General features: G+C 41.9%; 1 protein-coding gene across 2 annotated transcripts; it reads right to left on the reverse strand.

The window, feature by feature from the left end:
* Positions 1–25,779: 25,779 nt before the first annotated feature.
* Positions 25,780–102,671, reverse strand: bicd2a (BICD cargo adaptor 2a). 2 transcript variants are annotated; one of them, XM_078543499.1, is made up of 8 exons: positions 102,046–102,671; positions 76,002–76,214; positions 55,916–56,068; positions 53,257–53,706; positions 45,762–46,790; positions 45,240–45,391; positions 29,719–29,929; positions 25,780–26,884 (listed from the first exon to the last, which is right to left on the reverse strand). In XM_078543499.1, exons 1-8 carry the CDS (start codon positions 102,259–102,261, stop codon positions 26,879–26,881), a joined length of 2,430 nt encoding a protein of 809 aa, XP_078399625.1. In that variant the 5' UTR covers positions 102,262–102,671; the 3' UTR covers positions 25,780–26,878. The 2 variants fall into 2 exon arrangements, with proteins under 2 accessions (XP_078399625.1, XP_078399624.1); XM_078543498.1 differs by lacking the exon at positions 25,780–26,884 and having other exon boundaries at positions 29,479–29,929.
* Positions 102,672–144,179: the final 41,508 nt, after the last annotated feature.

A 144,179-nucleotide genomic window follows, 5' to 3' on the forward strand; every position in this document is an offset into this window, starting at 1 on the left:
AATGCTTTTAACAGGTCTGCGTGTATTCTGCAAGAGACGGTACAGTAGCTCTCATTGTATTCTCTCCCTTGTGCACAAGTAATAAATGGGGTATCTACGTACGAAATGATGCCTTGGTGTGATTAATATCCGACAGTTTCTTAGAGGTCCCACCAAGATGACTAACCCCTAGGGTTGGGTCACGGAGTGCCAGTGTTAGGACCTCGGGGTTCAAGGACTCCTCAGTCCGCGGCAGCCCGATTTGGGCTTCTGGGGTTCGTTGACCCGTGATCTGCCTTCGCCTGCCTGTGGCTGACTCTTAGGGTAAGTCATCTACTTAAGTGTTTAGGAGATTAGTTGTTGCGGCCCAGGACCGCTCTGGCCAGGATGTACTCGGGGTTGGAGCCCCTGGAGTTTAGGTTTAGAATATACTCGGGATTGGAGCCCCTGGAGTTTAGGTTTAGAATATACTCGGGATTGGAGCCCCTGGAGTTTAGGTTTAGAATATACTCGGGATTGGAGCCCCTGGAGTTTAGGTTTAGAATATACTCGGGATTGGAGCCCCTGGAGTTTAGGTTTAGAATATACTCGGGGTTGGAGCCCTTGGAGTTGGTACTGAGTGCATGTGTGTGTGATTGCGGCTCGGGGTCTGGGACCCCTTGAGCGTGTGAGTGGACTGATTGGTGAAAGTACCTTAGTAGTAGATTAGGGGTCGCGGACCCGCCAAGGACTGGCCTTTTGATATTTTTAGTTATTAGATAGAAAATGGGTAATATGGCATCAAAGAAACCCCAGGTTCCCCTCCAAGGGGAATCCCAAATGCTTATATGTATGTCCATTATGGACCTGGAAGTGTCCATCATGTTTCTAAATGGGTTAAGTGGACCCAAGGTAAGGGAGAGAGCTTCCCACCAGATGGAACTTTTAATCGGGATAGAATTGAACGCTTAGCATGTTTTAAGGGAGGTAGAGAAGTCGGGTAAGAAGAACGTGGGTTGGCCTGCGTATGTCCAGTGGAAGGACGAAACGCAGAGACGGGCTGATGAGTCGAGGAAAAGGAGTCAAGAATGTGAGAAAAAGCGAAAGCAAATTGATAATAAAGAGAAGTCCAGGATCCTGGTCGTGCAGGGAACCGCGCAGCTCCCAGCACCTCTGTTGTCCAATGATGAGCTCAGTGATCGAGACTGGCCTGTCTACCGGTCCCCTCCTCCTTATGATGATCATGAACAGGTTCCACCCCCTGGCTGCGGCTGCCCCGCCGGTTCTGCCGCCTCCTGGGGGCGCGTCAGAATCTGATAGTACTACCGGTGTACAAACCCGATCCCGCTCCCAACGGAGATGGAACTCGGATCCAGCCCTCCCAACCAACCCCTCGTCCTCCGGCACTGCGACGCAGATGCCCATGAGAGCATACCCTAATCCTGCAGGAGGTCAGATGCAAGTCTACCGTCCATGGACACCTTCCAAATTACGAGCAATTGTTGAATCCACCCCCGACCCTAAAGAGGGAGTTGAGAAATTTATACAGAAACTCGAAATTCTCCATAAATGTCATAACCCCAATTGTGATGATATAGATATGGTTCTTGATACTTGTCTGGGTATCCAGCGTTGGCAACCAATTCAGGAAAACTGTGAGTGGCCACTGCCTGGCCCTGACCCTCTTACTGCAGATCAGGAGACACAACTCTGGCAGCGCATTTGTGCAGCCGTGCGAAAGGCTTATCCTGACGTAGTTGATTGGTACAAAATCCACAGTACGGTGCAAAAACCCGACGAGGATGTTTGTGATTATGTTGAACGATTCCGTACTATTTTTAAAAAAATGTTCTGGTGTTAATCCTCAGGATTCTGTTCTGGCTTCTGTTAATGCTCTTGTACAGGGATTGCAGCCTGATCTTAAGAAAGCCTTTACCCTTACTTGTATTGGGTGGGAAGGTAAGGAAAGTCTTCAAGAAATTATTAGCACCCTCCAACATTGTGGGCGCCAATTGAACCGCTGACAGAAATCCCCTAAGAAAGGAATAATGGCACCGGTGTTAGACGGTCCAGCAGCACCAGTAGCAACACCTACAGTGGTGACCCCTCCGCCCACCGCCGCCTCTGCCTGCAGCTCCACTTGCAGCGCCCGCGCTGGCACTGGCCCCTGTATTTTACGCTGCCCCTCAATTAGCCTCTCAGCCACCCAACTTTTATTATTGCCAGCCCCAACCTGTTATGTGGCCTCAGAATACGTGGCAGCCTAATTGGCACCAGGGTGCCCAGGGGAATCGACGGCGAGGGAGAGGGAGAGGCCGCCAGGCTGGACCAAAAGGGGGCGGCCGCTTGACTTGTTTTAACTGTGGCCAGGAGGGTTATTGGGCCCGTACCTGCCCTCGGCCACCTGCAGTTCCGCCACAGGTGGCACCTCAGCAGGCGCCAGCCCCTGCCCCTCAACCGATCCCTTACTCTGCCCCTCAACCGATCCCTTACTCTGCCCCTCAACCGATCCCTTACTCTGCCCCTCAAATGATCCCCTACTTGGAAGCTAATCCATTTGGGGGTACCACACAATAGGGTCGCTACACCCTTTTACCTCTCATTACCGTTGAGGAACCCACTATCCCTCTGTCTGTTAATGGCCGTCTCTTGAATTTCCTTATTGATACTGGAGCGACTTATTCTACCCTTCGGCCTGTCGAGGCTCCTGATGTCACCCCCTCTAGGGATTCCATTTCAGTCGTTGGGGTCTCGGGACAACCGCTTTCACGGCCAGTTTCCGAAGAATTGCCCTTTGACCTGAACTGAAGAAAAGGATCCCATCGATTCCTCCTCGGGGCTGACGTCCTGGTCAATCTTTTGGGTCGTGATCACCTCTGCAAACTCGGTTGCACTTTAGACTGCTCTAACAATTCTATCACTCTTCAAGTTCCCGAGTCTACTTACTCCACAGTCATCGTCCTTCTACAGGAAGATACTTCGCGTCATCGGACATTGCGATTTATCCGATACTCAAGACTGTGTTACTTCGGCTTCTGACTGACCGCCGTGTTTCCGCCGCGATAGCCATCCACCCGCCCCTGCAACACTGGCTTCGGGATCTTCACTGTACAGCGCACTACTCTGCCTGCTCGGATCATCAGTATGCCCGTGAGGTAACAGGCCATCTGGGGGAGTGCTATGTTCTTTCTATATCTTCCCTTTGCGTCGGACCTGAAGGAGTTGCTGGCTCCATGTCCTTACCTCCAGCTACCCAACCGCTTTTTCATGCCCGGGATGTTGCGCCTCATGTTACCCTCTGTGTCTCCGTTGGGTATCAGGCCAGGGACCTTGGTCCTATGGTGTACCGCCTTCAGTGCACAGATCCCCAATCATGTGTGGAATTGATGGACGGTTACCTGAATATCTATGATCAGGCTATCCAATTTTTTCCCTCTATGCCCCTTGAGTATCCTGCCTATTTTCAGCACCGTGCTCTAGGTAGTGTAATCACTGGTTCCCTTGATGCCTTGATAACTATCCCCGATACCTTGTGGGCAAAGGGTCCTAATGATGTTGGTCGGGTATTATCAGCAGAACCTTTACGGGTGCGTTTGGATCCCTCTAAACCCCTCCCTCGGAAAGCTCAATACCCTCTTAATCCCGAAGTGACGGAAGGCATAAAGCCTGTCCTTCAAGACCTTTTAAACTCCGGTGTTGTTATTCCCACTGTTAGCCCCTACAACACTCCTATACTCCCTGTGCGGAAGCCAGGCAAGAATACCTGGCATTTTGTCCAGGTCTTGCGGGCGGTAAATGCTTGTGTGATCCCGGCCTATCCAGTAGTGGCTAACCTGGCTACCATACTTACCTGTGTTCCCCCTAACTCCACTTGTTATACTGTTGTTGACCTCTGTGGAGCCTTTTTCTGCATACCCATACACCCTGACTCTCAGTTTCTCTTCGCTTTCGCCTTTTACAGTACTCAGTATACATGGACTCGGTTGTTCCAGGGGTATACGGAGAGCCCGACCATTTTCTCCCGTGCCCTGCAGGCTGATCTCGCCGATGTTTCCTTCCCCGGAGGTTCTACTCTCCTCCAGTACGTCGATGACTTGCTTCTTTGCTCTCCGTCTGAGCAGACTTATCTCGACGACTCCCTCACCCTTTTGAAAGCCTTAGCCCGTAAGGGCCATAAGGCCTCCCGTGAAAAGTTACAGTTTTGCCGATCCCATGTTGAATATTTGGGCCATGTTCTTGACGGCCCCGCTCGACTCCTATCCAAACGCCGTGTTGACAGCATTATCTCCCTTCCCCTCCCCTGCGCTAAAAAGGATCTGACTCATTTTTTTGGCATGACAGGGTATTGTCGGCAGTGGATCCCTAATTATGCGGAACTCACTAGGCCCTTGCAGGATCTTGCCCTCCCTTCAACCCCTGAGGACCTCGCTTGGGAGTCGGACTCCCAAGCCGCTTTTACGGCTCTCAAGACAGCCCTTATTTCTGCCCCCGCCCTGGGCCTTCCAGATTATACTAAACCTTTTCACTTTTATGTTCATGAACGTTGCAGCTTTTCACAGGAGGTTTCTTACCCAGTCCCATGGGGATGCCCAGCGACCAGTTGCTTAATACAGTACTCGCTTAGATCCTGTTGCGCGCGGTTATCCCTCCTGTATTCGATCTTTTGCGGCAGCCTACCTTGCTGTCGTCGCTGCCCAGTCCCTTACCCTTGGGTACCCTGTTGTTCTACATGTTCCCCACACAGTTGCGGCTCTCCTTAACCATTCGGCTACCCAACACCTTACCGCTGCCCGCGTCACCCACTATGAAACAGCCTTTTAGGGGATCCCTCATTGACTATTGTACGATGCACCACCCTCAACCCCGCTACCCTGTTACCCACGGAGGAAGACGGCGAGCCTCATGATCGCTCCACTATCGTCCAGCACTCCACTCTACCTCGCCCAGATCTACAGGATCATCCTCTGTTAAATCCCGATCTCATTCTTTTTGTCGATGGCTCCTCTACTCGATCACCAAGCGGCGATTTACTTACCGGCTATGCTATTTGTGACTCTTACTCTGTTATTGAAGCATCACACCTCCCGCCGTCCTGCTCTGCCCAGGCCGCTGAACTTTTCGCCCTTACACGAACCTGCATTTTTGCTGCCAAATAATCGGCCAATATCTATACTGACTCTCCATATGCTTTCGGCGTGACACATGACTTTGGGCAGCTTTGGAAACTCCGGGGATTCCTTACATCAGCAGGAACCCCCATCCGCCATGGGCAGCTCATCGCTAATCTTTTAATGGCCATCCAGCTCCCCTCCTCCCTTGCTGTTATTAAATGCTCTGCCAATACACAGGGCGGTGATTTTGTTTCTCACGGTAATGATAGGGCTGACCGTGCCGCCCATGCGGCCGTGGCTGGTCTCACTGGGTCTGTGGTTCCCCTTTGTTATCAGGCTGCAACCCCTTCTCCTGTAGCTAGTCTAACTGACCTTGTTCACTTGCAGTCACAGGCATCTACCCGTGAACAACACAGTTGGACTCAAGCATCGTGCGCACAACGCTCTGACAGCCTCTGGATTTCTTCTGATATCTGTGCTGTTCCCCCTGCTTCACTCCTGCCCTGGATTGCCCGCATGTTACATTCGTTTATCCAAAGGGGGGATGAACAGAATGGCACAGCAGATGTGGTTTGCGCCTGGGTTTTTCGCTATGGCAGCTAAAATAGCTTCACAACGTCTGCTTCGTCAACGACATAACCCAGGCAAGACGCCCACAGTGACTGCTGGTACGGGACCCCAGCCATGGGGCCCGTTTGTACACCTACAAATGGACTTTATACAAATGCCTAAATGTGTGGGATATAATTATGTTTTAGTTATAGTATGTTTGTTCTCGCGATGGGTGGAAGCGTATCCCACCCGACGAAATGATGCTATTATTGTTGCAAAATTGTTATTCCGTGAATACATACCCAGGTTTGGGATACCAGAGACTTTATCAAGTGATAATGGGCCTCATTTTACTGCTAAAGTGATAAAGGAACTGTTAAGGGCCTTACAATGCAATCATCACCTTTCCTGCCCATACCACCCCCAGTCCACTGGAGCAGTGGAAAGACAAAACGGTATTCTGAAAAAAAAAAGCTAAATTATGTGAAGAAACCGGTTCGAAATGGCCTGAAGCTCTACCCCTGGCGCTCATGACTATGCGCTCTCACCCTAACCGTACCACCTCCCTTTCCCCTTATGAAGTTGTAATGGGACGTCCTATGCGCCTCCCAGTGGCCCCACCTTTGTCTGCTAGGGAAATGGACATCCACGCTATGGATGAGGGAATGATTACATACTGTATAGCGCTTACTAATTCTCTCAAAAGCTTGCATACGCAGGTAGTAGAAGCTCAGAAAAAGCCCACCATTGAAGACTGCCATCAATACTAGCCTGGGGATCTAGTGCTGGTAAAGACCTTCAGGAGAAAGAACTGTTTGGAACCTCAATGGGAAGGACCTTTCCAAGTCCTGCTCACCACCCATACGGCCGTGAAGGTTGAAGGACGTCCCTTGTGGATCAACGCATCGCACGTCAAGCGGACGCTGACCTCAGGCGGAAGTGCTTGTGCAGTAACTTTAACTGAGCCGTCAGAATGCTGACTCTGATTTTGATCCTGTCCTGCGTGGTCCTTGCGGGGGCATGGACTACCAATTCTGCGGTTCAACGAATGCAGGCCGTAGCTTCACAAGTTAATCAGACTAAATGTTGGATTTGTACTCATTTTCCTGTTAACCCCTCCTCCTCAGAGATGCACTTTCTGGCTTTTCCCTCAGATTCTGCATGGTCCCTAGGTAGTACAGGGGCCCTCTTTCATCAAACGCCCATTTGGAGACGGGAGCCCACCTTCGTGGCTGTTAAGGGGGAGGCCTGGCTATGCGTCAGGAGAAATTATACCAAGGGTAGTACTCGGGTGGGCGAGTTGCCATTGGGTTCTTGTGCCTACCTTGCTGATTATAACTACCAGGAGAGCCGATTCCGGTTCCACAACCAGTCTGGTCCTATGACTATCTTTTGGGAGTGCAAGGCCAATGAGATGGTGTGTCTTTTGCAGGTCCTGAGATCTGAGGATAAACTCACACACTTTAATGGGGGTGGGTGTGATTGCCAACGATCATACAATCTCACCTCAAATAATTCCACCTCTACTTGGACCTCTAATGGCTACTACACTGAAGAACTTGGGCTTTGCAATTACAGAAATCAGTCTGGTTGCCCTGACTTGCTGGCCCTGCGAGCATTGCAGCTCAGTCAGACCTGCCGCATCCGCTGGTACGACCAGATGAATTCCTCTTTTGTCTGGGACCGGCTTAGCTTTTGCCAAAATTCCACTTATTGGTACCCTACCCTTGTCAGCAATGGCTCATTCTGGCTTTGTGGAAACAGGGCGTACAAAACCCTCCCTGTCAATTGGGCGGGCACCTGCACCATTGGCTATATTGTCCCTGAGGCCTTTGGGGTCAAAAGCCTTACTAGTCACTCTCTCCACAACTAGGGCCTGTGAGGCATCATAAACGATCAACCTGGAACCCGCTTGTCACCCGCAACACTGGATTCCACAAATTTGTCCGGGCCCTCATCCCAGGTCTAAGTGTCTCAGAGCTGGGAAAGGCCATTATTAATATTTCCACTACAATGGAACTTATTGAGAACAAGACTGTTGACACGATTCAGAGTCTGCAGTTGGAAGCTAAGTCCCTTTCCAACGTTGTCCTCGAGAACCGTATGGCCCTGGATTTCCTGCTAGCAGTGCAGGGGGAGTCTGTGCAGCTATTAATGAAACATGTTGTTTCTACCTTAACAAGGACCAGAGGATTGAGACGGATGTACATTTCATTCAGGACCAAGTGCGCCTCCTTCATGCAGTTGCCCAGGAAAAATCTTTTGACTGGTGGGGGTGGCTCCCTAACATCGGTGAGTGGTTTGGGGGCCTTTTCAAAACCCTCCTCAAATACCTTGAAATAGGTCTTGCCCTGCTTATTGATTTGTATGTTGTTATCCAGCTCGTCCTCTGTTGCATCCGCTCTGTCTGCCGACTACAGAACCTCCAGATTCCTGGTGGCAAGCCAGTTATCTATTCCCTCCCTCCCTCTCCTCAGGAATCAGGACTCCACTGAGGATGAAGCTCGGCGGCTAGGATACATAGAACTTGGCTAAGGGCGGTGGATTGTCCTTGTAGGACAAAAGTGTGGTGGCCTAGGCAACTACAGGGAACCCATTTAGTGCTAAAAGGGTTAATGGGGAAGTTGAATTATATGCCTAGGCCTAAGAGAAAAATACTGCAGCCTTGAGAACAATACCATCTTGTCTGAACACAGTTGTAGGATGAGCCCTGAGACATTCCATTTTGTTCTTTCTCAGGCCGAATGTAATCAGGGTTGTGATAAGCATGTGTGTAAGCACAATATCTGTTGTGCTGGGAATAGAAATTTACTGAAATATGGATTGGTCAGTTAACTTATGCAAATAAACAGATAGGTTTGTGCAAAATTTACTGATTGGCTGTAAAAATACTTTTAACAGGTCTGCGTGTATTCTGCTACGAGATAGTACAGTAGCTCTCATTGTATTGTCTCCCTTGTGCACAAGTAATAAATGGGGTATCTACATATGAAATGATGCCTTGGTGTGATTAATCTCCGACATATGTACCCTACCAATTAAGTCTTCAAAAGACTAATAAATTTGTCAAATATGATTTCCCTTTCATAAACCTTGCCTTTGTCTGATCATACTTTGATTTTGAGTAAATTATTAAATCTTTCTTAATGATAATTTCAGTATTGATGTGAAACTATCTGGCCTATAGTTCCCTGTTTCCTTTCTCCCTTGTCATGAAGAGATATTAGTGTGTTTAATGTTATTGGAAACTATTTTTAAATTGGGCTTCTAGTAGGGTGCCTGTGTATGCCTTAATTGGATTAAAGGCAGCTAGTCTTGGTGCTTTGACGTATAATAGTTTGAGATGTTAATTTGATAAATGTAAGTTAAAAGGTAAAGTGCAATTTGCATTTGTTGAATAAACCATGGACATTTTCAGTGTCCCTGGTGACCATGTATGCAGGAAGCGTGTCCAGCTGCAGCTACTGGCTAACCGCATTTTGGAGCTGGATTCACTGTGGAGCATCTGTGATGCTGAGATTATCATGGACAGCATGTTCAGTGAGGTGGTTACACTGCAGGTAAAGACTGAACAGGCCAAAAGGGGTTGGGTGACCACCAGGCAGAGTAGAGGAAGGCAGATAGTGCAGGAGTCCCCTGTGTCCATCTCCCTCTCTAACAGATATACCATTTTGGATACTGTTGGGAGACATGACTTCTCAGGGGAAAACAGCAGTAGCCAAGTCCATGGCACCACAGGAGGCTCTGCTGCACAAGAGGGGAGGAAGAAGAGTGGCAGTGATAGGGGATTCAATAGTAAGAGGAACAGACAGGTGTTTCTGCAGTCGCAAAAGAGACTCCAGGATGGTATGTTGCCTCCCTGGTGCCAGGGTCAAGGGTGTCTCAGAGAGGCTGCAGGGTATTCTGAAGGGGGAGGGTGAACAGCCAGTGGTCGTGGTGCCTATTGGTACCAACGACATACGTTAAAAAAAAAGGGATGAGGTCCTACAAGCTGAATATAGGGAGTTACAACATAAATTAAAAAGTAGGACCTCAAAGGTAGAAATCTCAGGATTACTATCAGTGCCACATGCTAGTGAGAGTAGAAATAACAGGATATATCAGATGAATATGTGGCTGAAGAAATTGTGCAGGGGGGAGGGATTCATATTCCTGGGGCATTGGGACTGGTTCTGGAAAAGGTGAGGCCAGTACAAACAGGATGAGTTGCATCTGGGCAGGACTGGGACCAATGTACTCGGGGAGGGGGGTGTTTGCGAGTGCAGTTGAGGAGGGTTTAAACTAGAATGGCAGGGGGTGGGAACCTGAGCAGGGAGTCAGAGGAGGGGGAAAACAAGGATAGAAAGACAGAAAAGAAAGAAGCAAAAATGGAAGGCAGAAAAAACTAGGGCGACAAACAAATGGGGTCATAGTGCAAAATAAAGCTAAGGTGACTAACAATGTCAAAAAGACAAGTCTAAAGGCATTGTATCTTAATGCGCGGAGCATTTGCAATAAGGTAGACGAATTAACAGCACAAATAGATATAAATGGTTGTGATATAGCTGCAATTACGGAGACATGGCTGCAGGGTGACCAAGGATGGGAACTGAAAATCCAAGGGTATTCAATATTTAGGAAGGACTGATAAATAGGGAAAGGAGGTGGGGTAGCATTGTTAGTAAAGGAGAAAATCAATGCAATAGTGAGGAAGGATATTTGCTCAGAAAATCATGATGTGGAATCTGTTTGGGTGGAGGTAAGAAACACCAAGGGGCAGAAAACTTGGTGGGGGTTGTCGAAAGGCCCCCAAACAGTAATGGAGATATAAGGGAAGGCATTAAACAGGAAATTAGAGACGCATGCAATAAGGGTACAACTGGTGACTTTAATTTACATATAGATTGGATAAACCAAACTAGAATAATACTGTGGAAGAGGATTTCCTGGAGTGTGTACATGATGGTTTTTTAGACCAATATGTTGAGGAACCAACTAGAGAGCAGGCTATCCTAGACTGGGTATTGTGCAATGCGAAAGGATTAATTAACAATCTTGTTGTGCTGGGTCCCTTGGGGAAGAGCAACCATAAATTGATAGAATTGTTCATTAGGATGGAGAGTGAAGAAGTTGAATCCGAAACTAGGGTCCTGAATCTAAATAAAGGGAACTACGAGGGTATGAGGTGCAAGTTGGCAATGATGGATTGGGGAACATTACTAAAAGGGTTGACGGTGGATAGGCAATGGCTAATATTTAAGGAACATTTGCATGAATTACAACAATTATTCATTCCTGTCTGGTGCACAAATAAAACAGGAAAGGTGGCTCAGTCATGGCTTACAAAAGAAATTAGGGATAGTATTAGATACAGAGGAGACATGAAATTGCCAGAAAAAGCAGCAAGCCTGAGAATTGGGAGCAGTTTAGAATTCAGCAGACGTGGACAAAAAGATTGATCAAGAAGGGGAAAATGGAGTATGAGAGTAAACTTGCACGGAAAATAAAAACTGACTGTAAAAGCTTCTATAAATATGTGAAGAGAAAAAGATTAGTGAAGACAAATGTAGGTCCCTTACAGTCAAAAACGGGGGAAATTACAATGGGTAACAAAGAAATGGCAGAAGAATGGATCACATATTTTGGTTCTGTCTTCACAAAAGAGGACACAAATCATTTCCCAGAAATGTTAGGGAATCAGGGGTCTAGTGAGAGGGAGGAATTGAAGAAAATCAGTATTAGTGAAAAAAATGGTGCTGGGGAAATTAATGCAGTTAAAGGCTGAAAAATCGCCAGGGCCTGATAATCTATATCCCAGAGTACTAAAGGGAGTGGCCCTGGAAATATTGGATGCATTGGTGGTCATCTTCCAAAATTCTATAGAATCTGGAGCAGTTCCTACAGGTTGGAGGGTGGCAAATGTAACCCCACTATTTAAAAAAAGAGGGAGAAAAAACATTACAGACCAGTTAGCCTAACATCAGTAGTCAGGAAAATGCTAGAGCCTATTATAAAAGGCATGGTAACAGAACACTTGGAAAGTATTAATGGGGTTAGACAAAGTCAGCATAGGTTTATGATAGGGAAATCATGCTTAACTAATCTACTGGAGTTTTTTGAGGATGTAACTAGTAGAATAGATAAGAGAACCAGTGGATGCTGTATATCTGGATTTCAAGAAGGCTTTTGATAAGGTCCCACATAAGAGGCTAGTGGGCAAAATTAAAGCACATGGGATTGGGGGTAATATACTGGCATGGATTGAGAATTGGTTGACAAACTAGAAATAGAGTGTGGGAATAAATGAATCTTTTTCCAGGTGGCAGGCGGTGACTGATGGTGTACCGCAAGGATAAGTGCTTGGGCCCCAGCTATTCATGATATATATAAATGACTTGGATGAGGGAACCAAATGCAATATTTCCAAGTTTGCTGATGACACAAAACTGGGCGGGGTTGTGAGTTGTGAAGAGGATGCAAGGAGGCTTCAGGGCGATTTCGACAAGTTGTTTGTTTGGACAAACACAGAGCAGATGCAGTATAACAAGGATAAATGTGAAGTTTTACGCTTCGGTGTGAAAAACAGAGAGGCAGAGCATTATTTAAATGGTGATATATTGGGAAATGTGGATGTAAAAAGGGACCTGGGTGTCTTTGTACACCAGTCAATAAAAGTAAACAGGCAGGTGCAGCAAGCAATTAGGAAGGCACATGGTATGTCGGCCATTGCAAGAGGATGTGTGTTCAGAAGTAGGGATGTCTTACTGCAGCTATACAGAGTCTTGGTGAGACCACACCTGAAGTATTGCGTGCAGTTTTGGTCTCCCTACCCAAGAAAGGATATACTTGCCATAGAGGGAGTGCAGCAAAGTTTCACTAGGCTGATATAGGGGATGGCAGGACTGTCGTATGAGGAGAGATTGGTTCGACTGGGCCTGTATTCACTAGAGTTTGGAAGGATGAGAGGGGATCTGATTGAAACATATAAAATTCTAACAGGGCTAGACAGACTGGATGCAGGGAGGATGTTTCCCCTGGATGGGGAGTCTAGAACCAGGGGCCACAGTCTCAGGATACGGGACAGGCCATTTAGGACTGAGATGAGGAAAAATTTCTTCACTCAAGAGGGTGGTCAACCTGTGGAATTCTCTACCACAGAAGGATGTGGAGGCTGGGTCACTGATTATGTTCAAGAAAGAAATTGATAAACTTTTGGATATTAGGGGCATCAAGGGTATGGAGAGAAAGCAGGAATATGGCATAGATTGAGAATTGGTTGACAAGAGTAAACAGAGTGTGGAAATAAATTAGTCTTTTTCCAGGTGGCATAAACAGGATCAGCTATGATCATATTGTACGGTGCAGCAGGCTCAAAGGGCCAAATGGGCTATTCCTGCTCCTAGTTTCTATGTTGGACAAGCAGCAGAGTTAGCTGATGATTAAGAGTTAGTTCATAGAGCTAAACCTTTTTTGTCACTCTTTTAAATCAGAAAAGGATCAAAGTGGGAAGGTGAAAGGAAGATAGGTGGTCAGGAAAGAGTAGCAGGAAATTCCCAGGAGGTTTTTTTCTCAGAATAAAAAGGAAGGTTCTGAAGGTAGAAGTGACATTTGAAAATTGAGGTGTTTTCATTGTAATAAAGTGGGGCACACAAAGTCAGTGTGTTGGAAATTGCAGGGAAAATTGGTTGTAATTATTAGGGTGCAGAAAAGTTCTGGAAGTAACAGTACTGTGGGTTCTGAGGTTAAGGCAAAACCAGTGGTTTTGTTTGTGTACAGGTAAAACAGGGAGAATCAATGATAGGTAAAGAAGTGGGAATGTGTTCACAGTTTATCCAAGAGAATTCTGAGGAGCAGGTTGCAGGAATGTTTAAAGACTTGTATGTGAAGGGAAAGTCTTTCTATGTGTACAGGGTGGTGTAGGTAAAGGTGTTAAAATTTTAAGAGATACAGGGGCTAGTCATTCCTTAATGTTGTGGGATAGCGATATTTGTTGTCCAGAGGGAGTATTGCAGGAGCAGGTGATAATAAATGGGGTTCATGGAGAGGATAAACCTATCCCCTTGTGGAAAATAAATTTAGAGAGCAAATGGTAGGCAGGTACGGTTATTGTTGGGGTGCTGGAAAAATTGCCCATTGCAGGGGTTCAATTTATTTTGAGTAATGATACAGCTGGGACACAGATGTGGGTGATGCCTATGGTAGTTGAGCAGCCTGTTAAAGTGTCTTCAACAGAGGTGTTACAGTAGGAGCATCCTGGATAACGAGGTCACATGCACACAGGTTGAAACAAGAAAAACAAGAAGGGCAGGTAGTTCAAGGCAAAAAGGTGTCAAAATCCAATTAGCTGGCACTGTGTTTGATAACATTGTTCAGGAAGAGACAGGAGAGGACAGTTCAACTGAAGTGCTTAACTCAAGGAGGTTAGTGGAGTTACAGAAAAATGATTTGCAATTAAAAGTTATATCAGAAAGCTTACTTGGAAACAGAAGCAAAATATATTCCAGTATGTTATTACCTCAACGGAGATATTTTAATGAGAAAATGGAGGCCGGGTCATGTCTCAGCAAATGGAAGCTGGAGTGAGGTGCATCAGATTGTTATCCCATTAGGGTATAGAAATAAGATTCTGAGAATTGCTCATTATGGGGGAACATGCAGGAATTAGGAAAACACAGGAAAAGATAGAGGTTTTTCTTTGGCCAGGATTGCATAGGGATGTAGTCAAATTCTGTAGAACCTGTCATACATGTCAAGTAACAGGGAAAACACAAGCAGTGATTAAGCCGGCGCCTTTAATCCCAATACCAGCATTTGTGGAACCTTTTACTAGGGTCATGGTTGATTGCGTAGGACCGCTCCCTAAGATTAAAAGTGGAAATCAGTATGTACTGACAATAACGGATGTGTCTACCAGGTTTCCTGCAGTGATAACTTGAAGAAATATTACAATTTAAAAGATTGTGGAGGAGTTAATGAAATTTTTTACAAGATATGGTTTACCTAAAGAAATATCAGATCAGGGTTCAAATTTTATGTCACAGCTATTTAAGGAAGTAATGTATAGTTTGGGGATAAAACAGTTTCAGTCAACAGCTTATCATCCGGACTCACAAGGAGCTTTGGAAAGATGGCATCAAACTCTAAAAACCATGATGAGAGCGTACTGTCAGGATTGTCCACAGCATTGGGGTACAGATATTCCATTCTTGTTATTTGCTGTTAGAGACGCTCCTAATGCTTTGAGTGGTTTTAGCCCTTTTGAACTAGCTTATAGTCATGAGGTAGGGGGACCACTGAAATTGATTCATGAGAAATTGGTGGGTCAAAATTCAGAAACTATTCTCCTGGATTACACATCAAATTTCAGGGAAAGATTGAACAGAGCAATGGAGTTTGCTAGGGAACATTTAAAGATATCAACATCAAGTAATGAAAGTGAAAGCAGATAAGAAAGCTAAAGCTCGCAGTTTCGTTTCTGGAGAGAAAGTACTAGCTTTGTTACCAGTACTAGGTGATTCATTAAATGCAAGATTTAGTGGACGTTACAGGATTGTAAACAAACTGAGTTAAGTAAATTATTTAATAAATACTCCAGATAGAAGAAAGAAGCAGAGTGTGTGTCATGTAAATGTACTTAAAAAGTACTTTGGCAGGGAAGTGGAACAAAAAGAGGTATTAGTGATGGTGGATAATGAGAAAGAAATAGAAGTGCAGGACTCTGAAATTGATTTTCCTCTAATCAAATTGAATAATGAGGGGATATTTGAAAATTTAAATGAAATATTGAGTTACCTTCCAAACAAGTGTCAAAATGATTTTGAAAAGTTATTGCAGTCACACAAACCTATTTGTGGGAATAAATTGGGGAAGACAGATTTAGCCATATGTGATAAAAGCAAAAAACTGCGGATGCTGGAAATCCAAAACAAAAATAAAAATACCTGGAAAAACTCAGCAGGTCTGACAGCATCTGCGGAGGGCAACACAGTTAACGTTGAGTCCGTATGACTCTTCAACAGAACTAAGGAAAAATAGAAAACAGGTGAAATATAAGCTGGTTTAAGGGGGGGTGGGACAAGTAGAGCTGGATAGAGGACCAGTGATAGGTGGAGATAGCCAAAAGATGTCATAGACAAAAGGACAGAGGTATTGAAGGTGATGATATTATCTAAGGAATGTGCTAATAGGTGACATTAAGGGTAGAAAGCAGGACGAGCAAGATACAGATAGCCCTAGTGGGGGTGGGGTGGGGGGGAAGGGATCGAAATAGGCTAAAAGGTAGAGATAAAACAATGGATGGAAATACATTTAAAAATATTGGAAATAGGTGGGAAAAGAAAAATCTATATAAATTATTGGAAAAAAGGGGGATCAGAAAGGGGGTGGGGATGGAGGAGAGAGTTCATGATCTAAAATTGTTGAACTCAATATTCAGTCCGGAAGGCTGTAAAGTGCCTAGTCGGAAGATGAGGTGCTGTTCCTCCAGTATGCATTCAGCTTCACTGGAACATTGCAGCAGGCCAAGGACGGACATGTGGGCATGAGAGCAGGGTGGAGTGTTGAAATGGCAAGCGACAGGGAGGTCTGGATCATGCTTGCGCAGGAAGGTGTTCTGCAAAGTGGTCACCCAGTCTGCGTTTGGTCTCTCCAATGTAGAGGAAACCGCATTGGGAGCAGCGAATGCAGTAGACTAAATTGAGGGAAGTGCAAGTGAAGTGCTGCTTCACTTGAAAGGAGTGTTTGGGCCCTTGGACGGTGAGGAGAGGGGAAGGGGCAGGTGTTGCACCTTCTGCGGTTGCATGGGAAGGTGCCGTGGGAGGGGGTTGAGGTGTAGGGGGTGATGGAGGAGTGGACCAGGGTGTCCCAGAGGGAACGATCCTGCGGAATGCCGCCAGGGGGGGTGAAGGGAAGATGTGTTTGGTGGTGGCATCATGCTGGAGTTGGCGGAAATGGTGGAGGATGATCCTTTGAATGCAGAGGTTGGTGGGGTGATAATTGAGGACAAGGGGGACCCTATCATGTTTCTGGGAGGGAGAGGAAGGTGTGAGGGCGGATGCGCGGGAGATGGGCCGGACACGGTTGAGGAACCTGTCAACCACAGTGGGTGGAAATCCTCAGTTAAAGAAGAAGGAAGACATGTCAGAGGGACTGTTTTTGAAAGTGGCATCAGTGGAACAGATGCGACAGAGGCGAAGGAACTGAGAGAATGGAATGGAGTCCTCACAGGAAGCAGGGTGTGAGGAGCTGTCATCGAGGTAGCTGTGGGAGTCGGTAGGCTTGTAATGAATATTGGTGGACAGTCTATCACCAGAAATTGAGACAGAGAGGTCAAGGAAGGGAAGGGAAGTGTCAGAGATGGACCATGTGAAAATGATGGAGGGTGGAAATTGGAAGTAAAATTAATAAATTTTTCCAGGTTCAGACGAGCGCATGAAGCAGCACCGAAGCAATCATCGATGTACCGGAGAAAGAGTTGTGGGAGGGGGCCAGAGTAGGACTGGAACAAGGAATGTTCCACATACCGCATAGAGACAGGCATAACTGGGGCCCATGCGAGTACCCATAGCCACACCTTTTATTTGGAGGAAGTGAAAGGAGTTTAAGGAGAAATTGTTCAGTGAGAGAATGAGTTCAGCCAGACGGAGGAGAGTAGTGGTGGATGGGGATTGTTCAGGCCTCTGTTCGAGGAAGAAGTGGAGAGCCCTCAGACCATCCCGGTGGGGGATGGAGGTGTAGCGGGATTGGACGTCCATGGTGAAGAGGCAGCGGTTGGGGCCAGGGTACTGGAAATTATTGATATGATGTAGGGTGTCAGAGGAATCACGGACGTAGGTGGGAAGGGACTGGACAAGGGGAGAGAGAATGGAGTCAAGATAGCAAGAAATGAGTTCCATGGGGCAGGAACAGGCTGACACGATCGGTCTGCCGGGACAGTCCTGTTTGTGGATTTTGGGTAGGAGGTAGAAGCAGGCCGTCTGGGTTTGGGGGACTATGAAGTTGGAAGATGTGGAAGGAAGATCTCCAGAGGAGATGAGGTCAGTAACAGTCCTGGAAACAATGGCTTGATGTTCAGTGGTGGGGTCATGGTCCAGGGGGAGATAGGTGGAAGTGTCTGTGAGTTGACGCTCAGCCTCTGCGAGGTAGAGATCAGTGCACCAGACACAACAGCACCACCCTTGTCAGCAGGTTTGATGACAATGTCAGGGTTGGACCTGAGAGAACGGAGTGTAGCAAGTTCAGAGAGAGACAGGTTAGAGTGGGTGAGAGGAGCAGAGAAATTGAGACGACTGATGTCACGCCGACAGTTCTCAATGAAAAGATCAAGAGAAGGTAAGAATCCAGAGGGAGGGGTCCAGGTGGAAGGAGAATATTGGAGGCAGGTAAAAGGATTCGTTGAATGGGGAGAGGACTCCTGCCCAAAGAAGTGAGCACGGAGACGAAGGCAGCAGAAGAAGAGTTCAGCATCGTGCCGAGCTCGGAATGCACTTCCCTCATCACTGCTCCCAATGCGGTTACCTCTACATCGGGGAGGCCAAACGCAGACTGGGTGATCGCTTTGTGGAACACTTTCGGTCTGTCTGCAAGCATGACCCAGACCTCCCTGTCGCTTGCCATTTCAACACTCCACCCTGCTCTCATGCCCACATGTCCGTCCTTGGACTGCTGCATTGTTCCAGTGAAGCTCAACGCAAACTGGAGGAACAGTACTTCATCTTCTGACTAGGCACTTTACAGCCTTCCGGACTGAATATTGAGTTCAACAATTTTAGATCATGAACTCTCTCCTCCATCCCTACCCCTTTTCCGATCCCCCCCTTTTCCAATAATTAATATAGATTTTTCTTTTTCCACCTATTTCCATTATTTTTAAATGTATTTCCATCCATTGTTTTACCTCTACATTTTAGCCTATTTCGATCCCTTCCCCCCACCCCACCTCCACTAGGGCTATCTGTACCTTGCTCGTCCTGCTTTCTACCCTTAATGTCACCTATTAGCACATTCCTTAGATAATATCATCACCTTCAATACCTCTTCGTCCTTTTGTCTATGACATCTTTTGGCTATCTCCACCTATCACTGGCCCTCTATCCAGCTCTACTTGTCTCACCCCCCCTTAAACCATCTTATATTTAATCTCTTTTCTATTTTTCCTTAGTTCTGTTGAAGTCATATGGACTCAAAACATTAACTGTGTTCCCCTCCGCAGATGCTGTCAGACCTGCTGAGTTTTTGCAGGTATTTTTATTTCTGTTTTAGCTATATATGATGTGTCTGTATAAGTTTCATCTTCAATAAGGCAACATTCTTATAGATTAAATCCAGCAAAATTATCACAAGTACAGAAGGAAATTGATTTCATGCTTCAAAATGATATCATTGAGTCGAGTTGCAGTAACTGGAGTTCGCCAAATGTGCTGGTACCAAAACCGGATGAAACACAAAGGCTGTGTGTGGACTATTGAAAGGTGAATGCAGTGACAAAAGCGGATTTATATCCTATACCACGGTTGGAAGATTGCATTGAGAACGTAGGACAATCAAAATTTATCACAAGGATTGACTTGCTAAAAGAATAATGAGAAAAATTGAAAAACCGATAGGGTATTTTTCACAGAAGCTGAATGTACAACAGAGAAGATATTCAATGATCGAGAAAGAGACCTTGGGTCTGGTGTTAGTGTTGCAGCATTTTGACATCTCTGTGGCAAACAATTCGTCAGAAACAATTGTTTATACAGACCACAATCTTTTGAAGTTTTTGGACAAATTTTGAGACAAAAGTCAAGACTTTTCAGGTGGAGTCTATTATTACAACCATTTAATCTAGATTATACATGTTGCTGGTAGAGAAAATTTGTTCGCAGATGCATTGTCAAGAGTTTGAAGCAAAAAAGGGAAAATTGGACATTTAACAAAAAAATCCTGGACACTGAACTGGAATGATTTCTGTTGATACCAAGGACTTGTATGTATATATATGTTATGTTAATACATGCATCTGGTAATGTAATAGTGTAATAAGTATGTGAGATGGGCTATTAAAAATGAAGCCGTCTTTTTAAATTATGACGGTTCATTTTTTGATGGGGGAGGGCATGCCATGAAGAGATATTGTGTATAATGTTATTGAAATTATTTTTAAATTGGACTTGTAGTAGGTCCTGTATCTGTGTGTGTCTTAATTGGATTAAAGGCAGCTAGTCTGGGTACATATAGTAGTTTGAGATGTTAATTAGGTAAACTTAAGTTAAAAGGTAAAGTGCAATTTGCATTTGTTAAATAAACCATTAAAAAAAGTGGTAAAATCTTGCACTTAGCTGGGAGACACCAAGCAATGTGTTTATATTACTAATAAAATTGGTGCAATGAAATGATTGTTAGGAGAGGTAAAATTAAAAACCTGGTAATACAATGGAAAATTTACATTCAAAGGGAAAGCTAGGTATAAACTGAAAGGAGTTTGCGTGTGTGAGGCAGAGGCATGTAGGATCTGACTAGCCTGTAAGCCCTACAACTGTGCCTGAAAAGGAGCCAAATTGCAAGGAACCTCATTTTGAATTCGTAAGGTCAAATGTGCTTTGCTTGGTGTCTGTTTAAAGTCTATGGGTTATTGTTGCCTTGGTGAAGATTTACCCTGGAGTGATTAATTTGGGGATTTGTTTAAAAGTTATCATGGCAGTAATTTGTAGACATGTGTCTGTGTTTAATTAGTTATTAAATTAATAAATGTGTAATTTAGTTTTATATAAAAAACCTCGAGGCTTTGTGATTTTATATAAATATCTTAAATATTATTCTGCTTTTCTGTTCTTCCAACAAAAGTGGACAATCTCACATTTTCCCACATTATACTCCATTTGCCAGATTTTAGCCCACTCACTTAACCTATCTATAATCCCTTGGAGACTCTGTATCCTCCTCACAATTTGCTTTCCTATCTGTCAGAAAATTTGGCTACAATTCAGTCAGCCCCATCATCCAAGTCACTAATAGACTGTAAATAGTTGAGGGCCCAACACTGATCACTGTACCACCCGACTAGTTAGCCCAATAGAGGAAAGCATTCCATATGCTTTCTTGACCACCTTGTCCACCTATCCTGCCAAATTCACAGACCTGTGGACATGCGCTCCAAGGTCTCTCACTTCCTCAACCTCTCTCAATAACTTGCCATTTATTGAGTATTCCCTTGCTTTGTTTGCTCTCCCCAAATACATTAATATATACAGCAAACAGCAAGGCCCCAACACTGAGCCCTGTAGAACACCACTTGAAACCGTTTTCCATTCGCAAAAACATTCATCGGCCATTACCCTTTGTTTCCTGTCACTGGGGCAATTTTGGATCCAACCTGCCACCTTCCCCTGTATTACATGAGATCTCACTTTCCTGACTAGTCTGCCATGTGGGATCTTGTCAAATGCCTTACTGAAATCCGCCTAGACAACATCCACTACACTACCCTCATTAATCCTTGTTACTTCCTCAAAAAATTCTATTAAGTTAGAAAGATACGATCTTCCCCTAACACTGCTATGCTGACTATCCCTGATTAAACCTGAGTTTATCCTGTCTCTCAGAATTGTTTCCAATAATTTGTCAATTTGCATTGCAAAACCCTTTTGAAGCTGGTCTCCTTGCTCTAGCCGTGGGTGTATCAGTCTTGATTGCTGATTGTTTAAAACCTCAAACCTAAGTGTTATATTAATATTGCATATATTTGTATTATGTGGCAAATAAGGTGACCTGATCAGTGAGCACTTAAATCCACTAGACAACACTTATGATGAAAGAAGGCTCCTCAAGGGCCTTCTTCATATCTATATTTCCTCACAGCTGGCAACATCTTAATATATCAGTGCCCTCCCTAAAGCCTTACTAGCACTTTTAACATAGCAGAACAGTCCAATGCATTTGCTTATTCTTCCCGTAAAGTGATTGCTGCAGAATGCTCAAAGTGAGGCTTTATTAGAGACTGGTATAGGCTCTTTATTACCTCTATCTAAGATTCTATTGCAGTAGCTTTATCAATTCAAGGTTGTCTTTTGTGTTCTACAACCCCCAAATCCACCTGCTCTTTTCTACTCTTGCAGCACTAAGCCTCCTTCCATTCAGAGTTAAATTGCTGCTATTTTGTTGTATCCAAGTACACCATCTCATACTTCCTGACAATGAATTCCATCTGCCACTTTTTAGCCTATTTCCTGTCTTATCAATATGAATTTGCAGCTTCCTTTCACCTTCGAAAAAAAATTAACTGTACCTCCTATTTTGTCACAATTTGCAAATTTCAACACCACCCCCACTAGGCCATCAAAATCATTGATATACACAGAGCAGAAGTGGCCCCAGAACTGAACCTGGTGGGGCTTCACCACCCACTTCCAAACACTTCAAAAATTAAACTGTCGATAACTCCTACTCTGCTCTTTTCTAACAAGGTTTTAATCCAGTTTGTTATCCTCCCCCTAATTCCATATCCTTTAGTCTGCTCTATAATCTTCTATGTGATATCTTGTCAAAGGCTATTAAAAGTCCATGTATAGGGCATCATATATAATGTATAATGTTTCTTTCCTCTTCAAAGAATTCTGTAAGGTTTGTCAAGCACGAGGGTCCTTTTTGAATTCCAAGCTATTTCTATTTTTAAGTCAAGTTTTCCCTTCCGCAGATGTTAAACTAACTGGCCTGTAATTACTCGGAATAGCTATACTTCAAATTTTTTAAATTGGATACTACATTGGCTACTTTCCAGTCTTCTCATCTATCTGCACTCAATAGAGCCCTGAAATATGATTATTAGTAGCTCTGCAATATTCTCTTACTCCCCCAAGAATCCTAGTTTGTTTCAATTTATCTTCTTTTAGCTTAATTACCTTGCCTAAAATTTTCTATTTATCATCATAATATAATTCATTCCATTATCAAATAATTTGAGAAGTTACCACCTCTCCTCCAATTTCCTCTCTTCTGGCAGCCCTTCACTTCAGGAACTGATCAGTGTGGTGAGTGGTGACATTACCAAGTCATTTCATGAAAACATACATGTCACCCACCCAGACTAAATTTGGTGCCCTTAATCCCTCCATGTATTCTGTAAACTTCTAAAGTGTGTTCTTCAAGGAGAGCAAAATAGAGCAGATAGGAAGGGGAGACAAACTCTTTAGGAACACTACTTCAATTTTCAAAAAAAGACAACTTTGAAGGCAAATAATTCTCATTTATGTTTTTTGATAGATAGCATTAATTATTGCTCACATCTATGACGAGATAGACAAGCTGCAGCCCATATGACAGGGACTGAGAGAGAAATAGAATTTATATTTTTAAATTTAGCTTCAAAATTGAGCTTTGAGAATTTGAGGTAAGAATCCACATGTATTTTGTTGACTGAAAAGCTTACTAATTCCTTACTCCTCAGAGACAGCAAACATTCCTCATCCAAATTTGATTTCTTTATTTTTAAAAAAAATGTATATTGAATTTTGAAAGCCTTTGAGGCAAACAAATGGGACTAGAGGAGGAATGGCTGAGGGTGAGGTGACGGTGGGGCAAAGGAGGGGGGAAAAATACAGGAAATGAACAGACAGTTCAAAGTGGAAGCAGTAGGGGTAATAATGAAATTGCTAATAATGAATTGCTTCCTGATGCTAGGAAGGGGAGTAGATAGTGGGAAGATGGAGAGGTAGGGGTGGAGGCAGGTAATGTTTTGGAGGTGAAAGTAGGTAATCTTGTTCTATGTGGTCGGAAAGTATGCTCAGGATCGAATAGACACAAGTTGCAACTTGACTTGGTCAGCCCAAGACAGTCAATAGGGAGGGGATTATCAAAGGTGGCAAGGGTTTCTGCAGATTTTGAAATGGGGCTAAAGATGATGCCTTCGGTCTTGATGTATAACAATCCTTTGCAACAGTTACCACTGGGAAATCAACTAACAACTCTATGTTTCTCTCAGCACTTCTTGCTTTGTGGAGTTCCATCAAAAGCTTCACTTACCTTTGATTTTGAAGTTCTTATGAAGAATATATACTGAAATATTTGGTGTTGGCATCTGCTGTTTTTATTTCAATAATAATTCAAGTATTCCAAATTTAAGTCCTGGGGTTCCAACAGAGGTGTAACATCTCAGAATATTTTCCAATGATTTACAACATTATACCAGCATTATATCGATTGGAAATTATATTTTAGTTTGATTTCTTCAATTTCACAGGTTGTGTTATTTATAAGAGTGCATTTTCCACTAATTAAAACATGGTGGCACAATCAGTTACACAAAATATTTTGCAAATTTTTCACACTTCAGTATTTGACAGGTCACTTATTTCAGTCAATCATGAATTTTTACCCTTTATATATGTTAGTCTGAAGCGTGATGCTTTAAGATGTGCCATGGTAGACAGATGCGAGGTGCAAACATTTAAAAAGATAGATCAATAACAGTTGAGCAGATAGTTGTTTCAACCTGGATAATATTTGATAAATAGCCATTGTGACTTGTCATACCAGTCTCCTAGAAATGACATGATGTTTTGAACTTCTATTATTTCAATAATAAGAATGACTATTTTACAATCATATTTTAACTATTTAATGAATTGTTTCAATTTAGTAAGGATGTGAAGACATTAGAGACAGTGCAGAAAAGATTCAGGAGAATTGTTCCAGGGATGAGGAACTTACTCAGATAGAATGGAAAAATTGAGACTCTTTTCCTTGAAGAAGGTTAAGAGGAGATTTGATAGAGGTATTCAAAATCATGAGGGATGTGGACAGAGGAGATAGAGAAATTTGCTCCCATTGGAGAAAGGATGGAGAGTCAAAGGGCACAGGTTTAAGGTAATCGGAAAAGAAGCAATACTGACATGAGGAAAAATTTTTTCACACAGTGAGTGGTTAGGATTTGAAATGTATTGTTTGAGAGTGTGGTGGAGGCAGGGTCAATCAAGGCATTCAAGAGGGAATTGGATAATTTCTGAAAAGGAAGAATTTGCAAGGTTATGGGGAGAAGGTGGTGGAGTGACACAAGGGCTGGGATTTTCTGTCCTCGCCACAGTGGATTCCCCCACAGTGGATGCAGCAAACCATTCAAACATCCATTGACTTCAGCGGGACCAGAAGATCCCGCCGGCAGGAGGAATCAGAAAATTCCGGCCTAGGTGAATTGCTCTCAGAGAGCCAGCACAGACACAACTGGCCGAATGGCCTCCTTCTATGCTGTAATCAGTGATTCTGTGAAGTCACTGACTTCTAAAACTACTGTTAGTAAGAAAGTGGTCAAGTTCTCATTTAGTTTAACGAGTAATTCAAACAGAAGAATAAAAGTCTCCAGACTCAATGTCTTATTTATAATCCACATTTATTGACATAGCCAATAGGATTACCTTTACACAGATACAATCCTGATACAATAAACCTCTCTTCAGGTTTTACATGTTTGCAAGTCCAATGTCCAATATTTCACAAGGTCTATGAAGCCTTTAGTTCCACACTTGTTTAAAATCTTCAATTTAATTTAAAAAAAATCTGTGTAAAGGTCTCTAGGCTGGCACACATGCATATGACATTATGTTTAAGCCAACCTGCCACTAAATGATAATGCACATAAAAAGTAATACAGTACTGTGACAATTGCTTCAAATAAATACCCACATGAAGTACATTGTTTTTTAATGTAACTGAGCATATGCTGTACTGTAACAAAAAAGGATAAGAATCACACCATTCTTCCAGCGAACAGAAAATGTCTTTCACAATAATGCTAAAACTCATCATTTAAATTGCACTTAATTTAAAGTTACTTCTAAATTTGACCCAATTTGTCAAAACCTGGCCTCAACAAACATCACCGTTGAATCTATTGGCATGGTTTGTTGATGCAGCATCTATTTTCTGTTTGCTGAACTTATGCAATGATTACACAGCTGGTAAGGAAAGTTACTGTCTTAATGTTTTCACATCTGCCAACAATACCAGTTATTTGTGACCATCACCAAACAAAGTTAAGATACATTTGATACAGTCCTTTGTACTGCAACCACAAATGTGTTAATACAATTTAATGTGTCTGTTAGGAGTCCAAACTCACTAGATTTGGTTCCCAAAATAAGCATCCCCTGAATTTGCATGAATCTGCATTTCAGAAGTATCATCGACAAAAAAGAATTTCATACAATTTATTTGTAAAATTAAGACTGCAGTGGAAATTTTGTGCAAAAGGGGGGGTTCTCAGTTGCACTTATTGCTTTATCCTTTCTTTTTGAAATTTGAATACTTTTTAGTTCGCAAAAACATAATTGTGAGAACAAGCACTCTTTCTTGAAATTATCAAAGGCACTACTGGCAGGTTTAACAAAATCAAGGCATGGAAACAGAACACCCCACAATAAACAATCTTTTAGATTTTTCTTCTAGATGTACCAAGTTTTGGCACAATAAACAAAACGAGAAATAAGGAAACAATTCCAATTTGGAATTTATTTGGCGCCTTTGTAGAAAATTCTGTTAAATCAATGATACTTGATTTTTTTTTTTAAACCCAGAAATCCTGGAATTTGTTGGTAATACTACTTTTCAAGCGTCTATTACCATTACCAGAACAAAGTCAAGTTTTTTCCTTGTTACATTGAACTATTCCTAAGAATAATATACAAGAAAACCCCAGAATTGGATCACCCTGGATTTTAGAACGTGGCAGTTAACATATGTAAAACAAAACAAATTCTAATGGAGAAAATGCTGAAGCACAAATACCGGTAGTGTAAAAATTTAATCTGAACACAGGTTAAAAATATAATTGACTCTTCTGCAGCATGCTGATGCAGAAATCTATCACACCAATTAAAGACACTACCGGCAGAAGTTATATCCAGAAACCACAGCATTTTCTACCTTCCTAATAATTAAAAAAAATATATCAAAAGTGCACAGGTATAACATCTGATTAAAAACACTGAATAATTGCAAAACATATATGAATATCATAACATCTCAAATTGTGAATATTCTATCATAAAGCATAATGTTAATCAAATCATTGAAGATTTCTTCAACACTTGTGAGTTTCTCTTCCTGCAGCAGCCATTTTAATAATGTAGTTTTGTTCGTATTTGCAACTTGTAGTGCAAAACAAACACAAGGCAGCAAATTAACTGCCTCTATTATTAATGTGGTTCAAGTGTTTTCTTCACTATTAGTTCATTTTGTGCAACAGACTACACTAGCAATTTTTAAATAAACTGCACTCTCGGTGGAAAGTCCTTCTCCAGGGACTTTTATCGCTGAAAAAGGGAAAATAAAAAAAAATTAGCCAAAACTCTTATTACAAATAACCACTTGCACAAGGAGCAATTCATGAAGAATGCATGGCACAAGGTTTTACTAGTTATATTAGTCTGTTAATGCAAAGTGTGGGCTGTTAGTGATCAAAGGAGGTGACATTTTAGATTATTTCTGAATATAAAGCACAGAATAAGGTTTAAAATGATGCGAACCATTTGTAGGAAGCTAACCTCACAAGTATTGAGTGACCTGATGTTGGTCATGCAAGGAGATAATTTATCACAGGAATTGGTTTACAAAGCCATTAGATTATAAGAGAGACATGCAGGTCATTATATGCAGACTGCTATAAGGAATAGCAAATACAGCCAGAAGCCAAAGGACAGACAGCCTGCTAACAGAGGTAGGCAATAATAAGATTTCACATGCTGCGTTTTAACAGCAGTTAGATAACACTAGGTATATAGATGCATATTCCAAACTTTTCTGCAAACTTGGGACACATTGCCATATCACAAAATTAGCTCATACATTTGAGATACATTTTAAATATTTGCCCAAGTTACTTTACAAATCTCTTTTCAAAGTATCAAATTTGGTGATTGTTTACTTTTGTTACTACTATAGGGAAGTCACTGCATCTTTAAAAATTTTCCTGAAACATTGGAAGCAAATATGTCTGCTTCAAACAGAGCAAAAATGTTTAATGTCACATTTCTAAATGCTTAGTTAGCTCAAACTATAGGCATTTATTAATAACCCAGAATGCAATTAAGATAATTATCAATAGATCAAAGGCCTTCAAAGGATTGTGCAGCATAGAAAACTAAAGCAGGATTTAATTTAACAGAAATCCTTTGTATTCACAATTTCAGCAATGGCAAATTTCCGGTTCATTGTCAGGTGTCACTCCAAAGTTAAAAGCACCTAATGCCTCATTAGTCCTGTGTCATATAAAGTTATTTATTTTAAATATCACCATTCAATCGTGTTGTAAAGTAATTTTAAAGCTCACAGGCAGGAGAGTACTCCATGTCAATGCACTGAGAGCAGCTAAAAAGACAAAGCTAGTCTTGTTATTTTGACGATGAAGTCATATCCTAAGGCAGCAGCCCCAGAAAGAGAAAAATGCAAAGTCAACACTCAACATTTACAGCATAAACTACTGGGTGTTTAATGGAAATATTCTGTAGCATAGCTGCTTCATATGGTAATAAATATTTAGTTTGAATGACTTTATGGAGCTCAGTTTCTAGAAATGATATGCATTTCATACTTATCCATTACAATATACTTCAGTATGTTTGAACTAGGCCTAGGACAGTTATCAATTGCCAGTTCAGTAGAGAATAAATCTTAACCCTAAAATTTGATTTAGAGACACCGAACTAGAAATAAATTTGAAAATAATCTTTTGTGGTAAATTTTCTTTTTAAAGTTTCTTCAAAGAAAAAATTAATGAGATGAAATATTTAAACTTACACATCACAAGGTATAAATTGCCAAAGTCATAATATTAATGTACTTCATGATCTTCTCTGGAACCAGAAGGCAAGCAATGCACTTACATTTTGTGTTACTAAAACAAATCTCCTGACTACGTATAGGCAATATGGTGGTATGGGAAAACAAAGCTACTGGCAATCAATGAGAAATAGCAGGGTTAAGAATATTTCTCTACATTGCTTCAAGCAGGGCTTGTGCCCAGACAAAGCAAATTTAAGTGACAGACAAGACATATGCTTGATAACAGGCAGTTTTTACCAAATTTGGTGCACCCACAGTCCATTATGTGTTTTACTTTGTGCTTATTTGAATGAGCAGCACCGAAAGGCTTAATATTTTGCTAATTATTTGTTACTGCCATATCACAGTTACTACTTTTGCCAAATTCAAAGCCCGGAATCTTATAAAACAAAAATTAACACATGCAGTTCAAATTTTGAAATCGCTAGTATTTAATATTAGGACTTCCTCCTCGTTCTATATTGTCACACATAATGGAGAGTTCCACGTGGTCTGTGCTTATATACATAAATACAAGTTGTAAGACATTTTGAAGTTAATAGCCTACAAGCACTATTAGCATGAATTAACACTGAAGCATTGCATTGTCTCTTTCAATACTGGTATATGCAGAAACAAAATTTCAACTGAGTCTCTTGCTTGGAATATAATCTTCACTCATTTAAACAGTTTCAAGAATAGCATTAGTAAATGGAAAGCTCCAAGATCCTTTACATTTTGAAAGCAACTACAAATGCCCTCAAACATTTATAAAACTGCACATCAACTTGTGCATAATATTGGTAAAACAAAATTGGAGTTTGAATTGGGAAGGGATGAATTTGCATATATCAATATTGTAAACATGTGCAACATTGTTAAATATAACCCTTTGTCTGGAAGGTGAAGTGCAAACTAAAGCTGGGCGGGGAAAATAGCACATTTGTGCTATACAGTGGTGTTGGAGCAGGCTGACAGAATGAACTGACACCTCAGAAATACCATACTACCCATATAGTGCATGGGTATCACAATTAAAAATCTATATTACAAGATGTAAATGTCACACTAATCCAGTTACTTCATCTCCATGCCTTAAGCAATGGTTAACAAATCCAATACAGATGAACTCACTGCAATGCTAAGAAAACAGGGCATTAATGCTGCACTGCACACCAAAGCATCACATCTATTTACTATCCACTTTTTGTGAATTCCCTACATACCACAATCAATCACAGTAGATTTTGTACTTCTCACTGCAATACATCTGGTTGCTGACAACTACTCCCTCTTGTCTGACAACACAAGAGCGTACATGACTTACACTGGGGTTGTTAGCTCTGGTTTTGGTCCATGATTTGGTTCGGCCACGCTTGGACTGCTCATGATCAAACTCTAAGTCCTCCAACCGCTGAGTCAGTGCCAGTTTCTGCTGAATGGCCATGCGAAGAAGAGAGTTCAGAGTCTTCTTCTCATCCTCAGCAGCAGCAAGTTGACGCTGCATTTCATCGAGCTGATTTACATACTCATCGCATCTGAAATACAAAATCATTAACTACAAATTTGCAAAAAGCTACACTTCATTAAAAATATGATTTAATTAGTCTAATTCAGCCAGTTAACTCCACTAGTATTTTCATCTATTCTAGATTGGGTTGCTCTAAAACACACTAAAGTTCTGTTGGTGATTGATGGAAAAACCAATATATAATTCAATATATAATAAACTTCAAAGGTGAGAAAATAGTTAAAGCTTGATATAATTAGAACCAATCTTTTGGTTAAATAGATCAGAGCCATATGGCATCGGATTTGGTTAGATTGTAAAATGTAAATAGGCCTGCAATTGGCTGCACAGTCTATTTCAATATTTATACTATACATGTTACTATTGTCAAAAGTGATGAGACAGAGCAACATGGCTTTCTTTTTGCGTAAAGTATCCCAGAAGCAAGCACAAGCATATAAGTCTGAATCAGGGACAAAATAATAATGGTTATACTCTTATGACAATGTTTACAATGATTATCAGTGATGTAAACAAGTGGAGACATGGAGACCTCCAGACAAACTGAAAAAAGACTGCACTTAACTAAGCATTGACATTCACACCAAACAGCATAGGAAACAGCAAAAGACCAAAGGCACTGACTAAATGTGGTGATGTTGAACAATTATAACACCATACCAAGAATAAAAAATTAAAACACGCAGTTCCAGTTCAAAGAGTCACCTGCTGCATCTTATACCAGGCAACTGCAAAACTCCACAACTGAACAACAGAGGAAAGTGTGAAGCTTACTTTCAATGCAGAAAAACTATTTGCTCTGATACTTGCTTTTTCCAAAGTTAGAAATTTGATCAGTCATTAAAGACTTAAGTGACTTTGTTAGTATACTTTGTTTTTTTTTTGTTTTGCAGCTAAGCGTTGTAATTAAATTAGATTTTATAGATTCTGTGTTGTGCAGGTGAACTGACCACACTATAATGAGGAGCTAAGGGCAAAGGTTCTTTTCCTTCTTGCATATTCTTCAGGACTTGTCTCAATAATTCCAGTCTAATTCAGATAAAGAGAATACAGAAAATAACATTTAAGAGTTGATATAACACTTGATTTTAAAAGCACAAGTTCTTTCTCCAAAGGCTCAGACATAAATCACTTCTGTGCCACACAGATGATAAGGTCCTAGGTTTGATCCCTGGTTTACATTGAGTTCACTGATCTCACATGGGGTGGCTGTAGAGATGGCATAACTGGCATCAGTGCCCCTTGAATAAGGAGGGCAAATCAACAAGGGCCATTGCTCACCATATAGTGCTTTCTGCTGCAAATGCAAATCCCTGATGCTATGATTGGACTCAGTGACACACAATGTGATGCAAAGCTCACACTTGGGCAAGCTGCCTGTAGCTGACTGCTGCAGTAGAATTATACCCCAGGGTAAGTTAGCTCTTCTATGAAAGGAAGGAAGAAGATTAGGTGAAAAATTAGTTATTGCTAAAAATGCATTTCTCTCTTTCAGCCATTTTATGAATATTTTCATCAAGAATTGTTCAACATTTAGTTAAATTTGTCGGGGAAAATTAAACTTTTTGTGAATAACTAAACAATGGTCATATTGATCCATTTCTTGAAAGAAACAGTACTCAGGTGACACACAAATACTTGTGAAAATGTGTTACTTGAGGTGACCCCAGGAAAGGATGAAGACAGACTGGAGAAATAAGATGACTGACTACTTGAGCAATCAAGGAGGCAAAATGGTGACTGCAAGCACATGAATTCCATAATTAAACAGAAGAGGGTGCTAGAATATAAACTTCAACAGCTCCCATATTGCTACAATATGAAAAGCCAACATGCAGTCACTGCATGAATTGCAACAGAAGTCTCAACAGCATACACCTATTCATAACCTACCTGTTGGATCTTTGTAGAGTTTAATAATCTGAAGCATAATAATAAATTAGGAATGATTAGAGAAGAAAATCTCACCATGGAATCAAAGATTTCAGTAAATAAGGTGGTCCTTCAGTCCATTTTACCAGTACTAGCTCCACATTAGAGTCATCTACTCCAAACACTTATCCCTGTACCTTTTAATGTTTTCCTGTCAGTGTTTATTAAACTCCTTAAATGCTGCAATCAACTCGTCATTTGTTCAAAGCATTCCATATTTTATAAAAAAAACTTCTGCATAAAAAATCTACACTCCTCTACATTTTTGGTACCTTTTTCCAAGATTTATGCTTCCATTATTACTGATCTATCAACCAATGAATATAATCTTTTATCAGTTAACCCACTGAACCCCCTTCAAAGCATGACCTCTTCTATTGGATTCTCCCTTAACGTTCTATGCTCTGAGTTATGGACCGCGTTCTAGAGAGTAGGGTGAAGATGGTCGCTACCAAAGATGGATCAAAGAAGTGGTAGTGTAAAGGAAGCCAAGTCAAAAATAAGAACACAAGAATTACAAGTAACACCCCCCCAAGCCTGTTTTGCCATTCAATATGATCATGGCCAATCTTCAGCTTTAACTCCTTTCCCGCCTGCTTCCAATATCTCTCGATTCCCTGACACCAAAAATCCATCTGTCTCAGCCATAAATATATTCAACAATGGAGCATCCACATCCACAACTCTCTGGGGTAGAAAATTCCAAAGGTTCACAAACCCTTTGCGTGAAGAAATTTATACTGCTTAGGGTTTCATTTCTCTAGAAATAAATCTAGTGGAATGATTATTCTTAGTTAATGGTAATGAGCCCAAGAGGGGCCACAGCTGAATAAATGCATAAGTAGATAACCATCGTACAAAGCGGTGCTGAGTTTTCAGTTAACCTTGCTCAATGAAGATGTCTCCTGGAATGTATGAGTTAATAGATACATAGGAATAGAATAAGAGTCACTTCAGTTCAATTCAGGAATAAGGACAGCTGGACTGAATGGACATTGTGAACAGTTCGTTAACAGGCCTTAGGCAGTTAACTGATAACAAGTAGCTATGAATAATGAAACTTCTAAAAGTTAGCTTAAAGGCCGGATATGTAATGTTTCTTGGGAAGATGAAACTGACCAAGGCAACAGCATGAGTTGAGATAAGGAAAGATTATGTAAAGACCAGATTGATCAAGGACAAAGGGTACTTGCAAAGACTCTAGAAGCTCATGGATAACAGTAGGGTGGGCTTTTACCCATGGCCTAAAGAAAGAACTCAATATATTAACATGCATTTTGTATTAAGGGGAATCTATGTAGGGCAATAAGGCACCGTCAATAATCCATCAAGGTCTACCCCAGAAAAGGGGTATAAAGTAAGAGGCTTTGGGATCCCTCAGTGCATTCAGGCAATGGAGAAGAACACTCAAGGATCACTCCCATCTAACACTCTTGGGTAGTTTGAGAAGTCAAGAAGACATAAGGCACCAAGAAGAGAAGAGGAAAAGTAGAACTGTTTGCAGATGCCAGCCAACCTGCTCAACCTGGATCGATACTCACTACTTGGTACGGTCGCTTGCTTTTGCTTCCTAATTAGCATGTTGTATTTTGTCTTGCACTCTGATAAAACTCAACATATTCACCATGTTGGTTGCAGATGACCCTGTTCAAATTCAGGCTTTTTACAAATTGAGCAGAGTTGGGGAAAGAGGAGCAGGGGTGTGGTAGGAATTGTAAACTAGGAATAAGAACTTGAAATTAATGAAACTGATAAGGACATGAGTGAGAGTGGGCTGGAACTCAGTGCAGGATGCATTAGTTTATTTAGGGTGGAACAGGAAAAGCCAGTGAAGAGAGCATTGGAGATGTTGAGCTTCAATGAGGGTTTCAATGAAAGCAGAGGAGAGCTACAGTAAAGGTGTCAGGCAGGCAATCCTGCACAGGTGGAGACAGGATGTGGAGCCTGAAGCTCAGTTCAAAGTCAAACAGTGGACAGAGATGGAGTAATTTTGTGGTGTCAAAACAACCAGAGATGATGAAATCAGAACTTGGTTTCATAAGTTTTGGCAAGAGCCAAACTAGATCAAGTCAGGTCAGATACATGCTAACATACAAAAAGGTTTTATTTATTATTTCATGGGGTGTGGGTGTTGCTGGCTAAGCCAGCAAGGCAATTCTGGATGGGTAATAATTGCTGGACGAGTCAGCGATGCCCACAGCCCGTGAAAGAACTTTTAAAAGTCCTTATTGTATGTGCAGAGAGAGCGACAGAGACAAGGCCCTAAAGCAAATCAAGCATGCTCCAGGATATTGTTTACAAGCAACATGCTGCAGATGCTGGAAATCTGAAATGAGAAAAGGAAAGGCAGCCTCTCTGGAGAGAGAAAAAAAACATTTAAGGTTATAGGTCAATGACCTTTCATCAGAACTTGAAAAAGTTAGAACTGTAACAAGTTTGAAGCAAGTGAAGAGGCAGGGAAAGGGGGAGGGGAGGAAAGAAACAAAATGGAAGGTCTGTGGCATGGTGGAAGGCAGGACAGATGAAATAATAAAATAGATGATGATGCAAGGCAAGAAGGAATGGTAATGGTACAGGTAAAGAAACTGAAGATAGATCCAGGAGAGGTGTAAATGGGAATAATAGAATCATTACCAACAGCTGCTGTCCGTAAAATTGGGAGCAGTGATGATGTTTTGAAGCCGTGGAACTCCATGTTGAATATAGAGTGCTGTAAAGTGCCTAACCAAAAGATAAGGTTCTATTCTTTGAACTTATGTTGAGATTCATTGAAACAGTGCAGAAAGCCAAGGAAGGAGAGGTGGGAGTGGGATGGGAATTAAAATGACAGGCAACAGGAAGTTCTGGATCTTGCTTGCAGACTGAACGGAGAGGTCCTGCAAAGTGGTGCCCCAACACAGAGAACCACATTGTGAAACTGTAAATTGACAGAACGACAATAAAACACTGTTTCACCTGGTAGGAGTGTTTGGGGTCCTGAACGGTGGGGAGGGAAGTGCAGACATTACATCTCCTGTGCTTGCACAGGAAGTGCTGTGGAAAGAGAAGGGGGCGATTGAGAAGCGACTGGGTCCCTTTGAAATGCTGAAAGGGGAGGGGATGTGTGTGGTGGTGGAAATGGGGGAGGATGATCAGTTGAATGTGGAGGATGGTGGAGTGGATGGTGAGGAAAAGGGAAGCCCTATCATGGTTCTGAGAGGGAGAGGAAGGGCAAGGGCAGAAGTGCAGGAAATGGGATGGACATGGTTGAGGGCCCAGTCAAGTGCGATGAGGGGGAATCCTCGGTTGAGGTAAAAGGAAGACATATTGAAAACACTGGTATGGAAGGTGGCAGGAGATTGTAGCTGCTTATGAATTCATGCTAATCTCATCTGTTATAGCTGAATGGTTCTGCCCTTTATGTCTCTGCCGTTTTTCCAGAAGCATAAGAATCCCTGCTACAGAGAAGTACTGATTTTTGAAACCTTACACTGCTTGCTTTATTAAGCTAAGTCTTTTTCCTAACGTTTTATATTTAGAAGGTATCTTAGCATGGTGTAGATATTCCTGAAGTTTCTGAATACTGTTATGATCCAGTTAGGGACCAGAAACTGTTTGTTTAAAGTAGATGAAGTTTGAAATCCCAGGTACTTACTACGAGAATAAAGCTACAAACTTCCACAAAATAAACTTCACTACACAGTTGGAAAAGTAAAACAATTTACAATACAGTATCTAACTTATACTCTACCTTTCAGAATTAACACGAGGTAGATATCAATTAACAGGCAAACTGTGATTGAACACACCACACTGCACATTAAATGGCAGATGCAACCAAGATAGATCCCATGGATTTCTCAGCAACCCACTCAGACATGTGAGTCACAAAATCTTGTTAAGACTCTGTCTCCTTAACAAGAGGTTTCAACTCCTCAGTTTTGAAGATCTAGCCTCTGAATTCTCTCAAAAAACACTCTGACTCAGACTTCCTGACTGATTGCTCACTTCCCGATGATTGAATCTCTTCTCGTGAGGCTGCATTCCACTGGATAGAAGATTGGTTGTCTGGCAGGAGGCAGAGAGTGGGGATAAGGGGGTCCTTCTCAGGATGGCAGCCAGTGACTAGTGGAGATCCACAAGGGTCAGTGTTGGGACCACAACTTTTCACTTTATACATTAATGATCTAGATGAAGGAACTGAGGGCATTCTGGCTAAGTTTGCAGATGATACAAAGATAGGTGGAGGGACAGGTAGTATTGAGGAGGTGGGGAGGCTGCAGAATGATTTAGACAGGTTAGGAGAATGGGCAAAGAAGTGGCAGATGGAATACAACGTGGGGAAGTGTGAGATCATGCACTTTGGTAGGAAGAATAGAGGAATAGACTATTTTCTAAATGGGGAGAGAATTCAGAAGTCTGGAGTGCAAAGGGACTTTGGAGTCCTAGTCCAGGATTCTCTTAAGGTTAACTTGCAGGTTGAGTCGGTAGTTAGGAAGGCAAATGCAATGTTGGCATTTATTTCGAGAGAACTAGAATATAAAAGCAGGGATATGCTGTTGAGGCTTTATAAGGCTCTGGTCAGACCACATTTAGAATATTGTGAGCAATTTTGGGCCCCGTATCTCAGGAAGGATGTGCTGGCCCTGGAGAGGGTCCAGAGGAGGTTCACGAGAATGATCCCAGGAATGAAAGGCTTAACATATGAGGAACGTTTGAGGACTCTGGGTCTATACTCAATGGAGTTTAGAAGGATGAGGGGGGATCTGATTGAAACTTACAGAATACTGAAAGGCCTGGATAGAGTGGACGTGGGGAAGATGCTTCCATTAGTAGGAGAGACTAGGACCCGAAGGCACAGTCTCAGAGTAAAGGGAAGACCTTTTAGAACAGAGATGAGGAGAAACTTCTTTAGCCAGAGAGTGGTGAATCTATGGAATTCATTGCCACAGAAGGCTGTGGAGGCCAGGTCATTGAGTGTATTTAAGACCGAGATAGATAGGTTTTTGATTGGTAAGAGGATCAAAGTTAACGGGGAGAAGGTGGGAGAATGGGGTTGAGAAACTTATCAGCCATGATTGAATGGCGGAGCAGGCTCGATGGGCCGAATGGCCTAATTTCTGCTCCTATGTCTTACAGTCTTATGGATTCACAAAGTTGCACAATTCCAGCTTTTTTGCTCTAAGCTGGCACTGCCCCTGGGTTTTTCCTAACTCCAGTCTCCCGGCTGCACCGAGCTGTAAATGACTCTCGGGGCTTCTCTGAGCCCTAATTGTCTCCAGCATGAGACCAGAGATCTTCTGCCTGTTCTCAGCTCCTCAGGACGTCTCCTGAGTCCTCACTACACTGAACAGCTCTCAAGGGTTTTCTGAGCCCAAATGCCTGAGCCTGCTAACTGCAGCACCTTATCAGCCAGGAGCCTCTTCCCCTGCTGCAATGCACTCAAACTGAAACCAGAGAACCTCCTGAAGTTCCACCCATCTCCATGATGATGCAGCTTTTCAGAATTCACTGAATGTTCTTAACCTAGCTTAACCCTAACTCCCAAAACAAAACATCTCTGTGGACTGCACTTCTTTGCAAGCAGTGTAGGCTCCAGTTTTCCAGCTAAGTAAGCCTACCTGCTGTTTTATAGCTCTATCTCTTCTGAATCAATTAAACAAACATGGATAAACTGCCATTTTCTTTTAGGTATTCTGGCAATTTCTAAAGCCCAGCATTTTAGTTACCTTATCTTCAAAACAACAATCTTCCCAGAATTAAACATTACCTCTAAAATATTAACATGAACCAGATATTTGTCACAATACCAAATAGAAAATATTGAATTTGTCCACATTAATCGGCATTTAACAGACATCACTCGTTGACCCAACTAATCCAATTCAGCCAACCTAATTCTTTTGTTCCGCATTATCAATCCTTGAGCATATTTTTCTAATGTTCACCAATTTAAGAATAATTGAATGTTTAGGCACTCCTCTAGATGATGAATGGAAATGACTATGTTGGATCCAGCACAGAAGCCTGAGAAAGTTTGCCCATAACTGGGCCCAAAATCAGACACATTCCTCTGCTTATATAATTTCAAATAGGTTTTTAAAAATTTGTTCATGGGACATGGGCGTCGCTGCCAAGGCCAGCATTTACTGCCCATCCCTAATTGACCTCAAGAAAGTGTGTTCAGCCAACTTCTTGAACCACTGCAGTCCATGTGGTGTAGGTATACCTTCAGTGCTGTTAGGCCATTCATACCTATACAAGGTATACGAGACCCAATTTCTTATGAATTGTCATTTAATAGAAACTTTGTTAAACACTTTTTGAAGATCAAGGTATCCATTAAAAACCAACCGAACAATCTACATACATCATTCTGGTCACTTCTTCAGAGGATACAAGTCTCCTGAAGCCAAAGTGGCTTCCTAATGCTTGTCAAACTCTCTAATCGATCATAAACTACTTAGAATCAAAGAAGAGGACAGCACTGAAGGAGGCCACTCCACCCAAGTCTGCATATATGTAACAGCTTTTCTACTGCCATTACCAAGTTCACAGACTTATGATTTCTAAAGTCTGATTTTTCCCCTTTCTTTTAACAATAAAATCACCTGAACCACATCTGTGGCCAAGTCTTCTTGTGCTTTGCCAAAATTCACCATAGCCCATGATGCCTGTCTGTAGCCTTGCAATGGCTTTGCTTTCAGCTATTATTGCTTCATGTGATTTTGAGTGATGAAAACTTGCTTGATTTCATGATAATATTTGGGAAGAAATGTATACACTTTGCATTTTAGTTTCATTTGATGGCTTCATTATTTAAGTGAGGTGAAAGTGACTGCCCTTGACATCAAGGCTGTATTTGACCAAATGTGGCATCAAGGAGCCCTAGCAAAACTGGAGTCAATGGGAATCGGGGGGAAAACTCTCCGCTGGTTGGGGGTCATACCTGGAACAAAGGAAGATGGTTGTGGTTGTTGGAGGTCAGTCATCTGAGCTCCAGGGCATCACTGCAGGAGTTCCTCAGGGTAGTGTCCTCGGCCCAACCAATTTCAGTTGATTCATCAATGACCTTCCTTCCATAATAAGGTCAGGAGTGGGGATGCTCACTGATGACAGAACAATGTTCAGCACCATTCGCGACTCTTCAGATGCTGAAGCAGTCCATGTCCAAATGCAGCAAGACCTGGACAGTATCCAGGCTTGGGCTGACAAGTGGCAAGTAACATTCATGCCACACAAGTGTCAGGCAATGACCATCTTCACCAAAACGTTTCTTGACATTCAATGGCATCACCATCACTGAATCCCCCACTATCAACATCCTGGAGGCTACCATTGACCAGAAACTGATCTGGACTAGCCATATAAATACTGTAGCTACAAGAGCAGGTCAGAGGCTGCGACCAGGAACTCACCTCCTGACTCCCCCAAAGCCTGTCCACCATCTACAAGGCACAAGTCAGGAGTGTGATGGAATACTCCCCACTTGCCTGGATGGGTGCAGCTCCCACAACACTCAAGAAGCTTGACACCATCCAGGACAAAGCAGCTCACTTGATTGGCACCACATCCACAAACACTCACTCCCTCCACCACTGACGCACAGTAGCAGCAGTGGGCACGACCTACAAGGTGCACTGCAGGAATTCACCGAGGCTCCTTCGGCAGCACCCTCCAAACCCATGACACCTACCATCTAGAAGGACAAGGGCAGCAGATAGATGGGAACACCACCACCTGTCGGTTCACTCCAAGTCACTCACCATCCTGATTTGGAAATATATCACCGTTCCTTCACTGTCACTGGGTCAAAATCCTGGAACTCCCTTCCTAACATCACTGTGGGTGTACCTACACCACATGGACTGCAGCGGTTCAAGGCGGCAGCTCACCACCACCTTTTCCAGGGCAACCAGGGATGGGCAATAAATGCTGGCCCAGCCAGCAAAGCCCACATCCCATGAATGAATAAAAAAAGTGTGCCCCTGCAAAGGCCAAACATTTGGTCATTGGGGCAAGGTTTTGTTGGGGGGCAAAATGTGTTTCAAAGCTGACATGGTTTTCTGTAAAATTTAGAGAACAGAAGACAAATTTGAGTGTTTGCATTAGGACCAGGGAGATCATTATTTCCTCTTTTTCAGAAGGAACAGCAAGTTATGTAGCAAGAAGTTACAAAGGGACTAAGCGAATTGGCAAATGTGCAGATGAAGTTCAATGTGGTAAAGTGTAAGGCAATCACACTTTCAATCCAAGAAAGGTTATGGTGAGGGTGCTGAGAAGATTTACTCTAATTATGCAAAAACTGAAAATGTTGGAAATACTCAGCAGGTCTGGCAGTATCCGTGGAGAGAAAAACTGAAGTAACATTTCAGGTCCGTCACAAACCTGAAACATCAACTGTTTCTCTCTCCATAGGTGCTGCCAGACCTGCTGAGCAGAGAAGTTAAGGGGAGATTCAATAAAGGTGTCCAACATTTTGAAGGTTCTTTTTGATGAAGTAGATAGAAACTGTTTCCATTGGCAGGAGGATCAGTAAACAAAAGAATCAAAGGGGTTGTGATGAGAAATATTTTTGCACAGTGAATTATAGTTATCTGAAGTGTACTGCCTCAAAGGGTAGTGGATTTTGATCGTAACTTTCAAAAGAGAATTGAATATATATTGGGCTATGGAGAAACAGTGGGTCTAACTGAATAGCTCTTTCAAAGATCCAGCACAGGCAATGATGAACAGCCTCTTGCTATATGATTGTACTAAAGGCAAATCAGAATATTTTCTTAATGATGAGACACTAGATAGAAATCGTGGAGGAGCAAAGCAATTTGGTTGTCAATGTACACAATTTACTGATAGCTAGTGCATAAGTGCACAAAGTAATTAAAAAGGCGAGTGGAATGTTGGTCTTTGTATTCAAACCCCCTTGAGATAAAGGGGAGGAAATTATGCTCTAGTTAAACAGAGCCTTGGTTAGATCCAATCTAGAGTTATGCATTCAGTGCTGGGCACTGTACCTCAGCAAGAATAAACTGGCCTTGAGGAGTTACATTGCAAATTTACCACATAATATTTCTTATAAGGTTAAATTTTGAGGAAATATTGAATAAGTTGAGTTCACAAGTTTGATGGCTTTGAGCTTTACAAAATTTGAAGGAAGTCAATGTGATTTATCCCTGTTGAAGTATGAAAGGGTTGAGTTTAGAGTTTGTAAAACTCATTTTAAAATGATCAAAAATGTATAGTGCATGTTCCTAATTTGTATGGAACATTCGCTTTTTATACTAAAATTGTATTAACGTGGTAGTGCAGAATGATCATAAAACGTTCTTTTTAATTAATAGAATGTTTGTCATTATAATCTATAATCCATTTTACGAAAAAAAACTTACTTGCTGTTTGTCTCAAATTACAGCCTCAGGCGTTTCTTTGTTTGAAAAATTAGCTTCTCATTAGCCCTATTACAATTGGTACACACTTGATAATCAGGATATGGTGAGATTAACCTCCAAGACTGTTCTTCAGTCTAACACACCAACCAACTGTGCAATCAGTTTAGCAGTCTGTTTTGGTTTGCTTTTAAGGTTACATACTGCACATTGAACAGAGAGCTTTCCTCACATAGGTACGTAGAACTGGAGTAAGCCACTCACCCCCTCAAGCTTGTTAGGCCATTTATTAGAACATTGATACCTCAACTCCATTTACCCACCTTTAATCCATATCTTTTGGTATCTTTACCTAGTAAAATCTGTCAACCTTTGCTTGAAAATTTTAATTGATCCTGCATCCACATTTCCACTGCTATTTGTACGGAATAAAATGCCTGTTAATTGGACATGTGAATGTTTTGCTCTAATTTTATGATTCTGGTCTCTTATTCCGGACTTCCTCCATCAGAGGGGCATAGTTTCTCTGTGTCTATTCTATCAAAACCTTTTATTATTTTAAGTTCTCTGTTCAATGTGCAGTATCTAATCTTAAAGGCAAAACAAAGCAAACTGCTAAACTGATCACACAGTTATTTGGTGTGTTAGACTGAAGAACAGTCTTGGAACATAATCTCACCATATCCTGACTATCAAGCATGTACCAATACCATTAGGGGTAACGAGAAGCTAATTTTTCAAACAAAGAAACACCTGAGGCTGTAATTTGAGACAAACAGCATGTAAAATTGTTTTATAAAATTGATTATAGATTATAAAGACAAACATTCCATTAATTAAAAAGAACGTTTTATGATCATTCTGTACTATCATGTTAATACAATTTTAGTTTTTAAAAAAGTGAATGTTCCAAACAAATTAAGAACATACACTATACATTTTGGATCATTTTAAAATGAGCTTTACATTGATGAGCTAACCTCAACCTTTTCATACTTTAACAGGGAGATGTCACATTGACTTCCTTCAAATTTTGTGAAGCTAGAAGGCTTGTAAAAATTCTTCAGGATGCACAGAATTCTTTAAAATGTCTCCTACAATTAGCAAATCAACAGAAAACAGTTGTAAATAAATCCAGATGATTTGAGATTATAAATCTGCAACTTATCAAGTCTTCAGCAAACTTTTGTTTAAATCAATATTCATAACATATAGCAAAGAATACTGCAGATGGAAGATGGAAACCAGAAGAAATGACTGGAAGAGGAACGTGACACGTGTTTATCGTCTGTGTTGTTCAATGTGTATGCTGGTATCATGAGAAATGCTTAATCAGATAAAGGAGGAGTGAAAATTGGAGTTCAGCTCGTGAAACCTGTCAGATTTGCTGATAACGAAGTCCTGCTAGAAAGCATCATTACTGGAATACAGTTGTTGCTAGATAGCCTGATTGCTGCAGCAATGGATTATGAATTATTTGTATTGCGGGTAAGAGCAATGTCATGAAGGTTTCTAGGAAAACAGGTGAAAAAGTGAGCACTTTAAAAACCGAGGAACAGTTACATCAGCAGAAACAGTTTACATATATAGGAAGTATATGCTCAAGATGGCAGATGTAGCAAGGAAGTGAGAGGGTTACAATAGGAAAAATTGGAAAGAAAGAAGTGCATTTATATAGTGCCTTTTATGACCTCAGGATGTCCCAAAGCGCTTTACAGCTCATGAAGTGCTTCCGAAGTGTAGTCACTGTAATAACGTAAGAAACTCATTAGCTAATTTGTGCACAGTAATCTCCCATAAACAGCAACTTGATAATAACAACACAAAGATAGGTAGGAAAGTAAACTGTGAAGAGGATGTAAGGAGGCTACAAAGTAACATTGATAGGTTAAGTGAGTGGGCAAAAATCTGGCAAATGGAGTATAATATGGGCATATGTGAAATTCTTCATTTTGGCAGGAATAATAAAAAAGCTTATCATCTAAATAGTGAGAGATTGCAGAGCTCTGAGATTCAGAGGGATCTGGGTGTCCAAGTGCATGAATCACAAAAGGTTAGCAAGCGAGTACAGCAAGTAATTAGGAAAGCTAATAGAATATCATTTATTGTGAGGGGAATTGATTACAATAGGGAGGTTATGCTTCAGTTGTATAGGGCACTGGTGAGGCCACATCTGAGTAGTGTGTACAGTACTGGTCTCCTCATTTAAAGAAAAATGTAAAATTAGCAGTTCAGAGAAGGTTTACTAGGCCAATACCAGGAATGAGCAGGCTGTCTTATGAGGAAAAGCTGGACATGTTAGGCTTGTATCCACTTGAATTTAGAAGAGTAAGAGGTGACTTAATTGAAACTTACAAGATCCTGAGGGATCTTGACAGGGTGGATGTGGAGAGGATGTTGCCTCTTGTGGGAGAATCTAGAATTAGGGGTTACTGTTTAAAAATAAGGGGTCGCTCATTTAAGGCAGATGAGGAGAAATTTTTTCTCGCAGAGGGTTGAGTGCCTTTGGAACTCTCCCACAAATGACGGTGTAAGCAGAGTCTTTTGAATATTTTTAAGGCAGAGCTAGATTCTTGATTAACAAGGAGGTGAAAGGTTATCAGGGTAGGCAGGATTGTGGGATTAAGGTTACATTCAGATCAGCCATGATCTAACTGAATGGTGGAGCAGGCTCAAGGGGCCGAGTGGCCTACTCCTGCTCCTAATTCGTATGTTAATTCTTCTTAGTGGTATTGAATCACTTTGATGATAACTCTTCTGCTCAATAATGGCATGTGACCTTGTACATACACCTGAGAGAGCAGGCAGGGCCTCAGGGTAAAATCTCATCCAAAAGACTTCAACTCCAACAATGCAATAATCCCTCAGTAATACACTGAAGTGTCAGCCTAGATATTTTGGGGCTCAAGTCGCTGGAGTGGGGCTTGAACCCACACCTTCTGACTCAGGGGTGATAATGACCAATTATTTTCGGACTCTGAGCTGATAGTGCTACCAACTCAAATAAACTCGATATTATCACTGGAAGAGAAAACTGACTGAACAATTAAATAGACAGCTGAACAAAAGTTAGTGAAGCGTTTGATATAGATAAGGGAAGTAATGAGGTAGTGTTGGCAATGTGACATGAAGAAAATAGTTTGGTTAGTTATATAACACACCAATGTACAATTATGTAGAAAGATGCAGGATTCTCCCTGACCAATATCTATTCATCAGCCAACATCACTAAAAAATAAAATACCTGATCATTATCACATTGCCATTTGTTATATTACAACTGTGACTACACTTCAAAAAGTGATTTATTGGCGGTGAAGTGCATTGGGAAGTCCTGAGGTTATAAAAGTTGCTACATAAATGCAAGTCATCCCTTTCTTATTGATTCAGAAAAGGATACATAAATTGGACAGGAATGGAATGTTAAGATGCGTTAGAAGGAATCATTGGAAGGGAAATAAAAACATGAGGGAGAAAAAGGAGGATGCCTCCAGACCACCGAAAGAATGGGAGGTCATATGGAGAATTAAAGAAGAAAAACATGACAGTGGTTCGGCAAAGGGAAAATTAAACCAATCACTTGCCTTAAGCACACTACTAATAATTATTTCAATCTGTACAGCAAGTAATAAAGAAAGTATTACATACTGTGTTAAAATGCATTTCCATAATGCCTACTGTGGTGTCATAGAATGTTGTTCAATATACTGTAGCTCGTAGTGACAGAACCTGGTTGAATCTGATTTATCATACAGTATTTGCCAATTTAATCCAAATTCTTCAGGGCACTGGCTTTACACAAATGCAATCAAACACAAATCTGGGGTAAATCAGCAATGCTGCAGGTTTCCCCCCCACCTATCTGGGCAGTTATATGGGGGCAGGGTATTGTCCCTCCTCCCTTAGTTGAGGCAGGTACAAGGTCCAAAAGAAAGGAAGGAAGCTGATTGAAAAAAGAAAATGGAACAAGCGAAAAATCTTATTTACGTATTCAACCAAACTTAAGAATATAATCTTTACCTTGTTGCAAACATGGCTCTCAAGGATGAGAAGGTTGCAGCATCTTCTTTTAAAGCCTTGAGCTCATTACGCAGTTTCAGTATGGTCTCGGTGACCATAGCTTTCTCGATTTCATATTTACTCTTCAGATTTGTAAGGGCTACTTCAGCAGTCTAAGGAATAAACAATTTTAAGTATTTTGATCTGATTTTTATACTTTTAAACTAAAAATGCAACCCAGAAATATGACTGACTATTTGCAATAAAGGCAGTATATAAATTTGAGCTGTTAGCAGTCCAAAAGTGGTGTGCATGCACATCAGTCTCATTACATATAGATTTAGAATGAAGATTACAATAATTTAAGTGTACCTGAAAGTAGCTAGTTAACATGAATAACTCACTGATTAAAGTTACATTTGTTGATGATCCAATTAACTGGATAACTGACAACCAGAGATGTGATACAGCCACAACTTTATATTAAAGAGCATGTAGCTAATCAATGTTTGAAATCCAATTTTAGAATGATCTCTTCTTTACCTGCTTGTTTGCTTTGAGGACAGTCCTCAGTGTTGCTATTTGTTCTCTCTTGGTGCTCAACAAGGACTTCAGTTTCAAGATCTCATCCATATATACTTCTTTGTCTTTGTCTGCCACTGGCCCAAGTTCAGGCGATGTAGCGCGTTGTTTGGATAGTTCTGTTGATCTATCAACTGCTTTTTGAAGGTGCTTGATCTGGTCTCGAATGACAGCAATCAGGTTGTAAATATTCATCGGCTCTTTGCGTGGATCACTGGAATAAGACAATGGGGTGGGCAAAGGTGAACCAGAAGATGGTACAGTGTCTCCATTACCATTTTCAATTTTTCCAATCTCTCCTGGAAAAAGCCCCTTAGTTAGCAGAACTGGCGATCTTCTTTCTCTACCTTCTGGACTACTGCGAACATCTTTGCCTTCCTTGAAGTAATCCAAAATCACCCGGTTGGGTGTCTCATTGTTGCACATACAAACATGGTTGTACAGATTTGCTAATTCCTCACTGAAAGTGACCAGCTCATCTTGAGCAACAGTCAAGCTACCTTGGGTCCCTTCAGCTACCTCACTTACTTTCTTCAGCTCCTTTTCTAGGCAGATTACCTGGTCCCGGTCTTGTTTATTAGTTTTCTCCAGTAATGTAAGTTTCTCTGTCAATACTTGGATTTCATTTTCATTGCTGGTCTTCTCTTTTTCATATTTGTTCTCATAATCAGTGTACTTGGCCTTCAAATTTTTTAGCTCTTCCTTAAGTTCATTTACATCAGCGACAGCTACCTTGTATTTGCACTCCAGAATCTCAGGTCCATTTATATCTACTTCATAGTAATCTCCATCTTCATGACTGTCTCGCTCTTTTTCATTATCAAGTGAAGTCTGTCGTTCTTTGCTAGCCTGAAGTTTCTTCATGGCACTGACATGCTCAGTGAGTCTGTTAACTTTCTCGTGCTGTTCTGACAAAGCACCTCTCGCATGTTCCAGCTGCTTTTGAGACTCTTGGAGAGTGGCAAGTAATGTGGTCTTCTCCCTTTCCACCTAAAAGGCGTGGTAGTAAGAAATGAAGTTAAGAAATAGTGAAAGAATGAATTTGCATTTATATAGCACCTATCAAAACCCTAAGACATCCCAAAGTGCTTTACAGCCATTGAAGTATTTTGAAGCGTAGTCACTGGCATAATGTAAGGAAGTTTGATGACCGATTTGTGCGCAGCAAAGTCACACAAACCAATTAAATAATTTTCAAAAAATCTATTTCAGTGAAGCTAGTGGTGAATAAATATTGGTCAAAGTGGAAAGCTTGGGTGAATCTTTTACTAATTTCATCTACAAATGCAGCATATTGAAAGAGTTACTTATAAAATTATACAGTTAAGGGACTCATGGCAGGTGATCACAAAACAGAGAACTATAAGCAGGCCGTTAGGTATTGCGTCCCAATTGACAAACTTCCTCTGGTCTAAGGGATCCATATATGCCTGACTTTGGTGAAAATCTATTGTCAAGCAAACTTTAACTTAAATATGGATTCTGATGGCCGAATTTTCATTTCCAGGTCCTGATCCCACCATCACAATGAAATGTGGGTTGGGAACCCACAAATGCCTTTGGTAGGACCAGAGGGCAATTTTGAAGGAGGGAGCCAATTTCAGCCAATTTAGTAGCAATCTCCGGGAGTCCCGTCTAATTAAGGATGGCGGGCAGGCTTGGAGGGCCAATAGGAGACTGTCCAGCAGCAATAGATCGGCAGTCCCAACGTCAGAGGTGGAGCTGCTAAAGTAGGTAGGACGAAGTATGGGCACTTCCATTCCCTGTCACCAGCCACAAATTAGCTAAGTAAGATAGCCAGGAGGGTTAGCGCCAGAAGGGTTAGGGCCCTCAGACATTAGGGAGAAAACGGTCCACGGTAATAAGCACTACCACAGTTGTGGCTAATTTTCGGAGTGGCGATTGGAGCTCTGCCTCCCACCTGCCCTGCTGCTGGGAGGCTTCATGGGCAGCCTCCTGACAGAGTGGGTACCCCAGGCACTGGATTGAATGTCCAGTTAGGGTTGGGAAAAGGCCCTTAATTAAGCCAAGTGGCTTAATTAGTTACCCAATATGTTTGGACAGATAGCTGTTACACAGGACCCAACACCTCTTTCAAAATCGCTGGGTGGCAGGACCGCATCGGCAAGTCGGCACGCCACTTAGGGGCGTGAAATAAGACTCGAGGAGCTTCAGCTCAGAGTCAATGAGCTGGAAGTCAAGTTATAGGCACTGCAATGCATCAGGGAAGGGTAAGATAGCCGGACATTTTATTCCAGAAGGCAGTCACACCCCTTAGGCTAGGATCTTTTGATTTGGTCAGTGGTCAAGGAAAGTGGGTGTTTTTGCGAGCGAGGCAGGTAAGGGGATCGAGAAGGCAGAGGTGGAGGACCCTCAGCCCTTGCAATTGTCCAACAGGTTTAAGATTCTTTCAGCTTGTATGGATGTGTGTGGGGGCTGCGGGGTAGATGAGCAAACTGACCATGGCACCATGGTACCGGAAGCTATTCAAGCCAGGGGAAGGGGAATAAATAGAAAAGCAGTGGAAGTAGGGGGCGGTATAATCAGGGGGATAGGCACAGTTCTCTGCAGCCAATAGTGAGAGTCCAGGAGACTGTGTTGCCTACCTGGTGCGAGAGTTCTGCTTGGGGCTGGAGAGGAACTTGCAGTGGGAGGGGGAGGATCCAGTTGTTGTGGTCCACTACTTTCTGGGGAAGAGGGTTCCATAGACTAACGATCCTCAGAGAAAAAATTCTTCTCATCTCTGTCTTAAGGGTAGACCTCTTATTCTTAAAATATGTCCCCTAGTTTTAGTCTCCCCCACAAAATGAAACATCCTTTGGGTATCCACCCTGTCAAATCCCCTCAAGATCTTATATGTTTCAATAAAATCACCTCTTATCCTCCTAAACTCCAATGGGTTTAGGTCCAACCAACCTGTTCAACCTTTCTTCATAGGATAAGCCCTTCATCCCAGGGATGAGTCGAGCAAACCTTCTTAGTGACCAAGGCTGGGACCTAATATTCAAGGTACTTGATGTTTCTGAAGGACAGAAAGCTAGGAATAGGTGGTGAGGTAGCTCTACTAATTGAGGATGACATTAGTACAATAGCGAGATGATGACTTTAGTTCTAAAGATCAAAGTATCAAATCAATTGCGTAGAGTTGAGAATTAGAAATGATAATAAATCACTTCTGGGAGTAATTAATAGCACCCTTAACAGTAACCACTGTAGGACGGCGTATATAGGAAGAAATAATTGGGACTTGTAAGAAAGGTAGAGCAATAATCATGGATTTTTAAGCGACATATAGATTTGACAAATCAAATTGGCAAAGTCAGCCTGGAAGACGAGTTCATAGAGTGTTTTCGGGACAGTTTCCTAGAGCAGCATGTACTAGAGGCAACTGGAGAGCAGCCTATTCTAGACCTGGTAATGTGTAATGAGACAGGATTAATTAATGATCTTATAGTAAAGGGGCCTCTAGGTGGCAGTGATCAAAACATGATTGAATTTCGCATTCAATTTGAGGGAGAGAAGAGTGGGTCGAAGACTAGTGTTTTAAACTTAAATAAAGGCAATTTTAAGGGTAGAAAGGCAGAGCTGGCTAAAGTGAACTGGAAAATTAGGTTAAGGAGTAGGTCAGTATAGATGCAGTGGCAGACCTTTAAGGCAATAATTAATTACACTCAGCAAAAATACATTCTAGTGAGAAAGAAAGACTCTAAGAGAAGAATGCACCATTTGTGGCTAATGAAGGAAGTTATGGATAGTATCAAATTGAAAGGAAAAAATATACAATTCTGCAAAGATTAGTGGTAGGACAGAATTTCAAAATCAACAAAGAGTGATTAAAAAAAGGGAGCAATTAGAATACAGATGCTAAGAGTTTCTACAAGTATTTAAAAAGGAAAAGAGTAACTAAAGGGTCCTCTACAGTGAGTCTGGGGAATGAATGGGAAATAAGGAAATGGTGGAAGCATTGAACAGATACTGTGTGTCTGCCTTCACTGTAGAAAACACATACAGCATCCCAAAAATACCTGTAATTCAAGAGGAGAATGGGAGGGGGAACTCAAAACAATTGCAATCACCAGGGAAAGGATACTGAAAAAACTATTAGAACTAGAAGCTGACAAGCCCTCTGGACCCGATGGCCTGCATCCTAGAGTCTTAAAAGAAGTGGCTGCAGAGGTAGTAGATGCACTGTTTGCAATTATCCAATATACCTTAGATTCAGGAAAGGTTTCAGATTGGAAAATAGCAAATGTAATTCCTCTATTCAAGAGAGGAGGGAGACAGAAAGCAGGAAACTACAGGCCAGTTAGCCTAACAACTGTCATAGGGAAAATGCTAGAATCTGTTATTAAGGAGGTTATGACAGGGGACTTAGAAAACCTTAATGCAATCAGGCAGAGTCAACATGGTTTTGTGAAAGGGACATCATGTTTGACTAATTTATTAGAGTTGTTTGAGGAAATGACAACCAACGTGGATAAAGAGGAACCTTTGAATGTGGTGTACTTGGATTTCCAGAAGATATTTGATAAGATGGCACATTAAAGGTTACTGTACAAAATGAGAGCTTATGGTTTAGAGGATAACATATTAGCATGGATACTGGATTGGTTAGCTAAAAGGAAGCAGATAGTATGGATAAATGGCTCATTTTCGGGTTGGCAAGCTGTAACTAGTGGAGTGCCACAGGGATCAGTGCTGGGGCTTCAACTATTTACAATCTATATCAATGACTTGGATGAAGGAACTGAATGCACAATTGCTAAATTTGTTGATGACACAGAGATAGGCAAGACAATACATTGTGAAGGAGCCATAAGGCGTCTGCAAAGGGATATAGGTAGGTTTAGTGAGTGGGCAAAACTTTTGCAGATGGAGTATAATGTGGAAAAAGAGAGGTTATCCACTTTGGAAGGAAGGATTTAAAAAAAGGCATATTATTTAAATTGAGAGGGATTACAGAACTTTGCTGTACAGAGACACCAGAATATTCTGGTACATGAATCACAAAAACCTAGTATACGGGCGCAGCAAGTGATTAGGGAGGCAAATGGAATGTTGTTCTTTATTGCAAGGGGAATGGAATATAAAAGTAGAGGAGTTTTGCTACAGTTGTACAGGGCATTTGAGAGAGCACATCTGGAGTATTGCATACAGTTTTGATCTTTCTCAAGAACATAATTGCATTAGAAGCAGTGCATAGGAGGTTCACTCAACTGATTCCTGGGATGAAGGGGTTATCTTATGAGGAAAGGTGGGCCTGTATCCATTGGAGTTTAGAAGTATAAGAGGTGATTTTATTGAAACACAAGATCCTGAGGAGACTTAACAGGGTAGATGCTGAAAGGATGTTTCCCCTTGTGGAAGAGACTAGATGAAGAGGACACAGTTTAAAAATGAGGTGCCTTCCATTTAAGACAGAGATGAGGAGAAATATTTTCTCTTAAGAGTTGTGAGCCTCTGGAATTCTCTTACCCAAACAACAGTGGAGGCAGGGTTATTGAATATTTTTTAAGACAGAGTTAGATAGATTCTTGACTAACAACGGAGTCAAAGGATATAGGGAGTAGGCAGGAAAGTGGAGTTGGGACTACAATCAGGTCAGCAATGATCTTATCAAATGGAAGAGTAGGCTTGAGGGGCCGAATGGTCTACTCCTGCTCCTAATTTGTATGTTCGTAAATTGTCCCTCACCCATGTTCTCAGCCAAATAAAAACTGTGCAACGCTATGCTGATAAACCCAAAGGGTTAACTAAACTTATTAATGGCTTTTCTTTTAATGGATAATTCAGGTAAATAGCGTTTCTCTTTGTTGAAAGCCATCTGCTTGAACACATAGTACTAATTTAATATCCAAAGCTTTAGAGGTCCAATGCTTTTTTAATTATATCATGTATCTTTATTAATCAGCAGTTGAAGAAAATAATTGCATCAAGCTTCTATTATTGGAGAAACTCAAAGCTGCTTTTACTGTCCTCAAGATAGACCACCAAAATAGGATTAAGGCTGCCTTGATGAACTGCATGCAAGTTGTTACTGCACCAAACTTAAAATAATGATTTGGAATCTTTCAAGCCATCTACAGTTTACATGCAGCTGCTTTATAATCTGTAACAGCATAGGATTAAATAGGGTCTATATGACATTTTGATAAAAATTTATAGATATAAAAGCTACTATGAAGGTGCACGATAGTATCTATATTGGTACCTACCCAGGTACAACATTCCCATCATCCTACAATGATTTCCTATTTATGGATTTAAACCAAATCATTAAACTGTATCCTCATTTAGTACATGTGAATGCTCATAATAAACATTTTTAAGACATACATCTAAAATTTCAATATGCAATCTCCCCACACATCTTGAATATTCAATTGTGTTGAACAGCATTTTCATGACAACCAAAATTGATGAAGATAGTGATAATTTTAAGTACCATAAGTAACTTAATAGATAAAAGTAGATAATAAGATTTATTAAATAAATAACTGCAGTTGACCAAAATATTGTACCACTTTCTAGAAGCTAAAGACTACTGTTTAGGGCAACACACCAAGGTCCTGTTGTCAGAATAGTTAAATCTAGGTGTGAACCATGTGATTTCTACGTGGCAAGTTCACAATCTCAGTTATGTCACTAGATGCTTGCATTGAGAAACCAACTAGTTCCACATAAGACATGGAAGGATATTAGTGGGTAAATCATCCATTTATTCAATTCATCAAACCACTGGCTCAAGGACAAAATGAGCAAACACCTAGTTGTATGTGCTGCACTCTCAGCTGAACATCTGCAAGTGAAAAATAATGTAGGAATGGGAGAAAAGTGGAAGTTACTAAACCTTTAATTCAATAACAATTCTACTAACTGTGTTTTTAATTAAAATTGAAAAAAATATTCATTCTTTGTGCAGTAAATATTCTTGCTTGAGGTTTAGGAAGCTTATTTGGCAATCAATTTGTTTTCAGCAAAATGGCACAAGTTATCTAGAATAAAATGAATATAACTTGCTAAATTTCAAAGGTAGGAGTTTCATCAAAGTCCTTTCTCCAATTGCATGAGACTACTCTTCAGTAATAGTTTTGGTTTGAGGAAAGAGCAACATAAAGCAAATCCCATCATGTAAATATGGAGGAATTTCATAGAAATGTATTGAATAGGAAAAATAAATTTAACCTCATGTTCATTTAGAGGCCTCCTCTATACACCCTTCAACTTCTACAAAGCCAAGTTATCAGTGAAAATGTACAATGTTAACACAGAGGCAATTATTATCTTGCCAATATTTTACTGAATTGTTCAAAAAATTACATATTAATTAGATAAATATAAAATAGCAGGAAGTCACGATACTAAATTTGATTAAATGTCATTAGTTGATACATATAAATACATTTCCAAAAATTCCAACTGTGGCATGTCACTATAACTATTGAAAAGCACATACCTGCATAAGCTGCTGTTTCAGCTTTTGAATTTCAGAAATATTCAGTTCACTTAGCAAATCGGACACCAAACTTGGTGCTGGCTTAAAGATATCATTTTTCTTAGGAGTGGACAGCTTATTGTCACCATTCATTTTGCTGAAGCTGTTGTTTTCATAACCATTAATCATCTCATCATTGTTTGGTTCATTGCCATCGTCACTAAACTTCAATCCATCCAGCGATATATTCAACTGGCTAGTGTACATTGAATCATTGATATTCATATAGTGAGATAATTCCTTTCGCATATTGTTTTTCTGCTCACGCTCATTCTTCAATGTCTCCAAGGATTCCTCAAGTTGGCGTTCTGCTATTTCTTTCAGTCTGATGGCATCTTCCAATTGGCTGTTGAGGAATTCTGTGTCTTCCTCAAGTCTTTTGATTTCATGTTTAAGACCTTCAAATTCAACCTGCATTATAATGAAATAATGAACTGCATTTCCTGAGCAGAATGACATTTTATGTTCACTAGTAACCAGATATGTGGTTGAAATGAGCTCTCAAAAATTCTATCCATAATCATATCAGTGTTTATCTATGCATCATGGGGTAAAGGAATACCAAACTCAAATAAATACATTTCATTATTTGATTAACTGACAGTTTTGATAAAAACTAATCATGAATTGTGGATATGTGGAAAAATGTGTTTAGAAAACCTTTTCATGCCTGTAAGAGTGAAGAATGTTTGGAGGAAGTGCCTTCTCCAGATATAATTTTTATATTGTTCTATTATTTTTAGGACACAACTCATTCAAAAATGCACTTGCTAATGTTATGGTCAGGGACTGTACAAGTCATGTCTTAGTGTGAAACAATGGATTCTCACTTCATGACTTGTTCATACAACTGAAGAAGCAATGTCATTGGGCATCAATACTGGACAAAATTAACATTTTTGTTCTAGCACAGGATTAATCTCTACTTTTCAGAAGTCAAACATTTAAGGATTGTACCAAATGCAGTTTTGGTTCAAGTCAATGCCCTTGCTGATGAGTATGGCATCATTTTACTGCTCCATCCACCGGAACTTCTACTTTTGTGTCAGTGCATATCAAAGCAACTAGAGCAATGAGTTCCACATTGTAACTACCCTGGGTGATGAGCTTTCTCTTTAATTCCTTACTGAATTTATTACCTACTACCATTTTTTAAAAAAAATGTATTCTTTCACGGTGGCGGTCACTGGCTAGGCCCACATTTATTGCCCATACCTATCTGGCCTTAAGGCGGCAGTGGTGGGCTGCCTTCTTGAACCGCTGCCATCCATGCGGTGTAGGTACACTCACGATGTTGTTAGGAAGGGAGCTCCAGGATGTTAACCCAATGACAGTGAAGGAACGGCGATATAGTTCCGAGTCAGGATGATGTGTGGCCTGGAGGGGAACTTGCAGCTAGGTGGTAGAGGTTGCAGGTTTGGAAGGTGCTGTCAAAGGAGACTAGGCGAGTTCCTCCAGTGCATTTTGTATATGGTACACACTGCTGCTACTGTGCGTCAGTGATGGAGGGGGTGATGTTTAAAGTGGTGAATGGGGTGCCAATCAAGCAGGCTGCTTTGTCCTGAATGGTGTGGAGCTCACTGGAGCCACACTTATCCAGGCAAGTGGAGAATATTCCATAACACTCCTGACTTCGTCCTTGTAGATATTGGATAGGCTTTGGGGAGTCAGGATGGGAGTTACTCGTGACAGAATTGCAAGTCTCTGACTTGCTCTTGTACTCACAGTATTTGTACGGCTGGTGCAGATCAGTTTCTGGTCAATGGTAACCCCAGGATATTGATTGTGCAACATTCAGCAATGGTAATGCCATTGAACGTCAAGGGCAGATGGTTAGATTTTCTCTTGTTGGATATGGTCCTTGACTGGCACTTGTGTGGCCCGAATGTTACTTGCTACTTATCAGCCCAAGACTGAATGTTGTCCAGGTCTTACTGCATATTGGCATAGACTGCTTCAGTATTTGAGCAGTCGTGAATGGTGCTGTGCATTGCGCAATCACCAGTGAACATAATCACCTCTGGCCTTGTGATGGAGGGAAAGTCATTGATAAAGCAGCTGAAGATGGCTGGGCCTCGGACGCTACCCTGGGGAACTCCTGCAGCAATGTCCTGGGATTGAGATCATTGACCTCCAGCAATCACAACCATCCTCCTTTGTGCTAGGTATGACTCCAGCCAGTGGACAGCTTTCCCCCCGATTCCCATTGACTTCAGTTTTGCTAGGGCTCCCTGATGCAACACTAGGTCAAATGCTACCTTGATGTCAGGTGCAGTCACATTTACCTCACCTCTTGAATTCAGCTCTTTTGCCCATGTTTGGACCAAGGCTGCAATGAGGTCAAAAGCTGATTGGCCCTGTTAGAACCAAAACAGAATGTCAGTGAGGTTATTTATGGCCTCTAGATTTGATTTCCCCACAAGTGGGGATATTTTCTCCACTTCTACCCTATCAAAGTCTTCCATTATTTAAAAGACCTCCATCAAGTCACCACTCAGCCTTCGGTTTTCAGTTCAGTCTTAAGTGATAGAAAGTTTGGTCAAATTTCAGTGAGTCTTTTTTGAACTTTTTCCGATGTAAAACTTAGAATACACACAAAGCATGTTTTTTTTTAGCTCACCTGGTTTTGTTTAAGGACAGAGACTTGCTTCTGAAGAGAGATGTTTTCATCTTCAAGCTCAGAGTAATCTTGCAAAAGCCTTGCTTCACGGAATTTATATTCTTTAATATCATCACGCAGGCGATTTCTCTGCAGCTCCACAACCTGATTGTTCTAGAGAACAAAAAAAAATTACAAACTTTATCCAATCTAAAAACCTATACAACATGCTGCAAATCCTGGGAAAAGTAACAGTTAAAATCATGGTACTATTTTAATAAAATCAAAGTGGTACTGTGGTAATGAGGACCAGGAAAGAAGGGCCTCAGAGTAATTGATTTAAAAGGCTTAATTTAAAGAGATAAGTCATGGCAGGAGAGCTCAAAGCCGTGGTGTGCTCCTCGTGCTCCATGTGGGAAGCCAGAAACATTTCCAGTGCCCGGGACCAGCATGTGTGCAGGAAGTGTGCCCAGCTGCAGCTCCTGGAAGCATGGGTTTCAGAGCTGGAACGGCGGCTGGGGACACTGTGGAGCATCCGCAAGTCTGAAAGCATCATGCATAGCACGTTTAGAGAGGTGGTCACACCGCAGATGAAGGAAGGGAACCACCAGGCAGTCCAAGAGAAACAGGCAGGTAGTTCAGGAGTCCCCTGGGGTCCCGCTCGCAAATCGGTATTCAATTTTGGAAGCTGTTGAGGGCGCTGGTTCCTCCAGGGAGTGCAGACAGAGCCAAGCTTCTGGCACCACAAGCAGCCTGTCTGTGCAGCAGGAGAGGAAGAGAGGAAGAGCAATAGTAATAGGGGATTCTATAGTCAAGGGAACAGATATGCACTACTGTGTCCGTCAACGTGACTTCAGCATGGTGTGTTGCCTCCCTGGTGCTAGGGTCCGGGATGTCACTGAACGGCTGCAGGGCATACTGAAGGGGGAGGGTGATAAGGCAGAGGTCATGGTACATGTTGGTACCAATGACATAGGTACAAAGAGGGATGAGGTGTTGCATCAAGAATTCAGGGAGTTAGGCAGTAGGCTAAAAAGCAAGACCTCTCGGGTTGTAATCTCTGGATTACTCCCAGTGCCATGTGGTAGCGAGCTCAGAAATAGGAGAATAGCGCAGATAAATACGTGGCTTAATAGTTGGTGCAGGAAGGAGGGTTTTCGATTCCTGGATCACTGGGACTATTTCTGGGGAAGGTGGCAAGACGGTCTACAACTGAACCAGAGCGGGACTAACATCCTTGCGGGCGGGTTTGCTCGTGCTGTTGGGAGGACTTTAAACTAATTCAGAAGGGGGAGGAGACACAGAATGTTAGCAGAATAGGGACACATCATAATACAGTAAAACAATCAAGTCAGAGGGAGTACAGCTGCATTAAGTTTCAAGGAGTAAGGCAAGGCTGGATGGCCTCTACTTTAATGCCAGGAGTATTACAGGTAAAACGGATGAGTTAAGGGTGAGGATTGACATGTGGAATTGTGATATAGTAGCCATCACTGAGACGTGGTTGAGGGAGGAGCAGGATTGGCAGCTCAACATTCCGGGATATAGAATCTTCAGGCGAGACAGAGGAGGGGGTAAAAGAGGAGGCATTGCATTATTAGTTAAGGAGTCAGTTACTGCAGTAAGGAGAGATGATATCTTGGAGGGGGCATCAAATGAAGCTTTGTGGGTAGAGTTTAGGAATAAAAAAAAGGGGCAGCCAGATTGTTAGGTGTTTATTATAGACCCCCAGATAGTCAGCGGGAAGTTGAGGAGCAAATATGCACCCAATTTGCGGAGGTGTGTAAATACAATAACAATAGGGTAGTTATATTAGGTGATTTCAACTTTCCCGACATTAATTGGGATAGATATAACATTAAGGGCTTGGATGGAGTGGATTTCTTGAAATGTGTACAGGAGAACTTTTTAGGTCAATATGTAGAGGGTCCAACAAGGGACGGCGCAGTGCTGGACCTAATTCTGGGGAATGAAGCCGGACAGGTGGCTGAGGTGCTGGTGGTGGGGGAGCATTTTAGTGATAGTGACCACAACATGGTACAGTTTAAGCTTGTTATGGACAAAGAAATAGACAAGTTGCAAAAAAATGTTTTGGATTGGGGGAGAGTGGAGTTTAGTAAAATAAGGCAGGATCTGGCCAAGGCAGACTGGGAACAACTACTTGTGGGGAAATCTACAGAGGAGCAGTAGGGGGCATTCAAAAAGAACATAGGGAGGGTACAGGCTCAACATGTTCCCTCTAGGATGATAGGAAGGAGTAACAAGCCAAAAGATGACCAGAAATTTTCAGGATACGATGAGAAGGAAAAGACAGGCTTTTAGCAGGTACAAGGGGAGCATATCAGCGGAGACATTAGTGGAGTACAGAAAGTGCAGGGTGGAGCTTAAGAAAGCAATTAGGAGAGCAAAGAGGGGATATGAGAAAGCTCTGGCTGGTAGAAGTAGGGAAAATCCCAAGATAAGTATATCAATGGGAAGAGGATCACCAGGGAAAGAGTAGGGCCCATTAGGGACCAATCTATGGGTGGAGCCAGAGGACATCGGTAGAGTGTTGAACGAATACTTCACATCTGTCTTCACCCAAGAGAATGAGGATGAAGGCATCGAACTCGGGGAGAGAGAATGCTTGGTTCTTGAGCAAATTGATATAGGGAGTGACAAGGTATTGGAAGTGTTGGCAGGCTTAAAAGTGGACAAATCTCCAGGTCCCGATGATTTATGTCCCACACTGCTGAGGGAGGCAAGGGAGGAGATCGCAGGGTTCCTGACCCAAATTTTTAATTCCTCTCTGGCCACGGGGGAGGTGCCAGAGGACTGGAGAACAGCTAATGTGGTTCCACTATTTAAGAAGGGTTGTAGAGAGAAGCCAGGGAACTACAGGCCAGTGAGTCTCACGTCAGTGGTAAGGAAACTATTGGAGAAAATTCTGAAGGAGAAAATCTATCTCCACTTGGAGATGCAATGTTTGATTAGGGATAGTTAGCATGGCTTTGTCAGAGGGAGGTCATGCCTAACAAATTTGACTGAATTTTTTGAGGAGGTGAGCAGGTATGTAGATGAGGGTAGTGCAGTTGATGTAGTTTATATGGATTTCAGCAAAGCATTTGACAAGGTCCCACATGAGAGACTTATAAAGAAGGCAAATGCACATGGGATACAGGGTAATTTGATAAGGTGGATTCAAAATTGGCTTAGTTGTAGGAGACAGAGGGTGATGTCAGAAGGATGCTTTAGTTACTGGAAGCCAGTGTCCAGTGGTGTACCACAGGGATCTGTGCTGGGTCCCCTATTATTCTTCATTTATATAAATGACATAGATAACTATGTGGAGGGTAGGATTAGTAAGTTTGCAGATGACACAAAGATTGGCCAGGTGGTTAACAGTGAGGTTGAGTGTCTTGGGCTACAGGAAGATATAGACCGGATGATCAAATGGGCAGATAAGTGGCAGATGGATTTTAACCCTGAAAATTGTGAGGTGATACACTTTGGAAGGAGTAATTTGACAAGGAAGTATTCAATGAATGGCATGACACTAGGAAGTTCTGAGGAACAAAGGGACCTTGGCATGTGTGTCCATAGATCTCTGAAGGTGGAGGGGCATGTTAATGGGGTGGTGAAAAAGGCATATGGGACACTTGCCTTTATCAATCGAGGCATAGATTACAAAAGTAGGGAGGTCATGTCGGAGTTGTATAGAACCTTGGTGAGGCCACAGCTGGAGTACTGTGTGCAGTTCTGGTCGCCACATTATAGGAAGGACGTGATTGCACTGGAGGGGGTGCAGAGGAGATTCACCAGGATGTTGCCTGGGATGAAACATTTAAGTTGTGAAGAGAGGTTGGATAGACTTGGGTTGTTTTCGTTGGAGCAGAGAAGACTGAGGGGCGACCTGATCGAGGTGCACAAGATTATGAGGGCATGGACAGGGTGGATAGGGAGCAGCTGTTCCCCTTAGTTGAAGGGTCAGTCACGAGGGGACACAAGTTCAAGGTGAGGGGCAGGAGGTTTAGGGGGGATGTGAGGAGAAACTTTTTTACCCAGAGGGTGGTGACAGTCTGGAATGCGCTGCCTGGGAGGGTGGTGGAGGCGGATTGCCTCACATCCTTTAAAAAGTACCTGGATGAGCACTTGGCATGTCATAACATTCAAGGCTATGGGCCAAGTGCTGGTAAATGGGATTAGGTAGGTCAGGTGCTTCTCACGTGTCAGTGCAGATTCGATGGGCCGAAGGGCCTCTTCTGCACTGTGAGATTCTGTGATTGGTCTCAACACAAATGCTACCAAATAAATTTGTCGTTCCTCAACTAAATTGAAGTTGCATTGGCAGAAGTTTTCAGTTCAAGGTTACAAACAAATAATTCCAAGTGCGAAATCACTACCTCATCTGCCAGATATAAATCAGTTTGGAGACAGTGGTTTATTGTTCCTAAAATACCAATGAAAATTACTATAATGTGTGCTTAGGCAGTACAGTTCTTTCTTATTCCATGGCAATTAAGTTTAATTTTAGTAAATATTGTATACTTCAAAATGGCACATTAAAGTTTATTTTACATAAGCATTTGGTTAATTTCTTATGGCATTACTCAAAAAGCCAGTAATTACATATTGCATCATTTGCAAATTCAGAAAAAAGATACATGAACACTTTAAAAAATATAAATAAATACATAAATAGACTTAGATTGTTAGTTATGTTTCAGAGCTGGGGTTAGAAGTGAGATGGGGCATGGTGGGGACAAATCAAAGAAGAAATTACTGCCTAGTAATAACCATGCAACCAATAATATATTAAACAGTCCCATGGTGAGCTGACACTAGATGCCAGACAGCATACACATCAATGGACAGACCTTTTCTTTTAAGGCATATACTTAGCGAATACATTTGCAAATGTATTTGAACATATAGCTAGTTCATACAATAATATCAAAGCTTAAACAGTTCAAAAACCTCAATAAATATTTCACAGAAGACATAACTATGCACTGAGTCCTGACATGAAGGATGCAAAGATAATATGTTTCTGATCTTATTTCTTTTATGATTCAGTCAGCTAAGTCCAATTACAGACTTATGTACTAGTGAGGGTATATTTCTACTTCTGCTCAGTAACAAGGGTAGTAACTTAGTAACATGGTTGCTTTCATCTTCTTCTGGATTAGACACTAAAGGGTAGAAATTTATCTCAGTGGTTTTAAATCATATTGATTTTAATTGAGAGAATTGGAGAGGACAAATTGTTTAAATGTGAAGGACACATCACCACATTGGGACAGATTGGGCTTTATATGTTATGGAAAATGAAGCCAGAAGGAACAGCCCTTATAATCACTGGCAATGAGGCAGGTTGTAAACAGACTCTGGATGTTGCTTGATCCTCCAAAAGTAGGTTAGGGATGAGGAAAGTGAGCAAACATTTTTTAATTATTTGTTCATGAGATGTGGACATCACTGGCTAGGCCAGCATTTACTGCCCATTTAATGCCCTTGTTCAGAGAGCATTTAAGAGTCAACCAATTGCTGTGGGTCTGGAGTCACATGTCAGCCAGACCAGCAGACTTCCTTCCCTAAAGGAAGGATATTAATGAACCAGATGGGTGTTAATGACAATTGGCAATTGATTCATGGTCATTATCAGATTTTTTAATTCCAGATTTTTATTGAATTCAAATTTCACCACCTGCCATGGTGGGGTTTGAACCCAGGTCCCCAGAGCATTTCCCTGGGGTCTCTGGGTTACTAGTATCACTACACTACCACCTCCCCTGGGCAATGCGATGGTGGGACAGTGGTCAAAACTCATTTGCACGTCACCAATGCAGATTTTGGATGTGCCATTTATGTCTACTTGGGTTCAATGATGTTAGAAGGTGAATGGAGCAAACACTGTCAAACAAGGCACAAAATAATGATTATTTTGATTTGGCATTAGGCATTAATATAATACTTAGTGACATGCTTAGTGCATGTCAGTTTTTATTGCAATATCATAAAGTCATCATGCAGTTGATCATTTCCAATTTGGGATCAGTTCCCACAGGAGCCACTTCGCAAAAAAAATGTTTTGAGTACTGTTGTTTCTTAAACAAGTTATCCAAAGCAAATTAAACCACATCTTATATGATTAGTAGGTTAAATAGTCACTTGGTAGGACAGAACTTGAATATTGCTGAAATGAGAGACATGTTGCTGAAGCTTTCTGTCTTGCACTCATCAGGACAAACACAAGATTGTCAAATTTCAAACAATCACAACAATTTATACTACAGGAGAAGGGTGCTGATTGGTTCGCAAGTCAACTCCGAGTGGCTGAGGCATTGCCATGAAAAAGTAATGGGGAACTTTGGGCTCTCAAGCTCCCTGGTAATTCAAAAAAGGCACAAGACTTGGACATATCCCTTTTGTTTGCAGAGAATAGGTCCTTGCCTCAATGTAGCCGCTTCTCACAAGCGTAAATGAGCCATGCTACAAGCTTGACTGATTATCTTAAATTGGTTGTTAATGTAGCTAATTAGCACACTCATGGTTGTTCAGCAAGTGCTGACCAATCACATTTAACAGTAGACATTTTATTTTAGGTTCTGCAAGCGCAAGCTGGTTAAATAAGATCTGTTGTAGCAGTAAACCAGAACAAAACCAATCCAGTTAGAATGGCCTCCTCCTGTGCTGTAACCATTCTGATTTTATAAAAATACAAAAGCCAATAACTTCCTTATTTACCTCTTTCAAATCTGTCCATCCAATTAAAATCACAGTAAACAAATAAGACCTTTTTGGTGAATTTCAAGAATGCAAAATTCAAATTCCAGCTACCTTGAACTCTGGACTCTGTGAAAATCTGATATGGTTAACAAAAGGAAGGCCTGCTGTTTTTATAGCACCTGCCTAGATATGACTTTTTTTTTGTAAACCAAGTATCAAAGTCTACATAACACCAACTGTGTTTACTGCCCTGTGGGCATTTTTCAAAATTCCTTTACAAGTACATGAAGAGGAGCCACACACAGGGAGATCCTATCACAACTATTCCAATTATTACTGGCAAATAAGAAGCAAGTCAGCTGGTAGTAATCAGCCATCTTTGTTTCTCCTGTTGAAAAAACACCCCTCACAATCTAAAAGCAACTTCACCAAAATGAAAGCGTTCCAAGCAGCACATTTGTAACATGGAGGCATTATTTTTAATTGCACTTATGAATTTCAATTTTCATTTTAAATAGCAATGATTATTTGTCACATATTTAAACATTGGCGGGGGCAGAGAGGAAAGAAGAGAACCAGAGTTATGTTGTGCAGTCTGAAAAGTTGTGTATAGTTGGAATTTAAAAGTTGAAAGACAATTATTTTACCAACAGCTGGTAAGCTTCTGCAGTCACAGCTGTAACAAATTAAACTGGCACACAGCCAGGCTCCATACACATAACATTTCCTCATGTATCAAGGAAAGAAGAAACTAAAAGCTCTTCAAGAGAATTTTTAATTAAAATACTGGTATATAAACAAGTTATGTTAGATTTACAATGTAATTATATGCATATGTCGACAAGTGCATAGACATGCCAAATTGGGGATTCACAAGTGACGTTTATTTAGTCATCCTCTGTGTTGATTGGTGGGAATTGCAATTTATTATTCAAAATGAAAGCAAACAATCTTATTTTTAACTTTGTTCTAAAGGTTTGCAAAGCAGTTTCTCCATAAAATTCCAATTAAAATAATTACTATTTTAAATTCATAGTGCTTAGCTCAAGTCAAAAGAATTAAAGAAATGGTATTCTGAGCATTGAAGAAATTATTTCTTCTGCTCTCAGTATGTCACCACTATTCAACCAGCTTTCCAACATCTTAGTATCCTGGGATTCTGATCCTGATAGAAAATTTATAACCTTCTAACTATAATGCTGATTGCACTAAGAATAGTTTGGTTAGAAATTAGAGATTTGCACAAAATATTTATGTGGGCAAAAATGTGTCACGGGTAAGTGATATGTTTAAATGATTGTATCAGAGTTTGGAACAGGCAGAGGATTAGATTAGTGCTGTGAGTTTCTGCATTACTTACATTAGTGTATTTAACTGGATTGTGAGGGGAAATTCCTTAAAGGTTACAGACCTGAAATGTTAACTCTGTTTCTCTCTCCACAGATGCTGCTAGACCTGAATATTTCCAGCATTTTCTGTTTTTATTTCAGATTTCCAGCCTCTGCAATATGTTGCTTTTTGTCATTCTTATGCTGAACAGGAAGCTCTCATGGATAACTAATATGATTCAAATTGCTTAATTTCACAGCATGCTTCCAAGCAAATAGTTAAGTGGTGGCAGTTGTGGAATCTGGTTATCAATTTCAATTTTGTTTATAAAAACAACTTTTGGCATGTTGATTGAATATCTAAACAAGGGACTACACATGATAATTTCTTGGCTATTAATATAATTTAAATCATATGGAGTGCTTAGAAATCTGTCCAAATCAAAACCAGAGCTGATGTCTCCAAACAGATAAAACTTGTCAGTTTTGTGTGAAGGAGCATTCTTGAAACATTTCACCATTTCAAATCAACACAGATTCTGCAATCTGTTTCTTAAATAGTAAAAACCTTAAGAGATGACTTCAGACACATCAAAAATGAAATTTCAATTCCCCAAATTTAACAGGGTCAGTGACTTGCAGCCACTAACAAGTTGGTTTTCCAGCTGAAATAAGACTTAAGTGAATTAACATCTGTAATCTTAGAAGTTTTCAGTCAAAATGTAAGCAGTTAATATTTGCCCAGAGATAATCTCAGTCAAATATTTGCCAGGCAGAGTAAGGATGTTCAAAATCAAGGCAGAACGCAAAATCAATCACAACAATCTTTCCACCATAGAGGTGGTGGTTAATTAAGGGTTGCTGCAAGAAAGCAGGAAGGCATGGTCAAGAAGCTTGGTAACCAGGGATACCAAGGGAAATAAAAAGCTGCTTCTCCATTAAGACAAAGTAATTAATGTTAGCACTTTACTGAACATCCAACAAATCCAATCAAGCATGCCAAACAACAATAGAATTCAACATCATTTGTCAATGAATTAAAGAGATCTAACAGGACCAATTGCACCATTTTATGCAACATTTATTTTGCCACACTACTTCAAGGCAGCGAATGGGTTCTGCAGCAGGTGGAACAGAAAAATAAATATGCGTATACCATCACAAGAACTTACATTGAGATTTGCCAAACGTTGCTGATGGCTTAGGGAAGATGCTTTAAGTACAAATGGAAAACTGTTTTATTGGCAGCCATTCATCTCTTTAAAAACACTGGTTGTGCCACTTTTCCCTCTGTTAGTAGTGCTAGCAGAGTCATGCAAATGCACTGTTTTGCAACATTATTGTTTCTCAATTCACCTTTGAGTAAATTTCCATCTAACAATGTACTCCTCAAAGCAACAGCTCAAGCTGCACTGTTTATTCATGAAGCCTCCTTCCTCAACACAGGCACAGTGCTGCACCCCTCCAAGTGACAGATTTTAGCACAGGTGACCAAAAGCTTGATCAAAGATGTAGGTCGAGTAGCGCCTTCAAGGAAAGCAAGATAGAAAGGTGGCAGTTTAAAGAAGAGAAATCTAGAGCTAATAGTCTAGATATCTTAAGGCACAGCCTCCTGTGGTAATTAGGGATTCACAAGAGGCCAGAATTGGAGCTCCGCTGAGATCTCGGAGGGTTGTAAGGCTGGAGGAGGTTATGGAGAGAGAGGTAGGGATGGGCTAGGTACTGCTGGACCCCAGCTAAGTGTCCGCTGCTATATTCTTTCCAACATGAAGATGACCTACTTCCAACTCATCATGCAGTAACTCCCCCTTTTAAGTTGCCCCAATTTAAGTCGTTCCACTTTAAAGTCAGTCAACTAACAGGGCCCTTACTCACGTTTAGCATGTGACTTTTCAAGCCATTTCACGTTGGGTCTGAGATAGGGTCACATGGCCCAATCAGTGCCATTTTTGAGCGGCCTCTCCCACTCCCTGACCTTCCCCTTTTGCCGACCCTCCCTCATGTGGCTCCTTCTGCTCTCTGACCCTCCCGGTCGCTGCCGACCTTCCAGCTCCTGGCCCCTCCTACTCCCTGTCAATGCTCTGGCTCGCAGCCTCTCCTGTTCCCAGATCCTCCCTCTCACCGCCTCTCCAGTTTGCGTTTACATCCTGCAAGTCAAAGCTGCTCCTGCTGCCTTACGCCGCTCATCTCCAGAGCCCTCTTCAGACCCAGGGTTCGGGAGAGATAGGGAGCGGGAGATTTGGCGAGAGGGAGAGTCAATGAGTAGAATATGCGGCAAGCGGGAGATTCAGCAAGCAGGATTGGCAGGGACTGGGAGAGGCAATGAGAGGGAGGATCTTCGAGCAAGAGAGGCAGCAAGCTGGAGGGTCTGCAGCAAGGAGTTAAGTTGAAAGAGTTGGCGTATTTCTTTTATATTTTTTAATTAATTTTATTTCCGAAGTTATTTCATTTACCAATATAGGAATTTAGAGGAGTATTTCAACTTACAGGGCATAATGTTTTAATTTTTTTCTGCTGAGAAAGGTCATACAGAAACTAGCTACAGCTTTGACATTGGTTTTCATGGGAAAAATCTGATTTGCTTAAAACTGTTTCCTTAAAGTTGCACTTTTCAGAAATGCAACTACAACTTTAAGTGAGGACTTACTGTATCACCCATTCCTCTCTGCCTCTTTACCTCTCTCTCCTCCAATTAGTTTCTCCTGAAAACCCATCTCTTAGACCAAGTTTTTAGTTATCCCTCCTGTTATCACTTTTTTAGGCAGTGTCAATTTTTGTCTGATTGCACTTGTGAAGAAGCTTAGAATGTTTTTCTACATTAAAGGCCCTATACAAATGCAAGTTGTTGTTATCACTGCAGGATACACCTCATGTTACCAACAAAACATCCAAATCTACCAAGTGAAAGAGGAACCACACTATACACACGCTGCCACATAAAAAAACAAAGCACAAATTTTGTTTAACAGCCAGTGGTCAATATGTTTGCCTATAAGGGGTATGTATTTTCTTACCTTCGGAGTGATTGTCCCAATTAAATAATCCTAGCAGCAAGTTTTTTGTGAATTTTAAAAATATAGGTTATTTATAAGCACACATTTGCCCCAGATGTTTAAAATGTGACATCTCAATTACTTGACTCTCACGTTTTCACAGAGAAAGATTAAAGTTGGAGGTAGAAACAACACAATTACAATTTATGACCACCCAGTCTCTTTCGTGGCAGCCCTGTAGTTTCTTAGTTGATGCTTTATTTGAAGTGAAGGTCTTGTAAAGCACAGGATTCTCAGTATGCTCCGAGTCCTATTGTAGTTGAATTGCCAGGAGTTGGTTCTCAGGTGAACTCAAAGTTGGAACAGGTTGGGGGAAACTCTTTCTCCTACTTTCAATGTATTATTGTTTATTACCATAGCTGCTTAAATGCCTTGCAGCCAGCTCAATGGCTTTCTGGTGGAATTCTGTTTCCAGCTTCTTGCTGTTATATTAAAAGCAGGCAACAAAATGCCTTCTTCACCCTGTGACTTCTACAAGTTCAAAGTCCTTCTTCCAAAAAGGTGTGGCGTGTTGATTACACATCCTGTGTTGTCATTTGACAGCTTGAAATCCACCCAGTCTGGTTTGGATGAGGGACTATAATGGAAGGTCAACGAGCTCCATTCACATTAATCTAACACACATTGAATTTCGATGTTTCTTTTGTCCATGATGATACAGGAAGATGAGCTGGTTGGAATGCTATAGTTCTTTTGTTGATGGTCTATCCTTAAACAAAGGGATGTGTGAATTTCCCAGATGGCTGTGAATGCCCATATTTAATTAGGTATTTGTTTGACACTCAGGATTGTCTGCAGTTCAAAATGCCAAAGATTACATGATTTGCTGCGGCCATTTCAATAGTGTGTTTGTGTTCAAAATCTTAAGTATTGACTGACAGTTCACACTATACTGGAATGTGACAACAGTCTAAGTCTAAACATGAGAAAAAATTGCAGCAAAAACATGTAAGGGATGGGACTCTTAAAAAGTGCCCCATAAGATACAATGGGCTGAATGGGCTCCTGTGCTGCAAGATTCTATGATTTCATTAAATGGCAACAATCATACTTCAGAAAAAAAAATGAATAGTATTCTTAAAATACATAACAATAAAGTGAACAAACTTTAGACGCAATAAAATACCAAGTGACAGAAACACAGCACCAATGTTGTAATATTTAATTATATATTTTCAAGACACCCTGATCATGCGTCAAAATGGCAAACTGCCACCTTCTAAAGAAAGCCAACCTGTCTAAACACATCCGCACAACACAGTGATTTGATTGCTGTTCCCTGGGATTAATTTCCAGAAGTCCTTTCAGATTGAATAGAACAGAAATTGGACTCTATGCATTCTAATTCTTTAAATGTAGAGGGGAGATAGGCTAAGTAGTTCAAATGGACAACTTCATAAAAAACCTTTAAAATAATAATGCTTATTCAATTGTTCCAGAAGTTTCACACAACCACTGGAGCAAAGTAGGAAACAACTAACAAATGCCGAGAAGGAAAATCAGAATCTTTACAGTGCAGAATGAGGCCATTTGGCCCATTGAGTCTGCACTGGCTTGTTGAACAAGCCTTCTAAATAATCCCACTCTTCTGCCTTATCCCCATAACCTTGCACATTCATTCTTTTCAGATAGCAATCTAATTCCCTTTTGAATACCTCGATCGAACTTGCCTCCACCACCCTCTCAAGAATTTCGTTCCAGACTCCAACCACCCTCTGGGTAAAAAAATTTTTCCTCGCATCACATTTACTCCTTTTGCCCATTATTTTGAATCTGTGCCCTCTAGTTCTTGATGTACTTGAGTGGGAACATTTTCGCACTATTTACCCTGTCCATACCTCTCAGAATCTTGAATACCTTAATCAAGTCTCCTCTCAGCCTTCTCTTTTCCAAGGAAAACAGACCCAACCTCTCCAATCTATCCCCATAGCTATAGTTGTTTATCCCTGGAATCACTCTTGTGAATCTCTTCTGTGCCCTCCAATGCCTTCACATCTTCTTCAAGTATGGTGCCCAGAATTGGACACAGTACTCCAGGTGAGGCCTAACTAGCGTCTTATACAAGTTGAACATGACCTCCTTACTCTTGTACTCAATGCCCCTATTAATAAAACCTAGGATACCATATACTTTATTAACTGCTCTCTCAACATGCCCTGCCACCTTCAATGACGTATGTACAAATACACAGAGGTCCCTTTGCTCCTGCACCTCCTTTAGAGTTTCTCCCTTTATTTATACTGTCTTTCCATATTCTTCCTGCCAAAATGAATCACCTCACACTTCTCCGCATTGAACTTCGTCTGCCATTTGCCTGCCCAATCCACCAATATGTCTATGTCCTTTTGAAGTTCAAGACTATCCCCATTACAATTAACAATGCTTCTGATCTTCATTTCATCCGCAAATTTTGAAATCATACCCTGCACATCACAGTCTAGGCCATTAATATATATCAAGAAGAGCAAGGGTCCCAGCAATGACCCCGGGGGAAAAAAAAACGAAATCCCTATTTTTACTGCCCTAAAATGTTACCTTTGGAAACGCAGTTATCACAAACACCACTGCAGAAAGTGTACAAAAAGTGCCCAAAAAATCAATAATTTATCTGCTTCATAAGTATGATGGATGGTGACATTAGGTTTTCAATATACTGCTGTCTGTCGGACAACTGTGGGTGGAAGTTCCTCTAGGGGCATCAGCAAAGCAGACATGCAGCTTCAGGGTTATGAGCATTGGAGATAGTTAATTTTGGTACTAAAATAAAAATTTGTTGCAAGAAACCACCTAAATAAGTCACCATAATGTAAAAGGCTTTCCATTTCTTTAAACAGATATTCAAAATGTCTATCTTTACCCATACTTTACCCATACATGCTTTTAAAATGAAGTGCCTTGGGACAATTAATTAGGGTAAACTAAAATTATTTCTTAACATGCTTAAGTTACTGCCCATTGTCAACATCAGGAGCCTGAAAATTTTCAGGTCCAGATCTCATCAATTTAGTTTAGCAAGCATCCACATTCTCACTTAGCCACTTTGGGGAGCAAAAAATCTAGTGGTTAATCAGTAAGCCAAGTCAAAAGTCAGCAACAAATTAGGGAAGAGGATCCTTCACTGGCTGGCAGCAGGACAGTGGTTTTGAAAAGCCAGGAAGGGGAATTGCTGCTTGCCCTCTGGGCCCACAAAAAATCTTCCCAAAAAATGCTCCAGGACATGTTTGGAATGGCCTACAAAAGCATGCTCAATTACAGGCTGGAAAAGGTCATCTGGTCTATCTTGTCTGTCCTACATAACTGTGATCCTATGATGTGTATCCTAATCATATTTTCTATGTTTCCATATCCACTCTCCACCTCAATGTCTGTACTGGAAATAATGAAGTCGGTGAGCTACAGGCTCACATTGCTAAATGGAATTATGATGCAGTTTCAATTACATAGATGTGGCTCAACCAGGCCAGTAATGGTTTCTGAATATTCTTGGTTACTAATTATTCAGGAAGTATTTATTAAGGGGATGATGTTACAGTTATAAATAGGAAGGATATACTGTACTGGATGGTTCTGAATCTATTTGGCTTGAGTTGAGGAATGTAGAGGGAGCTGTTTACAATGTTGAAATTTGTTTTCTATGAAACTCCAAAAGTGAGGAACTATATGGCAAATTTGTCAGAAAATTTCAAAGGTGTGCAACAAAAATAGAGTGATAATATTAGGAGACTTTGGTTACCTTATAATAAACTAAGGAAAAACATAGTGGTAAGGGTGGGGAAAGAGAGCAATTACGGACATGTGGGTATTAGGACTTCCTTAATCAATATATCTCTAGTCCAACAAATATGGGCGCAATGTTGAATCTGGTTCTGCAAAATGAAGTAGGGCAAGTGAAGTGTGTTAACTGTAGGAGATCATCTAGCAAACGATGACCACAACATAACTTTGTTTAACGTAATTATGGGAAGACAACAGAAATAAAAATGCTCAACTGGAGTAGAGCTAATTTCAGTGATTTATGAATGGATTGGGGGGGACGGACAGAGCAAGGGGCGCGGGGGACGGGAGAGATTAAAGGAGGAAAGACTTGCACTCATATCTTGCCTTTCACAACTGCAGGATGTCTCAAAGCACTTTACAGTCAATTAAGTACTTTTGAAGTGTAATCAATGTTGTAATGTAGGTGGTGTAGCAGCTAATTTGCACTCAGCAAACTCCCACGAATAGCCATGTGATAATAATCAGATAATCTGTTTTTTGTGATGTTGATTGAGAGATAAATATTGGCCAAGACAAGATAAATCCCCTCTGTTCGTCAAAATAGTGTCATGGGATGTTTTACGTCCACCTGAGAAGGCAGGCGGTGCTTCAATGTAACATCTTATCTGAAAGATGGCATATCTGATGGTGCAACAATCCCTCACTACTGCACTGGACTGTCAGCCTACTTTGTTGTGCTCAACTCCTTGAGTGAGACTTGACTCAGAGGCGAGTGTACTAGCAATTGAGCCACAGCTAAGTGAGTTGTTACAGAATGATGGAGGGCACACAGGGAAGAGATAATTCAGGTGAAACCTAGGCATATTCCTTTGAAGGAAAAAAAATAAAGCATCCAAAGCTCATGAGTTCCAGATTACAAACAAAAAAAAAGTTAAAATAAAACAGAAAGAGGTGGTCTATGACAAATGTCAGCAACAAGATTTAGTTAGTAATGAGGAAATTTATGAAAAGCACAGAAAGGAATGGGGATACTGTAGCATAGTTATGTTACTGAATAATAAGCCAGAGGCCAGAGCCAGAATGATCCGAAGACTTGAGTTCAAATTTCAGCAAGACAGCTGGGGAGCTTAAATTCAATTACCTAAATATATCTAGAGTAAAAAGCTAATATCAGTAATAATACCATGAAAATACTGGATTATCATAAAAACTCCTCTGATGCACTAATGCGTTTTTGGGAAGGAAAGCTGTCAGTTGTTTCTGGCCTACATGTGACTCCAGATCCACATCAATGTGGTTGACTCGTAAGTGCCCTCTGAACTGGCCTAGCAAGCCACTCAGTTATACTCAAGGTGGCAATCCACCATCACCTCTCAAAGGCAATAAACATGGTCTTGCCAGTGATAGCTATAAATGATTAAAGCGGGAAGTTATGTTAAAAGATTAGCAGGAGAGGTTAAAGTGAACTATAAAACAATTTGAGCATATCAATTGTAAGCAATCAGACAGGGATAAAGTTGTGCCTATTAAGGACTAAAAGGAAATTTTAACGTAGACATAGAAGTCATGGGTAAAGTATTAAATGTGTACTTTGCAACATAATAAAACGTTCCAAAGTGCTTCACAGGAGCATTACAAAACAAAATATCACGCTGAGCCACATGGAGAAATATTACCAAAAGCTTGGTCAAAGAGATAGGCTTTAAGGAGTGTCTTAAATGAGAAAATTGATGTAGTGAGGTGGAGAGGTATAGAGAGGGAATTCCAGACTTTTGGGCCCTAGCAATTGAAGGCACAGCCACCAATGGGGGAATGATTAAAATTGAGGATTCTACAGGCCATAATCAGATGTGTGCAGATATTTCAGACACTTGTGGGGCTTGAGGAGATTGCAAAGATATGGGGGGGTGAGGGCATGGAGGGATTTGAAAGCAAGGATGAGAATGTTAAAATCAAGACGTTGTTTGACCAGGAGCCAGGTAACTCTTTTGTTACAAAACAAATAAACTAAATTAATTAATCAAGGGACAAAATAAAAGGCAGCCCCTTAAAGGGAAACTGCAAAAACAAAACGCAAAATGTAAAGGAAACTTTCCAACATTAAATCAAAATGAGATTAAAAGGGTCGAAAATGAGATTAAAAGGGTCGATAACACACCCTGATCCCCGCAGTGTCCACCGAGCATGGAAGGCCTCGACGGACACCAAGTGCTCCTTTTCCAGAGGCACCCTGCCGCGAACATAGCTGCAGAAGAGGAGCAGACAGTCGGGACGGACGACTCCCTCGATCACCCACTGCCTGGACCTGATAATGGCCAACTTGGCCAGGCCCAGGAGCAGGTTCACGAGGAGATCCTCCTCCCTTCCAGTCCCCCTATTCCATTCCGGTGCCCATAGATCAGGAGCGTGGGGCTGAAGTGCAAAAAAACAACAGTAAAAGGTTTTTCAAGAAACTAAAAACAGGGTGCAGCCTACAACAACCAACATACACGTGGTCCACAGACTCCACAAGGCTGCAAAAGATGCAGGCATCTGGGGAGTCCGTGAACCGACACATCCTACAATTGTATGGGGCTGCTACATGCAACACCCTCCATCCCAGGTTCCCGATGGAAAAGGGGAGGACCCCTCTGTAGAGGACCCCCAACTGGGGACCTCCACCACCAGACGGCAACAAGGCTGGTGGGCGAAGGCAAGGAAGTGAAGGGTGTGCAGCCGCAGCCCAAACATGCAACCCCTCCCTGCCGTGCTAAAGGGTATGGAGGGCATTTCCATGAGGCAACTCAGGTTGCGGGACACCGATTCCCGAGGGAGGGTTCAGGGCTTGGGGCTAATGTGGAATTCCGTCTGAGCAGGGGTGTGCTTAGATGGAAGACCACCGCACATCTGCGCCACCTCGAGTCCCAATATGACTTCGGGGCCGAGCACGACAGCCTAAGGTCTTGGATAGCACTGGCCATGAGCCGGACGTCTACCGATGCACATTGTGCCAACTCCTGGGGAATCATCCAGCCCACTCCTCCGCCACCCAGCACTTTCCCGATCCTGGTCACTCCGGCAGCCACAGTCCTCCTCTCTGCCAGTCACTGAAAAGGGCGGGGGTGTGGGTTCCTGAACAGTGGCTCTCTGATGATAGCCGCTACTCCTGACGGCAGAGAGCTGCGTCGCAAGGCAACCATGTTCCAGACTTTGATCAGGTCCTGGTAAAAGACGGGCAACACCTGCAAGGAGCCACAAAGGCCCCTCAGGTCTACAAACAAGAGCTGCACATCATCATTCAGGCCGTGCACCTGGCGGAAGAAATACGTTGCCAGGGCACACCATCTCGGAGGGGGCTCGACATAAAGGTATCGCTGCAGGGCCTGAAGGCGGAAAGTCGCCACCTGGGTGCGTAGGCACACCAATACCTGACTGCCCTCCCTAAGCGGGAGACTCCGAACCTCAGCAGCGATCCAGTGCAGCCTTTTGTCCCGAAAGTCGTCGACGAGCACTCTCTGGATTTTTGTGACAAAATCCAGGGGAGGGGTCAAAATGACCAGCCAGGACCACAACACGGTGGCAATAAGCTGGTTTATGACCAGCACTTGACCTTTTTTTTGTGCACAGGTGTCAGCGTGAGTTAAGACAGGCAGCAGAGTTTTAGATGAGCAAGAGTTTTGGCTGGCCTCAAGTTTGCGGAAGGTAGAATGTGGGTCATCAGACAGGAGTGCATTGGAGTATTCAAGTTCAGAGGCAACAAAGGCACAAATGAGGGTTTCAGCAACAGATAAGCTGAGACAGATGGTGTTAATGGCGGTGGAAATAGGAGGCCCTAGAGGTGGTGCGAATAAATGGTCAGAAACTCATCTCAGGATCAATTGAGGCACAAAGATTGTGGACAAACTGGTTTAGTCTCAAACTGTTGCCGGCAAGAGGAGGCAGTGGCTAGGGAATTGAGATTGAAGCAGGGACCAAAAGCAATGCTTATGATTAGATAGATAAGAATGGAACCAGATGAGAGCAATCCAAACCAGTTGAACAACTGTGGAAAGGCATTGGAGGAACATAGCATGGTCAACTGTGTCAAAGGCTGCAGACAGGTCAAGGATGGAAAGATAGTTTATCTTTGTCACAGTCACAATGTCATTTGTGATTTTGATGAGAGTTGTTTCGGTACTATGATAGGGACAGAAGCATGATTGGAGAAATTTATTTTATTCTTTCATGCGATGTGGGTGCCACTGGCTAGGTCAGCATTTATTGCCCATCTCTAATTGCCTTTGAGAAGGTAGTGGTGAGCCACCTTCTTGAACCGCTGCAATCCATGTGATGTAGGCATACCCACAGTGCTCTGTGTCCAAACATGGAATTCCGGGAAAAACTAGCACAATGGGAGAAAACAACATATTCAAGGACCCTGGAGAGGAAAAGGAGGCTGGAGATAGGGCAGGGTCAAGCTTTGGCATTTTGAGGAGAGGGCTCACAACGGCAGATTTAAAGGTGAGTGGGACAACACCTACAGAGAGGAAAGAACCGTTAACAATACCATCTAACATGGGAACCAGGAGGGGAAGTTGGGTGGTCAGCAGTTTAGTGGGAAGAGAGTTGGGGGGGGCAGGAGGTGGGTCTCATGGACAAGATGAACTCAGAGAGGGCATGAGAGGAGAAATGAGAGAAAGATGCAAGTCAGGGCTAGGGCAAGGGGGAACTTCAGGGGGGAGTTTGACCTGGTGGGCTAGTGGAGGAGAGGGATGGAACAGAGACAACTCATCGGATGATCTTGAAGGTCACCACCAAGGGTTTTCATTCTGCTCACTTTTCAATACTCAGGCTGCTTACTACATTTTCCCACCTTCCAGCTCCTCCTCCTCATCTAATTTTCACCCCATCTCCATCTTATTTTGAAAGCAGGAGGTCATGTGGCAGCCTTTGTTGATTAATCCAAACCTAAATGGCACCCGTGGGTTATTTGACCATACTACAGCTGATTTGATTTCTGGAAGTATAAATGTGGATTAGAAGTGATTTCTGAATTATAACCAGACAAAACCCAGGGATATTATGAGCCTAACTATTCTGCTTCCATTGCCACCTCTACTGAAATTAATGAACACAGCAGAAGCTAAGAATCACCCCTTTGGTTTTCCTGGTTCGCATGACACAGACCTATTTTGTCCTCTTTGCTGAAAAATATGCATTCCAACGAAAGACCCAGAGGTGGGAAAATGAATGAAAATAGAATAAATACATTTACACAGAAAATTACTCAAATTAATGAAGTTGAAAAATTGATTTCACAATAGTTCAGTTCTTTTCTGTTACCTCTTTTAGCTGCTGTGTGATTGAAGCAAGATGATCATTTTCAGACTGGACATTAGTGAGCACATTTTTGATCTGTTTCAGTTCTGTTTGTAGCTCCAGAATCTTCCCCACATAATATGCCTCTTTAGAAGCAGACTCCTGAATCAATGACTCCTCACGGCTCTCTCCATCAGCTGCTACCTTTTTCTGGTTGCTATACGCCTGACCAAAAGCCTAAAAGAAATATAAAACACAAGGCAGTGAGCTTAGGGGGACAGAAATGCATATTGCATCCAGTCAGATAATCAAATAATTAAGCATGCATCTTATACACCATGCATAGGATGGTCAGTTACAAAAGTTGTACTGCATTACAAGCCAATTAAAAACAATCGCCAAAATTATGAACTACATTCAAAACATTTCTCCAGCTGTGAAAAAAAACTTAATAATTTTAGTTTTGTTAAATCTATTACATTTTAGCAGAGCGATTTGTTTTCTAAAGGATCAAAGTCCACCTTCTCTAAATTCATTTACTTAACTTTCGTTAGGTTTAACTGAAAACATAAAGATGCACAAGTATAATAGATCATACAAAATTACTGCTGTTATAGTGCATTTCAATGTGGGACTTATTGCTTTCTTTTGAAGGGTGATGTAGCAAGAAGTTCAAACAAAAGTGGCACAGCACAGAATACCCAAATATGTCAGCCTTTAAAAAGCTCAATTTAAACATTTCAAGCAAAGTTATTTCCACAGGACAAAACTGCAAAAGAACTTTATAAAATGGCAAAAATAATACTCAGTTTTCCTCAACAGGAACCTGCACAGAAAAGGTCAACAGCAAGTCATGAAACTGTAAATGTTGTAGGTTTTTCCCTTCAAGATATGGATGAAGTTAACAAAAATCGCATTTATTGTCAATTGATGGTTACTCTGGCAAGGCCTTTGCCTTGAATCACTGCAGTGCTTGTGGCAAAGGGGCTCCTTGATGATGTTAGGTAAGAAATTCTAGGATGTTTACCTAGTGAGAATAGAATGGCAGAATATGTCCAAATCAGGTGCTGCATAAATTGGATGGGAACTTGGAGGTAATGGTGTTCCAATAACTTTACTGATCTTGTCCTTCTTGGTGATGAAGGTTATGGGGCTGGCAGATGCTGCTGAAGTGAGTTTTCAGAATTGCAGCAGTGCACCCTATAGATTGTACATAATTGCACTGGTGAAGGAATAAATGGATACAGAGTCCAGTGGTATGGACAGGGATCAACTGGGCTTTGTGAATGTTGGCCATTTCTACAAAATCTTTCCTTCATTTGTAATATCATGATGGAAAAGCAGCTTTTTGAATGTTTTTCAGGTATTAAGATCATTCCTAACTGTATGTATGTGTGTATGTATATATATGTGTGTGTATATATATATATATATATATCTCATATGTAAAATATATCTCTAACATATAGAGTATATATATTTATAGAGAGACTAACATTTTAAACAAAGAAACTGACTAATTTCTTCTGCCATTAGTAATTTGAATTTTAAATGTATGTCCAGATCTTTCAAAAAAAAGACAGCAATCCAATCAAAAAGGTTGAGAAGGATCTACTCTCGAGAATTTACAAATTTGTATTATTTTGATAAATAGACTGATTTTTACTTTTACAAACAGAAAATAATCCACTGTCAGCAATTGCACAGGGAAAATTATTTTTGTGCTATATTTGCTATGTAATGTTTCAAAGGTAAAATAGAAAATGCAGATTCTCTTCATGATGAACAAAAATGAGAAATGTGACACTCAATACTTCATTCTATCACAATCATGACAGAAACAAGGGAGCAGCATCAATGATTGAAACCTCATGGTGATTCCAAAGATGGACTCGGGGCAAATGAAAAAAAATCGAAAAAAAATCATGTTTCAGAGCAGAGAAGACGGCCATCTGTTCAAACTGAAGCACCTACCATAAACTTTGTTCCAAACCTATCAATCATGTTTCTTTTGAAAGGTTATTTCAAACTTCATTAGTTGTAAATACTTCTAAATTATATTTATTGGCAAAGTCACTAATTTAGGACACTTTCATATACTATATCCAACATATCCATTGCAATTCAAGTCAGTCAATTTTAAAGTTTTCCACCAGGTAAAAGGAGCCCTTCTCAAAACAGTTGGTGTGACCCTGACTATTGTAAAGGCCTGTTATCTGATGAAAGTTTTCCAAAATCATTTATTCTGTTCCTCAAATTCTTCCCCTTCATTGACATATGTACAGCCATCTCAGCAGGATTTCTTCTAAAAAGTCCATTTAGACATTTTTGGGTCACTAAAGTCATGAAATTAGAGATCCTTTTAAGTTATATAACAATAGATAGTGGAACTGGAGAAAAGATAGCTTACAAAATCCACCCGAATCAGATTTAAACTTAATTTTAATCAATGTGTCAACATAGGACAAATGTCAATCACAAACAGAACTCATGCAGCAAGCTTCTCCTATCAATAGCCTAATTGGTTATCGTGTTTATCCATACAATTGACCTTTATGGTTTCTAAATCCTTACTTGATTGCAAATTTACAATTTTAGGAACAGCTGGAAACACAATAGGTGGAATTCCTGTTTGGGAGTAGACAGAGATTAGGTCATCCTGTCAGAATTAAACTTCTGGCTGGCCAACATGAAGTGATCTTGGAGGCATGCACAGAGCTAAAGACTTCGTTGCCTACCCTGAGGATAGGAAGGACTAGGTCTGAAGGAAAAATAAGTCTCAAAATATTCAAATTACAAAACACAAATCTGACTTTTAACAATATTGTCACTATAAATTCCTTCATAGAACATGGTGTGTGTAAATTTATAAACCACTAATGAACTTGTGTCATTAATTTAACAAGATTTATAAGAGTCGATTAGTATCACACTTGGACACTCAATTTCCACACCAAATTAAAACAATTTCTCACATAAATACCTGATATTTAAATGTGCAATATCATAAAAACCTTAGTGTTACTGGTGGATTTGGAAATCATATAGGTCAATTGTATGGATAAACACAATAATTAATCAATGCTCAAATTTGTTATCTGTCTTAAAAATAAAAAATGTATAAAGCAAAAAGTGCCTCACATCAATGTTAATCATGGGAGCGTAAATTAGTAGCAGAGGACCCAACTGAAGTTGGCACAAGTCAAGTTAGACCCCTTTCTCCAGAAAGTCCTAGTCCATTTTGTTCTGATTCCATGACACCCAGAGCGCACATTTAGATTATAACTAACTGTGCTGTTTGCGCAAAGCAAAACTGCCTCCAAAGAAATGTAAATACACCCTGAGATTTTCAGGTTTCCCACTTTTTCTTCTTTATTCTTTCATGGGATGTGGGCATCGTTGGCAAGGCCAGCATTTGTTGTCCATCCTTAATTGCCCTTGAACTGCATGGCTTACTAGGCCATTTTTGAGGACAGTTTATCAATTGATCAAATTTTTCACTTCAATTGCTCCCTCCATACCTTTTTTAACATTAAGTATCTATCTTCTCTTCTGTAACCAACCAAAAACAAGATTTTGCAATATCCAAGATGATGCTGAGCTACAGTAGTATTCCAATCAACAGATGCACAGTTGAATAGATTAATTTGTTTGCTGTCCATTTTGAATCAAGATGATCCATACAGGGGGATTCTTCAATACCAGCAAATATCTCCAACAATGGACAGTAAATTGTGATCCCTAAGATTTATTTATCTCAATTATTATATTATACCTTGACCCCGTGATGATCTTCCAACTACATATCCACGCTACAACTAAGACTGCCCATTTCCATCTTTGTAATACTGCCTGACTCCATCCCTGCCTCAGCTCATCTGCTGCTGAAATGCTCACCCATGCCTTTGTTACCTCTTGACTTGACTATTCCAATGCACTCCCGCTGGCCTTTCATCTTCTGCCCTCAAACTTAAGGTCATCCAAAACTCTTTTTTCCAATATCCTAACTTGGATCAAGTCCTATTCACTCATCATCCCTCCTCACTGATCTACATTGACTCGCAGTTAAGCAATGTCTTGATTTTAGAATAATTATCTTTGCTTTCAAGTTCCTCCATGTCTTTCCTCTCCCTATCTCTGTAACCTCTTCCAGTCCTATAACCATCTCCTTCCATTCACTTATTCGATTTTGCCAATGCCTGAAGCTCTGCAATTCCTCCCTAAACTTCTCCCCTCCTCTATCTTTCCCTCCATTAAAACAGCACTTAAAACCTACCTCTTTTGGTCATCTGCCCAAAAATCTTCTTATGATTCATGTGCCAAATTTTGTGCTCCTTTGAAGCATCTAAGGATGTTTTACTATGCAAAAGGCACTATAAATAGTTAATTACATGTATATCACATACGCAATGGTCATATTTCTTTAAAAACTAAGTGCACATGAAAGATACTTTCCTCATACCTCTTCCCCAAATGTCTCCCCACCTCTCATGCCAGTATATGATTCCATAGAAGCAGCTGCATTCCAGTACCTTGCTTCATGTGCAAGCTATATAGACTGTTTGACTATGGAGCAAGGAAGAGGAGAAAGAGCAAGTGTGTAAAAGAGCGGGAGAGCGCGCGCTGGGAGCACACACACAAAAGGCAGCAAGGAAGAAAGTGAAAGAGATAGTAGCAATCAAGTACAGAATATCTATGAAATTTGCAGTTGATACAAGAGATAAAATAGCCCTGCAATGAGTCCAAACCAGATCTTCACTTCTAAGCAGTTTTTAACTACGATGCAACAAAACAGAGCAAGAAATCCAACCAACTTCAATCAGTAAGGAGATTTCTGTGCATTGGCTAACGGTGCATGATTAATTGACATTGACCTCTGTTGTGCAACATAAAAGCATAAGAAAAAGCCAACATATTGCTAATAAATTCTTAATCTTCAGTCACACAATTTATTTTAACAAAAGTATGTAATAATTGCTGTTTTCAGATACAAGTCCATTCTCTTCAGCTCTGAAGAGTCATACAGACTCGAAACGTTAACTCTGTTTCTCTCTCCACAACTGAGATTTTCCAGCATTTCCTGTTTTTATTTCAGGTGATCAGCTAAAATCGACTTATCACCCAGTCCTGCAAAAAATTGACTGCTGTTTTAACTGTCGAATTGACTTGTTAGAAATGCACCTGCCAGAAATAGGTAAATCAGTAAAATTTAAATTGGAGTCTGAGAATGTCATTTGGACCCTGATGTGATTTTAACTGGGCGAGTTAAAAAAAAGGGTGGGGAGAAAACAGCCAGGTTGCTACTGCCCATCACCTTTGCTGTAAGTGCTCCAGGGATCGGGGGCATTTATCAGTGAGGAACAAGGAAAAAATTAATCTGACATCCCTACAATTGAATAACTTGCAAACCTCCACCATCTAGGCTTGCGTAGAAAGAATAGTCACTTGGGCAAACTATGACACCCATTCAACTCTAAACTATCAAGAACTCAAAGTGACAGAAAAAGACAACACTTCTTTAAAACAATCATTTACTCATTTTACAATCGATTGATTTGTAAGTTACAGCAGCATTGTATGCATTTTCTACTGCACTATTGTTCCTTTATCACTGTCAGGCCCAGCTAGTTTCTCTGAACAACATACAAATTTTCCAACCTGAACTCATAAGTCTTCATTGTACAAAACAGGAAAATACAGGAAATGGAAGGCTTCCTTACAACATTCCGTGAGTCACAGTTACAGTGAGTCACAGTCTTACCACTTAAAATGTGGCTACTACACTATTGAGGTTAGGTCATGGTAAACAAGCAGAGGGTCAAACAAATGCTGCCAGACTTGCTGAGTTTTTCCAGGTATTTTTGTTTTTGTTTTTATTTTTCCAGGTGTTTAGCAAAAGGCCCAATTTCTTTCATGCTTCAGAGGAGGAGTCAATAATGACCTGGAGCTCAGTTCCTGAGTGAGTGCACACACAAACATCTTCTGCATACTGTAGCTCAATAACTGAAGTTGGAGTGACTGACCAAATTGGAGAAAGTTCATTCAGAAAGGCATCAAGCATATGGAGAGACTTTGTCAGGAACACACACAGGGTAAGTTGAGGCATCGGAGAGAGCACACAAACCTCCAAACAACTCATCTACCCAACCATTCAAGCACCACCTGCCCTGCATGTGGTAGAGTCTGCAGATCAGCATTGGACTTAGCAGCCACCTCAGAACACATCGGACCAGAGTGGAAGCAAGTAATGCTCAAACCCGAGAGGCTGCCTAAGGAGGAGGACATCAAAAACACTTCATTGATGCCTTTCACAATTCCTCAGATAATGAAGTAGCCCATGCCTTCGTGCAGCAAGATCCGGACAACATTCAAGCTTGAGTATAGAATTAAAATGAAAAACAACCGGAAGCTTGGGCTCACACATGCGAACTACACGCAGGTGTTTTGCAAAGTGAATACCTAAGCTGCAATTGGTCCCTCCAAATGTAAAGCAGGCTACATTAGGGGCAACATAGGAGTATTTGAAGCCTTGGACAGAGAGCTTCTGGTCACCTATTGGATATAAAGAGTCAGAAGTAGGAGTAGGCCATTCAAGCCTGCTTCTGCCATTCAATAAGATCATGGCTGAACTGGTTGTGATCTCAACTCCACTTTCCAGTTTACCCCGCTCCCCCCACCCCCCACCCCCCCATAACCTTTGACTCGCTTGTCTATCAAAAATCTAATTCTGCCTTGAAAACGCTCGATGACCCCAGCCTCCAATGCTTTCTGAGGAAGAGACTTCCCCGTGCAATTGACCCTACAAGAAAAAAAAATCATCTCCATCTTAAAAGGGAGACCTCTTATTCTTAAATGATATCCCTTAGGTCTAGTCTCCCCCAGAAAGGGTAACATCCTCCTGGTATCCACCCTATCAAGTCCCCACAGGATCTTAAATGTTTCAATAAGATCAATTCTCATTCTCCTGAACGCCAATGGGTATAATCTCAACTTGTTCAACCTTTCTTCAGAAGATAAGCCCTTCCTCCTAGGAATCTGTCAGGTGAACCTTCTCTGAAATGCTTCTAACGCAATTGTGAACTGTAACTTCCATGATGTGACAATCACAGTCGAATTGCCGCTCTGCTCCTAGTTACTTACCTTGAAATGCAGCTGCACCTTTCTCACCCGACTTTCCAACTCGGGGCAGGTGAGAAAGGTGCAGTGCAGTGACTTCCTGAGGCCTTGTGTCAAGGGCAGCTGAGTTGGAGGTAAGGAAGCCAACCCACCACCACCCCCGCCCTTTTTATGGCACTAGCTGTCATAAAGCAGTTAAGGTTTAAAGATCCAGCCACTTTGAGAAGCCAGGGAGAAGGTAAGTGTATAAGGGAAATCGGTAGGACTGGGGTGGGAGGGGGGGGCTCTCCGAGAGTTAGTATTATAGGTACCCAGGAGTTAGAAGTGGTTTTAATTCTTCTAACTTTTTCTAGGTAACTATTGCTGTAAGACAGTCGGAACCATCTAAAGTTTGCAATTTAAATCAGAGTTTCGGATGGTTTCCAGTGCAGGGCAATTGCCCAACAGAAGTGTGAACTTACCAGGCAGCACATCTTTAGGGTACCCCCAAGATATGGTGACCTGAAGGTCAGAAGTTATGGGGCTATATCTTTTTTTCCCAAATAAAGAGACCAAAACTGTACATAGTTTTCTAGATCTGGTCTCACCAATGTCCTGCAGTAAAGCTACCCTACTTTTATATTCCATTCTCTTTGCAATAAACTCCAACATTCCATTTGCCTTCCTGATCACTTGCTGTACCTGCGTACTAGCTTCTTATAATTCATGTATCACGACACCTAGATCCCTCTGCACCACCGAATTCTACAATCTCTCGCTGTTTAAATTGTATACTGCTTTTCTGTTCTTCCTGCCAAGGTGGACAAGTTCACATTATCCCACATTACACTTCTTCTGCCAACTTTTTCCCACTCACTAAACCTATATCCCTTTATAGGCTCATTTCCACCTCTTGACAACTTACTTTCTTACCTATCTTGGTGTCATTGACAAAATTAGCTACCATGCATTCAGTCCCTTCATCCAAGTCACCGATATAGCTCGTAAATAGTTGAGGGCCCAGCACTGATCTCTATAGCACCTCACCAGTTACAGCTTGCCAACCCCAAAAAAAAATTCTCTCTGCTTCCTGTTAGCTAACCAATTCTTTATCCATGCTTTTATGTTATCCTCTACACCATGTGCTCTTATCTTGTGTAGTAAACTTTGATGTGGCACCTTGTAAAATGCCTTCTGGAACAACAAGAACACCACATCTCCAGGTTTCCCTTTATCTACCTTGTTCATTACTTAAACGAACTTCAATAAATTAGTTAAACACAATTTCTCTTTCACAAAGCCATGTTGACTTTGCCTGATTGCATAAAGTTTTTCTATAACTTCCTACGTAATGGATTCTAGCCACCTGGCCTGTAGTTTCCTGCTTTCTGTCTTGAAAAAGGTGTTACATTAGCTATTTTCCAATCCACTGGAACCCTTCCAGAATCTAAGGAACTTTGGAAGGTTATAACCAATGCCTCCACTATCTCTGCAGCCACTTCTTTTAAGACCCGAGAATGAAGGCCATCTGATCCTGGGGACTTGTCAACCTTTAGGTCTAATAGTTTTCCCAACACCTTTTTCCTGGATATGGTGACTGTTTTAAGTTCCTCCCTCTCGTTCGCCTCTTGATTGTCAAGTACCTTTGGGAAGTTTTCTAAGTCCTCTACTGTGAAGACAGACAACATCTGTTCAATGCTTCGGCCATTTCCTTGTTTTCCATTATCAATTCTCCAGACTCACTCTTTAAAGGTCCAACATTAGCTTTAGTTACTCTTTTCCTATTTAAATACGTGTAGAAACTCTTACTATCTGGTTTCATATTACTAGCTAGCTTTCTCTCATATTCTACTTTCTTCCTTTTTTTTTAAAGTCAATCTTTGCTGGTTCTTAAAATCTAACCAATCTTCTGATCTACCATTAATCTTTGCAGATTTGTACAGTGTTTCTTTCAATTTAACACTATTGTTAACATCCTTATTTAGCCATGGATGATGCATCCTTCTCAAAGAGTCTTCCCTTCTCACTAGGATCAGTCTTTGCTGAGAGTTGTTAAATATCTCCTTAAAAGTCTGCCACTGTATCGCTACTGTCCTACCTTTTAACCTAGTTTCCCAGTTCACTTTAGCTAGCTCTGCCTTCATACCCTTAGACTGACCTTTATTCACGTTTAAAACACTAGTCTTAGACCCATATTTCTCCTCTTCAAACTGAACATGAAATTCTATCATGTTATGATCACTGTCACCTAGAGGCTCCTTTGCCATTAGCTTTTCATTAATCCTGTCTCATTGCTCATTTCCAGGTCTAGAATAGCCTGCTCCCTGTTTCGCTCTAGAACATACTGCTTGAAGAAATTGCCCTGCATACACTCAAAACACACTTTCCAGGCTACCTTTGCAAATCTGATTCACTTAAGCTACATGTAAATTAAAGTCACCCATCATTATTGCAGAACTTTTCTTACACACCCCATCTATTCCACACTGTTCTACAGTGTGACTATTGTTAGGGGACCTATAAACTACTCCCACAAATGACCTCTTATCTTCCCTATTTATTATCTCTGCCTAAACAGATTCTACATCTTGCTCTTCTGAGCTAAGGTCATCTCTCACCAGTGTACCCTTAATTAACAGAGCTACCCCGCCACCTTTTCCTATCTTTTGAAAATGTCAAATACTGTCACTTTGATTCTCTGTTCCACTCCCATTCTGACCCCTCTGCCCTCGACCTTCTTTACTGTTCCAATGAAGCTCAACAAAAGCTGGAGGAACAGAACCTCATATTTGGACATTGAGTTCAACATTGAAACATTAGCCCAGGCAGCTGTTGATGGCGATTCTGCTTTCCCATTTACTAGACACATGTTTTGCTTCTTTCCTTGTCCCATGTGCATTTTTTTTGCCTTCCACTATTATACCTTTTGCTATTTTATTTCATCTGACAACTAATGTATCATAGGCCTTCTCATTTGCTCACCCTTCCTCCTCTTTCCCGAGCTGGATCAAAAACTGTCACATTTCTGAGTACATCCAATTCTGACAAAGGGTCACCAATCTGAAATCTTAGCGGTTTCTTTTTCCATAGATGCTGCCAGACCTGCTGAATATTTCCAGCATTCTCTGTTTTTACTTGATTAGAAGGGTTGGTTTTAAGGAACTTCTTAGAAGGTAAGATAGAGAACTAGAGAGCCAGTGAGAATTAGGGAGGGAATTCCTGAATTCAGGACCTAGGCAGCTAAAGACACAACTGTCAATGGTGAAGTGATTAAAATTGAGGATGCACAAGGGGCTAGAACTGGAGGAGCACAGAGGTCTCAGAGGGATGTAGGACTAGAGGAAGTTACAGAGATAGGGAGTGGCAAGCCCATGGAAGGATTTGAAAACAATGATGAGAATTTTAAAGATCAAGACATTGCCAGATTGGGAGCCAAGCTAGGTCCCTAAGCAGAGGGCTGACAAGATTTGGTGCGCATTAGGATGAGGGCAGCAGTGTTTTGGATGAGCTCAAGTTTATAGAGGGTAGAAAATTTGGCACCAGCCAGAAGAGTTAAGTCTAGTGGTAACAAAGGCATGGATAAGGGTTTGACAATTTGAAATGCATTGGAGGTTGTTTTGGAGGTTGATATAGGTGGTTTTTGGTGCTGCAGCACCAAATTTGTGATCAGGAGCTCATCTCTAAAATCAGAAAGGACTCCAAGGTTGCAAACGGTCTAGTTCGGCCTCAGACAGTGCCCCAAAAAAGCAATGGACTCAGTGGCTAGAGAACAGAGCTCATAGCAGTGACTGAAGAAAATGGCTTTGGTCTTCCCAGTATTTAGTAGGAGAAAACTTCTACTCATCTAATTTTGGATGTTGGACAAGTAGTGTGGCAAATTAGAGGCATTGCAGAACTTAGGAGGTAAATCTGGGTGTCCTTAGAAGTGTGTTTTCTGATGAGGTTGCTGAGGGGCAGCACACAGATGAGAAATAGGAGGGAGCCAAGGTTGGGGGGTGGGGGTCTCCAGATGTAACGATGCACAAGTGGGAAGAGAAGCCACTGCAAAAGTGATTCTCTGGTTACGGCTGGACAGATAAGAATGGAATCAGGCAGGGGCAGTCCTACCCAGCTGGACTACAGAGGAGAGGCATTGGAGGAGGGTGGTGTGGTCCACCATGACAATGGTTTCAAGCAGGTAGCGAAAGAAAAGGAAAGACAGTTTACTGCAGTCACAGGCACATAGGATATCATTTATGACTTTGATAAAGGCCACTTCAGTGCTGTGGCAGCTCCAGAGCCTGATTGGAGTTGTGGGAAAGATGCGCACAGATTTGAAAGGTGACAACACTCAATGACTTGAAAGGAAAGGTTGGTTGAAGACGGGCAGACAAAGGTACAAGTTCAGGTCTAGGGTATAGTCGAACCTTCGGGGACGTTTGGCTTGGTGGGCCATGGGAAGAATAAGTCACCTCAATAAATGCTTATATTGGGGAACCACTATCCCAATTAACTGCCCAGTCAATTCCGCAAACTCCACCTCAAATTTCCAATTTTCACCTCCTTTCTACTGACTGCATTTCCCATCCTAACCTACTGGTTGGCAAGTACTATCTTTAATTTTCTCATTGGCTGCATAACTCAAATGTGCTATATAAATACAAGGCTTTCTCAGTGAGGAAGGGAAGAAAGATACTATAGTTTGGATCCTTTTTAAGTAATCAGCAAGACACCAAGTTGATATTATACAATGGGTTTTATTCATTCATGGAATGTGGGTGTCGCTGGCTGGGCCAGCATTTATTGCTCATCCTAATTGCCGTTGAAAAGGTGGTGGTGAGCTGCCTTCTTGAACCGCTGCAGACCATGTGGTGTAGATACACCCTGGTGCCTTGTATCAAGCTGGATCCTGGCTCGAGACAACGATAGGAAATGGTAATGCTGCAATATTAAATTGACATAAATTTAGAAGAATGCTGATGTCATACCAAGCACGGGATAAGTGAATATGAAAAAGTACATGAAGGAAATAATGAGTTAAGAAGATGGGGGCAGAGAGGATTTTGGCAGAGAAAATTTTAAGTCAAATATTGCATGTCTGTTATGCCTGCATTTCAAACTAGAACTAGAAAATTTCTCAGAGAACACAAGAGTCAAAAATGAAAACAAATTCTGCTGAAGTTCATTGTAATGAAGTCTCCACTGGTTTCATTAACACCACTGTACATGCAAGTTCTTTAAACTTGAACAGAGATACAAATGCAAAGCAAATGCTATAAATTTTAAGGGATTATTACTTATATAACATATCACATCGAAAGGCCCTCAGCACTCAAACTATTGGGTTACTTGATTTTTGGATGCACTTTCCGTCACATTTTACATCAGATTACAGTACATTCATTCACAATGTGATGCAAAACATTCAATCCCCAAGGAATTGGAAATTTCTTTAACATTTATAACTATACGTGCTGTAAGATTGAGGGGCTATAATAAACAAAGGCTCTCAAAGAATCAGTCTTCAGCGACTCTTTTGTACACTTCTAAACCTCTTTCAAAAACTACTGTGGACACAGTTTGCATGTTTATTGCCAGACCCCAAGAATCAATCCTTTGCTACAGTACTGAACAGATGTAACTGCAGGCAATATGTGCTACACAAAGCTTAGACTATACACATACAAATGCTGTGACAGATGATATTTATGGATTGTCTCATGAGTTCAGCATCCAGATTCAGCCAAGAGGTAAGTCTTAAGCTGCGCAGTTCTTCTTTCAAAATATGTAATCAATGGAATAGCTCCCAAAACAATACCAGTTGTTTTACCAAACAATACTATTTGTTTTATTGCAACAAATGTTCTTTAATGGAGTATTGTAAAAAGAAAATGCCCAACATACAATAGTGAAAAAATATCTGCCCTCTATTTCAAAATACCAATCTCCATTACAGGATTTGTCAAGATCTGAAAAAATGGGTTAACCTCTACTCTGCAGTAATGCTGTAGACTTCCATTGCCGAGTGCAAAACTCCATTTAGTTTGCAATTATGTGAAATGTCAGATAGGTGCCCACAATGAAAAATACTTCAATTAAGCTTCATTGGCCAATCCAAACTAACAGATCATATGTTACTTGTCTGGGTTTCAGGAATCAGCTTATAATTCATTTAATCACAACTTTAACATTTTGGTCACACAAGTTATTACTCTCCATAAAGCCCAGGAGCGAAGGATAAAACAGGACTCAGTCTTTACACTTTTATAAGCATTTTTAAACAGGGATACGCATTACAACCATGCACCCCCTAAACTTAAACCCAGTTCCAGTCTGTTCCTATTTATAAGTCCAAATGAATCCACAGTTAATACCCACACCTGCATCCAATTAAACACAATTAATATACAACTAATACTTGCTGTTAGCTGTACCAAAATCCTTAATTTTGAATTTCTCTAATTCACTGGCAGTCAAATTATTTAATGCTAAAATGCCTTGAAGTTATTAAACAAATCATTACACAATACAGGCTGAAGAGCTTATATATACCTGGGAACAATTCTACTGGGCACGATTCCTAACTTGACCAAGAATATCATTTCAAAACAGGCTCTATTTCACTGCACCTTTCATGAGTAAGGCACGTTTTGAACATATAAATGTATCCATTCTCTTAAACAATTTGAAGAGACTCGATAAAGAAATACTAACAATATAACCAAGCATTTGCTGGTCAGCCAAATTATCAGTTGCTCTGCCCTTCAACCTTTGGTACCTGATCAAAAATACACAGAATCTGCAGCCCTGATCAATTCACAACATGCAGAAGCAATCCACAATCAAGTCCCTACCAAAGGAGAGGGAGCATATCTTAGTCCTGAATGATGTGACTGTTCAGGTTTAAATCACATTATACAACTTACATTTATGTAAAATGCCAGCTACAAAGATGGACACCATGACACAGGAAAAGACATTATGAGGGGTGATCAAAAGCTTGGTGAAATAAAGGAGTTTTGAGGAGGGCCTTAAAGGAGGAGCTTAAAGGAAGGGAAGGCAGTGGGAAGGCAGAGAGATGGTGGGGCCAAGGCACAGAAATCAGAGATAGAGGAGTCACGGTTTTTTTTGGGAGCGGTTGGAGAGCTGGGGGAGGGTACAACGATAGGGAGAGGAAATATATCACCATTCCTTCACTGTTGCTGGGTCAAAATCCTAGAACTCCCCCCTAATAGCACTCAGAGTGTACCTATGCCACATGGACTGTAGCAGTTCAAGAAGGCAGCTCACCACCACCTTCTAAAGGGCAACTGGGAATGGGCAATAAATGCTGGCTTAGCCAGCGACGCCCACATCCCATGGACAAATTTTTTTTTAAAAGGTAAAATTATGAAGGGATTTAAACATAAGAATGAAACTTTTGAACTGGAAATATTGGCACAGAGGAACCAATTTAGATCATCGAAGACAGATAATGTGAGAATGGGACTGTACAGAATTAGATATCACTAGGTCTTTCACAAAGTATTATTCTGAAAAGAGTTGTCACAATGCTACAATGCAAACTCTATTCAACTGGTTTGGACACTTTGCCAAATCATGAACCCTCTTAGCAAAATGAGGATTCATCCTTTAATAGTGGGATCAATTAAGGATTAAGCCCTAATTCAAGCCCTTTTTAAAAAAATCAACTTAATTGCAGGAACAATTGGCAGAGATATGCACAGCTGAAAAGCTTTAGAAAAGGCAGACAATTTGACACAAGCGCATGTCTAATATCATGAATGCACCAGCTGTAAGTGCCACCTATCAGGCAGTGATTTCACAGTTGCTTTTCGTATAACGCCTCATCGTACACGCAAGATGACAATTACTCAGTTTCACGTCCTGGAAACACAGCTGCTGCCTCTTTTTCATGTCCAATACAACAGCAATCAAAGGATACAAAAACTACCTTCATCTACATGCAGATCAGAAAGCAGGCTCTCTATGCTATATATTACGTATGCAAAATCCAAAGCACGACACAGACTGTCTGTACCATCAGTACATATTTAGAAAATTATGTCTAGATGCCAGCTGGTTTTCACTAATCATGCACCAATTTTCAGTATATTATAGATTTTTAGACATACAATTGAATACAAAATCACCACTATCTACATAACGCAATAATACTACTCCTTTAACTACCATTAACCAAACACAAGCTCCTTTGAGATGTAATTTTCACAATTTTCCCTTTGTATTTATTTGTTTCTAACACCCTTAGAAAATTAAATGCTGAAGTAATAACCCAAATATGAAAACAAAATAAATATATAAAACATGTTAACTAGCTTACATCCTAAAATGTGCAGGATTATTGTGATGGAATCTTTATCCAAGCCCTACAGCTTAACTCAGAAACAAATCATCAACCAAACATTGAAGTAATGAACGTCTTACTGTGTTCTTTGAAAACTAACACAAAAGGTCAAAGCTCCATCGGACTATTGTCATGTAAAACAACAGATGACTCCACGTTTTCACATACTTTGATTAAACTAATTTATGACAGCAGAAGAGGGTTGACATAACCAAAATTCTACATCATAGGGGTAGCACTTTTAGTACATTTTGCCTCAAATTTCTATAAAAGAGTCATAAATCTGCCTGATAAAGGATGTCACAGTATCAAAACACAATAACAAAATCCAATAATTAATTCCAAACTCAATGTTTAAAATGGACGGGAAAATTGTTTACAATTTCCTGATAAAATTCACTGCAGTGGCAATTTATAATTTAACACTGAACCTTAAAAATATATTGCAAAAGCTCCAGTTCACTGCACACAAATTGAAAACTCCACACCAGTGAATGAAATCAAAATTAAATCAAAACAATGCATTTCCAAACGACAACTACTTAGAGGCATTGACATAAAAAAGTACTAACACTCATATCCATAAAACTGAAATAGATGAAAAATTGCTAAATCCCTTTTGAACATTCCATAAACATTACACATTTAGCAGATCCCTAATGGAACACTTGGGCACAGGCAAGTGGCCATCCATTTGTGATAGATACTAATGAGGTCATTTTGAACATTTGACTTGTGAACTAAATGAAAGTATGTCTGATTAATGGTGTCAGGCCAACGACACACAAAGATCAACAGCCATCGCTAATATCAAGAATTATGCAGAATTGGATAGTAACCTGATGATTACACATCACATCAGAAATCATTGATCCAATATGCATATTTTGGCAAAGGATTGTTTAAATGAAAATAGCCAGGAATAGAAAAATCTAGCAACTAATGTGAAAATTACTAAAATATCAAAGAAAATAAATTCAGAAGTATAATGCACTAGTGCATCTAATGTGATTATTGGGAGAGACAATCATCAGCTTAAGGCAACAAGAAAAATAGATTACAAATGGCAGAACTCCCAACATTTCAAGAACTTCAAGAAATTCCACTGGGGCATCCAACAGCAGAAGTAATGATGAGGAAGTAATTGTATGGATTTACATTCTGCATTTCAGGAGTGCTCTAATCTGATTAACAGTTTTAAAGGAAGTATTTCTTCTGATGCCACTGATTTAACTTTTACATCTTAGCACAATAGTTTCTCACAGCATAATTGTAAATAAACTTAAAATCTACCTTGCATTTCTAAAGTGTTTTTGATTCTTAAAACAGACACTGGGATCTACGTCGTATTCTTTAAAATACCCATCTCCCAAATCCTGAATTTTAAGTGTACTGGAAACCTCAACCCTTGGTTCAGGTTGTTCATTGTCAAAATGACAGTTAAACAATTTTGCAGCATTTTTTGCAAATTCTCTGCAAGTATTGAAAACTTGAAGAGTGGGATGACTTCTTTATTCTTTATGATGGCAAAAATGACATTGTACATTGTCAGACAAATCATGAGACAGCTAACAGCTCACCAGCTGCTACATAATGTGAGACATGCTGCCCAGATCTTGACCTTATAGTTTCTAAAACAGTCAAGCCTAATTAACCTACATTTTAGAGAGAATCTGTGTGGGGCACTCAAACAATTCATAGTTCCATTATTGACTAGGATTTCCATGTGATTCTCAGTTAGCTTCCTGTCTCACATCTTTTCTTTACCTTAACTTTGATAGTGAGGGACAGATGTTCTTTTTGTTCAAATATATGCATAAGAAAAGCCTCAGCAAAACACTACGTTTGCCAGTGCACAAAAGTGGAGTCATGTTGCTGTGCATGCCTATGCATCTCATTCAGGAAAATATGCAATTTCTTGAGGTCCAATCGGTCTTCCTAAGCAAGAGTGTGTCGATTAATTTCTACCTAAGCGGACGCACAGATTTTTTGGCTTGAAATGTTCTCTTTTTCCTCATCAAAAAAGGGTTATTGATTAGTTAGAAACACAGAGCCAAAAGCTTCAGGACAACATGTGTTACCTACCCTTTGTCAAGCATTGGTACTCGAGTACATTCTCATGATACACAAACCATGTACACCAATGTATCGTTGAAGGGAAGCTAGAAAAATAAAAAGGGAAAGGAGGAATGGAGGTTATGTTGATAGGGTTAGATGAAGAGGGGTGGCGGCAAGCTCACGAGCAGCATAATCAGTGTCATGGAATTGTTAGGCTGAATAGCATCATTCTGTGCTGTAAATTCTATGTAATTCTATACAGTGCAATTTTAAATACTTTATCTTGATGGAATGCAAGTAAATATGATGCACCTCAATAACAAAAGAAACTACTGAATAAAGTGAAATTACAGCATAAATAGGGAGATTTTTATTGGCTCTGCTGGATTAAAAGAGCTGCCCATGCCTGAAAACTACAGGGAAAAACCTGCTACTTGGTTCCTACCCTTGATCAATCAGCCACCATTCTTAAAGCAATAGTGAAAACACATTTGTCTCTGTTTAGAAAATGGAATCTAGTTACAGATCAGCAGAAAAGGTCTAGTTCAATGAATAATGAAGATTTTTAGAGAGGATCCCTATGCTGCACCCAAAACTCTGCTGCTCATTACCTAACCCACATTTAGTCTTGCTCACCCATCACCCCTGTGCTCACTGTCCTACAGTCATTCCCAATGCCTTGGTTTTAAAATTCTCATGTTCAATCCTTCCATGGCCTCACCCCTCCCCATCTCTGTAACCTCCTCTTACAAGAACTCCGCAGTCCTTCAAATCTGACCTCCTGTGCGTCACCCACTCTTTTCACAGCACCATTTGTGGCCATATCTTCAGTGGTATGTATAGGCCTTATGCTCCCTCCCCAAATCTCTGACTCTCTAACTCTTTTCTACTCCTTAAACCTGCTTCTTTTACCAAGCTTTGTATTTTAAAAGAAACACTCTGGCTTGGTGGCAAATTTTGCCCATCATGCTTCTATGAAGTGCTTTGCAATGCTTTCCTATGTTAAAGGCACTATATAAATGTTAGCTGTTGCTGTTGTAAGTAAAACATTTACTGGGTGATATAATACAAGAGTAAAAGGGGGAATAGAAGTAAAAACAACAGAGAGGAGAAAGAGCTGAAAAGATTATCAATCTGTACTTATAGCTTATCTTTAATTTGAACTTTGTTATTTTCTGAATCAGACAACCTTAAATCAGTGAATAAATCTTGGTGTGGATTATCTAGCTTTGTACTGAATCATCCTCTACACTGGATGACAATTCTTTATCAATTAACCTACAAAGGTCATCTAAAACAATGAATACAACAAGTACAACTTGTATTTATACAGCACCTTTAATGTAATAAAACGTCACAAGTGCTTCACAAAGGCATTATAAAAAAACTTTAACACAGAGCCACACAAAGAGATATTAGGGCAGGTGACAAAAAGCTTGGTCAGCGGTAGATTTTCAGAAGAATTTTAAAGCAGGGAAGTGAGGTAGAGGGGAGAAGCTTAGAGGGAATTCCAGAGTTTACACCCAGGATGCTGAAGGCACAGCCACCAATGTTGGAGCTATTAAAATCTGGCATGCTCAAGAGGCCAGGATTAGAGGAGCGCAGATATCTCAGAGGGTTGTGGGACTATAAGAGATTACAGGGGTAGGGAAGGGTGAGGTCATGAAGGGATTCAAAAACAAGATAGATACCAATGTTATTTTATATTCTAGTTTTTAAAATTTCTTCATTACTTGGGATATGCCAGAAGATTGGGAACTGCCAGACACATCCTAGCAGTGTACAGTACAACATACACAAACATCTCTACTGGCTGTTTATAGAAAAAGGCACTTGTACTAAAATAAAGCATCGCATAGGTCATATTTGTTCTATAAGTCCTCATGGTTTACCCAGGATAACTTTAGATGTATGTTCGCAATCTCAACTCAATATAGACAGCTGGAGCTATAGAATTGGCATAGCAAATCTCAAATTATCGCAAGATCAAGCCCCAACATTAATCAAAATATTTAATAAATGAAAGTTCAATATTTAGTGAAAGTAAATTAAGTAAACACAATGGAATACAGCAGCTGAAACTATGCCAGTGTGATGTGGGAACACTCATGCTATTTTCAAATTGGCATTAAGTTAACCAACTCAGAAAGAGAGAAAAGGAAGCCATCTTTTACATAACAAAAACAGGAAATGCTGGAAAAACTCAGCAGGTCTGACAGCATCTGTGGAGAGAGAAAAAGAGTTGACGTTTCGAGTCCGTATGACCAGCTGCAACTATTTCTCTTGTTATTTGCTAGATCTTGTTCAAACTATTGATATATGAAAGTGAGTTGTAAAGACAAACTATTGTACGTTTTAAGGCCAACGATAATGCTTTTAATTCTAATTTGCCTTCCCAAACACAGATTTAAAACCTTTGGTCTACCACTCCTTTAAATGCTAACAGTGTAATGAAAAACATGCTGCACTTGAGATCTGGAGTGGTCTAAGTGCTTGACTGACAGTAGCCCATGACCCTAGACACACCAAATGGGTACTTGATAGTCCTAGTAAAGAAATATAAAGAATCTTACATTATCAAAACAAGAAATTGAATTGGGGATCTATATTTTGAAATAAATGTTGAATTGGAAAAGTTCTTAATATTTGCTATGCTGTTGCCCCCTCTCAATATTTTCCATTTTTTGTTTCCGTTTCCATCACTGAAGTAATATATTTTTAATGAGACAATAAGCAAGCTTACGAGGGCTCCAACATTCTCCCTTTTAAATCAATCACTTATCAAAGCCAATTGTATAGGTGACAAATACCTCATCTTAAATCTACATTTCTCTTGATATCACAGCAGAGGTCAGAGGTTCACCACAGAATTAGAGGTGAACCATCTTCTGATGGGTCAGCATGCCTTATTTCCTTTCCTTGTCTAAGGAATTGAAGTTCAATTTCTGATTTGTGCATGCCAATCAATTCCTTCATACTACTTAGTGACTACTCCAAACCATTCCCAATGATTTGATCAACACTCAAGTGTTTAAACAAATAAAGTTATGGGTTGACAGAACAAATAAACCAAACAGTGTCAAACTAGTTGATTTTTAAAGAGAGTTGTGAAGCAACATTCCCATTTTAAACCAATCTTGTAATTGCCAAATTATTAGCAGCCTGATATCTTCAGCCATACAATAGTAATTGTTACTTAGAGATCATATATTCGTAATGTCACCAACACATGACCGACCACTTCTTCTTACTGAGTAAATCAATAATCGAGTCAACAATTAGATAACTTCAACAAAATTAACAATTACACACACTAGCACCTGTCTCAAAATAATACTCTTCTCTCAATATTCTTTGCTTCATTTCATATTAGATTTCAAACTTCGAAGATCGCTGACACAACAACTACAAGACGTGAAAATTAATGGCAACCAAACATGTTACAGATCAACATAATTTTATTTAGTAATAACCCAAAAGAAATCCGATACAAATATAGTCAGGCCAGGTTATTCATTTGATTTGCAAATTTCCTTCCCATCTTAGAGTTAAAACATTAAATAGGAGCATGTAAAGGAACAGAAATGTACAAAATGAAAACAAAAGCATAACAACTATTTTTGGGGAGTGAAACAGGTGATTGCTATGATATGCCAACAAATGGTGACATCCATTAGCCAGGCTTACCGTTGCCCATTATTTCGCCATCCAAGTTGCTGGAAACAAAAGATGGAAACGGTGCAGTGTCCTCTACAAGGCATTGCACACCCGATTGAACCGGGCAAGCAACTGTGTATTCTCCTTAGCCAGATTGAATGAATCGGAAATTAACAGTGCCATGAATGACCAAGAAAATCCAAGTTAGACTTAGGGAGCTTAATGCCAAATCAGGCATAGAAAGAGAAAGAAAGAACACAAGAGCACAAGAAATAGGAGGAGGAGTGGACCATATTGCCCATCGATCCTGTGCCACCATTCAATACAATTATGGCTGATCTTGGGCTTCACCTCCACTTTCCCTCCTGCTTCCCAAATCTCTTGAGACACCTAAAATATATTTATTCCAGCCTTAAATGTATTCAACAATGGAGCCTCGACCACAACCCTCTAGGGCGAAGAATTCCAAAGATTTCCAAGGTAATTTCTCATCTCAGTTCTAAGTGACTGGCCCCTTATCTTGAGAATGTGCCCCCATGCTTTAGATTCCCCGACTAGCGGAAATAATCTCTCAACATCCACCTTATCAAGCCCCTTCAGGATCTTGTATGTTTCAATGAGTTCATCTCTCATTCTTCCAAACTCAGAATATAGCTCCAATTTACTCAGCCTCTCATAACAGGACAACCCTCTCAATCCAGGGACCAACATAGTGAACCTTTGCTGTACTGCTTCCAACACAAGGTTGTCCTTATTTAAATATGGATACCAAAACTTCACACATTATTCCAGGTATGGTCTCACCAAAGTCCTGTACAAGTGTACCAAGACTTCTTTGTTCCTGTACTCTAATCCCCTTGCAATAAAGATCAATATACCATTTGCCTTCCTAATTGCTTGCTGTAACTGCATGCTAATTTTCTGTGTTCCTTTGACAAGCACACCCAAGTCTCTCTGAACATTAACATTTACAAGTTTCACACATTTCAAAAAATATTCTGCTTTTCTATTCTTACAACCAAAGTGAATAACCTCACACTTCCCCACATTATGCTCCAACTACCATCTTGTTGCTCGCCCGCTTAACCAGTCTTTATCTCTTTGCACCGTCTCTGTTGTCTCCTCACAGTTTACATTTCCTCCTAGCTTTATCTCATCAGCAAACTTAGATACATGCTCTCTGTCTCTTCATCTAGGTTGTTAATATAATTGTAAATAGTCGAGGCCCCAGCACTGATCTTTGCGGTACTCCACTAGTCACCAAGGGGGAAAGAAAGATTGGTTTATAAGGCTCTGGTCAGACCACATTTAGAATATTGTGAGCAATTTTGGGCCACGTATCTCAGGAAGGATATGCTGGCCCTGGAGAGGGTCCAGAGGAGGTTCACAAGAATGATCCCAGGAATGAAAGGCTTAACATATGAGGAACGTTTGAGGACTCTGGGTCTATACTCGATGGAGTTTAGAAAGATGAGGGGGGACCTGATTGAAACTTACAGAATACTGAAAGGCCTGGATAGAGTGGACGTGGGGAAGATGTTTCCATTAGTAGGAGAGACTAGGACCCGAGGGCACAGCCTCAGAGTAAAGGGAAGACCTTTTAGAACAGAGATGAGTAGAAACTTCTTTAGCCAGAGAGTGATGAATCTATGGAATTCATTGCCACAGAAGGCTGTGGAGGCCAGGTCATTGAATGTATTTAAGACTGAGATAGATAGGTTCTTGATTGGTAAGGGGATCAAAGGTTAGAGAGAGAAGGCAGGAGAATGGGGTTGAGAAACTTATCATCCATGATTGAATGGCAGAGCAGACTCGATGGGCCGAATGGCCTAATTTCTGCTCCTATGTCTTATGGTCTTATTATGGTCTTATGGTTTGAGAAAGAGGAAGATAGCGAAGTAAAATAAGTTTAATTATATATTTATATATTATATATATTTATATTTTTCCACCTCAAAAACAATTAAAACCTGAAAGAATGTGACTCAACACTTCTCGTAGGTAGCTTTCAATGCCAGATTAATGACTAATTAAACATTTATCACATTAAAAGGGCACTTTAGACTTGAAATAACTTGATTTAACTTTCTGTGGCGAGTGCACTTCGTATCCACTATGCAAATGCAAGAGCTTCATGCCACTCAATGTATTTGAATTGGGAGCGAGGCAGCAAGATGCTGTTTTTATAACTCTAAATTACATCTCCCCTGGGTTCAAGTCCTGATTTTTGCCCGCTTAACCATTCTCTCTTGTCTTGCAAAAGTGTCACAATTGTCCACAGCACCCAGATTGGAGATCTGCTCCTGATCACTTCATTCCCCTTCTCTCCCTTAAAAATATTTAAGTCTGAAAAATAAATGAGATACTAAAAGGATTTATGGAATGCGATCCAACCTTTGAACAAAGTTGTCATCAAGCCAGATGTGAAGTGCCAATAAAATCACCAACAAAAGAACAATTGGAGTGATTAGCATGATAGTTATACACATCTCCTTTATATTTCAAACTGTAATCTCACATTGCACAAAAATTTAAAATGGCTATGAAATACCCACTCCTTTATCAGCTTCTACAAGGAGAAAACCAACAAGCATTCTTTCAATATCTGCATAATAGACAAACTACAACAGTTTGTTCTGTCCAATAGCAATCATGTGGCATGGGAGGAGAAAGGAGATCTCTTACCATGTTAGCTTTATAAGACAGACGATCTGTCACCATCCGTTAGGTTCACAGGATACTAAAGAACACACTATAAATTAAAAATATTCTTCAAACGTTAGCTCAATTGAAGGTTTTCTGTCCTATCCAAATTTACTCCAACATACTGTAGCTATATAGCGATTCTTCCCATTTCCCACATATACTTTTTTTTAAACTTGTTTTACACTTGTTTTGGTCAGGCAATTCCTTCAAATTTACACAGAAAATTTTTCTTCCAGAACGGAATTATATTCCACAATTCCTCCTGTTTTGAGTAAATGAATGCTTACAACAGGCTAAAGTTCATGCCACAATTTTTTTCAATTAACTACTCCTAAAGCACAAGTTGTTATTTTAAACAATGTTAAAAATGGATTTCCCATCACTCCAGATTTACAAAGAAATCATCCCCTTAGTTTTTCACTATTACCACGAAGATCTGACTCTGCGAGGGTGAAAATATTTGGAATAAATATTAGCTATTACAAGTCCTTTCATAGATCACTTTTTTTGTCTTTAGACAATCAAATATGCCATCTCTGATCATATCCTGCATATAGCAACAAAATAGAACTACTCTCTTGGATTGTGACTCAATTTTTTGAACTTTTTGGAAAGTCTGAATAGGGCACTATTCCCACCTAACTTCTGTCATTCAAACTCATAAATGCCAGCTCAATTTCTGAAACCAGGAAAAACCTCAAAGGGCTCAAATCCCATTTAATATTGAGAAACATTCAGAGAAAATCCCAGTACACAATATTAAACACTATCATTTAAATCTATAATGTATAAAGCAACTAGCCCAAAATTTCACCAGTTCCTTCTTCGACACATTATGAATCTACAATGTTTTGAAAGCTTCCTTCAACAATTATAATCAAATAACCGTAGTTATTTCTATTTGTCTAATATGCTTTAAGTACTTCTCATATGTAAAAACGCCGTACAATCTGAATGTTACCCTAGTTCAAATAGTATTACATTTCCCATATGTAATAATGCAAAACATATTAAAATCCAAGTCTTATTTATAATTTCTATAAAAATACTCCTTTTTTAATAAATCTATTTAAATTCAGACTTGTAGGGCAGTTCAAGTAGGCTTGTGTTCCACAGATAGACCTCTATTTACAAATTTACTTTTTCCAAGGTAGAAAGTGAAGTCAATTATCAATTTGAAGCAAAACAAATATAAAACAATTGTGAAAGTTATGCCAGAAGATATGTTTATTCCAGAACGTAACTAACTCAATGATGTGCAGCATGCTGTATCAGCCAAGTGTGGTAGCAAGTCAGTTCAGACCCATAATTTTCCCATTGACTCCCTAATCTGATCCAGGATGCTAGAAGTAGGTGCCAAGTCAAGTCCAATAGCGTCTTGAGTGGGAATGTTTTTTTTAATCCCAAACTCAGGAGATGAGTCACCATTTATAAGTACTTCCTGTTGGGAAGATACAGAATGTCTGCAGAAGAACAGCACTTTGCCTGCCTTCGTCAGCAAATTATGTTTGTGGTAGCACCGTACATTTAAGCATCTGGTTGCTGGGTGTATTAAATTAGTTGGGCTGAATGGCCTGTTCCTGTTCTACGCAAACTTCTTTGTACCTATGCTACACTGAAATGGTTTCTCTAGTGAATTTAAGACCTTGTCAAGTCAAGTGTGTGGAGAAAGATACTCATTTTGAGAACTGGCCGGCAAACTCTCGTGAACAAGTTTATCCAGCTTGTAAATTTGAATGGGAGAGGGAGGAAGCAATTTTTATCCATCGGGTTTCTGCCCCGACAGATCCCTTGACTGTGTGCCTCCTGGAGGATCTGGTGGCGTACACCAATCCGATCCAATGACAATCTACCGAAGGGTGTGTGTGCAAGGGGATCCCCGATAGCGAGGATCCACGCATTTCGAAGGTGTCAGACGGTAACAAAAAAAGCCAGAGAGAGTCCGTCGCCTGGCAGAGGAGCCAAACTATTATTGTGAGCAATGAAGTGGCGGAGCTGCTGCTCGAATCTGTCAACGGTCAGACGCCCTTGGGCAATGAATGGGTGGGTCTTCGGTCGGTTTATTTTTGAATAATCCATCCAATACACTTTGAGCAAACGTTTAACTTTGTTTTTTTTGAAAAAAAATAATAATACGTTGGAACAAAAAAGCGGGAGGGACGCTCGGAGGATATTTTCCCCATTCCCTCCTTCGAGAAGCCTCACCTCTCGGAGCTGTTCCAACTCCTGTTTCACCGTCTCGTACTCGCTCTCCAGCTCGTCGTACTGTTGTTTGAGGCTCTGCTTCTCCTCCAACACCACCAGCCCGTACTCGGCCGCCTGGATCTTCTCCTGGGTCGTCTCGCTGAGCTCCCGGTTCAGCCGCTCGAGCTCAGTGCGCAGGAAGCTCTCGCTCTCCATCAGCTGCCCCTCCGCCTCCATGGCGCCGCCGCTCTCCCCAGCCGGCTCCTTAACCCCGGGAGCAGATTTACAGCGGTGCCGGCGATGCCTGCTCTCGGACGGCCACCATAACTTCTCCCAGTCAAAGTCTCAGCTGCTGCCGCCTCCCCCCCCAACTCCCGCCGCCGGCGCCGCCGCCCCCGCCCACTCACCGACCAACCGCCTTCCCGGTGTCCCCCGTCAGGCGGCGGCTGTCAGCCCGGAGAAAGGGAGAAGGAATGCGATTCCCACCCCCTCCGCCTCCCGCCCGGGGGCTGCAGGCGACCGGGACACAGGGGCTTCTTTTCTCCCTCCCGGTATTCCTGCTCTTCCCGGCTCCCGGAGCTGTTGTTCTGTCCCCGCCCCGTTAGGCTGCTCCCCCGCTCCGCCCTCCCGCCGCCATTGCCGCTGACAGCTCCTTCCCGGCCGCTGACGTCAGCACCTTGGCTTCAGACAAGGAGCCGCCAGGAGAAGCAGAGCAGAGCGCAGAGCATAATGAGCACAGTGCCATACAATATAATACACAGCACTACACAGGGCACAATATAATACACAGCACTACACAGGGCACAGCACAGTGTACAATATAATACACAGCACTACACAGGGCACAGCATAGTGTACAATATAATACACAGCACTACACAGGGCACAGCATAGTGTACAATATAATACACAGCACTACACAGGGCACAATATAATACACAGCACTACACAGGGCACAATATAATACACAGCACTACACAGGGCACAATATAATACACAGCACTACACAGGGCACAGCACAGTGTACAATATAATACACAGCACTACACAGGGCACAGCATAGTGTACAATATAATACACAGCACTACACAGGGCACAGCATAGTGTACAATATAATACACAGCACTACACAGGGCACAGCACAGTGCCATACAATATAATACACAGCACTACACAGGGCACAGCACAGTGTACAATATAATACACAGCACTACACAGGGCACAGCACAGTGTACAATATAATACACAGCACTACACAGGGCACAGCATAGTGTACAATATAATACACAGCACTACACAGGGCACAGCATAATGTACAATATAATACACAGCACTACACAGGGCACAGCACAGTGTACAATATAATACACAGCACTACACAGGGCACAGCACAGTGCACAATATAATACACAGCACTACACAGGGCACAGCACAGTGTACAATATAATACACAGCACTACACAGGGCACAGCATAGTGTACAATATAATACACAGCACTACACAGGGCACAGCATAGTGTACAATATAATACACAGCACTACACAGGGCACAGCATAGTGCACAATATAATACACAGCACTACACAGAGCACAATGAGCACAGTGCCATACAATATAATACACAGCACTACACAGGACATAGCATAGTGTGCAATATAATACACAGCACTACACAAGGCACAGCACAGTGCACAATATAATACATAGCACTACACAGGGCACAGCATAGTGTACAATATAATACACAGCACTACACAGGGCACAGCATAGTGTACAATATAATACACAGCACTACACAGGGCACAGCACAGTGAACAATATAATACACAGCACTACACAGGGCACAGCATAGTGTACAATATAATACACAGCACAACACAGGGCACAGCATAGCACACAATATAATACACAGCACTACACAGAGCACAATGAGCACAGTGCCATACAATATAATACACAGCACTACACAGGACATAGCATAGTGTACAATATAATACACAGCACTACACAGGGCACAGCATAGTGTACAATATAATACACAGCACTACACGGCACAGCACAGTGCACAATATAATACACAGCACAATACAGGGCACAGCATTGTGTACAACGTAATATACAGCACAACACAGAGCACAGCATGGCGTACAATATAATACACAGCACAACACATGGCACAGTATAGTGTATAATACAATACACAGCACAATACAGAGCACAGCATAGTGCACAATATAATACACATTACAACACAGGGCACAGCATAGTGTATAATATAGCACAGTGTATAATATAATACATAGTGCAGAGTATAATAAGAGCACAGTATACAATATAATATACAGCACAGTGTATAATATAATTTAACATAATACAATATAATACACAGCACAGTGTAATATAATACACAGCACAGTGTACAATACAGCGGTGTATAATATACACAGCACAGTGTTTGATAGAGCCACTGTATAATATACTACACAGCACAGTGTATAATACAATAACAAATACTATACAATATACAGCACAGTGTATGATAGAGTACAGTGCACAATATACACAGTACATTGTATCATATAATACACAGCACAGGGTATAATATCATATAATATAATACAACATAACATGCAGCACAGTGTATAATATAATATATAGTATTATACACAGCATAGTGTATAATTGAATATAATAAATTGGGGTACTTCATTATAAGGCATGACGGTGGATTGGCAGTGGCTAATATTTAAGGAATGAAAGTATGCATTGCAACTGTTATACATTCCTTTCTGGCACAAAAGCACAATAGGAAAAGTGGCCAAACCGTGGCTAACGAGAGAAGTTAGGGATAGTATTAGATCCAAAGAGGAGTCTAAAGTTGCTAGAAAAAGTAGCAAGCCTGAGTTTTTTGAAGACATAACTAGCAAAATAGATAAGGGAGAACCAGTGAAAGTGGTGTATTTGGATTTTTAGAAAGATTTTGATAAAGTCACATATAAGAGGTTAGTGTGCAAAATTAAAGCACATGGGACTGGGGGTAATATATTGGCATGGATTGAGAATTGGTTAGCAGATAGGAAACAGAGAGTAGGCATAAATGGGACTTTTTCGGAGTGGCGGGCGATGACAAATGAGGTATTGCAGGGATCAATGCTTGGGCCTCAGCTATTCACAATATATATCAATGGTTTAGATGAGGGAGCCAAATGTAATATTTCCAAGTTTGCTGGCGACATGAAATTTGGTGGGAATGTGAGTGGTGAGGAGGATGTTAAGAGGCTTCAAGGCGATTTAGACAAGTTGAGTGAGTGGGCAAATACATGGCAGATGTAGTATAATGTGGACAAGTGTGAAGTTATCCACTTTGGTAGGAAAAACAGAATGGCAGAGTATTATTTAAAAGGTGATAGATTGGGAAATGTTGATGTACAAAGGGACCAGGGTATCCTTGTACACCAATCACTGAAAGCAAGCATGCAGGTGCAGCAAGCAGTTAAGAAGGCAAATGGTATGTTGGTCTTCATTGCAAGAGGATTTGAGTACAGGAACTAGGATGTCTTACTGCAGCTGTGCAGGGCCTTGGTGAGATCAAATCTGGCATATTTGTGTGCAGTTTTGGTCTCCTTACCTAAGAAAGGATATACTTGCCATAGAGGGAGTGCAGCGAATGTTCACCAGACTGATTCCTAGGATGGCAGGATTATCGAATGAGGAGAGATTGGGACAACTAGCCCTGTATTCACTGGAGTGGGGATCTCATTGAAATGTATAAAATTCTGACAGGGTTGGACAGACTGGATGCAGGGATGATGTTTCCTCTGGCTGGGGGGGTCTAGAACAAAGGGTCACAGTCTCAGGATACAGGGTAGGCCATTTAGGACTGAGGTGAGGAGAAACTTCTTTACTCAGAGGATGGTGAACCTGTGGAATTCTATACCACAGAAGGCTGTGGAGGGCAGGTCACTGAATATATTTAAGAAGGAAATAGATAGATTTCTAGACTCTAAAGGCATCAAGGGTTATGGGGAGAGAGCAGGAGTATGGCGTTGAGATAGAGGATCGACCATGATCATATTGAATGGCGGAGCAGGCTCAAGGGCCGAATGACCTACTCCAGCTCCTATTTTTTATTTTTCTATGTTTCTATAATAATATAATACACAAGGCAGTGTATAATATAATACAATGCACAGCATAGTATATAATATAATGAAAATAATATAACATACAGAACAGTTTATAAAATAATATGATTTAATTTAATCACAAACAACAAGGTCCTCCATCGTGCCTCCATCATCCTCCAACAACATGTTTTATATCCTTTCACGGAATGTGGGCATCACTGGTTCAGTCAGCATTTTTTATTGCCCATCCCTAGTTGCCCTTGAGAAGGTGATGAGGAGCTGCCTTCTTGAATCACTGCAGTCCATGTGTTGTAGGTACACCCACAGTGCTGTTAGGGAGGAAGTTCCAGGATTTTGACCCAACGACAGTGAAAGAACAGTGATATAATTCCAATTCAGAATGGTGTGTGGCTTGGAGAGGAACTTGCAGATTGCGGTGTACACATGTATCTGCTGCCCTTGTCCTTCTAGGTGGTAAAGGCCTCGGGTTTGGAAGGTGCTGTTGAAGGAGCCCTGGTGAGTTGCCACAGTGCATATTGTAGATGGTACAAACTGCTGCCACTGTGCGTCCATGGTAGAGGGAGTGAATGTTGAAGGTCATGGAAGGGGTGTCAATAAAGTGGGCTGCTTTGTCCTGGGTAGTGTTGAGCTTCTTGAGTGTTGTTGTTGCTGCACTCATTCAGGCAAATGGAGAGTATTCCATCACACTCCTGACTTGTACGTTGTAGATGGTGGGCAGGCTTTGGAGAGTCAGGGGGTGAGTTACTCCCCACAGAATTCCTAGCCCCTGACCTGCACTTGTAGCCACAGTATTTATATGGCTGGTCCAGTTCAATTTCTGGTCAATGGTAACCCCAGGATATTGATAGTGGGGAATTCAGCAATGGTAACGCTATTGAATGTCAGGGGAAGATGACTAGATTCTCTCTTGTTGGATATGCCTGGTGCTTGTGTGGCAGGAATGTTCCTTGCCACTTGTCAGGCCAAGCCTGAATGTTGTCCAAGTCTTGCTGCATATGGACACAGACCGCTTCAATATCTAAGGAGTCATGAATGATACTGAACATTGTGCAATCATCAGTTAACATGCCTACCTCTGACCTTATGATGGCGGGAAGGTCATTGATGAAGCAGCTGAAGATTGCTGGACATACCCTGAGGAACCCCTGTAGCAATATCCCAGAACTGAGATATCAAGGGCAGTTATTCTCATCTCACCTCTTGAGTTGAGCTCTTTTGTCCATGTTTGGACTAAGGTTGTAATGAGGTCAGGAGCTTAGTGGCCCTGACAGAGCCCAAACTGAACGTCAGTGAGCTAGTTGACGAGGAACTGCCACTTGATAGCACTGTCAACGACCCCTGCCATCACTTTGCTGATGATTGAGAGTAGACTGATTGGTGCAGTAATTGTCCGGGTTGGATTCGTCCTGCTTTTTGTTGTCAGGACATACCTGGGCAATTTTGCACATTGTTGGGTAGATGCCAGTGTTGTAGCTGTACTGGAACAGCTCGGCTAAGGGCACAGCTAGTTCCGGAGCACAAATCTTCAATACTACTGCATACTACAACATGGAGACTACCCTCCAGGAAATTCAACTTGCTGAACAGACCTTGTCTCCCGCTTGAATGTTTATAGAAACCCCAGGCAGATCTTTTATACGGCACTGTTTCAGGGCAAGCAACATCAAGGTGGTCAGTACAAACAATATAAGGTCACCCCAAAAAAGAGCCTTACAAACTTCTGCATTGCAGACTCCCTTTCTTAGGAAAACACTGCAGCCAGCTGGCCCACATGGAGGCAAGCACTGAAATTTGGTTCAGGCTGTTCCAAGGACCATCTACACCAAACTCACAAAATCCAATGTGCCTAGTAGAAGGCCGAGATGGTGCAGCTGCAGAAATTCCCCCAAGCACCAACAACAACAATATGAAGTGCCAGTTCCGTGGACATCCATGTTGATCCCGCATTGGACTCTTTAGTCGGGAGAGGACCCACAGAAGATGATTAAATGATTTATAGCTAGGACATACTCAGACAACAAGGAATCTACCAAGATACTGTTAGGCCTACCAGTAACAACTGAAGTCTTCCATGATTAAACAAAATATTCAAAATTCCAAATCTGAAAGTCTGCCAAAGTAATGAATAACAAAGCAAATATTTGAACAATAGGAAATAAGTATTATTTTAGGCCTGTAGATTCAGTGGGATAAAAACAGGTAAATCCAGATATTAGGGTTCAAAGTCCAAAGTTACTTGTGGAAGATCCAGTAAATCTGTATTTATTTTGCACCAATACAATCTGTGCAATTAAATAAAAAACTGTTCATAAATTCGGAATAATTTAAAGTTAGATTTGATAACCTGTGTAGAGAAAACAATTCTGTGTATGTTTTCAAAGTGCAAGTCAAAGTATTTATTATATCAGCCATCTGGCCATCTATTTAATTGATATTTCAGTCTTTTAATGCATCCCTTCACTAACGTTCCTGTTTCAGTTAAGGAGAGCACTCCTGTAATGCAATACCCATGGTTGATTCAATGATTGATTGACTGGCTTGTCTTTCTTCAGAGCAAAATTCGATTGTCAGTTGAACCACTCCCTTCTCCGAACACACACACACACTCTTAATTCCCTTGCGATTTTTCATCTAACATTTCCCATGCAAACTGACAGGAGGCACCCAATTAAACATGTATAAACATGATCAAAGATTTGAGCTCATCAGCTTCTTTTTTTGTCTCCACCTCTTTACTGTTGGGCTGTCTGTAGCTTTTTCAATATCGGGCAGCGTCAAATATGATCTTAAATTATTTTTTGGTATTTAAAAAATCAGAAGAAAATAGCTACAATTGAGAAAACAGAAAATTGCTGGAAGCCTGTGTCTTTGTAGAGTTTCACACAGGACAACTGTGTACATGTTCAATCACAAAGCTGGTGCTGGCAATGTGCTGTCAACCTCACCATCTCCTACAACTCGAGCTGAGTGCTTGCCCACAAACTGAATTGCTTTCTCCAATGACGGTATGAGGGGTTTAAAAGTGTGGATGGCCCTTCCAGCGATATTCCTCTGGCGGGAATTATGGGGTAAAAAGATTAAATTAATGAGGAGAAGGCGAACAGTTGAGTAATTTATGCTGAGTAGCATGAGAGTTGGAGTAAGAGTTATGGGTGTATGAACTTGTTGAACCGGAGGAACAAGTTTTAGGATCATGTCTGTAAGTAAATGCTAGGGGAACTTGGCAGCCATTGTGCAAAATGCTGAGTTAGACTTCTGCTTAACTTTGCGAGTGCAAACATTTCTTCCATTGGCAAAGGTGCAGCTCATCATGTGGAATTTATGGGTCATCACTGGATTAGTCCCAAATGTGCTTCCAAATCGAGTGGACAAGATTATTTAACCTACACTGTCTACAGGCTGAAAAATAGATTTTTTTCCCCCCATCAAAAATGAAAGAACTGTTGTAGGGGAAAATAGGGAAAAATTTTTAAAAATTTAAAATTAATGGATAGGAATTGATTTAATTTAAATAATTTAAATTTAACTGCAATTAATTTTTAAAACCCTGCATTTCCTAGGAGTAAATAGGTCCCTAAGGTTACCTGTTCCTTAGCTAGAATGATATTATTTTTAAAACACCAGGAATTCTCAGTGAGAGATCACCTTTAATCTTTTTATTGGTAAAAAAATCAGAAATGAACATAATGCAGTGATAGCTATGAACCTTTAATACACTCAAAAGAAAACATTGTTTGAATTCGAAGTTAGATCATATTTGATGACATAATCATACATATTATTAAACTCAAATTGTAGCTTTTCAATGGTGACTTTTTATCAGCCAAAATTCCCAAAGCTATTCTGAGAAAAACCACATCCTGATGGATGGTCATTATCGCAATGTCATCAAAATATAACAGTGGCTGTGAAGTTGGTGATCACCAGAGGCGGCCATTACATTTCATTCCTCTAGATGAAAAATATGCCACTTTTAAAAATAGTATTATTTTGTCCAATCCCACAAAAATCTTTTCCGTTAGATAAATTCTTTCAAAATTAGAGCACTCTGTTTAATTAAACTATATGAAAGTGGAAACCATATAAAAGACACAAAATGTTCTCTGACAATAAATTAGTTTCCTTAAAATGATCCTCAATGTGGTTCAAGTACCTTGGGGTTATTAAAACCCTTGAGCATCAAAAACACAACCAAACCAACTTCCTCCTACTGCTACCTTCATGAAATGTACCGACAGGCTATAGTTACGAAGAAACCGAGGGAAAGTGGAATCCAGAAGGTCACAATCCAGAGACCCAAAACGCAGGATATCAGATTTGATTTAATAGGGAGCACTGTTCACAACCAAAATGTGACAGGCACTGCAACATCAGGCAAGCAAAGCAGTGTACATTGTTGCCAGTACAGCTCACTGGAATCATTCTGTAAGGTTATCCATAACACAAGTGGTTTAGTAAGCCCATTAACTACCATTAAGTGCCACTTTTACCATGCTATGTATGCTCTGTACTATGAATGCAATGTATGTCATTAATGTGTTGTAACCAAAAACGTTTGACAGAAAATCCTGCAAAATTCTCCTGATGGATTAAATAAATAAATTAACTACCTAGTGAGGTCTGTGCAAGGGTAGTAGCCCAGCACCATAAAAAGACCTAGTGTCTTGGGCTCAAAGTAGAAAATTGATAGTGATTCCAGTATCTCCTGCTGGAAAGTGCATGCATGTTTCTTTCAGACGAGACAGGAATTAAATTTGATTATAGTCCTTTCAATAGTCAAACAGCCTACATTGGAACTGAAATAGGCCATTCAGCTCCTCAAGCATGTCCATCATTCAATTAGGTCATAGGTGATCAGTACCTCAACGTCATTTATCCACCTTTGTTCCACATCCCTTGATACCTTTACACAACAAAAGTCAATGGGCAGGAATTTAGGTCCAGCCAGGGGTGGGAATGGAGACAGGCAGGTAATGAAAATACTGGCACCGGTGGTGTGCCAGTTTCCCATTGCCGTACCCATTGCTGGCAAGTTTTATCAGGACAGGGGAAGGCCAGACCCGAGAACCCACCTGATCCATGAATGAGTCCAATTAAGGTGGATAGAGAGCTTATTGAGAGCTCACTGAGGAACATGTTGAGATTTTGATGGAGACATACAAGCTGTATGCTCGGTCAGGGGTAGACCAAGTGCATGGAGGTGGAAATAAAGCTGGGAGCCTGTCACAGCTGCTCCAAGAAAATAAGTGCACACATAAAAGGGAGAATGGATCAGAGGGGAACTCAAGCCCTTGGCACACAGGTGCCAATGAGTCTGTGGAGTTTGTGGGGAGAGTGTTCCATATCTGCTCGGGCAGATCCTGGCATCTCAGGGGCAGAAGAGGAGGGATCAAGGCTTCCAGCCACAATTGGTAGGCCACCTGAGCACAAGGAAGGCAGCAACTGGCAATGGGATTCAGGGATTTTGGGTCCAGTGGGGATGAGGAGCAAAATCATAAGAACATAGGAACATAGGAAATAGGAGCAGGAAAATACTACATGGCCCAATGAATTTGCTCCACCATTCAATACGAGCATGGTTGATCTTGGTCTTTAACTCCACTTTCCTGCCCAAGCCCCCATATCTCTTGCTTCTATTAGAGAAAAAAAATCTGTCTATCTCAGCCTTAAATATATTCAACGATGGTGCATCCACAATCTTCTGGGGTGGAAAATTCAAAGATTCACAACTTTTTGACTAAAGAAATTTCTTCTCATCTCAGTCCTAAATGATCGGTCTCTTATCCTGAAACTGTGCCTTCTTGTTCCAAATTCTACAGCCGGGGAAACAATGTCTCAGTTATCTACCCTGTCAAGCTATCCTGTGATGAATACTCTTCAATTCCCTGGATGAGTAAAGCTCCAACAACATTCAAGAAACACACCATCCAGGACAAAGCAACCTGGAGTGCAGCTCCAACAACACTCAAGAAGCATGACACCATCCAGGACAAAGCAGCCCACTTAATTGGCACCCCATCCACAAACATTCACTCCCTCTAACCAACGTGCTGTGGCAGAAGTGTGTACCATCTACAAAATGCACTGCAGCAACTCACCAAGGCTCTTTCTACAACACCTTAAATCAGTGACCTCTACTACCTAGAAGGACAAGGACAGCAAATACATGGGAACACCACCATCTGCAAGTTCCCCTCCAAGCCACACACCATCCTGACTTCGAACAATATCACTGTTCCTTCAATTTCAATTTCAAAATCCTGGAACTCCTCCCTAACAACATGGACTGGACTGTGTCAAGGTTCTTCAGTGTTGTGGGAGCTGCACTCATCCAGGCAAGGGGGGAATATTCCATCACACTCCTGTCTTGTGCCTTGCAGATGGTGGATGGGCTTTGGGGAGTCAGGAGGTGAGTTACTCGTCGCAGGATTCCAAGCCTCTGACCTGCTCTTGTAGCCACAGTGTTTATATGGCTAGTCCAGTTCAATTTCTGGTCAATGGTGACCCCAGGATGTTGATAGTGGGGGATTCAGTGATGGTAATGCCATTGAATGTCAAGGAGCTAAAGTTAGATTCTCACTTGTTGGAGATGGTCATTGCCTGGCACTTGTATGGCATGAATGTAACTTGCCACTTGTCAGCCCAAGCCTGGATATTGTCCAGGTCTTGCTGCATTTGGACATGGACTGTTTCAGTATCTGAGGAATCGCGAATGGTGCTGAACATTGTACAATCATCACTCATCCCCACTTCTGACCTTATGATGGAAGGAAGGTCATTGATGAAGCAGCTGAAGATGGTTGGACTGAGGATTGATGTCCTAGAGAATGATTTGTCTTTCCCATTTTTGGACGCACCTTTTGAAGTCTCTGTTTTCTTTGTAGAAGAATCAACTATTCTTTTAGTGGCTAAGCAGCATTCAGATCTTAGTGCCACTGAATCTACTGATGTACTACCTACTTGTCCATAAAGAGCCTTCCACAGAGGATGCTTTGCCTGAGTCCAAGTTAGAGCTCATAGAAGATCACACTGCTAAACAGCTGGTACCTTCCCACGGTGAGTTAATTGCCACCCAAATTTCAGTCCCAGCTGAAAGCCTTCTGTTCAGAGCTGGAGGTCAGCACAGAAGCTGTGGCAGAACCTTTAACACTTCTGAAGCTGCAGAATCCTGTACAGCTGCCTTGTCCCCGAGTTGATTGTCTACAAGAAATAACTCATTACAGCAGAGGAGGCTGACTTCTCTCCATATTCTCAACAATTCTTCCCATTGCCCATCGTGGAGCAACCTCATACAGAGAGAAGTATGGCTCTCTTATCACTGCCTACAGAAAGTAGACAGTCCTGTCAAAAAATCATTGGGAAATCATCTCTTCATCTTTTCTTGACAGTCCTACAGGAAGCTGGTTTTTTAAGTTAATTGAAACCTCAGCTCTTCAATGCATTTTCAGCCTTTGATACAGCAATTGATGATACAGCTGTGACAGTCTTCCCAGGAGTTGAAGATTATTCCCCTTCTGAAGCTTTTTCCCAGGGTCTTTTGAGGAAGCAATAAGTTCCTCAAAGTGTCCTGAATTCTTCTCTTCTCGTCCCAGAGGGTCTTAAGGTCTATTCTCTTCAGTTTTCTCTTTGGATCAATCTTTCCTTGAAAAGCCTTCCTTGTCCTTGCAGTTCAATCATCCTGAAACCTACACTCAGCTTCCCAGCTATGCTGACAGCATTGCTGATAAAGTGCTGTTCTATTCTGCAGATGTTGATGTCCCACCAGACGCAGAAGGAAGCCTCATGTCTCCAAGCTGACTTCCCTAAGGGCCGAAAATACTCTTGGAGATTGAATCCCAAGCACTGTGTATTGGGGAGAGGAAGTGTGGGAGTTGGAGTTGAGTAGAATCTGTAGTAGTAAAAAAAGGGAGTTACAGAAATGTAATGCAAATAGTTAAGGACATAGTTTTGTGTTGCTGTTAAAAAGTAGGATAGCATACTTTGGGGAAGGGTAGTATAAAGGGTTAACAGATGGGATATATGATAATGTATGACATAAATGATGATGTATCACTGACATTAGTCAGTCTTGTGGGAGAGAGAGAGAGGTTGGAATCATGCCCAGGAGATAGCATGCCTACTCTGTAACCTGTTTAGATGTAATAATAAACTAATAAACAAGTGTTAAGCAGATACTAGAGTATGTCTACAGTCTGTCTAAGAACCAAGCCCCACGCCTAGAGTCCAAGACAGAAGGACCAATCTCAGAACAGTTACATCCTCAAAAAATTCTAAAAAAGTATCAAACAGGATTTCCCTTTTGTAAAACCATGTTGACATGACATATTATGCTTTTCTAAGTGCATTGTTAAGACTTCCTTGATAATAGAACCCAGCGCTTCCCAGATGACTGATGTCAGGCTAAATGGCCTATAGTTCCCTATATTTCCTCTCCCTCCTTTCTTGAAGAGTGGTATTAGATTTGCTAACTTCCAAACTGTTGGGACTGTTCCAGAATCTAGGGAATTTTGGAAAATGCTAGGTAGAGCATCCAGTTATCTCTAGTTATCTCTTTTGGAACCCTAAGATATTAATCTGATGAACATCAGTCTGGCAAAGGAAGAAGTTGGAGCCAGTCTGTCTCCAACTAAGGTTTATTCACAAAACTCAGTGTAACATAAATGCAGACTACTTTTCCCTTCAACATAGTTTTCCCCACACAGGTGGAAACTGGTTCTTATACATGTGCTCTAGCCTTTCCCCAATTAGTAGCAGCCGGTCTAAATCACAACTAGAGCATACTCTCAATTGTGATAGCATTTGCAACATTAATATAGGATATAGGCCAACAGGCCGGAGGGACTTGTTGGATTTTAGTCTCTTGAGTTTATCCAGGACTTTGCTGATATTAATTCTCTTTATTTCCTCACTCTTATTAGCCGCCACGTTACCCTCTATTTCTGGTATGTAACATGTTCAATGTCTTTGCCATTTCCTCATTTCCCATCATAATTTCTCTTGTCCCCGCTTCTAAGGGACCGATGTTTATTGAGCTACTCTCCTCCATTTAATATACTTGTAAAAACTTTTACAATCTGTTTATATTCATGGCTAGTTTACTCTCATTCTGTCATACTCTCATGGGAAGGCTGGAAGCTGCCTTGGAGACCCAGGTCCAGCAGTTTCTAATGGATTTATGCTTGGACCTGCACGCCATCTCTCTAGCCATGGGTGCATTTCAGCAGTGGCTAGGTTAGAGGAGGATGGGGGCAGACCAGGGCCCTCAAGGCCTTGGGCCACCAGAGGACGCCTGTCAAAGTCATCTCAGACAACAGGGCATGGCAGTCTGTAAGTTGCCTCCACCTCAGCTGCAGATATCAGGGCTGCACCTAGATGCAGCAGTAGGGTTAGAAAAATTAAAAAGTATTGAAAAATGTACACTGGCGGTAGGGGTGTTCACTCTACAAGCAACTAACATCAGTGCAACAACAGCAGTAAAATCTAATATTCTCAATGAGCACTTCTTCCAAGGCCAAAGCATGGTTCCCTGCAATAATTGGCCAAGGTGTACAGGCCGGGCAGCACTGTCACAAATGAACTGCATTGCCTGATGTTGCTGATGTGGAATTATAGATGACTCACTGTGGTGAAACTGTGTGAGAATTTATGCAATTGAAGTTCCTGATGGGACTGCATTGAGGGGCAGCATTCTGGATCCTTAAATGACCACAAAACCGCAAAGCAAATTAAATAAAAATGGAATCTATGAGACTTGCTTGTGGATGACACGAGTATTCGTCACGACTTGTTCGTATGACTTACATTAGTTCCGTCTGTTCAATGCGTTACTTAAAATGAGTTTTACTTAGTGAGAAACTGTTTTTTTGAGCACTGAAATGTAAGCCTTCGAAGCCCATAGGCTTCCATGTCTCTCTGCAGGAAGATGTAGTGATCGTGTTTGATGCTGATTATTCTTCCTTGGTGATTTGTCATTCTTCGCATGCAAGATGCCGAACTATCTAAGTAAGGATACAACGGACAGCGTGGATTTGACTGCAAGAGGGGTTAGAGTGTATGATTTAAGAGGCATGTGTTCTTCTTGATGAAGACATTTCCTGAGCTCCCATGATCTTTACTCTGACCTGCACAGCTCATGAGCAAGGCTTGAAGTGGTCCTTGGGTAAAAGCACAGCACTCAATTCGATGTGGAATTCGCTGCATGACAGGTGTAAAACCATGTTGACTTGACATATTATGCTTTTCTAAGTGCATTGTTAAGACTTCCTTAATAATAGAATCCAGCGCATCCCAGATGACTGATGTCAGGCTAACTGGCCTGTAGTTCCCTATATTTCCTCTCCCTCCTTTCTTGAAGAGTGGTATTAGATTTGCTAACTTCTAAACTGCTGGGACTTGGGATATATAGACAGGAATGGCTTATGTACAAAGGGAGCTGGATGCCCTCGTACACCAGTCACTGAAAGCAAGCATGCAGGTGCAGCAAGCAGTTAGGAAGGCAAATGGTATGTTGGCCTTCATTGCGAAAGGACTTGAGTACAGGAGCAAGGATGTTCCACTGCTGCTGTGCAGGGCCTTGGTGGGACCACGCCTGGAGCATTGTGTGCAGTTTTGGTCTCCTTACCTAAGAAAGGATATACTTGCCATAGAGAGAGTGCAGCGAAGGTTCACCACACTGATTCCTAGGATGGCAGGATTGTCATATGAGGAGAGATTAGGCTGACTAGGCCTGTATTCACTTGAGTTTGGAAGAATGAGAGGGGATCCCATTGAAACGTATAAAATTCTGACAGGGCTGGACAGATAGATGCAGGGATGATGTTTCCTCTGGCCGTGGGGACTAGAACAAGGGGTCACTGTCTCAGGATATGTGGTGGGCCATTTAGGACTGAGATGAGGAGAAACTTTTTCACTGAGAGGGTGGTGAACCTGTGGAAATCTCTACCACAGAGGGCTGTGGAGGCCAAGTCACTGAATATGTTTAAGAAGGAAATAGATAGATTTCTAGACTGTAAAGGCATCAAGGGGTATGGGAAGAGAGTTAGGAGTACGGCGTTGAGACAGAGGATCAGCCATGACCATATTGAATGGTAGAGCAGGCTCGAAGGGCTGAATGACCTACTCCTGCTTCTATTTAACTATGTTTCTATGGTTTTTTCCTATGTTTCTATGAGCTGGACTGTCCCAAGGACTGTGATGCTCTCAATGTGATTCAAATCCAACTCTCTTGAGGCCTCAGCAAGGTCCATGCAGGAAAGAATTACTCATTGGCTGTTGTGTTGAGAACAACTGCTCAAGGTTTCACCCTAATGCAAATGTCATCTAAGACAGAGACTTGTCAGGCTTCTGACGATTGCAAGGTCCCGAGTGGCCGCACATCAACCAACCATTGTTCTGGTGAGGCACTCTCAGTGAGGAGAAGCAAACAAACCATGCAACTTTACTGCATGATCTTGATGTTAATGGTTACTGCTTCATGTAGTGCAAATGACAAGGCAGTAGCAAGATGATGCCATAACATTCGGCATAGAGATGAGCTGACGATGGGAAATACAGTGCTCTCATGATGCTGCTCCCTGTTGAGCCATCCATCTGGAAATGCCTGAAAGAGCGATGTGTGTGATCAAGTGAGCAGGTGTCAGACTGACATGAGTGCATCCCTGTGTAATTTGGATTTCCAGATGTTTAAAAGCTGCCATGCACACTGACTTGGTAAAGGCATGGGTGAAAGTACTATAAAGATGTGAAGTTGCCTAAGGATGTGTGAGAAGGGAGTGCTGTTCAGGTGTGCTGAGATGAAAGGTGATGGGGCCTTCCAAGCTACAAAGGCAAAAGAAACTAATTATTGTAAGAACATTTCTGCACTTTACTCCTCCTGGAATTTTGTAGCTGTCAGGTTGTCACAGGCATGTTTGCTGTGTTGGTCCTGGTGCGATGACCTCTTCATGTGGCTCATCTACATCCTGGCCCTCGTCAGATGCATTCCCTTCAACATCCTTTTCATCTGAGGAGACATCTCACTCCTCTATTTCTCCCTCAGGCAACACAGCCCCCTCATTGCAGCGCACAATTGTGCAGGGTGCAGCAAACAATGATGATTTGGGACAGTCTCTCTGGTGGGTATTGAAGAGCCCCTCCTGACCGGTCCAAATGTCAGAAACACATCTTCAGGAGGCCAATCGTTTGTACTATCAAGGATCTGGTGACGGAATGTTCAGCATTCTTTCCCTCTTCAGCAGCACTATGTGGACAGCAAACAGACATCATCAGCCAGGTTTTCTGGGGTACCCCTTGTCCTTGAGGAGCCAGCCCTTTAAGCGCTGAGATTCCTCAAAGATCTGAGGCACCTGCGAATGCTTCAAGGTGTGAATTATGAGAGCTGCCTGGGTACCTATCACAAACATGCAGGATCCGTCTTTTGTGATCACAAATCATTTGGATGTTCAGAAAGTGAAATCCTTTTTGATTGATGAATCTCAATGGCTACTGCCAGTAAGCTCTCAAAGCAATGGTGCCCTGCACTTGCCGGAAACCACATATCGCTGCGAATCCAACAGCTCTGGCAGCCTGGCTTCCAGCATCCATGTGGAACTGGACGTACAGGTGAGCTTTATTGAAAAGGGCATCTGTCACCTTATGCATTTGTGTGTTAACGATTGGGAGGCTTCGCAAAGGTCCCCAGTGGAGCCCTGGAAGGACTCGCTGGCAAAAAAAACTTCAAAGCGATGGTTACCTTCAAAGCCAGCATGGGTTGCCCTCCAAAACCTTGAGGCATTAGTTCTTCATGGAGAAGGTAACAAATGTGAATGACCACAGCCCTAGACAAGTGAAGGTGCCTGTGGCATTGGCTCTTGCTCATTTCCATATATAAATAGCATCTTCAATATACCCATGGCTGGGCCATTGGTCTTCATTGAATTTGCCCCTCTTCGGAAGCATCTCGGACTTCTTGGGGCCCTGTTCTCTCTTGCTGCTCAGGTTGCTGCTTCTTCTAGACCTGTGCCAATTGGCAACAGGTCCTCCTTCTCCTCATTTGCATTAGAGCTATAAACAAAGCAGGGTTACCTGCAGCTTTCATTCTCCAAGCCTCTTTGTATCTGTCAACGAATAGATTTGACAATTCATTTTAACTTTCCCTCAACTGGTTTCCCTCCATCACCAAGCCAGGAAGCCAATGCAAAACCCTTGGCATGGTCTCCGTCTAGACATGGTACCCCCAGGCCACCCCTTGCAGGTGAAGCACATCCTGGAGGACCACAGATGGCTGATCCTTCCCTTCAGACATGACTGTGCTTTCACAAAGAGGGTCTTGATCGGAGTGAATACAGCCATGTGTGAGAGCCCTCCATCAGGCAATTGTCAGCTTGGCTTCATGAGCCTAGACACTCAATGTGAATTAATAATATAAAAAAGTCAAGAATTTAGGCATTATACCTTGTAAACCATGACCATTAAACTGGGAATATTGAGGCTTGGAATACGAATGTGCATTGCAAAGGGTGGATGTGCTGCCTGAGGGAGAAATAAAGGAGCAAGATGTCTCCTCAGATGAGGAGGATGTCGAAGGTGATGCGAATGATGGCCCTTGAAAGGTTTATCCTCCATCCCTTTTTAACATGCCTCTGTCAGAAACAGATGGCCAATCACACCAACTCAAATGTAGCCCCAAAACTTAACGGATTCTTGAATGAATGCGCATCATTATTCAAGGAGCAAAGCTCCTTCAACGGGCATTTGACCCTCGAAACCAGTACTCAGCTGAGCATTTTTTCCATGGCTTGAACAAATAATTAATAGGGTGCCCCTTCACTCGGCCCAAAATAGTCCTGAACTGCTCCCACATACCTTGAGGCCCCTCCCATATAATTATTTTCATGCCCGTTTTTCCAACTGCGTCATTACACAGTAAAGACGAAGATTGTGCTGCTCACATTTGTTAGTGCGACCAACACCTTCCAACGTCCCCCTATCACCCAAGTTTCTCCCATCTTCCTCCACAGCCACTACCTCCTATTCCATTCCCTCATGTAACTATCCAGGCATTCCCCATTACCTTTGATCCCATTATTGTTCATGTGGATATTCCTGTTGTCCCCCCATTCCCTTCGATGTTGATGTCCCCATGCCCTTTGTGTATCTGACTTCCCTGATCCTCCCCTTCCTGAGGCCACCTGCATCCTACTTTCAGAGACCCCACCACGAGACCATCCAATATCCCCCTCCATGACTTTGGAATTACCGACTTACAGGATCCAAATGCCTCCCCTGAATGTGGCTCTGCCCTCTGCGTCCCAGTACCATGCCCCAAACCCCCAGGGCCAAATGCCTTATTTGACTGACCACGCCCTACGCACAATTCTGTGCATGACCGTCACTGCCCAGAGAGGCATTCCAAGACTGGAACCAAGACATGCGTGGCATGCAGGGCTCTCCAACATGGACCAGACAGTCTGACCTCACTCCCCAGACAGTCTCTTAAACATGCCCCTGACAGTGTGGTCTCATTCCCCGGATAGTCTCTTAAGCATGCCCTTGACAGTGTGGCCTCATTTCCTGGAGAGTCTCTTAAACATGCTCCCGATAGTGCGGTCTCATTCCCTGGACAGTCTCTTAAACATGCCCCAGACATTCTTTCATGCTTCCCCGGACAGTCTGTTAATCTTGTTCCCCCCGGAGAGTCTTTCACCTTTCCCCTCTGGTCCTTCCACCCCACCCCTGCAGTCCTGCCTCCGTCTCAACCTTTCCCTCTGCTCATTCAGCCCCCAGTCCTGCCTGGTCTTTCCGCCCCCACAGCCCTGCCTCTGTATGGTCCTTCTCTGCCCCCTCCACCTCCAAGTCCTGCCTTCGTCTCATCCTTCCCCTCTGGTCCTCCCCTCCCCCTAGCCCTCCCTCCACCTCTCTCCTTCCCGCTGGTTGTGCCTCCTGTGCCCAGCTTTGACGTAGCTTGTGCTACAAGCACCCGATATATATCATTAACAGTGTAAAAGGAGGGCGAAAGCAGCATCAACTGACCTCCAAGTCATGGATGAAGTGAAGCCCACCAGTCGTGAAACAGAACGTTCTAATTAGCCGCTAGTGGGGAACTTAATTTGGAGGGGGAACATGATTCTGGAAAGTTGGCCTTTAATGAACATTCATGAGATGCTAATGCATGCAAATGGAGTTCCCGACATTGCTCAGCAAGAAATTGACCTGCCTTATGCCCGCCTTGAAAGTCAGGAGAACAAAATTCCGAACTAATTCCCCGCCATTGGAAAACTGATCCTTTCATCCATGCCAAATTAAGTGCCCCCGCCCACCATGATTCCCACTGCTGGTGGGAGCAGAAGGTTCCGCCCTTTGTCTGCTTATGGTTTCCGCCACTTCGATCCAAGCCTGCTTGGTTTGGGAGGATGACTCTCTCCTGACACCTCTCCCTCACTGTCTCGAGAAGGACCTCCAGATCCTTGGTAAAGCCCAGGGGAGACCTGGCCTAGTTCCAGCCCTCTATCTTTCTTGTTCTATAAGTTATACAGCAAGTAAATCATTAACACAGCAGCCACAGTAATGATTTCCATGGTGGGTTTAAATCTGGCCCACAATTTTTCAGTTCCACCTCCACTCCCAACCCCACAGTTGCTAATTGGCCACCTAGCCTGCCCTCCAGCCAATTAACAGGCTGCCTCCATGAAAATGGACTGTAAGTGCTTCCCCCCAGGGCAGGGTTGGGACCAGGAAACAGTCCCAACATTCGTTTGCTGACCCCAGAAGGAAAATCAGGCCCTATCAGCATTAGTGTTGGAAATTCCAAATGATTCAGCATCCACAGCCTTCTCAGGGGACAGCTCCATATTTTCACAACCCTTTACCTGAAAATAATGTCCCCTGGTTTTATTCCTGAATGACCGAGCTCTAATGTTAACCTGATAGCCTCATCAGAAGAAAATCTCCCTGTATATAATCTATCAAATCAATTTATTATTTTAACCACCCTCAACTGGATTACCCCTAACATTCTAAACTTAAGTAAATACAATTTATGCTCACACAACCTGCCCTCATAACATTTAATGTGACACAGGGTGATTGGGATCATATCCCAACATGAGTCAGTACCTGATTTGATACCCAATCTAAAAATGTTGATCCCCTTTACAATTTCCTAGCCCCATTGGGGAGAGGGTTCCAACACACTATCATGGACCCCGCTACTGTAGTGGGCATTCTGGAGGCACGGGCAGCTGAGGCCCAAGAGGCTGAACCCACCCAGCTACAACTTAGCCTCCCTGAGCGCCTGCCTGACCCAGAGGAGGAGCGCGATGCTGACTCCCAAGACCCTGGGTCACTGAGTGGTGGTGGCAAAGGGGGAGGCCACCTTGCTCCTTCCCAAATTTTTGCACCGGGCACCATGGCCATTAGTTCTTAGCTTTTTCCAGACACGCCGGGTGACCAGTACCTGGCAATGAGTAAGGCCCTCAGCTGCCGCTGTCGTCTGGCCCACAGACCTCAGAGGAGCCCGGGGAGGACCCTATCTGCTGTTGATCCTGGGGGTGGGATCAGGACTGAGTCGGGGCCAGCTGGTGTGTCCACCACACTCGATGTGGCGGAGGGTTCAGAAGCCGACGGCAATGACCCGGAGGACTTTAGCTCAGTGCAGGCGGTGGATGCCCTCACGCTCCCCACTGAGACCCCCTCACCCTTCAGGGGAGCTTCAGGAATTTCCAGTCGTAAACCTAGATCGCCATGACAGAGTCTAGCTGGCGCTCGACTGATGGTTGGAGCTGATGCTGCTCATCGGTCTGTCCGCTCCGCCCTAAAAACCCTGGGTGTGAGCAGGAGCATGAACCGGAATGAGCAGTGCCGGCTCAAATCGTTCCTTGCTGGGCTCCTGAGGGAGTGGCGGGCCTCGAATTCTGGCAGGTGGCTCTCTTGTTGGCCCCACATTTTCAGCTGCAGATCTTGGGGGTCAAGGAGCCTGTGCCAGGCCGTTTGCTCCATCTTACCGTCCGCTTGGGGGCTGTGACGCTTCACTTTGTGAATGTGTACGCTTCCCAGGCCGGGCCGCAGCAAACAAGCTTCTTTGATGACTTGTCCATTCTTGATGAGAAAGTTCACTTTCCTCGGGGGAGATTTCAACTGCAGCCCCGAGGCAAGGAGCTGTGCTGGTGCTACGCACCCCTCAGCATCGATGGGGAAGTCGAGGGACCCGATCAGGTCCTTCAATTTGGTAGACATCTGGTGGAATCTCCATCCTGACTCCAGCGTCTTCACTTTTGTGAAGCCTGGAGTCAGAGCACCCAGAATTAACTGCCTTTACATTTCTAAGGCATTCGTATCCTGTGTTCTGGCGGCTTCAGTGCAGCAGGTGCCATGTTCCAACCACCACCTGGTGTGGGCAGAACTCGTTCCATTCTGCACTCAGACAGGGTCTGTGTACTGGTACTTTAACAACCTGCTGCTGGAGGACGAATGGACCAGTTCAGTTGCTTCTGGGATGGTTGGAGAAGGAAGCTGGGAGGTTTACCCTCCTTGAGGCTTTGGTAGGATGTGGGCAAGACTCATGTCCACGTCTTCTGTCAGGAATACGCGAAGGGGTTGATGAAGAGGCGGAAGTCCAGGGTCGAGAAGTTGGAGCAGGAGGTGCTTGACCTGGAGTCCCACCTTGGTCAGGCCATCAAGGACCCAGCCCTGCAGAAGGTGTACGAAGAGAAGTGTGTACTGAGGAACCTGCAACTCATCGGGTCCTGAGGCACGGACATGAGGTCACAGATCCAGTTCCTGTAGGACCCGGATCACAGCTTCCCCTTCTTCTGCTCACTGGAAAAAAGGCAAGGGGTCTGGAAGCAGCTCCTTTCACTGCTGGTCAACGACAGATCCCTTGTCTTGGATCTGGAGGAGTAAGAGCTCAAACCAGAGTCTAATATTCTGCTCTGTTCTCTCCGAGTCCATCCAGCGAGGATGCTCGCAGAGTTTTGTGGTGGAACTTCCACAGGTTGGCCCGGAGGGTGCCAAGAAGTTCAACGCTCCACTCACCTTAGCAGAACTGACCTGCGCCCTCGACAGCCTCTCGGGGGGCAAGTCCCTGGGACTAGACAGGATGACCGTGGAGTTCTTCAGGGCGTTCTGGGACGTCCTGGGAAATGACTATAAGCAGGTCCTGGGGAAAAGTTTTGCGACCAGGGAGATGGTCCTCTTGTGGCAGAGGGTGTTCATTGCCCTGTTGCCTAAGAGGCAGTTCTCTGCCTCCTTAAGAACTGGTGATCAGTCTCCCTCCTCAGCACGGGTTACAAAATCTTTGCCAGGGCTATGTCTTCGTGCCTTGGCACCATGCTAGACCACATGATCCACCCTGACCAGTCCTACATGGTCCTGATCTGGGACCTGATCCATCATTCCCAGAGGGCTGGTCTGTCGAGCATTTCCCTCTCTTGATCAGGGGAAGGCATTTGACTGGGTGGATCACGAATATTTATTCAGGACTCTGTGACCATTCAGGTTTGGGATGCATTTTGTCACCCAGATCTGACTTATGTACACCGCCACAGAGTGTCTAATTAAGGTTAATGGGTCCCTGATGGCACACCTTCATTTGGGAGAGGAGTACATCGGGCTGCCCCATGTCTGGCCAGTTATATTCTATTTGCGTGGAGCCTTTCCTGAGCCTCTTGCAGGGGAGTTTGTCAGGATTGGCTCTGTGTGGGCCGGATGTGAAGGTTGTCCTCTCAGCCTACTCTGACAACGTGCTCGTCATGTTCACAGACCCAGCTGACCTGCGGAGGTTGCGCTAGTGCCAGAAAATCTACTCTGAGGTGTCCCCCACCGGGATCAACTGGGGCAAATGTTCCAGATTCCTCATTGGTCAGTGGCAGATGGACTCCCTACCGGAGGAGCTTAGGTCTTTCGCCTGGAGTACCACCCTTCACCTCTACTCAGGACCCTATCTTAGTCCTGCCAAGAGACTCTGGCCAATGAACTGGCAAGAGCTGGAGGCCAAATTCACCACTTGCCTAGGATGCTGGACAAGACTGCTCCGAGCGCTGTCTTACAGGGGTCGAACATTGGTCATAAACCAGCTAATCATCGCGATGCTGTGGTACTGGTTGGTCACTTTGATTCCTACCCGGAGTTTGACACAAAGGCACAGAAGAAACTCAGATACTTCTTCTGGGCCAAAAGGATGGACTGGGCCACTGCCGAGGTCCTGCATCTCCTGCTTAGGGAAGGCAGTCAGGCACTGGTGTGACTTCAAACCTAAGTGGCGATTTTCCAACTCCAGACCCTGCAGTGACACCTTTAGGTCGAGATCCCTCCCCGATGGTGTGCACTGGAGACATATTGCTTCTGACAGGTGCACAGCCTCAACTATGACCTGCATCTCCTGTTTATAGACCTGGGAGGTCTCCATGCTCCCTTACAGGTGTTGCCTGTCTTTTATAGGGAACTGATCAAAGTCAGGAACAATGGTTGCCTTGAGCCAGAGCTCTCTCCTGTCAGGAGTAGTGGATATCGCCAGAGAGCCGCTGGTTAGGAATCTGTATCTCCATCAATACGGATTTCGATAGCTGGTGGAAGAGATGGCTCAGGCTGCTGGGGTGACCAGAATCAGGGACGTGCTGGATGGCGGAGGAGTGGACTGGTTGACACCTCAGCAGCTTATGTGTCATGTATCTATTGATGTCCACCTCACGGCCAAAGCTATCCACAGCTTTAGAATGGTGGTGCTCGGTCCCAACTACACTCTAGGTGTCGAGGCAGCTCAAGTGGGTGGTGGACTCCCATCTGAACTGACCCCCATTCAGAGAGAATTTCACATTGGTCCCATGTCCTGACACTTCCCTTGGGAGCTCAGGCCCACAATTTGAGCCATCTCATGGAAATTCCCTCCGTGCCTTTCCATTCAGCGCGGAGGGGTTTCCTGTACGAGCTGCTGCTGCACCCCCTTCACTTCCTCGCCCTCTCAACCGTCTGGACACGCCATGGTGCTCTGTCCTGCCATTGGGCAGTGACAGAGGTCCCCACTGGAGGGATCTTTATGTGGGAGTCCTCCCCTTTTCCATCAGGGATCTGGCGTGGAGGGTATTGCATGCAGCAGTCCCGTGGAATAGAAGTTTAAGATGGCTCACGGGTTCCCAGGCTGCCTGTATTTTTTACAGCCTTGAGGAGCCCGTGTTCCTTGTCTATGTAGATTGCCAGAGTTTCAGCCCCTTTTTGATTACCTGAAGGGGCTGCTCATCAAAGTTTGATTGCACTTCGCCCCCACGCTCCTGATCTTTGGTCACCTGGTGTAGAAGGGGGGGGAGGAGAGAGGAAGACCTCCTTGTAAGCCTGCTCCTGGGCCTGGCCAATGTGGCCATTAACATGTCCAGGCAGCGGGCGGTTGAGGGGGCCATCTGGCCCGACTGTCTGCTCCTCTTCTGCGGCTATATTCATGCCGGGTGTCCCAGGAGAGGGAGCACACAGTGTCCACAGGTACACTTGAAGCTTTTTGTGACCAGTTGGCACCGTGGGGGCTGGAATGCATCGTCAGCCCCGGGAACACTATTTTAATTTAATTGGATAAATTTCATTTTATGGTTTTATTTCTGTTACAGTACCCAATCAGAGGCCGTCACCCCTTCTTTTAGTTTTTTTTTTATTGATTTATGGTTTTGTTCTAAAAGAGCATATAAATAAGGGATAGCTGGGACATTGGGTGTGCAGGAGGAGATCTGTGAGACTGAACAAGTCAATGAACTCTCTCAATAAAGAAATGGTCTGTGTCTTGGTTTTAGTTTCACCAACTAGCTTGGCTCCTGTTAACATTTAGCACAGAGAGGGAAGGGAAGGGTGCACCTGCTGCCCTGGGGACTTGCTCTCAGGACACCCCCAGGGTGAGCAGCCTCTGTTCATCCTCTCTGCCAATGACCCCATTGTCTCCAATAGGTGAAGCCGAGGAGGATGTCCCTTCACTGGTGCAGGAGAATCCCACTAGGCCAGAGCCCTCAAGGCTTCAGACCTCCAGAGAACATCAGCCCTGGTCATCAGAGGCAACGGGGCAGCACACTGAGCCGACACCTCAGCTGCTGATGCCAGGGTTGCATCAAGATGTAGTGGCCATAAGTGAAAACTTTAGATTTTATCAGAGCACAAAGGTGGGATGGGTGTTTTAAAAAAGTTGAATTTGTCACGTGTAAGTATTGCACATTATATTGGTTTTAATTTATTCACACATGTATGATCGTCATTTGTTGGGACTAGCTTAGTCAGTGAGCTAAATGTACTGGCATGTCTTAGGCTTGGTACGCATTGATGGTTACAGGAGAGTTAGGGATGTTTCCTTTGTTGTGGAAGAAACAATGTTGTGTGTTTGTGTTCACTCTTTATTGAATGTTCATGTTTTCATGTTAGTTCACAGTTTTATATTCGCCAATCTATAGGACATAGCTCAGCTGGCCCTCCCTTACATGCAATGTCAAGGACATTGTCTCTGAGAGTACTCTGAACAGGGATAATTGAATTGTTGTAGGTGCACTTAAAGCACTGTAATGATGGTGCAGAATCTGATTTCTCAGTCATGGTAAGCTAATTGATGTATGTCCAAGTGCAAAACAGATGTCCTCAGGACCAATACTCACGAGCTCCACTTCCCTTGCTCTTCTAGGTGGCAGAGGTAGCTCCAGGATGGAGGCTGGCAGGGTTTGGTAGACAACCCAAGCAGGCAATGGAATTCTGGTGATGGGATCATGGTCATGCAGGCACCACACACTTGGGCGAATCAGCTGTATATTAGATTGAACTTGGTATCCCTTGCATGTCTCTCCATGGCCCTGGCATCCAGTGAAATTTCATGAACATTCATGGACCTCTCCTCAAGCTCATCCAATTCATCCTTATCTGAGGAGGAGTGGTGCCCCTTCTTCTTGTCCTGTTGCAATAATTCTCGACGTTGTGTAACCACATTGTATGCAATACACAGCAGACCACAAGTATACACGATACCCTCTCAGGTGCCTACTGCAGAGTGCCTTCAGACACATTTTCAGCAAGTCAATGGTTAATTTGATGATGACTCTGGTGGAGGCATGAGCTGCATTGTAATGCTCTTCTGCTGCACAGTGGGGTTGCCTCACTGATGTCATCAACCAGGTCTGGAGGAGATAGCCCTTGTCACCCAGGATCAAGCCATCAACCTAGAGTGGGACTTCAAAAAGCTCTGGGACCTGCGAGGTGCACAAAATGTATGAGCCATGAGAGTTTCCTGGGAATCGAGCAGAGACATGCATGATTCTTTGCCTATTGTCACAGGCTGGTTACATGTTTAAAGGTTGAGAGCCCTTTCGATTCACATATGGCACTAGCTGGTCTCAGGGTATCACATGAATGTGGTTGATGACCCCTTGCATTCTAGGGAAACAAGCGATGGCGCTGAAGCTCAGTGCCTTTGCTGCCTGGCTGTCCTCACCTGTGGAGTAATTAACGAATTCACCCATACGATGCAAGAGGTCACCTCCTTTATGCACCTGAGGGGGGGCAGCCTGTGAAATGCCACACATGCCGCCCGTAGGTCCCTGGAAACAACCACTGGCTAAAAAATGGAGTGCCGCAGTCACCTTGAGGGCTACTGGAATGGGGTTCCCCACCAAATCCACTTGGCTGCACACCTTGCTGCAGGATCCCACATATCTCTGTGACTACTTTCAGGGACAGCCTCAGCCATTTCTAGCATTGCCGCTCTGACATTTGCAGGTAGTTGGCTCTTGTCCTGAAGATGCAGTGACTTGGCAATGCCCATTTTCTATACTGCATTCCCTGGATGCCTGCCTCTGGCCAGACTCCCCCTCTGGTGCTGCCCTGCTGCCGGCCTTGCAGCCTCTGGCCTCTGTTGTTGGCTGATGACAACCCTCCTTTGTTGTATCCTCTCCTCCTGCTCCCAAGTTGCAAGAATATGGGGCGTATCAGACCCATAGTGAATTCACTAAGTTAACTGGATGAAGAAGGCAGGCAATGAAATGAGCACCTCTGTGTTCATTGGCCTCTACCAATAAAACTGCTGAGCAATCAGATTTTCAAATTAGTCCCATGGGCCACACCCAAAACGTACCCCCAACCCCCCCACCCCAGTGGTCTCCTCCCACTTGGACCTGGAATCCTGCCAGCTTAATCATAAGTTTGGAGCTATGGCCAGTGACAGAACCAGAATCACCCTCCACCTGGAACCCATTACCGTCCCTCCCTCTGTCACCTTCAAGTTTGAGTCCATCACCCTTGACCCTCTGAACATCATAGTGCACCTTCCTTCTGTCACTGTCACACCTCCCACCATCACCCTTGAACCTGTGACAGTGACACTGGATATGCCATCTCTCCCCTTTGCTCTTTGACCCTACCGCCCCCCTCACTGTAGACATTCCTCCTGTAATCCTAGACCTCCCCCCATCACCCTTGACATACCTTTACAATTCCTTTGCTTGCCCTCTGTTGCGTTCCATTACCCCTAACTTTGATTGGACTTTCCCTCATACCGCAGCAACCTCCCCACAGTAACCCAGGACCTTCCCCACGACACATAGCTTCATAACTTCCTGACTTGGGACAAAACCCACCCTTTAGGCCCCTCATTTTGCATTTCTTGACTGTTCACCCCTGGCCACACCTAAGATGCCAGGCCATTCCTGCTGTGCACTTCCATGCCCTGACCAACCAGTTCCTTTTCTCAAAGCCTTCTTGCTCCTCTTTATAGCCCGACCCCAGCCCCTGCTCCTCAAAGCCCTCTTGCTCCCCTTCATGATCCAACCCAACCTACCCCCTTCCTCGAAGACCTCTGGCCCTTATAGATGCCCATGATCCAATCACTCCCTCATCCCCCAATTGCCCTTGCCCCTCCGGACCCTCCATCCAAGCTGGCAGTCTCCTGCTCCCCTCCTCTTTGCTACCGATTTCCGCAAAAAGAACCATTCACCTCAGATCCAAGTGGACAAACATGACTGGTGCATGACAGCTTTAAATGACCCTGAAACTGATGCCACGAGTTTTTTGTGCCCTGCTGACTTAACCTTGAAGGTAGGACTTAATTTGAAAAAGATAATGAGTGTTCATGGGATGCAAATGTATTGAATATAGGAACCTGCTATGGGATTCATGAGTACTGACCCATTGCTACAATGCTGTTGAATTAATCTCTGCATCTCAACCCGCCCATTGGGAAACCAAGATTTCTGCTCTCGCCTAATTAAGTTTTCCCATCTGTCACGTTTTCCACTCTTACAGGCCCCATTAAATTCTGCCAAGAGAGGCTGGATTTTCATGTTGTTACTGAATTTTTATTCTTCCCCAAATTTGAGAAGGCAGCTCATCCTAACATGCTGAACAGTGGTGTCTGAAGACACAATTGGCTTAATATAGTTATAAAGCAATAAAGATAATTTTAGATGTTCAATCAGCTAAAAAGTGATAAGAACATATGGAAGAATATTGGAAATTAAATTTTCATGTATTTAACCTTGTAAATTAGGAGCAGGCGCTATTATTTACATATTTAAATTGGTTTTAAGTAAGTCAGTTGATACTAGTAATGAAACAGCACTGTCCAGATCTGTCTCAAAGCATTTTGTATTTTTATCATTTCAGTGAAGCAATGGAATTGATATCTTCAGGTAAACTAAAGAGTCTGAGATGAGTTATATTACCATATGTTTGTGTCCTTATGAATGACAGGTAACATGAGACTCTAAAAGAAATGTGGAGAAATAGTTTTGAGGCTACAAGACAGAAGTATAAATTAGTTTGTCAGGTTAGCCCTCATGCTGGAGTAGAATATTTAACTTTAAGCTGTGGTTACAACAGTTGTGAGGAAAAAATGAGGCTTGTCGAAAATTGAGGTGGTTTCTAAAGGAGATTTGTTAAAAGCAATTAGACTACAGCTAAATAAATAAGGGGCTAAGAATTTGCATTTCACTGAATTTGTAAATCGTAATTGGATAAAAATTAAATTAAATGTTGAAGATGAAAAGTATTGAAGGAAATATGACAGAAAATATATTGAAAGTTTGGCTTGGATTTTCCTTTAAGAAAACATTTTCAGGCATCCTGCAGGCAGTCTGACACTTAAATTGTGATGAGAGGCCCAGCACCAAAACTGTACCCCTGACAATGTCACGATTATTTATTCCTTGTGACCTCAAAATACCCCTGACCTTTCCAACAGAAATGTGCTGCTTTTAAATAAAGCAGAGAGGTGCACTCCTTCCCAAGGGTTTCTGGAATTGTAGTGGCTCTATCCTCCAGGCAGCAGATGGAAAAGCTCTAATTAAGTTCTGAAAGCCATTAGCTGGTGTGCCCTTTAGGCTATCTATGGAAGCAGGCATTGCTGCCACTCTGGAAGTGACAACTGCTCTAAGAGTCAGTCACCAGGCTGTTTCAAATGTCATGCCATTCCTCTTGTAGATTGTATTGCAAATGCAAATTGTGAACTCTAACTTTTCCACCATCTGCAGCATATGAGAGGAGAATGACTACTGTCCGTAGTTAGGATACCTTGAATCATGGCTCAAAAGTTCAAAAGCCAGCTTTTTGGGTGATAAGTAGGCACTGAAGGACCTAAATGGTTCAATCAGCATTATTAAGCCTTATTGGATAGGGTACCTTGGATTTAGCCTAATGCCTGTTTCAATCTACTTTGCTAAATCCTAACATGACTGAGCACATAACTGAGTATGCTGTTCTCAGTTTTCTTTGATGCAAAGCAGCCAAACCAATGATTCTTAAAGGGAGCGCTGGGGGCTACCAACAAAAAGGTTTATACTTACTTGAATATGGAGTCAGGAGAAACAGGAGTGGTTCCATATAAAACTGTGGATTGCTGCTGACCTGAGCTTGTCCCCCTCCTGATTGCTTCACCCCTCCTCCCAACTTATGTCCTGCCCTCAGTCAGTGTTCCAGCCAGTTGACTTCATCCTCCCCATTTTCAGCAAATTTTTCAGAGCAATAGCTAATTGGTGTAGCTGCTCTATGGAACAACACAGTCCTAGTGTTGTGGCAGAAGATGAAGATTGCTCAGGACCTAACAGAAGACCTTGATGCTAAAATTACCAGTTTCCAGCAATTCGTATTCAGACAGCAGCAAAAACACAAGGAGCCGTTATGTCACATCAGCAACATAGATGAAATACCCATGAATTTCAATATGCCCAGTGTTGTAGTGTGGCCTTGTTGCCAATTGTAATAGAGTTGATCTGCAGACAAAGTTTCTAAGTGGAAACATCAGGTTTATTTATAATACAGTTAGCAGCAACTACACGTGTGCTTTCAACTCCATCTCTTTTTTTTAATTCGTTCACAGGATGTGGGCTTCACTGGCTGGTCCAGCATTTATTCCCATCCCTAGTTGCCCTTGAGAAAGTGGTGGTGAGCTGCCTTCTTGAACTGCTGCAGTCCACGTGGTGTAGGTACACCCACAGTGCTGTTAGGAAGGGAGTTCCAGGATTTTGACCCAGCGACAGTGAAGGAATGGTGATATATTTCCAAGTCAGGATGGTGAGTTACTTGGAGGGGAACCTCCAGGTGGTGGTGTTCCCATCTATCTACTGCCCTTGTCCTTCTAGGTGGTAGTGGTCATGGGTTTGGAAGGTGCTGTCACATTTCTACACTGACTGTGGAGGTAGCCCATGCTGCTAACACATTGGTTTACACAGATCATGTGATCTTATAATCACAGGACTACTCTTAAAGGTACAGTCCAATACTTAACAGAACCATAATTACTACATTCCTCCCCCTTTAACTTTGCTGTACATATTGTATTTACAAGTATATTCACACAGGCCATGAAATTACAAGTTAAGTCTTTCAGGTGGTTTCCTGCAGTTATACATTGACTACGTCTGACCCTTCCTTGGAACCGTGTTTCTATTGATTATAGATCAGGTGCAGTCTTCACATGGGTGATACCATTGAGGCTGATAAATCGTTGGAACTCAGCACTTGTGAATGCATTACCATTATCAGATACGACTACTTCTCATAGTCCGTGGATGGTGAAGCTCTGGCCTAGTTTCTCTGGTGCCCAGCTGGTCACTTCACCTCATAAACATCTAACCACTTGGAATGGGCATCTATAGTCAGTAGAAACATGGTTCCAAGGAAGGGTTCGACGTAGTTGATGTGTAACCGCACCCAGGGTCTACCAGGTCACTCCCATTGGTGCAATGGAGCTGCCACCGGCAACTTTTGCAGCTGCTGACATCACACACAGTACTTTACTACATTTTCAATATCGTCATCCATCGCCGGCCACCATAGGTAGCTGCGTGCTATGGTCTTCATTCGGGAGATCCCTGGATGGGCACTGTGTAGTTCAACTAAAAGTGACTCCCTTCCCTTTGAAGGAACTATTGCCCATGCACCCCACAACAGAATGCCATCTTGACTGTTCATCTCGTGTCTCTGGTTGAAGAATGGTTTCATTTCATCAGAGACTGGCTCCTGGGACCAACCATGTAACATATGGTCTCGCACTCGAGATGGGACTGGGTCCTGACTCGTCCAAACTCGGATCTGCCTGGCACATACTGGCGAGGAATCGAGAAAATTAACAGTAAAACGAGTTCCTGGTGGAATTGGGAAGTGTTCATCATTCCCTTGTAAGGGCAGGCAACTCAGGGCATCAGCATTTGCGATGTGAATGCCAGGCTATGCACAAAGGTATATTCATAAGCCGACAAAATTAGGGCCCTGGATACATAGGCTGGGATTTTCCGGCCCCGTCACTGGTGGGTCTTGCCGTGGGCGAGGCGGCGCCCCAGCCAGAAGTACATTGACTTGTGGCAGGACCAGAAGATCGTGGTGGCGGGTGGGTGCGGAAAATCCGCCAATAGCCTATTGGCCACTCTATGCCGTCACCCATTCTCTGAGATAGTACCACTCCCACACCGTAGGGAGACGCATCGCATGTTAGCACCAAGTCTTTCATCAGGTCATAATGGACTAACAGATTGGATAAGTGTAAAACGTGTTTCACTTTCATGAAAGCTTCTTTCTGAGGTGCCTCCCGAGACCAACATTGGTTCTTTCTTAGCAGTGAATGCAGAGGGGCCAAAACTGTAGATAAATTAAGTAAAAATCACCCATTATAATTTATCATTCCAAAATGATTTAAGTTCAGAGACGTTCTTGGGTGCGGGTGCCCCTCTTATTCCTGTAACCTTCTCTTCAATCGGGTGTAACCGCTGAGAATCTACCTCGTGGCCCAAATAGATTACATCCTTTGTTTGAAAAGTGCATTTTTTTTTCAGTCGCTCTCCTGCTTGTAAAAAGTGTTTGAGGACTTTCTCTAAGTTAGCCAAATGTCCCCTTTTAGTGAATCCGGTTATCAGCACATCGTCTAAGTAGACTACAACCTGGGATAGTCTCTGCAGTAAGCTTTCCATTGTTCTCTGAAAGATGGCACAGGCTGAGGAAACACCGAAAGACAAGCATGTATACTGGTACAATCCTTTGTTCATATTAATTGTGATGAATTCCCAGGAGGCGTCATCCAACTCTAATTGCTGATATGCATGACTCATGTCAAGTTTTGGATACGTTGTCCCTTCTGTTAGCTTGGCATATAGGTCTTCTATTTTTGGAATGGGGTACCTGTCCAGTTTGGCTACTCTGTTGACCGTTAGTTTATAGTCCCCACAAATTCGGACGCTATGGTCTGGTTTGAGGACAGGGACAATGGGTGCTGCCCATTCTGAGAACTGAACTGTTTTTGTGACACCCAACCTCTTTAGCTGGTTCAGCTCAGCGTCAGCCTTCTCTCTCAGGGCGTATGGCACTGGTCTTGCTTTCATGAAGCGTGGGGTTATTTCTGAATCCACATAAGCCTTGGCCTGCAGACTGTGGATTTTTCCCAGTTCATCCTTGAAGACGGAGGCATACTTTTTAAGCAGCTCGGATAGCCCACTTGCTCTCAACTGAAAGATTTTGGACCTTTTTAATTTAATCTTCTTTAACCAATCTCACCCAAGAAGGCTTCGTCCTTCAGCTACTACCACAATCATGGGTAGCTGTGCCAATTGGTTTCTATAATGGACAGTTACTCTGCTGATACCTTTTACTTGGATTTCTTTGCCTGTGTATATTTTCAGCTTGACAGATGTTTGTTCCAAATTTAATTGATGTTCACCATTATTTAAATATCTGAAAGTGTGTTCTCCAATTACAGTATTGGAAGCTCCCATGTCTACTTCCATTTTTACTGGTTTACAATTCTCTTGTGCTGTAACAAATACTGACCCTGTCTTCCCAACTTTCATGTTAAACAATGAATAAATGTCAGAATTTGTTGTTTCAGGCACTTCTACACTATAGATTTCATTGGGCTTCTTCTGTTGTTTGAAAGCCTGTTTAAATCTCTTTTTGCACTGTCCACTTCTGTGACAAAAGTAACATTCTACTTTTTTAAACTGCCAATCGCTAAAAGACTGATTGTTTCCGCATCAATTAAAGTTGTTCTTCGATTTAGCTGCTAAATTATTTCTTCTTATTTTTCAGTTAGCAGGGGCTGTTTTCTGCTTCATGGCAAAGTCTCGCTTTTTCGCACCATTTTCAGGTGACTGTTCCCACCCGATTAGGAGTACGGCGCCATTTTGCACCCCTTGTATTGCTTGTGAATCTCTTACAGTGCTTTCCATGACCAGCGCTCTTTCTAACGCTTTCTTAAAATCCAGATTCATTTCAGCCAGCAATCTTCTCTGAATAGTGTCTTCTTTCACACCACACACTGAACGATCTCTGAACATGTCATTCAGAGTCTCACCGAGCTCATAAGGTTCCGTTAGTTGCTTCAAATTCACCACATAACTAGCACCCAGGTCTCTATTTCGGGAATTGAACCGGAACCTCTGCATCGTGACTGAGGGCTTGGTTTGAAAATGTTCCTTCACGAGGCTCCACCAATTCTCTGAAATTTTTCGAATTTGGGGCACTGGGTGCCATCAAATTTCGAATCAAACTGTAGGTTTTGCTCCCACAATTACTCAAGCGGATCACTAGCCTCTTCCCCAATGATTTTGTTCGCTTGAAAGAAGAATATACTGAGACCAATCATCTGTGGCTGGGTCAAAGGGATCTATTCTATCAGAATGTGGCATTTTGGATGAGTATATATTCTATTATTTTAAACGGACGTTGATACTCACAATTGCTGGGCGAGGTACAGTACTGATTCCAATTTATCTTGATTTATCCTCGTCGCCAGTTTGTTGTAGTGTGGCTTTGTTGCCTATTTGTAACAAAGTTGATCTGCAGACAACTTTCTAAGTGGAAACATTAGGTTTATTTACAATACAGCCAGCAGCAACTACACATGTGCTTTCAACTCCATCTCTGTCTCTACACTGACTGTGGAGGTAGCCCACACCGCTAACACATTTGTTTACAAAGATCATGTGATCTTACATCATAGGACTATTCTTAAATGTATGGTCAAACATTTAACAAAACCATAATTTCTATACCCAGCAATCAAACTATAGAGTTGAAAGGTTCAAAATAGTTCTAGTGAAAACCATAGGACATGACAAGACAAGATTCAGGATGGTACTAGCCTGCATGGCCGATGGAGCAAAATTAAAGCCTGTGGTAATTTTCAAATGTAAAACCCATACCTAAAATCAAATTCCCTTCAGGAGATTTTGTACATGTCCATTACAACAGTTGGGAGGAATGAGGATGAAGTTGTAGATCAATAATGTGTGTAAGAGACACGCAGGTGGCCTATGCAAAGATGACAGCTTATTAGTGTGGGACGTATTCAGATCCCATATAACCGATGAGATCAAGTGGCGCTTGTGAAGAAATAACACCGACATTGCAGTTATACCAAGGGGTCTAACATCCATAGTTCAACCTTTGGATGTGTGCCTTAACAAGCCATTTAAGGATCATGTTCATGCTAAATGAAATAGGTGAATTGTTGATGCAGAAAAACCTTCACAAAGAGTGGAAATATGCATGCTACCTCTCTTGATGTTTTGTGCTGTTTCGTCATCAAATCATGGAATGCTATTAATGCATAAATTGTCATCAGATCGTTCAAAAAATGTGGAATATCCAATTCAATGGATGGAGAGGAAGGTGATTTGTTGTGGAGGGATGTTTCTGAAAGTGAAAGTGGCAAATCTGATCCAGAGTGGGTTCCCTTACGATGATGCTATAGCCAAAGTGACTCAGAATGAATTTGATGAACTCTTTGCATCGGATGCCAAAGACAATGAATGTGACAGTTTTTGAAATGTTTTGATTGTGGTTAAAGGTATGTTTGTAGAATTAATCCTTTCAATAAAATGCTTCCCTACATTATTTAGTATCATGTGCAAAATGCATCATATTGATTTAATTTGAATTACTTGTGTTATTTTTCTTCACATTTCAGAATGGTGATCACCTTCACCAACACTGGTGGTTCATATTTTATACTCGATGTATACATCAACCCCATTTTTGGGAAGATTTTTCAAGGCTTCAAAAGTTTACTTATATACCACAATCTATAGTAGATCGTAAATAGCTGAGGCTCCATCATTGATACCTGTCTGCCACTGCTTCTCTACTATCTTACCATTTAACCTACTTTCCCAGTCCACTTTAGCCAACTGTGTCTTCATACCCTTGCAATTGCCTTTATTTAAAATTTAAGACACTAGTTTCAGACCCAAATTTCTCATCCTGAAATTGAAGGTGTTATTCTATCATGATCACTCTTGCCTAGAGAATCCTGAAATATGAGGTAAATAATTAATCCTGTCTCATGACACATTACTAGGTCAAAAATAGCCTGTTCCCTGGTGGTTCCAGAACCAATTGTTCTAATAAATTGTCTATGAACTCATCCTCCAAGCTACCTTTGCCAATTTGATTCATCCAATTTATATGGAGATTAAAATTGCCCCCAATTATTGTAGTACCCTTCTTAAAAGCCCCATTATTTCTTGATTTATATTCTGTCCTACATTTTTGTAGCTCTTGTTAGGGGGCCTATAAATTACTCCCACCAGTGAATTCTTTCTTTTGCTATTTCTTAACTCCACACAAACTAATTCTACTAATTCTGAGCCAAGATCATTTCTCACTACTGTACTGATATCATCCTTTACTAACAGAACTAGCTCATCTCCTTTTCCTTTCTTCCCGTCTGTTATAATGTAGAATGATGTGGAATGATTGGAAATTTCCAATACTTTCAGCTTTTGTTTCAGCTTTGTAGCATTTGTAATTTTTTTAAAAAATTATGTTTGCCTGTTAGTTTAAAGTCTTTGACAATGCAACATTTCCTCACTGCTGTAATGAAGTGTGTTCTCAAATTCTGGAATGGTGCTTGAACCCACAATCTTCTCCTGGAGAGGCGAGATTACTACCACTGTGCTAAGTTGGCACAATTATGAAACAAAGAGGTTTTTGAGATCAATAAGAATAGATTTTATTGGTTGTATCCAGTGGGGATCTTCACAGGTTAATTGTTAGAACTTAGCAACTCACAATATGTATAAATTATTTGGATGAAATATTTGAAAGTAGAATATCTAATTTTGCACATGATACTAAATAATGTAGGGAAGCATATTAAATCATCTGACACTCCTCACTGATTTAAATTAGAATTGGGAATTGAGCGAGCAGGCCTTAGGTTTGTTTCTCTCTGTGATTCTGTACTGTTGTAAAAAAATTCAGAGCCAAGGTCAGAGATTCATTAAGCCATGAATCAGAAATAAAGTACAATGATCATCATTTGCCACAGGAATGCACACCTTGGCTTCAGGCTGATTCAAAACAGGTGATGTAGGTTGGTAAGGCACTCCCTAGATGTAGAGCTTGTGTTTTTTAAGCTGATTGACAGTATTTCCTGTTGAAGCTTGAATTATTGAAGTACTCATTTTGAGATTCACTGTTCCGCATTTTTCTTTGTATTTGTTTGATAGTTTGAGTTTTGTCATCATTTGCAACTTTTGAAAATTTTGGCCTTAGTACTTCCCAATTATTTTTGGAACCTACACTTTCTGTTGCAACAACCAAAATTCTGATGGTAGGAATTGCTTTCTATTGATTTGTATTGGAGGATATAAGGATGCTGGAGGAATCGGAGGCATATACAAGAGGTGGGCTGCCTGCACCCACCCTTACCGAACTAGCTGAGTTTAACAATCAAGACACAGCCATCTCGATATGTCTACGGTGATCTGCTTTCACTGGTTATGCTTCACCAGAGAGCCAGATAGGTAGTTATACCATGAGCCCAATTCAGACCTTCAAACAAGATCACTCTGCTGATGTCTATGATGGAGGAAATACCTTTAACTTTAGCATAGATGGCTCACTGTTCGAAAATATGGCAAATCATTAAAACTGCAAAACACCAATTCATGTAGCAGGCATCAGATGCTTTGTTTCTATTTTATCACAAAAAGCTGCCAGCAGCATAAAAGTGCTGCATTTTTCATTGGACATTTTTCCAAAATTACAGGGCATTATAGATGCACTATAAATGCGTTATAGATGTGACCATATGGACAGAAATGGATTCTATTCTATGGATGTGCACAGGTGTCTGTGAATACATGTAAAAAATTATCTAAGTGATTACCTGCCAACGTTGTAGTAGACAACAAACCACCATTCCACCATTATTTGAAAAGAAAGATGGCAAGTTGGATGGTTTCTTGGTGATTGAGGATAATCTCTTTATCCCAGTCTCAATACCTTTATGAGGCTGTCATGAACATAAATTGAAGTTCGTACCATGCTGAAACATACCATCACTATTTCTCCTGCCATGACCCTTAGTATGTCCTATGGTCTGTGATTTGACATGTAGAGGTTTGATGGTTACATGGGCATCATTAATAATGCCCTGGACTTTTGGAAAGCCTGCCAGGGGATAAGAGCTCTGTGCCCTCTCCAGTTGGTGCCTGCTTTACACTGGGAAAGTGATAAAGGCATTTCCCCAAGAACAGTATCAGCCACTGACTTTACATATGAATGAATGGAAGCTGACTGGCTTATTTCGCAGAGTTCTCCTGATGTGGCCTGGAATGATCCTATTGCAAAGAAGCTTAATACTATAGTGACCTTCACAGTAAGTAAGGCAAGCCTTTGGCAGCAGCACCCTGCTCAAGTGCATTCACTATCTCTGAGCAGCAGCAGTGCAAGCAGTAGTACCAGGCCCCAAGATGCAGAGGAAGAGATTGGATACAAGTTACTTCAGTACTGCATATTTTGGGGTAAATCCAGTGGATTCCAGGGTCATACTAATAGCCCCCCTTGCTTACCAGCAATGCTTTGAGATCCAAGAATGAGAACTCTGAATCTGGCAGCGGTTTAAGAAAACGGCTCACCGCCAACTTGTCAAGGACAATTAGGGATAGGCAATAAATGCTGGCCTAGCCGGCAATACTCACATCCATGAAGAAATTAAAAAATAATGCTGGACTATTTGCAGGAAGCACACAGAGTTCTACAGAGCAAAATATGCCAGGACATTTTGTATGAATGAGAGAGCCTTATTGACTTTACACCAGTGGAGCCAGGAGCATGAAAAGGTAAGCAGGGAGACAGCGCAGTAAGAAGAATGACGTGACTCATAGGAGAGAAGGAAATCACATAATAACATTACTTAGCAGTCACAAGGTTTTAACCATCTGACTCAACCTTTTAAATCTCACTGGTTCTTGCAAGTCCCTTTCAGCCACAGTATATTATATGCTGCATGTTAGGTTCATGGGATATGTCCACCAAGGAAGGAGGAGGCTGGTAGTTGCGCCATATGAACCTATCCTAAAATCAACCACATATGATCTTGTCAGAAAGAATCACCTGGACATCAGGTGCACACCAGGAAAGGTTATCCCTTTTGTGTAGGCTACAGAACAGGGTCAACACTGTGAGTATAAGAAGGTACAGTACCAGTAGTCACAGTAATTGCAGCTGAAAGCTGCCCTTTTGCATTTCCGGAAGCAGCTGTAAGTCCTCAGGGACTGCATCCTCTGCTGTATCATTGTCCCGTTTTTCCCTAATGGTTGGAGCTCTTTGGTTTCCTGCATTCTGAAGTTTCCACAGACAGCTGTATGGTAAAGCATTCAGCACATCGCAACAATCTTGAACATCTTTACTGGGACACTATCTTATCCTCGATGGCAATCATTATAACACTGGCTGCCTCATTCGTGGACTACAGAACAAAAAATGTATAGGTGATGCCAGCACTATTTGAATTAAAAAGGGTATGGGGATGCATGAAGATGCCTTCAATTAGCTTTTAATTGCTCATAATAAGCTCTTGGTCTTTTAAGAATACACCATGAAATATTTCAGCACTTTCAGTATGTATTTTCCAGCAGTGATAAACTCCCACAATTGGAAGGAGCAGCAAATGTTGCTTGCTAGTACTCTTTACCTCAGCCTCTGCCACCTTTACTGTCTACACTAATGGGCATTTAGCCAAAATTCAAAGGTTTACATGCATCCTGCCCCTATGTTTGTTGTCCAGGGAAAACAGAGACACCTTTGTGTATTCAAATTTGAATGGAATGCTGGGCACAGATAAAGAATAGTTAATTGACAGACAAGAACAGCAAGTTAGCATTCAGCTGAGCTAAGCCCACTGCCATACTGTAGATCACCCAGACACATCACATAGATACAATCATTATATTACACTTAATTAGCCCTGTTCTAGCAGGTTTCACTCTGTTCATGGTGACAACATGAATCAAATACTTCAGTTCCAAATCCATTCATGGGATATGGGCTTCGCTGCCAAGGCCAGCATTTATTACCCATCCCTAAATTCCTTTGAGAAGGAATGCTGCAGCCCATTTGTTGCAGGTACCCCCACAGTGCTGTTAGGTAAAGAGTTCCAAGATTTTGATACAGTGACTAAGAAGGAACAGTAATATATTTCCCAACCTCAATGGTATATAACAAAGAGTGGAACTTGCAGGTTGTGGTGTTCCTATGCATCTGCTACCTTTGTTCTTTTAAGCATAGAAGTTCCAGATTTGGAATATGCTGTTGAAGGAGCCCTGGTGAGTTGCTGCAGTGTGTCTTGTAGATGATACAGACAGTAGGCACACTGCACTAGTGCTGGAAGGAGTCAATGTTTAAGATGGTGGATAGGATGCTAATCAAGTAGGCTGCTTTGTCCAAGATAGTGTTGAGCTACTTGATGTTGTTGGTGCTGCACCCATCCAGCCAAGTCGGCAATATTCCATCATACTCCTGACTTGTGCCTTGTAGATGGTGGAAAGACTTTGGGGAGTCAGGAGCTGAGTTACTTGCCACAGAATTCCCAGCCTCCAACCTGATGGAAGTGCTGCATTGTTGAAGATGCTATCTTTCAGAGAAGATGTTACAACAAAACTTGGTTGGAATGAAATTACAAGTCAATGAACTTGGGGTCGATGGCCTTTGAGAAATGGGTCAGCTGCAATGAAACTCCAGTCAACCGAGGGCTGCTGGGCATTTTTGTCAGCTTGACCAAAGTCAGACCACATGCTGGACTTGTTTATTCATGAGTGTGGTAAGAAAGTAAGGGTACAGCAGCATAGTGATCATGTTACTGTACTAATAATCCAGAGGCCTGGATTAAAAACTCATAAACATGAGTTCAAACGCCACCATAGCAATTGGGGAACTTCAATTCAGTTAATTAAAAACACTTGGAATAAAAAGCTAGTATTGGTAATGATGACCATGAAATGATTGAATTATTGTAAAAACCCACTTGTTCATTCACATCCTTTAAGGAAGGAAACCTGCTGTTACCCAGTCTAGCTTATTTGTGCTTGAATTAACAGGTTTCTAAAATGGCCTAATAAGTCAATCAGTTGCATCAAAAAGCTGATATAGTAAACTATAATCCACACAGACTGCAGCGACCCAAGAAGGTGGCTCACCAATTTCTCAAAAGTAAGTAGGGATGGGCAAAAGATGCTGGCCTTGCCAGTGACACCCACATCCCGTGAATGAATAAAAACGAGCTGATTTGCTAAACCTCTTCAAGGCAAAACTAGTTCAAACTTGCTTGTAGTTGCAAAAAGAGACAAAGGAAAAGATAAGCCCAGCTGCTCTTCTGCTCAGCAACAGGCTCAAGGAAAGATAAGGGTATAAAACATCCAGATTTACAGCGATTGAGAAGAAAACTACAAGCAACATTTGAAGGAAATGAGCTTCCTCTATTCTCCCAGGACAAAGAGCATGAACACTCTTGGTTCCGAGTTATGTTCCACAGAGTAGGGTCACAATAATATTACATCCGGTAAAGTTATGGTGCTTTGAATATCAATGGAGTTCATTGAGTCTTGCCTGATTCTTGATGCTTTGCCCATGAAATTCAAAGCTCATTTAAACTATCTTGCATCCAGCCAGCATTAAGCCTGCTGCTGAGTGGCTGCATACCCGAACAGGGGATGCAAAAGCTATGCTGCACTACCTAAAGCCAGCCTGCACCTCTTAAAACAGAGACACAACAACAACTTATATTTATATAGTGACTTTAACATAATGAAAGTCCCAAGGCGCTTCACAGGAACATTAATAAAAAAAAGTATGACACCGAGCCACAGAAGGAGACATTAAGTCAGATGAACAAAAGCTCATCTTTTAAGATAGGTTTTAAGGTAGAGAGTCAGAGAGGTTTAGGGAGGGAGTTCCAGCACTTGGAGCCTAGGCAACGAAAAGCACAGCCATCAATGGTGGAGCAATTAAAATGGGGAATGCATAAGAGGCCAGAATTAGAGAATTGCAGATATATTGGAGGTTTGTTGGGCTGGAGGAGATTACAGAGATAGGGAGGGGTGAAGCCGTAGAGGGATTTGAAAACAAGGATGAGAATTTTAAAATCAAAACATTGTTTGACTGGGAGTCAGCGTAGGCCAGCAAGCACAAGGGTGATAGGGGAACAGGACTTCCTGAAAATTAAGGCATGAGCAGCAGAGTTTTGGATGACTTAAGTTTATGGAGGGTAGAATATGGGATACCAGCCAGAAGTGTGCTGGAATGGTTGAGTCTACATGT

Source organism: Cetorhinus maximus, chromosome 6 (genome assembly GCF_964194155.1).
Source record: "Cetorhinus maximus chromosome 6, sCetMax3.hap1.1, whole genome shotgun sequence".
Classification (NCBI taxonomy): domain Eukaryota; kingdom Metazoa; phylum Chordata; class Chondrichthyes; order Lamniformes; family Cetorhinidae; genus Cetorhinus; species Cetorhinus maximus.

Coding starts and splice junctions, on each gene's coding strand:
- bicd2a (XM_078543498.1), bottom strand. CDS start 102,261: ATGGAGGCGGAGGGGCAGCTGATGGAGAGCGAGAGCTTCCTGCGCACT. Junction 76,215..102,045: donor AGTTGGAACAGCTCCGAGAG/GTGAGGCTTCTC, acceptor TATTTCTTTTAG/GCTTTTGGTCAGGCGTATAG. Junction 45,392..45,761: donor TCCTCAAAGCAAACAAGCAG/GTAAAGAAGAGA, acceptor TTTATTCCTTAG/ACTGCTGAAGTAGCCCTTAC.